Below are 144,179 nucleotides of genomic sequence, written 5' to 3'. Positions count from 1 at the left end.
GTTGGTTGATTTTTTTTAAAAAAAAAACTCCAAATGAATTAAAATGGCACTACTTAAATTCTTTTCATATATTTGTCATTACATTTTTCAAAAAAAAAAAAAACAAACATCTTTAACGTGCACCACTATGTATTAACATCATACTTGCCCCTCCAAAAAAAAAAAAAACAGAGGACTTTTGAGGAAAACAACTCACACATTGATCAGTGTATTTCAGATGTAATGGAAATATTACCAATGCTGCACAAAATTGCATTTAAATCAACTGGAGATGAACAAAAGTGTGAGTATTCTTACAAGCCAAGAGGGACTTCATGTCGATTTTGTACAAGTCTGCTCTGTTTTGCCTCAAGAGATGTGAAAATGAGATAGCTATCTCCTCTGAGGAAGAACCAAACAAATGTCAGTTTGATGACCACATAGAAATAAAACCTTACCTCACTTGGCTTTATATCTTCCAAGGAGTTCCTCCAGAGATTTGTACAAAATTTCTGGGCTTGTTCTAGAGGCAACTGTCTTTTCTTTGCAGACAAGTGCTTAGTCTTTGATATTGACTAGTCTCCCTGAGAGAAGGAGCAGAGGTAAGATAGTTCCAAGGAAGAACACTAGAGTCTCAGGCCAAAGTTCCCCAAATCCTGCATCCCATGTTCAGGTGGGATGGATATCTGGAAGCCCTTCCTGCCTTTGGTCAGTATTCTGTTGTGGTTCCTGGTGGTAATTACAACCTCACTGACCAGGACCACCTTCCTACCAGGCACTGTGCTAAGTGCTTTGCGTGCATCATCCCATTGAATTATTCCAATTTTGTGAGGCAGGTATTATTTATTACTGGGTCCATTGTCAGTCACCATGACTTCAGAGATGTTAATTATATTCTCTAAGACTGGCTAGGATTTATACTTAAGCCCAAACTCTTCTTGTTCTTTGTTGCCGCTAATCTCTCTGCTTTTGTGGTGGGAGTCATGCCTCCTTTCTGAGGAAGTTTGATTGAGATGTTATTGGAGAAAAGTATGTAAAAATCCCTCTTTTTGAATGCTGTTTCTGACAATTCACTACTAAAATTACAATTGGAGTTAATTTATGCAAACGATATACTCTACAAATGACAAGCATTACATACAGACATGTTATTACCCCTTTGCACTTAATACGGCACTTAAAGAAGGGAACTGATTTGCTTAAGGACAAGAATTGAATGTGCGACGGGGAAGAAGAGACCTAATTTCTCTGCCCCTAGCAGAGCACTGTGATTTAGGTTCCTAGAATTATTACATAAATGCTTGCTTCGCTAAACAACTTTTTGCTCTATCATTTCCTGGTTATTTCAGATGTCATGTCATGCTGACACTTTTAAACTTAATAATTAAAGTTTGTTTGTAGTGCCTCAAAATTGCAGATACAGCTGCGAGTCAGAACATTTTATTTAAAATGCCATCAGGAAGACCCATGCTGTTTTAAAATGAGTCCCTTCTGAAACTGGGTTTAGAAGCTTGTTTCTGAAGTTTGTTGATCTTCAATTTTGACATGGAGAAAATAGTACATCCAAAGACCACCTTTCAGAGTGGTTAACTTTAGACGTTACAAGGATTGAGTTGGAGGTTGAAAGCTCTAGGCTTTGTCTGTGACATATCCTCCTTGTCAGAGGGGCAAAGGTTGCCACTATTATGAATAAAGTTTAATATTAATAATGTTAAATTCATACTTACTTTGTTCTTGCTGTGCTTAGTGGTAGAGCAGAATTAAAGTTGGTTTTTGATATTTTAACTTCTCGTCTTTGTAACCTGTCTCAAAATTGGTCAGTTTAAGAAAATAACATGTAGTGTTAAATCTATTCCTCACTGAGGATTTATTCAACTGTGAAATGAGTGGTGAGGGGAGGTTGTGAGATCATCTTCCTGTGAGTGTTTAGAAACACACTGGAGAAATCAAATGGTGTAATATAGGGCAACCCTGCAAAGCTCAGTGGGTGTGTCTCCTGGAAAAGGCCAGAGAGGAGGGCCGATTGGGAAGTGTGAAAAAAAGGCTGGCCTTGTGATTAAGGCCACCATACTAAATGAGCCAGCAGGTCAAGGGGAACACTGAAGTTGATCCTTTCCCTCTGATCTCTGGGGTTCCAGACACCTGCTGATGCCTGCTAAGCTGGACTCCATACTCAACAGGGGTTGCATTTTGCTCTGTCAGACTACAAAGGCCCTTTAGATCAGGATGGGGTCCTACCTTCTTTAGTTCTACAAAGTAGCTATGATTGGACTCAAAAAGACCGCTCGTTTCTGCGATCCATATATTTTTTGGGCTTCATTAGGTGCTGCTCAGGTAGTGCTCTGGGGTCTAGAAAGGGTGGAAAGCCTGGATTGGGGTGAAACCTTTGGACTCGGCAAGGTAAGGGGTATGTTGAAGTAGCTGCTGCAACTCCAATCCAGAGGCCGTAGGTATCTTGGACCCCAGCAACACAAAGTGTAGGCGGGAATGCTGTCACTCCACCCCCACTTCCACCACTAAGCGGTGCTGCACCCGTGGCTCCTCTCTGCCACGCCTCTTCACGCGCTTTGCATTCTGGGGCTCACGAGGTGCTTGAGACGACGTCACTCGGTGAGGAGTCGGTTAGAAGCTGCTCGTCGTTTCCAAACCTTCAACGCTCCCACTGGGCTCGCTGGCCCTCACTGGAGACCACAGGGAGAAGCTTCAAGGCACCCTACACTACTACGGCCACCTCTCCAGCAGTGAAGACTGCAGCAAGCGTGAGTAAAGTCCGTTGGTGGGGGCTGCTCTGACGTAAAATACCTTGAGGTGGCAGAGGGAGCCAGTTCCTTTGTCCCTGTATGGCTGAGGAGTCCAAGCTACTCCATCGGAGATAGTCCCTCCAGGACCCTCGTTTTCCTGATCATCCTTGGCGGGTTGGTTGGGACAGTTGGGATGAGGAGGAGGAGGAGGGGTGGCAGCAGGGAGCTGGGGGTTGTATGACGAAACCCCCCGGCATTCTGAGCCTCCTCCTGCACTGGACGCCATTAATCTTTCTTTCGATGTTTCAAGAAGTTTCTGGAATCTGGATGTCCGGTTAGCCAAAACTTCAGAAGCAGAGTTGGGAAGAAAGGAAAGCTTGGGGTGTCGCAAATAAGCCGACTTGGGCGGGCGGTTCCGGTGAGAATGGCAGGCTCTGTCCGTTAGGGTTGGGCGCGTCCCCATTACCACAGTCGAGGACGGTGTCCTAGAGTGGGTGGGCGTATCGAGAAGTTTGCCTGGCTTTTAGCAGATTGAGCAGTTTGTGCACGTAAAATCTCAGAGTTCAGAATTTTGAGGGCAGCGGTGGCTTTTCAAAGGATCGGCTTGAGGTTTTTGTTGCTGTTTCGGTTTTTTGCTTTTTGCGGTTTCAAATGATGAGGGGTTTATGTCAGGATGTGTAGTTGAGTAGAGAAGTCATGGCTACCTCCCGGAAAATGTATTTTTACACAATGGAGTCACTTCAAAGTGAAAGTGGCAGTAGCCATATGTCTGAAGACCTATAATGCAGGTGAGCTTACTCGCGGTGGCATGCACCTTAGTCTCAGCTACTCGTAAAGCTGAGGCAGGATTCCTTGAACACAGGACTTTGAGACAAGCTTGAGCAGACTTAGCGAGACCTGTTCTCTACAAAAAATAAAATAAATAAGTAAATTAATTAATTAATTTAAAAAATTAGCTGGGTGTGTGGTGCCCCGCTAGTCAGGAAGCTGAGGCAGGAGGTGTCGCTTGAGGTGGGAGGTGTCGCTTGACGCGGGAAGCATCACTTGAGGTGGGAAGTGTCGAAGCTGGAGGTGTCACTTGAGGCGTGAAGTGTCACTTGAGGCCAGAGGTGTCGCTTGAGGCGGAAAGTGTCGCTTGAGGCAGGAAGTGTCGAAGCGGGAGGTGTCACTTGAGGCGGGAAGCGTCACTTGAGGCGGGAGTTATCGCTTGAGCCTGGGAGTTCGAGGTTGCAGTGAGGCATTATTGAGCCTCTGTACCCCAGCCTGAGCAACAGAGCAAGACCCTGTAACAAAAAAAAAAAAAAAAAAAAAAAAAAAGCCAGGTTTGGTGGTGCATGCCTGTAATTTCAGCTACTTGAAAGGGTGAGACAAAGGGTCACAGGAGCTCTGGGTTGTAGTGCTCCATGCCCATCGCTCATCCACGTGTCCACACTAAGTTTGGCTTCACTATGGTCAATATGGTGAACTCCCAGGAGCAGGAGACAACCACGTTGCCTAAGAAGTGGTCAACTGCTTCAGGTCATAAACGGAGCACTTCAAAATTCTCCTTCTGATCAATAGTGGGATAGTACCTAGGAATAGCTTCTGCACTCCAGCCCTGGCGGCATAGCCAGACTCTGACTTTAAATAAAAATAGACTTTAGGACGCTGAGTCGGCAGGTTCGAGTGAGCCCAGGACCTCAAGACCAGCCTGACCAACACAGTGGGAGCCCGTTTCTACAAAATACAAAACAACAAAAAAGATACAGGCACAGTGGCTCACATGCATATTCCCAGCTACTCAGAAGGCTGAGGTGGTGAGCTTGAGAAGTTGAGGCTGCAGTGAGCCATGATTTTGTCACTGCACTTCAGCCTGGCTGACAGAGAGCCTGTCTCAAAAATAAATAAAAAACAGAGCTTAATGTAGGTGACTGAAGCCTATGTGCATATAGACAAACCCTTGTATAAGTATACTGGGCTCCCAAAGTAAATCATTTACAATTCAGCTTGAGAAAAAGCTTTGATGCTTCATAGAACAACATGTGTCATTTTATTAAAAATGGATTTTGAGACCATTCTTCCAGCAACATAGCCAATTTGGGTAAGAGAGGGAAGGACCACATGGAGTTTTAAATTTATTTGTTTGTTTGTTTGTTTTAGAGACAGGGTCTTGCTCTGTCACCCAGGCTAAAGTGCAGGGAGCATATCTCAGCAGCCTCGAGCTCACTGCAGCCTTGAGCTCACTGCAGCCTGAAACTTCTGGTCAAGTGATTCTTCCACCTCAGCTTCCCAAAACATTGAGATTACAGGCATGAGCCACGACACCTGCTCGTTACGGAGTTTCAAAATCTTCTTTTTCTTTTCTTTTCTTTTTTTTTTTTTTGAGACGGAGTTTCGCTCTTGTTACCCAGGCTGGAGTTTAATGGTGTCATCTCGGCTCACCGCAACCTCTGCCTCCTGCGTTCAGGCAATTCTCCTGCCTCAGCCTCCCGAGTAGCTGGGATTACAGGCACGCACCACCATGCCCAGCTAATGTTTTGTAATTTTAGTAGAGACGGGGTTTCACCATGTTGACCAGGATGGTCTCGATCTCTTGACCTCCTGATCCATCCGCCTTGGCCTCCCAAAGTGTTAGGATTACAGGCATGAGCCACCATGCCTGGCCCTCAAAATCTTTTTCTATCAATGTGAGAGGAATGGCATGTTCTGTATCTAGTTGGGGAAGGGAGTGGTGTGCTTTTGGGCTCCTCTATATATTTAAGAAATGGTGTTTTCACTTAGTAATTGGAACAAATAAAGTCTCTGAATAGGTGGAGAAACTTTACCCATGTTCCCTAATTTTACTTTGCTATGGACAAACATGTACTGGCATATTCCGTAAATTCACATTCTGCACATACTTGTAAATGGTGACATAGTTATTAACTCTAAAATTAAAACTACTGTGAAGCTAGTGCCAGGGGTTGAAAATGGAAATATCTGAAAGAAAAAAATAAAGTTGCTGTGAAATGCGATCAGTTCTTACGCATTTTAAAACAGGAATGCCTAGGTGCTATTGTGGTGGAGAGGTTAGTGGCTATCAAACTGGGGAAGTGCCATTCAAGGCTCCAAGTGATTTGAAGATTGTGTAAAAAGTAGGGGAAGCAAGTATTTAAAAAAATCTAGGTGTTTTGCTCCCTGTTCAAAAGTAAAAACCCCAAGTGAACTTGCAAAGCTTTCTCAGGTGGAAGCAAAACCTGAAAGAAAGTGAAATTTAGCTAGGCCAAGAGATAAACAGTCCCCAAGGGCAAGGTCATGTTGAGGCTTCCTATCTTTTTTGGAGGGGCTACTTCAGTAGTGCCTGTTTATCTGACCCAAACATGAGGAAGCAATTGCAGGGATATTTTTCATTATCTAATTAGGGGAAATTTGCATTATTTTTTTTCAACTTACTTTTTTAAAAACAAAATAAAGAGGATTTTTCTATAGTAATTAAGCCCTCAATGAGTTGTATTTTTTACCTTTAAAATTTTCAAATGGCAGGTGAGGAGCTCGATAGTACTAACTGCTGGATGATATTGGGATTGCAGTGTGAACAAGCAGGTCATTTATTCATTCAGGTTTCTGGCTGGGGCATCTGGGGTTATTACATATGTAATTACATTAAAATTAAGATGGCTAGGCCTGGCGCAGTGGCTCAGGCCTGTAATTCCAGCATTTTGGGAGGCCAAGATCATGAGGTCAGGAGTTCCAGGCCAGCCTGATCAACATGGTGAAAACCTGTCTCTACTAAAAATACAAAAATTAGCTTGGCGTGGTGATATGCACCTGTAACCTCAGCTACTCAGGAGGCTGAGGCAGGAGAATCACTTGAACCCGGGAGGTGGAGTTTGCAGTGAGCCAAGATTGCACCATTGCATTCCAGCCTGGGCGACAGAGTGAGACTCCGTCTCAGAAAAGAAAAAAAAAAATTAAGATGGCTTTTGCTTGTGCAGCTGAGTGGCTTAAGATGGGCTTCCTGCAATAAGGGATCTTAAGTGGTGGGCAGGTGGCCAAGGCCAGTTAGGAGGGTACGTCATAACCAAGGAAGGGCAACCTACTTATTCTTGTCTTGGTTGGTTATTTTACTACTATCAAATGATTTTCTTTGGGTCTTTGCCTTGTGAATGTTGATATTTCTATTGTGAAAATATTTTTAAATGGTTCTGAGAAAGGTTTTCATGTATGGTATATCTTCATGGATAAATAACACAGTAATAAATTTAACCTTGTTACTTTTATTTTTCCTTTTGAAACGGGTCTCACTACGTCACCCAGGCTGGAGTGCAATGGCACGATCTTGGCTCACGGCAACTTCCACCTCCGAGGTTCAAGCAATTCTCCTGCCTCAGCCTCCTGAGTAGCTGGGAATACAGGCATGCACCACCACACCAAGCTATTTTTTTTTTTTTTTTTTTTTTTTTTTTGTATTTTAAGTAGAGACGAGTTTCACCATATTGGCCAGGCTGGTCTAGAACTCCTGACCTTGTGATCTACCCGCCTCAGCCTCCCAAAGTGCTGGGATTACAAGTGTGAGCCACCACGCCTGGCCTATCATTGTTACTTTTAATGGAATGGACTCCCACTTTGATACATCTTATGCTTGCTTATTTTGAAGTTAGTTGTTTATCTCTGAATGCCGTGGCAGAGGGAGCTTTCCAGGCTGAAAGTCCATCCAAAAGGTGGTAAGACCTCTTAGCACGGTAAGGAGAAAATGTAACTTCCTAAGTAATTATGAATTCCTCTGTTTTAGAAAATTAAACAATTCCTCAGTCAAATTGGTAGTCAGTTTATGTAAATTATGCTAGAAGGTATTAATAATGTTCACATTCAAAAATAAATACTACCAACTGAAGTGCTAGTTCTAGAAAATAAAATAGCCCAGTTATGTCTGAAGTAGATTTGTTGTGCTTATTTCTCTGCCTGTTCTAGAATGGAGAGTATTGAGGTGTTAAGATGCTCTGGCAGCAAAAGAGAATCCTTTCTACCAAACTTTCTTACATCAGCAAAGAACAGGCCTGAGGGTTGTTCCTCCTTTTTTTCCCCAGCAAGTCAGGAGCCAGTGGGAAGTGGTTTTCCAATGGCTGACACTTATGTGCAGATTTCTTTGCAAAGTAATCACAGGTAACCAGTTTCTTGGGTGATAAGAATTAGACTACAAATCCTCCTACTCTTAATTGAAAGCTTATAGAGTTGACAAGGTAATTAGGATTATGGGGAGATCATTGGGTTGTTGGTAATAAAACAAATATTTATGATAAAAATTTAACTCTCCTGGTTTTAGTCTCAACATTTCATTCAACACATATTTAAAAGTTCTGTTAAAGGCATTTTCTGAGCTAAGATATGGGCAAAGCAACTGAGAATAAAGATGCAAGCTTTTAGGGAGTCCACAGGCTATGGAGCAGAGAAGCGTGCAAACAAATTATTATATTCCATTATTTGCTTTGAGCTTGAATATGTGAATAGGAAACCCAGACACTGGTCTTCAAAGAGAAGGGAGTGACCAATTTACCCTGGGATTAGGGCCTCAGCACATCTTCCCCAAAGAAGAGGATTTAGATTGGATTTTGAATTATGAGTTTAATAACCCTGGAAGGAGAAGGCACACATATTAACAAAATGATGGAGGAGCAAAAGCACCTAGCATTTTCCGAAGCAGGAGGTGACCAGGTGAGGGTGGCTGCCCTTGTGGCCTTTGAAAGAGGAGAGATCAGTTTGGGGAGTTGCCTTTTATTTCTTGGACAGTAGGGAGCCATGGTAGGATTTTAAGAGAGTGATTCTCTATACAGGTTGATATCCTTGGTCCAAAATGCCTGGGACCAAAAGTATATCAGATTTCAGATTTTGGAATACATGTATTTGCATTATACTTACTGAGTGAGCATCTCTAATCTGAAAATCTGAAGTCTAAAAATGTTCCAGTGAGCATTTCCTTTGAGTGCCATATTGACACTTAAAAAGTTTCAGATTTTGGAGCATTTCAGATTTTGGATTTTTGAGTCAGGGATGCTCAACCATACATACCACACCTGATTTAGAGGTAGACTCATCAGGATTTTCTGGACTGGATTGTTTGGAGGCAGAGTGAAGGAGAGGGAGCTGTTAGCAATGACCCTAAAAGTTTTTGTTTTATAAGACTAGTTCCACTCACTGAGATGAGGAAGACCGGGGCCGGGAGCAGTTTGGGCAAGTTTAGTTTTGAACCTGAGCCTAAGGTGCTGGTGAAATATCTAGGAAGCCACTGGATATGCATCTAGAGCCAGAGCTCAAAGGAGTAGTCACAACCGGAAATAAAGATGCAGTGTCATCGAGTTTTCTTTTTGTCAGAGGCTTCTGGGGACTACTAGCACCTCTTTGTGGTGCTAATGTCAGAGAAATGAATCAAAGCCGACCCTGCTCTATCCACAAAAAGCTGCTGTCTCTAGTCATGCTGATGTAACTTAGGCTATTTCTACTGTTGATAGGCAATGGTGTGTGTGACAAAGGCTTCAACTAGATTTTCAAGGAGGTACTGCCTGAAATTCAGTTTCTTAAAAGACAAGATATAAGCAATTGTCTTTTTTTTTTTTTTTTTTTTTTTTTTTTTTTTTTTGAGATGGTGTCTCACTCTGTCATCCAAGCTGTAGTGCAGTGGTATGATCTCAGTTCACTGCAACGTCTGCCTCCCAGGCTCAAGCGATCCACCCACCTCAGCCTCCTTAGCTGGGACCACAGGCATACGCCACTACACCCGGCTAATTTTTGTAGGGTTTTGCTATGTTGTCCAGGCTGGTCTCGAGGTCCTGAGCTCAAGGGATCTGCCCGTGTCGGCCTCCCAAAGTGCTGGGATTACAGTGTGAGCCACCACGCCCAGCCAATTGTCATATTTTTTAATGGAAAATACAAACTACCTTTGACGTCCCAGTTTACACTGAAAAACTTTACATTTTCCCCTTGTCCTTTATCAAAAGCTGAAGATTTCAGCAGGGCTTTCTCCAAACACTATATAAATATTAAATTGACTTACAAATGTTGCTTATGAGAACGAGAATACCATTCTTGTTATTTGATATTTATTTATGGAGTGTGTGTCTTTTGACTTGAGTCTGGCTAATGTCCCAGTAGGGTAGGATGTTTTAGATGTTGATGAGTTTTTCTTCTGATTCTATTTTTTAATAATTAGGCATATTGTTTAAGTAACTGGCTGTTCCTTGATTATAGAGTGTTCATGACCACTAACAAGTGTCCCCCATATTTAAATATACATGTTGTACCTCTGGGATGGCAGGGAGCTAAGGGTCATCAACTCTTTTATATGCTAATACTCGAGATCAAGGCACATAGCTAATATTTAGCTTTGGAAATTAAAGCATAAATTCATGAATTTGAATAGTGTTCTTCTTTCTGCATTGATATTTAACCATAATGTATGTATGTACACAATGTTCCAAGATTTCTTCTTTTTGTTTTTATTTTTTGATGAGGGATGTTTCACTTGTTGCAATATTTGTTGACTTCATGAATACTACTGATTTTTAGGAGAAAGGATCCAAGAAGTGTTGAACTCCTAGTATGTCTTTCTTTAAGCTTGTCTCCTTGTTAAGGTGAACCTTAACATACAAGGTTAAGGTGATCCTTATCATTTGAGATATTCACCAAATACGTGGGTGAGCAATGCACCTTAGACTTCAGTGAACTTCTCCATCCGTGTGGTATCTGATCCTCCTGAGAGTGGCCTTATGCAGTAGGGAGGACAGGGCTATTTTACTGGTACTCAGACAGACTAGGTGACTTTCCCAAGGTTCCACAGCTAGTGCAGAATTGGGACTGGATCCCAAGAATTCTGACCTCAAGGGGGATGTTGATTTCCATTGACTTTGCAATTCCCCCTACTTAAGTCACTGGATTAATAATTTTAAAGTGTGGATAGGACAAGTATATTTTGTTGGCTTACTCTCTAACTTTAGGTCTCCCAGTTGGGAGAATGAACTTACAGGTTAATTGTTTCTTAGTAGAAAGCAATATATATATTCGTTAAATATATTCCTTAGTATAGACAATAAATTATTGCAGTTTCACTCTCTTCCTTGGGCTGTGTCAAGACCACTTTGAAACATTCCTTGGTACTCTTCATACAGGACTTAGGGCTGTTTATTCTTTGCTTTCTCTCATATCAGCCTCCTTTGCTAATCATCTTCAGAAATATAGGTGTGAACCGTACTGTAAGGCATGGACTACACAGCACTTTGAAATGAGAAAGCTTTAAAGTAACAGGCAGGACTTTGAGGGGGAAATTGAAAAGTCTTTCTGCACAAAATGATTGTACTCTAAGTTGAAATTCACAAACAAAGTTAATCAACATGAAGAATCTGGAAACTCTCATTAAGATTTGTTTCGTTTTTCTGTACATTCCACAAGAAACAAGTTGGAGCTTTCGTGTAAAATTCTAACTTTTGATTACAGAAGGCATTTGAAGTATATAGAACAGGGAGTATATTGTAGCTGACAGCCAGGGCATTTGCAGAGCCTCACTTTAATGGGCAAGTGTTTTAACCATCAGCATTGAAAAAAAGAATGGCACAGAAGTGGAGGCTGAGGAGGTGGGGAGAGGGGCTCTGGCATCAGGTAGCCAAGGGTCAGCAACAATTACAGAGATAATTTTAAGTGAGGCGGTTCATAGCATTTCTTTCAGGAAGTGGAAGATTTCCTTGGCCACTTTTTCTAATTTGAGAATAGTGTGGCTCATACATTGTCAACCTTTCACTCAGTGGTATATATTTTTTTGACCTTTAATGTGATATTGGTAATTTCATATATCCGTCTTAAATCAGTTTTGTTGCATATAGATTTGTATGTGTGGACATAGCCCTTAATTTATATATCCATCTTAAATCAATTTTGTTGCATATAGATTTGTATGTGTGGACATAGCCCTTTTAAAAAAATATTCAACAGCTTCTAGGAGACACTTCTCTGCTTTTTGAGATAAGGCAGCCCTGCAGTAGGCAGAACAGTGGAGTAGGATTCAGGACAGCTGGGGAGTTAGGCTGGTCATTACTTTAAGATAAGGGATTTAAAATAAGTTAGGATTCTGTTCCTCTTCTCAAAGTTAAAATAAAATAAAATAAATTAGGATAAACTTAATTAGAAACCTAATTCCTAAAGGGTTTGTTTCCCTGCTCAGACTTGCCCTGATTTATAAACTGTATTTACAGAATGTTCACAGCCATGTAAGATAGACTAGAAAGAAGTGCTGTAATATGGCAATGTTTCCCTCAGAGTGGTAGAATTATGCTTATGTTTTCTCTCCTTTCTATTTTGTAAATTTGGCACTCTTTAAAAAAAAGAAACCTGCTGGGTGCAGTGGCTCATGCCTGTAATCCCAGCACTTTGGGAGGCTGAGGCAGGTGGATCACCTGAGGTCAGGAGTTCAAGACCAACCTGGCTAACACGGTGAAACCCCATGTCTGCTAAAAATACAAAAAAATTAGCTGGGTGTGGTGGCATCCGCCTATATTCCCAGCTACTCGGGAGGCTGAGTCAGGACAGTCGCTTGAACCTGGGAGGCAGAGGTTGCAGTGAGCCAACATCACATCACTGTACTCTAGCCTGGGGACCAGAGTCAGACTCCACCAAAAAAAAAAAAAAAAGAAAAAAAAAAAGAAAAAGAAAAAGAAAAGAAACCTAAAATAAATTTCCTTTAAAAAAATGAAGTTGTAAAAAGAAACAAGAAGCCTGGCTTGTTCCCAGCATTCTAATGGGAAATGATTATAGAGCTCTACAAAACTGGCCAAGGAACTACATAGTGATGAAAGGTTTTTGATCTCTTTGGGAAGTATTGTAGGGAACAGCTTTGCTGGCACTCCCATAGCTTCTTTCCTGTGTGGAGATTGGGCTCTGGGACCTTTGTCTTGAGTAGTAAATGCCCAGCATGCAGCCAGGAGCACTAGCTGTGGTCACTCCCTCATGGAGCACCTTTTGGGTCTGAGACTGATAATTGTCCTGCTTCTTATGTGGTAAGCTGTCAGGACTGTGGGCTGCCAGCTGCCGTAGCTTTACCAAAAGGAGGTGGTTGATTCATTCTTTTACTGCAGATTGTCAGCTGAATAAAGCGGCCCACCACAGCCTTAGGGACAAAAGCTCTCCATTAGGATTACACTGCCAGGCTGGAGAATGGCCCTTTCAATGCTGCACAGCCTCAAGCAGGGTCTGTATTAAGCTGACCACCTTTATGCAAATCTCTCTCCTTTGTCCAAAGACCCCCTCATGACAGAGGCCAGCTAAGCCGTTATGGACAGATAGGCTTTGTGCAAGGCTGGGGGATTACCCAGGTTAGGTGTTTCTAGGAAGAAAAGTGGACTGAGGTGATTTTGTAAATGTCATTGCTAATAAATTAAATATTGGCAAAACTTGCACTTAAGATGTTGCTTGGGAAGAACAGATTATTCTTCAAATGGAAGAAACTGAGGTGCCATAGAGTTCTTGAGTGCTGAAATTGTTGTCCCTTGGCATTATGAAAAATAATATTATGTCTTTATCTGTCTTTTCCAGTTCCTTTCTAGTTTGCTTCCTGCTCCTGAGCTGCTTTGTTTCTGTCCAAAGTGGAGAGGCTGTTCCCATCTGTGCTCATCTACTGCTTTGGCTCTTTTCTCTCTCCTTGCTGCTGTGTATTTCCCCCACTCATCTAATAGAATATTTCCAAGGACCTATCTTCTTTTCCTAAAGTCACTCCCTTGGGGGACTCAAGTGATTAGTCTAATTTCAAATATTCTCTGTGAACACGTCTTGTAGAGTCATGGATTCCCCAAGCTGAAAGAGATTTCCAAGTCTTCCGTCTAACTCCTGTCTATGTGGTCAAATTGACAATTCTTATCAAATAGAGGTTGGAGTTTCTTCCATGTTTAATTGATGCCTAAGCATGCAAGAGAACCTAAATCTGATGACTTATCTCTCAGTACTTTTTCATGATTCAGTTCTTCTTTAGGAAAGAACAGTCTCTTCTTTTGACCTTCAGCTACTTTAGCCTTCACTGCCCCAGGCTCGTAACAGTAGCAACACATCTGATTCTTAATCTTTGTTCCTTCTCATATAAGGCTGCCTCCTTCATAGCATGTCTGGGAGTCATCCTCTCTTGCAACCTTTTCCTCTTCTTTCTGCAACAGCTACATTCTAACCTTGAACCTCTTCTCAGCCTGTCTGCTTGAGCTCCCCTTGCATCACCTCTTTTAAAATCAGTTTGATCTTGTGAGTCAATTCTCAGAAAATCTTAGTAGTGTCCAGCTACCTCACATATTAAATAAAAATATTAACATCTTCAGTTAGAGAATTCAGCCTGACCTCACCACTTTTATTTTTTTATTTGATTTTTCTCAACACCTTTTAACATTCCAGCTGATCAATTTTTAGAGAATTATTTTGACAGTTATATAGCTCTTGTTTGAAATAATAATGTTTTAATTTTTCTTTAGGTCCTTTTGATTTACATAAAATCCCACAACAACAACAATAACAATAGAAATGAAAACACTGGACACAGTGCCTTGGCCATAGTAGAGAACTATTTTGGGGCATGATTGATGAACAAATAAATAAAAGTACTTGAAATCACTGTTGATAACTTGATTTGCCCAGAAGCCAGAAATGTAGAACTCACTGTCCTGGAAACAGGATTCTTTCTTCCTTAGTAAATTCCTACAGAGTCAAATAGAGTGCACTTTAATAAATATGGACTGAAAGTGGCCTAAAATATTCCACTATAATCTGTAATACTTTCAGGTTCTCTACAGTTTAAATTTTTCTGTCTGTTTATATATGTAAATCTTTCTGTTTAAAAAGTCCTTTAATGAAGTGTTCCAGTATCATTTTCTCTAGATTGTTTCACTGATTGGCTCTCAATATTTTAAATTGAAAATGGACTGGAGACAGAGAAAAACTTAGCTATCAAGTTCTTAATTAAATGATTCATGAAGATGTCTTTTAAATGGTTCACCTGAAATATGCCTTTATATGAACAGAAATAACTATCTCCATATTAAGTCATCTGTATTAGTTCGTTCTTACACTGCTATGAAGAAATGGCCTGAGACTGGGTAATTTATAAAGAAAAGAGATTTAATTGACTAACAGTTCTTCATGTTTTATAGAAAGCAAGGTACTGGCTTCTGGATGGAGCTTTTCCTCATGGTGGAAGGTGAAGTGGGAGCTTGCACGTCATGCGGCTAGAGCAAAAGGAGGTGCAGGAGGATGGAGTGGTGATGGGGCAGTGGCAGAAGGGCATACTAGGGGTAGAGGTTGAGGGTAGGGGATGAGGGAGGGTCGGGGCTGAGGGAGGGTTGGGGATGAGGGAGGGTGGGGGAGTGGAGGTTCTGGGGTAGGGGTGGGATTGGGGGAAGGTGCCACATGCTTTTAAATGACCAAATTTCCCCAGAACTCACTCACCATGGCGAAGACAGCACCAAGCCATGAGGGATCCACTCCCATGATCCAGTTACCTCCTATCAGGCCCTACCTCCAACCTCAGGGATTACAATTCAACATGAGATTTGGGCGAGGACAAATATTCAAACTCTATCATCATCTGTTCTACATGTTTTTCTACATTTTTTTAAATATTCTTTTCCCTCTCTCTCTCTCTCTCTCTCTCTCTCTCTCTCTTTTTTTTTTTTTTTCCAAGATGGAGTTTCGCTCTTGCTGCCCAGGCTGGCATGCAACGGCGCAATCTTGGCTCACCACAACCTCCGCCTCCCGGGTTCAAGTGATCTCCTGCCTCAGCCCCCTGAGTAGCTGGTAGCTGGGATTACAGGCACGAGCCAGCACACCCAGCTAATTTTGTATTTTAAGTAGAGAAGGGGTTTCTCTATGTTTGTCAGGCTGGTCTGAAAGTCCCAACCTCAGGTGATCTGCCTACCTTGGCCTCCTAAAGTGATGAGATTACAGGCGTGGGCCACCAGGCTCAGCTTCTACATTGTTTTCTATGTCTTAGGTCATTCATTATCTTTCTGCATCTCATGATCTCTGAAGAAACAAGTTCTTCATTTTTCACAATTTTTAACTAGTGGAATGTTTTTCTTCATAGTTTTACAGGCTATGTTTAGATAGTCTTGTGTTGCTGAGAGAAACTTACCCTGATCAGGGAGAGACTGAAAATACAGGACTTTGAGACAGTACCAAGTAAGGCAGGTGCCATAAGGGCTACAGGCAATGTGCTGTGGAGATGGAGGAGAGAGGATCAGAAAAGGATTCTTGGAGAAGGTGCTTTGGGGGAAGTGCTTTGAAAGATTTGTATTATTTCAATAAGTAAAGATATAGGGAAGGACATTTCGGGCAAGGAGATGATCATGAGTAAAGGCCGGGCAGTAGGAATGAAGAGTGAGTGTCTTGATAATAGTGAGTACTCCTGGAATTCAGGAATGGTGTCATTGGAAAGGTGAGTTGGGTTGTATTATAGAGAGCCCTGGGTGACAGACTGAGACAGTTTTACTGTGGTGATGCTTAAAATCTCCAGACAAGAACACATGTGATTATAATAAGAGAGCACATTCAATAAATACTTGTGGAGAAACCATATATTGAACTTCTCATATTTCCCCTTTACTAACATGTTGTCTGTAATGAAGCAAAGTAGAAATGAGTCTAGTAAACTAAACCAAACTCAAACCTATCTAACTAAGTGGGTTCCAAAGTCCACATGACTAGTCTTGCTTGCTTCACAATGGCTTCAAGTGACAAACCTTGTGAGAGGATCTTCCTTGAGGTCACAATTGTGCCATACAGGTAGTCCCAAGTGTCAGTCACTAGTGAAGTCAGCACTGGGCATAAGTGCCAACTGTGGACACCTAGCAAGGTTTTTATCACATGCTACTTGGCTGATGTGAATGAAAGTCATCTGTTGAGGAGTAGTTTGAGTTCACATCTGCAAATGATTCTCGAGCTTCTGCCTTGTGCTAGGTGCCACAGACAATGAGGAATCAAACCACATTCTGGCTTTGTGCTCATACTCCAGTTGGGGAGACAGACAAGGACTCAAATAGTGATTAAACACCTTAGAAAGTGGCAAGTGTCCTGAGACAGTAGTGGACAATGAATTCTAGAGGGCTCAGGGAGAAGGAAGCTGAGGAAAACATTTGTGAGAGAGCATTCTACCTGAATCTGGAAAAACTTGAAAAAAAAATGATGTACTTTGAGATCCAAGCCCATATACCCAGGTCCCACATACCTTTACACCCAATAGATGCTGTGGGGTATATTTTGCCAAACATCAGAAACAGATTGCTATTTTGGGACTACTCTATTTGGTTTTGCCATTGGTATGCTCCAGAGGGAAAAATGGTGTGTCTCTCAGAAAAGGCAAGAATACTATTTGCCTAAAGTGAAGCAAGTCTATAGCATCTGTTAGAATAAATTTTTAAACATCACACTCACCTTTTATACTTTTACTATTACTTTTTATTTAAAAATAGAGATGAGGTCTCATTATGTTGCCTAGGCTGGTCTTGAACTCCTGGGCTCAAGGAATCCTCCTGTCTTGGGCTTCCCAAAGTGTTGGGATTATAGATGTGAGCCACTTCTCCTAGCCATCACTCACTTTTGTATCTATAAACAAAGTTAAATACTATAAGTAAGATTTTTTGCATTGCAGAAAATGGAGAATTCTTTTAGAGGCAGATCTTAACACCATCTCTAGGGCTTGTATCAAAGACTACTGGACAAAATAGCATCAGAAAACCCAGTCCCTTTGGTCAAGTAGGCCACCACGGTGATTGCAAGGGGCTAGAATTGGGAGGAGACTGAAGACATTTGACTTCATGCAAAAGTTAAAAGCAATTTAAGAACATTTTTTGGGGTGATGAACATCACCAGTTTCTCCAAATGACAGAATTTCTGTGAGAATCATAAAACTATGGAAAAGCCATCTCTACTCTGGAAAGTCTTTGTGGTTGAAAAGTTTCTCTTACCTTATTTTCAATTATGTGATTATTGACTTCCCTGGTGGTGTTAGATGAGCTATTTTTTTTTTTTTAATCCAAAAAAGTCTCTTTTCTAAGATGTTCTGGATAGACTATCCAGTGCCCATACACAACACTCATCAGTTTTTAAATCTCTCATTCTCAGGTAAGAAGATGATTTTTGTCTTTCAGACTTACTTTTGTACTTACTTTTTACATTTTACTCGTAATGGAAGTACTTGTAATGGAAGAAAGATTCCTCTGTATTTTGAAACGGATCATCAAGTTGCAAGAGGGGAAAATCTAAGTAATGAATAATGAGCTGCAATTTTTTTTTTTTTTTTTTTTTTTTTGAGATACAGTCTCTTTCTGTTACCCAGGCTGGAGTGCAGTGGCACAATTATGGCTCACTACAGCCTCGCCATTGTGGGCTTCAAGCAATTATCCCACCTCAGCCTCCTCTGTAGCCAGTGAGTAGCTGGGACTACAGGCATGCAGTACCATGCCCAGCTAATTTTTTTAAAAATTTAATTTTAATTTTAATTTTAATTTTTTTTTTTTTGAGACAGAGTCTCACTCTGTCACCCAGGCTGGAGTGCAGTGGCACAATCTTGGCTCACTGCAACCTCCGCCTCCTGGGTTCAAGTGATTCTCTTACCTCTGCCTCCCAAGTAGCTGGAATTACAGGTGCCTGCCACCATGCCTGGCTATTTTTTGTTTTTTGTATTTTTAGAAGACATGGGGTTTCACCATGTTGGCCAGGCTGATTTTGAACTACTGTCCTCAACTGATCCTCCCACCTCAGCCTCACAAAGTACTAGGATTATAGGCGTGAGCCACTGTGCCCAGTCTTAATTTTAAAATTTTTGTAGAGACGGTGTCTCCCTGTATTGCCCAGGCTGGTCTTGAACTCCTGGGCTCAAGCAATCCTCCTGCCTCAGTCTCCAAAACTGTTGAGATTATAGGCATGAGCCACCAAGCCTAGCGATAAGCTGCATTTTGAAATAATAACACCTTAATTAGTAATTCATACAATACTCAATCAGGCTTAAAGCATAGGTCAAGATGTAACATCATTCAAATAGTCATAATCAACTCTTATCCCATTAAATTAAATACATGTGAAATTGTGTAGCATGAATAATGAAAATAACTATTTATGGATATTCTTGTTTTTTACCAATGACAGCTACAGATTTAAAATGTAAATCATATTTTGTCTTAATCATATTAAATCTACATTTAAAATGTAAATCATACACTTTAAATGTAGCACTCTTCTAATTTCCCTCAGAGAATTATAAAATCAAGTGAAGAAAAGATGCCTTAGTTTTGATAAATTGATGATTATAGATCAATAAGAAGTGTGTGTGTGTGTGTGTGTGTGTGTGTGTGCACCCATGTGTATGTGTACTCCGTTGTAGAACAGTTGCAAACAGAAGTGGACGTGAATGTTAATTTTCATATCTACTGTAATTTTATGTTTATATAGATATTATACGGTTGTAGTCTCAAAACATAGCATGTATTTATTGCCATATGTAATTTGTTTTTTGCATAATTTACCATAAATGTAATTTGATACTTCTGTAATGAAAAAGTAAATAGATATAGAAAATAGATTTATAAATCTTAAGATACAACAATTATAATTCATTCTGACCCAATTCTTTCAAAGAAGGCATTTTTCCAGCTATGCAGCTGGTTAATTCTCTAAATATATTTTTTGAAATTACATGAGACAGCCCAGTGCAGTGGTTGTGCATCTGTAGTCTTAGTTACACAGGAGGCTCAGGTGAGAGGATTGCTTGAACCCAAGGGTTATTAATAGAAGCCAGCCTGGGCAATATAGTGAGACCTCGTTTTGAAAGAGAGAGAGAGAGAGAGAATTTGATTTACATTTCTGTGATGCTAAGTTGCTCATTTAATAAAAGTCTCTTAATAGAAACACAAATTGTCCTTGCACCATTGTTCTTGAAATTCCATTTTGGGACCATTTCCTTAGTAGAGGAATTTTACTGTGGTCGTACACATAGTGAACAGAATTTACCTTGTTCCCATCTTCAAAGTTATTTCAATGGCAGGAATTAATAGTATGTTACTTTATGGTTCATATTGTTTGCCTGAAGGAGACTTATCTTACATAGATAATTCTGACAGAGACATATACTATAATGCACAATCATTGCAATTGTTTTGTAAAAGAAAGGTTAGGTGAGAATCTTTTACTCTTAGAGTTGTTTCTCAGGTATTTGGGCAGGCTATGCTGTGGACCTTTATGGCAGCGCCTTGAACTGCAATCAGTAAACCAGTTAAAAAGGTTCTCTGCTATTACTACATTCATCTTTCCCTGAACCATTCACAAACCTTGGAGGGGATCCTAAGACTAGTATTTTTGTCACAGAGACCATCAAATATTTTTTTAGGCTTTCATCATTTCCATTTTGTCACGCATAAGCCAAAATGCATGCATAGGTGCTTGAGGATGGGAAGTAAAACAAGACAAAGATACACTGATGTCATCTTGGAGATTCTCAGTGCTCCTAGATCTATTAAAAATGCTGAGATGTCTTGTATCAAGAAATCTGCTTCAATATATTTAACAGCATTTTTCAAATGTTCTTGACTAAGGAACACTTAATATCTATTTTTATTTTTGCTTAATCCTATTTACATCTTTTGGCATTTGTGTTCTGCAGGACCAGTGACCATTAGGAAACTTGTTACCAGTATGATACCATTTTATATATGCAATCAATGGTATTTGGCTCAGGCATTTTGAACTCCTCAGGAATAATATTGACCAGCCATTTTTGAGCTAGAAGGCCATCAGCTAATTGCAGTGTCAAACTTCTTATGAAAACCAGTAATGAATGTTTTTGTGCCAAATTCCCTAATTTAGGCTCTGGTAGGTTTGAAGACAGCAAAAACTTCTGAGGTATCTCCAGTAGGTTCAAAAATTGGCCTTGCAGCCTTAGAACTTTCTCTGCTGCAGAGACAACAGAAACAAACCGAACTCCCCAAATCCAGAATGACTCTGTTGACGCAGTCCCGTCTGATCTTAGATGCTGTTGCATGGGGATAACACTTGCCAGAGTTTTCTCTCCTCTCCCTCTCCTCTGATGGCCTTGAGATGATGAGTTTTGATAACTGAGTTCATCTCCTTGAAAGAAAGTGTGGAAACCAGCATCAAAACTGTGGTGAACAAAGAGCTCCTCCCCTTTCAAGGAAGCTGGGAAGGTGTGTTGCTTCATTTAAGAATTAAAGAGTTTTAGAATGTATTGTTTGATTAGCTGGGCATTGTGGCAGGCACCTGTAATCCCAGCTACTAGGGAGACTGAAGCAGGAGAATTGCTTGAACCTGGGCAGCAGCGGTTGTGGTGAGCTGAGATTGCGCCACCGCACTCCAGCCTGGACGACAGAGTGAGACTCCATCTCAAAAAAAAAAAAAAAGAATATATTATTTGATTTATTTTTTTCCTTTTGCAGGATCATCTGTTGGGCATTTAAGTCACAGACCAAATTCTACTTTATGTTTCTGAGAACCCATTGTTTATAATACTGTAGAAAAATGAGTTTGCCTATGGTTTGACAAATTAACTGTTCATTAAGGAAACAGTAAAATGTGATTTTTCTCATGCTGTAAAACTTTGAAATTCTTTTCATCAAATTTCTGTGAGTTTTGTTTTTAGTGAATATGATTGGAATTCTGTTTAATACATAATTTTTAAAAGTCAGCGTCTGTTTATATTGCATATAAGGTAAATCCAGTGTGGACAATGTCATATAAAATGTTAATCTTACAAGACAGTAAGGGCTTCAAGTTGAACTTAAGCCTGTTACTAACTTAGCTGTGGTGTTTTTGGTCACTTTGCAAATTTTAAATAAGGTGAGTACTTAGAATAACCCTACTTTCTATAAATTCTAATAAACTGAAGTGAGAAAAATACATATATAATGAAGTTTTACCTTTAATGAGTAATAATGGAAGTTTTAAAAGTGTTATGCAGATCTGTAGAATCCAGGTCAAAGGATAAGTTGTTATTCAGCTTTTGTAAGGAGCAAAGGAATAACTATAGGAAGCTTAAAAGCTGTAGATATTTCTGGGAAAGCAGCATAGTGAAATGGATGTGAGAGTAATTTACATTACTCTTGACTCAATTTAAACTTTTTAAGTAATCATTTGCAAACTCCAATGCTTTAACTAATATTAAAGCATGATTACTTCATTTATTTATTCAAGAAAAATTATTGAGGGAAAGTGAAGATGGGAGGTGTGGGAAGATGTGCAGGAAAGAAATGGCCTCCATTCTGGGTTTTTGGAGGCTGTCATTTAGTACTTCACATTATTTTTCTTATTAGACAAGATTACACATCTTGGATTGCCTCAGTGGAATAAAATGGAAATTCTATTGAAATATAATGGGTGAAAATAGTTTTTCTTCTATAATGGTTTGCTCTCTTTACCTCAGTAGAAGTGCAGTCTATTTTCTCTGTGAGTCTAAAATGATAGCCTGAGCTTTTTACTAGCCAGGGGACCCTGAGCTTCACTCTAGCAGAGTTCAAGGCATTTAAGAAAAAGTATGATTACTTTAACCCAGATACTGCCCTGCTGTCTATAACACCAGATGCTGACTCTCTGTGCTTCTGTTTCTGTATTCCATCTACGCTCTTCATTTTTATTTCTTCATTTTAGTTTCCAGAACATTTTATGTATAACTAACTTTTTAATGGAATTTATAAATTTTCACCTTGTATTCTAGTTATCTATTTACAAGTCTAATCTCCAAAGAGCAGAACAAATTGACTTCACCTGTTTATTCTCCAGAGTCCACATTTAGAAAATGTCTACAAAATGAATAAATGTTAAATGAATAAGTGAAATTTGATTTACAGAGGACTTTTCTGGAAAGATGTGTTACCTGATGTATGTTATCTTTACTTCCACAAACAAATTACTACTTTTTATATAAGAACTATCTGGTAAAGAGAACCAGGATATTAGAATATAGGATTTTCTCCTGTTGACCTGTTCCTTTGGACACACTCCCTTTGTATCTTTTAGATGAACTATAAACTGATAGATGAACTATCACTTACACGTTTTGAGTTCTTCATTCTTAATTTTTGGTAAATTCTTTGGTTGATTTCTTTTGGAAAGGAACCCATATTGGAACATGGGGACAAAATGATGAAAAAGGAGAGAAGAAAAGAGCAGGATACAGAAATTAAGTGCCCACTGATGAAGGCTGGAAAGAGAGGCTATGAACAGTCACTCTGTTAGCTCAATTTTGCATAGCTCTCAATTCAATAAGTAGCTGAAATAGGACAGAGTAACAACATGTGAAGAGTAGACAGGAAAATTTCTCTAAGAAGTGTTCAGGGACAATATTCTCAATATGTCATTGAATCTTTTCTTTCTTTTTTTCTTTCTTTCTTTTTCTTTTTTTTTTTTTTTTTTTGAGACAGAGTCTCACTCTGTCACCCAGGCTGTAGTGCAGTGAGTGGAACGATTATGGCTCACTGCAGCCTTGACCTCCCAGGCTCAAGTGATCCTCCTGCCTCAGCCTCCTGAGTAGCTGAGACTGCAGGCCTGTACCACTATGCCTGGCCTGTCTTTGGATCTTGAGGGCATATAAGAGTATCAGCCTTGTTTCAGTGTCATGGTCTGCTTGGATAGGACAGCAACAAACACCCGAAGGGGCTTTAGGAGAGCTCTAGTTAGGAAAGAGCGATAGCAGGGGGTCTAGGACTCAGACACTGGAGGGGGAAGGGATGAAGAAGAGACAAAGACGGAATGAACTTCAGGATTCTTACCGCCTCTGAAGCCTACAGTGCTGCATCTCAGTCTTGATGCTGTCTAGAGTTTTGAAGTACACTGGAATGTCACTCTTTGCTATAGACCAGGAATTCTCAAATATTCAAATCCCATGTCTTAGCAATCACTGACAAGGTTCTGAGCTCTCAACATGATGGAAACCAAACTCCCCAATTTCTTTTTTCGACGAACAACACTGATGTGTTTACAGACACTTGTCAGCATATTTATGATTTTTGGTTAGTTTCAAGAGTATGATCAATTGCAGAAAGGTTATGGGACATAAATGTAATTCCTACAGAACATCAAAGTAATTTGTTGATAGGCAGGAGAACGAGAATTGGGAGAAACATGGGATGTTATTTCCATGTTTCTAGGAGAAACATGTTATTCCCATGTTTCTAACATACTTATTCCTAGTGAGCTGAAGGTCACAGATGGAACTTGCGGGGGTGGATGCAAGGAGGGTGGGCAGATGGGCAAGAGTGTTGAAAGAGGGCCAATGCTAAGTAATGAAAAGGCAGTACACTACAGCGACTGAGTGCTCTGGCACTGCCATGGACTCTCAGGATGGCCTTGGGAAAGTTAGCAAAAATATTTGGAAGCCATTTTCCTCATGTGCAAAATGGGGAAGATAATGCCTGGGATGTAATAAGTGTTTAGTAAATATCACCTAATGTTATTACTATTTTTATTTTTTCTAGAATCTTTTTTTTTATTGCATTTTAGGTTTTGGGGTACATGTGATGAACATGCAAGATTGTTGCATAGGTACACACATGGCAGTGTGCTTTGCTGCCTTCCGTCCCCTCACCTGTATCTGTCATTTCTCCCCATGCTATCTCCTCCCACCTCCCCACCCCCCCGACCCTCCCCCATTTCCCCCCAACGGACCCCAGTGTGTAGTGCTCCCCTCCCTGTGTCCATGTGTTCTCATTGTTCAACACCCGCCTATGAGTGAGAATATACTGTGTTTGATTTTCTGCTCTTGTGTCAGTTTGCTGAGAATGATGGTTTTCTAGAATCTTATACTTTTCTACTGCTATAAATCTAAAGTCACTAACTATGGTTGAATATGAGCCACATTCCAAGGGAGGTTTATTGCTTAAATATAAAAGTAACATAAGGAGGATGGTTTTATCTCCAAGGAACTCTTATAACAAGTGACCTGAGGACAGATTCTCTGTCAAGTCCCATCATATTTTTTGTTTTTTGAAATTTCGAAGAGGAATGATAGTAACATACTCTTCATAATTAATTTGAAAAGTTTGCAATATTTTCCAGTTCTACCTGTCTTTTAGATTTCACAGACTGTTTTAATCTTGATGAAATCCTTTCTAATTGTGGAGTTATAATGATTGACTTAAACGACTCTTCTTATTGACTGTGAACTTTGTGAGGACAGAGACTGTGCCATCTTCATCTCTTGATTCTCACATTTGGCATTGCCAAGGCTGGCTCTGAGTAAGCACTTTGTGAATGTATTGGGAATAAATGCAGTACTTCAGCTTTTCGACTTAAGGTGCTTTCATGTGTCCCAGTCCTAGAAGAATTCAGGCTAGTCTAAGGGATGTAAAAAGAAGACCTAAAAGAGATATAAAAATTTACTGATACTTCTGTCAATTCTCAGTTAGATTTTTATAAGATGTCAAATTGGAGAAGAGTATGAATTTAATGGATTAATAGAATATCAAGGTTGGTATATAGTGCAAATTCTTAGTGAGCAGAAGGTTGCAGATGGATGGAAATTGTGACATAGTTAGAAATGGAGGGACCCTTAGCAATAACTTTGGAATTTCCCTCTGAATCCCACAGTAGATCACTCTCATTGGGAAGTGAAGGCTAGACTTTGAAATAAAGATCAAAGGAATCAATCAGGGAAAGACAGCACCAGACAGGCCATCCAGAAGAAAAGCAGAAGCTTTTCTTTTTTCCATATCAGGGGTTTAGTTCTTCCTATACAGATTGATTTATGTGTTTAATATTCAGACATGTTTTCACAATAATGAAAAACATTAAGTTCTACAGGCTGATTGAATTCTACTTAAAATCTTATAATTCGTGTTTGTCACCTGGATATCTATGAGGCTTAATCATTAGGTTTTGTTGTTCAACTACTGCAACTATCAATGATAATGTGTACACTTGAGTAGCAGACTTCAGATTAATTTTCCTTTTTCAAGAAGTAAAGTCTTGCAAGGATGCTTTGTTCTTTTTCTGGAAATCAAAGTGATGGTGCACTTCCCTTTGCCTCTTGCAGGTGAAGGTAGCCCTGGACAGTTATAGATAGTGTGAAACAGCATGTTAACCACTAGATGCAAGAAACTTTGAATCAATTTGTCTTGTAAATGCTTCCACAGGCTGTTATTCATTATCTAACCTTTTGAAATGTCTTTAAACGTGATGGGGTTGGTAAACTTCACACAGAATTCACTCTGGAAATTAAATATGCTCGATTTCTCTGGAATTATTTATCCTGTAAAGTCCTAGGACTACTAGGGACCACATCTCTTTTATTTTGGTATTTTAAATTCTCGTTTTCTCTCTTTTGTCATCTCAGCATATAGGACCGTATTCTGTCACTGCATTTTTGCTAAGAGAAGGGTAAGCTGTTAAGGTAACATAGTTTACACCAAGTTTTCTATATCATCTTTTATACTTATATGCATTTAATTTGATTGAAAAAAATATCCAGTGCTTTGTGTATATGGTGTACAGTTCTAGATCTTTTAAGATATAGAAAGCTGAATAAGCCTTCCCTGTCCTGAGGAAGCTTACATTCCAGTGGAAGAATAAGTAAAATGCACATAAAGGGTAAGGTTTGGAAAAGAGGTCTTCAAAGAAAAAACTTAGGGGTAATCCAGGAAGACTTCTTGGAAACAGTGGCATAGGTAAATGAGGAAATCTAGAGTACTTTTCAACCCTTATACCAAACTCTCTGGATTTAAATTTTTGATCTGCTACTTACTAGCTGGTTGATCTGGGCTACCATTTTGTGACTCAGATTTTCATCTATAAAGTGAAGGTAACGTCAGATCATACCTCACAGAGATGTGAGAATCAAATAAATTACTTGCTGCAGAGGGCTTCAAGCAGGGCCTTTCCAATAATTTGGGATAATGGGGAACCCAGGGAAGGGCTTTAAGTTGAAGGACAGAATAAGTCAGTGTATTAGATCATATTGGCCACTGGATGAGGATGGACTAGAGGGCACAAGAATGGAGATCATGAAGGAAGAGATGGTTGCAGGAATTGAGGTGAAAGGGCCTGAGCTTGAGGCCTGGCATTGAGGATTGGTAGGAGCTGGCAAGTGTGAGCGATAGTACAAAGATGGGATCCAAGGATAGGGTATGGATGCTGGTCAGATGGGCCCAAACCAGGGCGAGAAGGAAGAGATGTTTTGAAAATTGACTTGGCAACTATCATTTGCAGGAATAGACTGATGATATTCATGCTTGAGGATTTTGTCATATAACTGAGATTATCTCTGCTAATATCCTGGTGCATATGAATGAATACCCAAATTTCTACTCCTTTCAGAGGATTGTTATACAATAGCTGCAGAAATTTAATTCTACAGAATTTCTGTTGTTTCAATTGAGGAAAGGGAATATTGCGTTCTGTTGGTAGAAAGGGAAGGGAAAGTAACAAACATTTAATCACCTTCCTGATGCTTATCAGCAGAATTCTTACATGGCCTAGGTATTCTGGAGTAAAGGGCTGTGGGAAGGGCACTCAGTGTGACCATGGAAGAGGAAGCAGATTGCTTTAGAGCTTCATGTACAACCCAGGATAATGCTGGGGGACAGGATGTAGGAGACTGCATATGAGAAGGTAGGTAGAAAGCTTTCCTGACCTAGAGTGAATGTGAAGGCTGTTACAAAAGCTTAGGTGGTGTTGTCCAGAGAATGTGGTGGTTATAAACTGAATTCAGAAGTTTCCCATTTATTCATATACTGACTTCCACATCAACTGGGCCTCCAAAATAGTTTAGAGAGCTTTTAGAGTAATCACTTCAGAGTTTAATAACAGAGAAAGAAAGTGGATAGTGTAGCAAGGTAGGGAAAGATCATTTTCTTTGAGAGTTGAAAAGCACTACAGAGGAGATGACAAAGCAAATGTTTACAGACTGATTTTCCAGTGCTGTCAAGTTCTAGCTATGTAACTTCACACAAGCTCCTTAAACTCTGAGTCTCAGTACCCTCATGTGGGAAATGGGAGTAATAGCACCTATTGAACAGAACTGTTGTGAGAATTAAATGGTGACTTGTGAAAAACACAGGACCTAATATCTATATAGTAATCTCAGTAAATGTTGATTATTATGGCTTTACCTCTGCTGCCACTGCCCTGCTTCAAGGCTTAAAATTCTCTCAGCTGAACTCCTTCTAACTCAAGTGCTTCTCCAAGGTTAGTGTGCATAGCATGGCCTAGAGAACTTGATGCCATGATGATTCTGATTCTATGTGTCTTGGGCAGCCCTAGAATTTGCCCTATTCTGTGAAGCTTCTAGTTCAGTATTGATTACTCCCTTGCCCCTTGCCCTGAATGAGTGGATTTATATAGGTGCTAGTCTTTCCCACAAGCCTGTGTGCAGCCAGAGTGTGGTGGGGACAGGGGTTTAATTGCTGAGATTTCAAAACTTGCAGGAACACAGAGAGTTCTATGGACTTAAGTGGAATAAGGCTAGGACTAATCATTTAATGGATTGCTGGTCTGTTTTAGAGACTGCAGAAATTTTTGCTGGACCATCTAGAAACTTGAAGTATTCTGCCAGAATGTTCAGGGATGTAAGAGATCTGTTGTTTCTTTAGTATTCCTTATTGTCTTAGGCTAAGAAAACATGCCATACAAATTCCCCAAAGAGGGAAATCAGTAAGAAATACATTTTAAAATCGGACTTTGTTTCTTTACAGATCTGGGTTTGCTTCTGGTTTTTTTTGTTTTTTTTTTTTTTGTTTGTTTGTTTGTTTGTTTGTTTGTTTTTTCCTGTATCTATCTTTTAGTAACAGATTAGCTGGGTGAGAGGAGGTATTCAGTAAACTTTGGCTGACCATTTGCATTTTTCCAGATAGAACTCAGTGTTCCCTCATTCATTTATTCATCCACCAAACATTTATTCAACATAGGTTTTCTGCCAGGCACACTTTAAGGTGCTGGGAAATACAGTAAGTGACAAAACTGCCCTGACTCTGTTCTCAGAAGGGGCCACAGAACATGCAACTGTGCTCAGAATGCACCTCAGCTTTGGTCTAGGAAAGAGTGGACATTTTACCTATGCAGGTGTGTGTTTGTGTGTGTGTGTGTGTGTGTGTGTGTGTGTGTGCGCACGTGTGTGTGCGTGCGCTTCTGTGGAAATGAACTCATTTTCTTCGTAGCTTGGATTCCCTTACAACCTTGTCCAGGCCAGGATTTATGCTTGTGCAGTGAGAGCTTACTGAAAGAACTAAGGTTAGAGAAAAGCACGGTCAATCAGTAGGGATACCTCAAAAAAACCAGGATGCCTGACTCTGTTTCTGGATCTCTTTTGGAGCATGATTTTGCCACTTGCTTTTTTTTGGCATATTCAGTGTGGTGTATGGCATGCATATTACATAATCCAGTGTGGATTAATTTGCATTCTTGATTTTATCCATTGGAAAGCTATGTTCCCTTAAGACAGATGAATAACTGATAAAGTATTGTCTTATGAGTTGTAATTTTTGAAGGAAGTTTTGATTGAAAATAAATTGGAAATTTCTACTGACTTGGTTGATGTATTTATGTCATACACATTTAACATCATTACTATCTCCTTGAGAATTATAAATATTTCATTCTTTCTCACTGATTAAATGCCTTTAATAAGCCTTATATGAGAAGAGAAGATGACTTCACTCAAGTTAATGAAATATGTCATAAAGCATTTTCCCCTATAAACTTAAATTCCTGGAACCATATTGAGATTTGAAAGACCATTTTTCTTTGCTTGAGCAATTGTGTATAAAGAATGTGTATATGTCTCTCCCTCTATAAAGACAGAATTGATCCCTGATAATGCACAGCAATTTTTATAACCACAAATATATGATGTGATTATCTTCCACAATGGCATTTTAAATAGTTTGAGGTTTTTACTTTAAAATAAACAAATATTGTAACCAGAGTAATATCCAAAGATGTATTAGTCTCTGCATTCTGCTTTTCTTCTGACCTTCTCTGGTTTTCTTTAAAATTCCTTGTAAACACTTTAAATAATGTTTACATGAGCCAAACACTTCCTAGCCATTACTGCACTGTGAGGCCACAGAGTTTTCCTTCTCTCTGTCAGTCTGGCTAAGCTGACTGACAGACTGGGTGGGAGAGGACAGACTGATCTGCAGAGCACATTTCTGGGTACTGCTTAAATAAGAACATTCTGACAAATTGCTGATTAGGCCTGCCAGGAACTGCCTGGGATTTAGGCAACTCCACAGAGAGGGCAGTTTTTCCTGGGTTCTAGAGCACTTACTAGTTAACTTCAACCTCTTCAGATGTGGAAGAGCGAGGATATCTTCTCTCTTGGTTTTTCTTTATGAAAGATAGAATATTGTTCATGATTGTACTTGGCATCATTAGAAATTAGTGCTGGCATTTTTAACTTAATTCTGCTCAGTTAGGCCTAGAAACTTCAATCCTTGCATTGCTCTTTCTCTGGGACTTTTAGTACCCCTGCCCTTTGCCTGCTTAAGATTCATTCCAGCCCCTTGACTTCCGTATTTTTTCTCAGGGAGTTTTCCCCCATCCCTGCCCCCAACTTCTTGACTTAGTCAATCTTTACCTCACAGTTCTATACTTCAGGTACTGTGGCTAATTCTTAGTGTCTCTTGTCCTCTTTGATGCTCAGAAACACTTGGAGTAAGGACTAATCTGAGCATCCCCCCCGCCCCATTCCTGTATGTGGGCTGTTACATGCTGTTGGGGACAATGTCACTTCTGTGCAGATTAGTACCACTACAGGGTTATTTTCTTCTGCCACATGTTGCACATTACAAAAACATACATTAAGTGCCATAATACCCTGACTCTACGCTCAGACCTGGGACAGCACTTATTTATGACATGTTAGACTTACCTGGCAGGCCCACTGCATGGAGATTGGTTTCCACACAGTTCTCTCATTATTGCCTGAACAGGTGATGTGAAGAAACCTCTCTGCATTGCCATATTTTTGCCATTGCCACCCCCTCTGAGAAGACTGCATTCTTCTCATAGTCTTTTAGATTTATACTGCTATTAACAATCTCTAATTAAAGCCATAATTTATTGGGTGGCCTCCATGAGTCAGTCATAATGCTAGCCACTTTATATACATTAACTTAATTCTCCTAAAAACCTTGACACATAGGTATTATAACTCTCATTTTAAAGTTGAGATAATTGAGACTGCACCCAGCCAGGACAAGCTTCACTTTGATTCTAATAATTCAGGATTACAACCTTAGTGTCATTTAGTCTTGAAATCTTTGTTCCAGGAGATAGATCACATGAAATGTATGCCAGATAGAACCCCTGCAACATGTTTCAGAAACATTTTAGCAAAAGGAGCCCAGATTTTGATTAGCAAGTGGCTTGTCTCTAGAAAAGGTTGGTATTGATGTGGAGCTTGAGCTGAAAGTCTGAAATTTGGGTCCTGGAAGTTTTGAGACTGAGAGAGATAGACAGAGGATTCTTTTGACTGGACCTTATCCCAGTTAGACATTGATAAACCTGTTATCATAGGAGTTACACTGGAAAGTGTGTATCTAAGTGATTCACAACTACAGAAAACCAATGATGAATTAAATCCATCTATTCAGTGTGTTTTCTTGTAAACTAAAATAAATATCTATAATAGATGTACACACACATCTATCATGCATTTTTCCAGAAAATTAAAAATGGGTAAGAACAACACCCTTCCCTCCACCTCTCAGAAGAAATGTTTGCAAGTGTGACCCTCTTGACCTTTATAGTATACTTCAGTAATAAAATTAGATGGGATTTTAGATTATTTGCCACTGATTTTGCAAAAACATGCTTATGCAAACTGCTATTTCCAACCAATTAATTATTATTTTGCGTAGGAGGGCTGACTATTCTTGGCCTGAGAGATTTTAATTAGCCTTACTCTTTTTCAGTCTTTCCATGTTCTTTCACTGACATAAGTTTCTGAATCTGTTGTTTTAGAATGAATTACTGAGTGGAAAAAGGGCAAAGTTCATTAGCAGTTAGGTGTTTCAGCTGACCTTGTCCAGTAGGTAAGGAAAGTGGTCAGGTATTCATCTGTGTGTTTTGAGTGTCTGCTCTGTGTGAGGCTGAGTGTTGTTGGAGGTATCAAAGATATGCAAAGCATGGCTCCTGTCTTTACAGAACTGTAAACAAATTTTGTTGCCCCAAAACACAGAAAGGGCTATATTAAACACACACATAGACACTCTCTCTCTCTCTCTCTCTCTCTCTCTCTCTCCATTTTCTATCTCTCCATGGTAAAACTTCAAAATTTTAATGCCTCTTTTATTATAAATCAAATTTCAGTTCATGCATGGATCTTCTGTACTATATGTACGTGTTTCACCATTATTCATTAGCCTAAATACTGTAGCTTTGTAGCAAGCTTTAATGTCTAGTAGGCACACCCTTTATATTGCTGTTGTTCTTCAAAGTTATTGTAGCTATTTTGGTCCTTTACTTTCCACAGAAATTTTGTAATTAACTTGTGAAGTTACACAGAAAAACAAAGCAAAACAAAACAAAAAACTTACTGGTTAGATCTGAATTATGTAAATTCGTAGATTAGCTGGGAAGATCTGATAAATTGATGATATTGAGCCATCTTTTTCACAGACTTGGCATTGTCACTACATTTATTTAGGTCTTCTTTTATGTGATACAATAAAGCCTTATTCTTTCTAGTGTAGTATTTCTGGGCATTTTTGTTAAATCAGCCACTAAGCACTGTATAGTTTCCTTCCTATATGAAGAAAACTATAAATGTTATCTAAGAACATGAAAGACAGGTTTGAATAATTGTAGAGTGAGAGAACTTTTCTTGATGGAAATATATACCATAATGATTATAATATAATTTTAATAAATTATAATTAGATTATTGAAGTTTTTGGAATTAAAAATTAATTTTTATAGTAAATCATTTTGAAATATTCTCTAATTTTATTTGGGGTTTCTTCTTTGATCCATAAATTATTTAGAAGTATGGCATTTAATTCCCAAATATTTGAGGGGTTTCCAGATATTTGTTTGTTTATTATTGATTACTAATTTAATCCTGTTGTGGTCAGAGAACAAAATCTATGTGATTTTAATGCTTTAAATTTATTGAAACTGGTTTATGGTCCAGTAGATGTTGAATCTCATTGGCTGTTTCATATACAGTGGCAGATAATGTACATTCCACAGTTGCCTGGATGTGGTGTTCCGTAAACATAAATGGGACCAGGTTTGCTGGCAATGTTAAGTCTTCGATATCCTTACTTATTTTATCTTTACTTATTCTATTGATTATTAAGGTGAGTGTTTTAATTATCAACTCTTAATTACATATTTATTTATTTCTTCTTTCATTTCTGTCTGTTTTTAGTTCACTTTAGCTTTGTGATTAGATTTAAAGTTATTTAGCATTGTTAGGTTTTCTTGATTGACTTCCTTTACCATTTTGAGATGTCCCTCCTTTTCCCTAGTGCTATTCCTTATCCTAGTGTCTACTTTGTGTAATATTAATATAGTCACCCAAATCTTTTATCATTATGTCTTTGTGATATATATATTTGTATCCCTCTTTTAACCTGTGTCCTTATAATTTAATTGAGTTTCTTATGGACAAATATAGTTTAGTCTTGCTTTTTAAAAATGTAATCAACATTCCTAAACCATTTGTGTGTTTAGTTCATTGATAATTTATGATTATGAATATGTTTTGATTTAAGTCTGCCATCTTATTATATGTTTTCTGTTTGTCCTGTTTGATTGCTGTTTCCATTGTTTTCTTTTTTCTGCTTTATTTTGGATTAAATGAATTTTTAATTAGTATTTTATTTTATATCTTTTTTGATTTATAATCTATATCTGTGCCTTTTATTTGTTGCTCTAGGGAGTTTGTCATATAAATCTTCAATTTATTACAGTCTGCCATGAATTAATATTGTGCCTCTTCATGTATAATGTAAGAAGCTTATAACAGTATATTTCTATTTTCCACCCTCTTGTCCTTTGTGTTATTATTGTCACAAGTTTTACTTCAGCATATATTATAAACTCTAGAGTATTTTGCTTTTACATCAATTATATTTTAAATAAATTAAAGAAGGGAAACATTATTTTATATTTATGAACATAATATATTCTTGCCAGTGCTTTTCATTCCTTTGTGTAGATCTGAGATTCCACCTGGCATCATTTTCCTTCAACCTGAAGTACTTCCTTTAACATTTGTTAAGGCTGATATGCTTGCAGTGACTTCTTTCAGATTTTGTTCACCTGAAAATATCTTTATCTTTAGTTTTCTGAAAGGGTGTATTGTTGCTGGATGTAGAATTCTAGGTTGATTTTCCAACCCCACTTTAAGCACTTTAAAGATGTTCTATTGTTCTTTGGTTTGAGTTGTTCTGATGGGAAGCCAGACAGAAAACATGATTTTCCCCCCTGTATTAAATGCATCTTTTATTTCTGTATGCTTTTAAGATTTCTCTTTAAAATTGGTTTTTGGCAATTTGTTTTAGTTTTTCTTTGTGTTTATTTCATTGAGTTCACCAATATTCTTGAATATGTGAGTTTATATTTTTCATTCAGTAAGGTAAAAATATTAGTAATTTTTTTTCCAAAAATTTTTTTTTGCCTCGCTCTTCTGGGAATCTAGTTACTTATATTTTAGATTGCCCGATACCATCCCACACTGAGAGAGACTCTGCTTATTTTCCTCTACTCTGGCTGGATAGCACTCAAATGTCTTTCACCTGTACATGAGCTGTGGTTGTTATTTAGTTCTGTATTCATAGCATTTATTCTCTCCCTGATAGTTGATCTTTGACTGGTCTTGTAGAATGTCACTTTGCATAGGCACAGCTTAGCAATCAGGTAAGGATTCAAGATGACATGTATGCAGATTTTTGAAACTCTTTTTCCCTCAGAACTCCCTTCTTTTTGGTACTCTGCTCCACAACTTGTAACCATCTTGGCCTTCTGAACTCTTATGTCTGTCTCCTAAAACTTAATGAGACCACGATATTCTGCTTGAGCTCTTTCTCCCTAAGTCATGGTCTGGAAGTGTCCTCAGGTAGAAAACTGTGATTATTGCAGGGCTTTTCTCATTTTTGCTCTTATCTCAAAGATCACGGGCATGCTTTTCCTCCTTCCAGTGTCTTAGAACAGGCATTTCCTATAATTTATCCAGTTTCCTAGTTGTTCATGACACTATTCAAAGTACGGGGATTACAGGCGTGAACCACCACACCCGGTCAATTTACTAATTTTCTTTACTAATTTGTTTACTAATTTTTGTTTATTTTTATTCCTAATAGGTATTTAAGACTAAATGCTTTGGTACTGCTTTAGCTGCATTTTACTTTAATATGTTTTTAATATGTAGTATACTTGCAATAGTTTAGCTCTGAATATTTTCTACTTTTCAGAGGTATTTAGGAAGTTTTGTTATTTTGAATGTTCAAATCAGTGAGGGTTTGTATTGTCTTTTTATTCTTGATTTCTAATTTAATTGCATTTGGACCAGAAAATACGACCTATATGATAGTATCCTTTGTTGTTTCTTGATCTTTTTTTATGGCTTAGAATGGCTTAGCTGTTTTTTGTGCTCTTAAATTTCACTATGATGTTTCTAGGTATGGTTTTATTTTAATTTATCTATATTGAGTCACATTTTCCATTCTGGAAAATTTAAAATGATCTCCTTACTGCCCATCTCCCCTTGCCATTATGTCCATCTGGAACCCCTCTTAGATGTATATCGTACCTTCCCATATAGTCCTTCATGTCTCATAACCTCTTGTTTCATATTTTCCATCCTATTTTCTCTTAGAGTATGGTAAGTTTCCTCATAGCTCTATCTCATTTACTAATTTCCTCATCTGGTGTTTCTAATACATTGTTCAACCCATCCTTTAAAAATTAATTTCATTGGATATATCTATTTATATAATTTCAGATTCATCTTTTTCCACATTTATTTGAAGTTCCTGGGGGTTTCATACTGCTGGGGTATGATGGATTTTTGGGGGACTGATAGATTATTTCCTTATATATTTTCTGAATTTGAATGGGGGGCTCATCTTCAACAGTGCCTTATCTGTAGAAAATCTGTGGAATCTGTCTTTATAGAGTATCTCTCCAGAAAGGGTTTATCTTTGCTTTTTCTGGAAGCCCAAGGTTGATTCACTATGGTGGTATCTTTTCTCCTTCACCTAGAGAACATGCTGAGACAGGCAAGCTTACTGTTTTCTTTTTTTGTTGGTGGGAGGATTTTTTTTTTTTTTTCAATGTAATGTTAGCCTTTGAGGGTCCTGGCTACATGTAGGGAGACGTTGTGAGTTTTAGTTCCACTTCCCTGTTTGGGTTATTTTTTATTCAGTATATTGTTTTTCAGTGTAATGTTAGCCTCTGGAAGTTCTGGCTGTACATAGGGAGAGGTGGTGACTTTTAGTTTCACTTCCCTGTTCGGGTTGTTTTTTTATCTAAGAGAGCATTAATGCCAAGCACAGTTTCATGTTTTGTGCTCAGTACCTTTCCAGTGTTTGACTCCCTGAGCTTTCCCTTACTTAGAGAACATTTAAAGGATGTTTACTATATTTTATATCACTTTTTTGTGACACATATGTATTGTGATGCCATTGACATCTACCTTGAGGCTTTGGCCTTGAGGTGATGTATGAGTCTAATTGTACAACTCAAAGCAGAGGACTTTGGTGATTTCAGAGCCATTGTTTTATATGCCAAGGATTTCCATGAACATCAACAATAATGCAGATTTTCCCTTTTGTGGCATGGGCATGAAGCTTTCAAACTGCATCTGTCTTCATTTCCTTAAATTTTCTCAAAGTTAGTGAAAGTTAAATAAATTTAAAGGTATACAATTAAACCTACAAATAATTGTTTCTTCGGATGAAGTGGTGTAACCACAGAATGTTTTTGTAACTTTTACAAATATATTCTTCATTTATAATGTTATTGTCAAAAATATTCATTGGTGATTACACAACAAAGCAAGTCTTCAACATCTACATAACATACAAAAGTGTTATTGATGCTTAATGAAATTCTGTCTTTAAAAGAAGTACGCATTCCTTGAGGGAAAAGTGTTAGGCAATTGAGAATTTTGATTAGTCTTATTGCTTTACCGTGATTCACCATAGATTGATTTCTTAGTAACATGTTGCTTCACTTTGATTTCAGGAGTCTTCCTTATACCACTGAGTAATGAATAAAGATGAGCGAGAAAAAGAGAAGAGGTATGCATTCATAACTGACTGACATTTCTCTCAAAGCCCTCTCCCTTGTCCTCTATTCCCATTTCACGTCTAGCAAAATCCTACTTCCTCAGGGAAGCATAACTCACTCAGAGAAATATGAACAGACACTTTTCAAAAGAAGACATTTATGAGGCCAACAAACATATGAAAAAATGCTCATCATCACTGGCCGTTAAAGAAATGCAAATCAAAACCACATTGAGATATCATCTCATGCCAGTTAGGATGGCGATCATTAAAAAATCAGGAGACAAACACTGCATGTTCTCACTCATAGGTGGGTGTTGAACAATGAGAACATGTGGACACAGGGAGGGGAGCATCACACACTGGGGTCTGTGGTGGGGAACTAGGGGAGAGACAGTGGGGGCTGGGGAGTTGGGGAGGGATAACATGGGGATAAATGTCAGATATAGGTGAGGGGAGGAAGGCAGCAAACCACATTGCCATGTATGTGCCTATGCAACAATTTTGCATGCTCTTCACATGTACCCCAAAACCTAAATGCAATAAAATATATTTTTAAAAAAATCAGGAGACAAACAGATGCTGGAGAGAATGTGGAGAAATAGGAACACTTTTATACTGTTGCTGGGAGTGTAAATTATTTCAACCATTGTGGAAGACAGTGTGGCAATTCTTCAAGGACCTAGAAATAGGAATTCCATTTGACCCAGCAATCCCATTACTGGGTATATACCAAAAGGATTATAAATCATTCTATTACAAAGACACATGCACACATATGTCCATTGTGGCACTGTTTACAATAGCAAAGAGCTGAGACAAACCCAAATGCCCATCAATGATAGACTGGATGAAGAAATGTATCTGTGGCAGATATACTCCATGGAATACTATGCAGCCATAAAAAAGGATGAATTCATGTCCTTTGTAGGGACATGGATGAATCTGGAAATCATCATTCTTAGCAAACTGATACAAGAACAGAAAATCAAACACCACATGTTCTTACTCATAGGCGAGTGTTGAACAATAAGAACACATGGACACAGAGAGAGGAGCATCACATACTGGGGTCTGTTGTGGGGGTAGGGGAGGGACAGCATGGGTGGGGAGGTTGGGGAGGGATAACATGGGGAGAAATGCCAGATATAGGTGACGGGGGAATGGAGGCAGCAAACCACATTGCCATGTATGTACCTATGCAACAATCCTGCATGATCTGCATATGTACCCCAGAACCTAAAGTACAAAAGGAAATGTGGTTTCTCCAGTGGTTTTCTTCATAACCCTCAGCCCAACTCTATAATACTTAGCACATTACCTATTTACCTAACAGCCCTCTTCCTCAAACTATGTCCTCCATGCCTTGCCCAGTGGCTACCTAGAGTTTACTCTAAATAAAAGGTTATCAAATAACTGACAAGTATGCAATCCCTGATATGTTTTGAGCCTTGGCTTGCTTACAGCTTAAATTCATTTATGCTTGAGAAGATAAATTAACTTATTTTTTCATACCGAGCTTCTAAAATAAATTTAAGTACACTGATCAGAAGGCTTTTGTCAAAAGTTTTCAGTATGATCTGTGGTTTTTAAAAGTTAAAAAAAAAAAACTCAATTAGCATTTTACGGTTCAGTCTTCTGAAAAGCAGCATTGGCTTTTACGAGCCTTTTGAGTAATTATAGATCACTTAGAAAGAATTTTATTGTATCAGAAGCACTCTTGTTAAAACAGGTAATAATATGTGGTAGAACAAAGACCCAGCATTAAATTCAAATTAATTTGGACTTACTTTATGTAACTCTTAGGCCACTGTGTCAGTTACTGTGCTGGGTTTTGTTCTGGAAGAGATGAAGAGACAGATATGGTCCCTACCCTCAAGGACACCACAGCAAAGGGAGACGAAGTTGGCTTTCATTTCCTTATTTTCATAATGATTGTTGTTGCTGCTCTATGGGTAATCAAGGGACTGGATTTTTGCTCAAATATTGACACTAACTTCTCCCTTTCTCTCTTCTCACCTTCTATTGTTCCATCATCTGAATTCCCTGCCTGACCCTTGCAATTAGTAAGCCTGACGGGTTTTCTTTTTCCCAATTAGGGATAAAACTGATGAATCCCAAAAGTCAAAGAAGTTCCAATTGGATGCTGTCTTGACAAGACTGCGCACAATGCTGCAAACTCATGGCTATCCTGTAAAAGGAGGCAAATACAAAACATCACAGGGCACTACTACCCTTTTACAGAAGGAAAAAGGTTTGATTTGTTCAGCCTGTGCCATCCTTATAGATTTTCAATTAGCCACACTGAAAATTAGCTGTGAGTGGGACAATTTGGTCTCTCACTTTACTTCAGTCATTTTCTGGGAGGAATTAATGATTAGAGGAACTCTTGAAGTATCTTCTAATACACAGATAGTTTGTTTCTTTCCATTCACAAGTTTGTATATGGTTGAGACTTAAAATGTGATTGAGATTTATGCAAAAGTGGACTAAGGAAATGAAAATTAATAGAAGTATATGTGGGAAATATCGCAAATTTCTGTATCTTAAGCACTTAAAGGCATGTGGTAAATGTTGCTGAGGGAAACATGGCCCCGAGGTTGTAAAATATTACCTGTGATATTTTAAGGTTTAACTTAGAAGGTTTAACTCAACACATCTGAGTGGGTCATGCCCATAAATATGTAAATATGCTGTAATAATCTCTTACCTTAAATTTTTTGACCCCATGATACCTCAGGGTATTACCCTATTTCTGTGCCCTCCTTCACAGAAAAACATACTGAAATGATTTTATAGGCCCTGTCTCCACTGGCTCACATCCCATTCTTTCTTCAACCCACTTCACTGAGGCTTTAGCTCCTACCATTCTAATACAACTACTTTTGTCAGGAATACCAGTAATCTTCACATTGCTGAATTATTTTGTCCTTTAACTGTACTCATCTTTCTTTTTCTTTATTTACCCCTTCATTTTAATCAAGTGATTAGAAAATACATGAACAAGTAATACGTGGGGCAGCTAAGTGTGGTGAAAAGAGAGTTGGTTTGGATGAGAGTTGAGAATTCTGGCCTCATTTTGAGTGAATTGGGTAATTTTCCACACTCCTAGACTTTTCAAAAACATTGGACATGTGACCACTCCCTCCTTTTTGAAACACTTTTCTCTCAGCTTCCGGGACAGCACAATCACCAGGTTTCTTCTCTGGTTCGCTGGAGTATTGGTACACTTTCATGCTGTTGATAAAGACATACCCGAGCCTGGGCAATTTACAAAAAAAAAAAAAGGTTTAATTGAACTTACAGTTCCACATGGCTGGGGAAGCCTCACAATCATGATGGAAAGTGAGAGACACGTCTTACATCACAACAGGCAAAAGAGAGAATGAGAGCCAAGTGAAATGGGTTTCCCCTTATCAAACAATCAACTCTCATGAGATTTTTTACTACCATGATAACAGTATGGGAGAAACTGCCCCCATGACTCAATTATCTCTTACCAGGCCCTTCCCTCAAACATGTGAGAATTATGGGAATACAATTTAAGATGAGATTTGGATGGGGACACAGAGCCAAACCATATGAATTGGCCACTCCTTCTCTGTGTATTTTTACTTCTTCCTCTCCTTTCAACTTCTAAACATGGGTGTTCCCATAGCTCAGTCCTTGGACTTTTTCCTCTTTTATATTTACACACTACTCATTTTCCACGTTATCTCATCTATTCCCTTGATTTGAAGTGTTATGTAGATGTCAGTGACCTCCACTTTTAAAATCTATCTCCAGCCCTGAACTCCTACTTGAGCTCCATACCTGAGAATCACACTTATTATAAAATCATCAAAAGAGTTTTCTACATGATGTCTTCACTTGGATATTAAACAGAAAGGTTAACATGGCCATATGGGAACTCTTGATTCTCCTTCACTGGATTGCCTCTCTCGTCCCCACTTCTGGTTCTCTTCATATCAATAACTGGCAACCACCAGTCATGCTGCCAGCTTCACAAGCACAAAGTCTAGAAATCATTCTTGTTTCCTTTACTTCATTTACCATTTTATCCAATTCCTCTGAATGTTTTTTAGCTTCTACCTCCGCAATATGTTTCATATCTACACATTTCTCACCATTTGTGTAGCCTTGATGTACCACCCAAATCCAGGCCACCATCATCTCTTTTTTTTTTCTTTTTCTTTTTTAAATTGACCAATAAAAATTGTGTGGATTTATGGCATAGAACATGATGTTTTGATATATGTATACATTGTAGAATGGCTAAATCAGCTAATTGACATATGTATTATCTCACATACTTAACTTTTTCTGATGAGGTCACATAAAATCTACTCTCTTAGCAATTCTCAAGTGTACAATATTTACTATAGTAACCATGACGTGGAATAGAGATCTTGAACTTATTCTAACTGAAATTTTGTATTCTTTGTCCAGCATCTCCCCATTCCTTCATCTCTTATTTTTGATGAAGGTTCATAGCTAAATTCTGCTTCTGCCTTTGCTCCCCACTTTATTCTGTTTGCAACAAATAGTCGTAGGGATCTTGTAAAAACCTACCATGCCACTCTCCTGCTTAAAAGCACTTCATGGGCTGGGCTCAGTGGCTCACACCTGTAATCCCAGAACTTTGGGAGGACAAGGTGGGTGGATCACCTGAGGCTGGGGGTTCAAGACCAGCCTGGCTAACATGGTGAAACCCCATCTCTACTAAAAATGCTAAAGATCAGCTGGGTGTGGTGGCAGGCACCTATAGTCCCAGCTACTTGGGAGGCTGAGGCAGGAGAATGGCTTGAACCCAGGAGCCAGAGTTTGCAGTGAGCTGAGGTTGCGCCACTGCACTCCAGCCTGGGAGACACAGCCAGACTGTGTCTCAAAATAATAATAATTGAAAGCACTTCATGTTTCACTCAGAATAAAATATCAATTTCTTACCATATACCCTACATGATCTGGCCCTTCTTATCTCTCAGGCTTCATTTCCTACTACTTTATCCCCTGGTCATCCCACTGCAGCCACTCTGGGATCCTTTCTTTTCTTTAAATGGGGAAAATTATTTCCTGCTTCATGTTGCACTTACTGCTTCATCTCCCTGAGACGGTTTGGTCCCATGTCTTCACATGGTTGCTTTCTTGTCAATCAAATCTGACAAGTTTGACAAATCTGACAAACAGCTCAGATGTTACCTTCCTAGTAAGGCTTTTCTTGCTTACTCATTCTTACCAATTATTATACATGCAGATACCTGAAACTTCTGTTCTGTTGTCTATGTGTTGATTATCTGTTCACACTGCTCCATCAGTCTGTAAGATACGAAAAAACAATCACCTTGTTTTTCTTGTTTATACTGTATCCTGAACCTCTAAAGCAGAATATGACTCACAGTAGGAGCTCTGTAAACATTTGTTAAATAAATGAATAAAAGAGGCTCAGTTTAACAACAAGTGCCAAATCCCTGCTATGAATTAAGTACTATGTCAGACATTGGGGATATGATGAAGAATTTGTATGATACACACTGTAGAGGGTAAACAAAAACAAGTTCACGGTTAATAGTAAAGTAGAAAAGTCCTTTGTGGTTTATTTGTAAAATACACTGGGTATCCTTTCTTTCTTTTTTTTTTTTTTGCATTTTAGATTTTGGGGTACATGTGAAGAATATGCAAGATTGTTGCATAGGTACACACATGGCAGTGTGGTTTTCTGCCTTCCGTCCCTCGCCTGTATCTGTCCTTTCTCATGCTATCTCTTCCCACCTCCCCACCCCCCATCCCTCCCCCATTTCCCCCCAACGGACCCCAGTGTGTAGTGCTCCCCTCCCTGTGTCCATGTGTTCTCATTGTTCAACACCCGCTTATGAGTGAGAACATTCGGTGTTTGATTTTCTGCTCTTGTGTCAGTTTGCTGAGAATGATGGTTTCCAGGTCCATCCATGTCCCTACAAAGGACATGAACTCATCATTTTTGATGGCTGCATAATATTCCATGGTGTATATGTAGCACATTTTCTCTATCCAGTCTATCATCGTTGGACATTTGAGTTGGTTCCAGGTCTTTGCTATCGTGAACAGTGCTGCAATGAACATTCGTGTGCATGTGTCCTTATAGTAGAATGATTTATAATCCTTTGGACATATACCCAGTAATAGGATTGCTGGGTCAAATGGGATTTCTATTTTTAGATCATTGAGGAATCGCCACACTGTATCCTTTCTTGACAATATATGGACTCCCCTATTGTTTTGTTTCTTTGAATGAAGTATAGGAGATGAAAGTTATTAAATGGAACTGGAAGGCAATGGATAAATTTCTTTAGAAATTGACTATGGAAGAGTGTCATGGGTTGTTTCCTGAATTTGAAGACCTGTGCCTAGAATTTAGTCTCCAAACTGGGACAGTGGTCAGGATCACTGATCTTGAATCATTTATGCAGTTGGCATCATTTACTTTTCATGTTACTACTATTTCACACCCAGTTACACACCCTATTTTTAAAATTGTACTTTAAGGTATGGGATACATGTGCAGAACTTGCAGGATTGTTGCATAGATACACACATGCCATGGTGGTTTGCTGCTTCCATCCCCCCGTCACCTACATCAGGCATTTCTCCCAGTGTTATCCCTCCCCAACCTCCCCACTCCCAGCTATTCCTCCCCTATCCCTCCACATCCCAACACACTCAATTGTGTGATGTTACCCTCCCTGTGTCCATGTGTTCTCATTGTTCAACACCCACCTATGAGTGAGAACGTGCAGTTCCACACCCTATTTTTATTCCCTCATCAGTGAGGGCTCTAAAGCTCTCCTTATGCATGGCCTCCCTCTTACCCAACTCTATTGCTAGAAAAGGGTCAAAGACACATGCCTGTCAAGAAAGCAATAGCCACTGTCAAAATTATCCTTGTCATAGGATTTTACACTTTTAATGGAGATCAAAGTTGTATGTGATGGGTCTCATTTTTCTGTAAGGAGAAGGAACCAATGTTTATTGATATGAATCATTAAAATAACTTGAGATTGGAGGGCTGTGTTAGTGAAATCCCTTTGCTAGTGAAGTTAGTGGAGTAGGTAGAGTTGAGGAGGTAGAGAGTGGCACATGTTGACAGCAAAGTCTAAGCACAGCAGCAGAAACACATCCCATTGGGGAAACCAGAAAACCTTGAAGAATGTGATAGGACAGATGGCGGAGAGGTCAGTACCAGTAGCTTTGAAAAGATAAAAGATAAGGCTTGAAGATATTCTATTTTTTTTTTTTTTTTTTTTTTTTTTTTTGAGATGGAGTTTTGCTCTTGTTACCCAGGCTGGAGTGCAATGGCACGATCTCGGCTCACCGCAACCTCTGCCTCCTGGGTTCAGACAATTCTCCTGCCTCAGCCTCCTGAGTAGCTGGGATTACAGGCACGTGCCACCATGCCCAGCTAATTTTTTGTATTTTTAGTAGAGACGGGGTTTCACCATGTTGACCAGTATGGTCTCTATCTCTTGACCTCATGATCCACCCGTCTGGGCCTCCCAAAGTGCTGGGATTACAGGCGTGAGCCACCACGCCCGACGAAGATATTCTATTTAAGGGCCTTGCTTAAAGCTTAAATACATTAAAGTAAACAGTGAAGTTCCATAATTTAGTCAGGACTAGGGGAGGGCTTTAGGGGTCTAGATCTGCTTAGAGCCCTTGAATTACCTGGCAGATTATGGATACTGGGCTTTGGTAGAACTTGAGAGAACAAAAAAAGAACTAGAAGTTGAAAAATCATAAAATCTTTGGACAGGTCATAATGTGTGTGGCAGAAATTGAATTGGAGGATCTTCAAAGTCTTTTTCAATTCCAAACACTTCTGTTTTTATGATCATTTATATACAATTTGTTAGTTGACATCAGATCCTTCATTAGCACTTAGCATTTTCTCATGAGTCTTTTCTATAAATTAAGTATAACTTTGAAAAATCTAATACCCATAGCTAAATATTTTGATGTGACACTGTTCTGTCCTTTCTTCTATTTTTTCTAAAAAGATAAAGTCAATCCAGAAAGCTCTCAAAAGAAATTAAGCCGAATGCCATCACTTCGTACCTATGATGACTTCAACCAAATGGCGCTTCAGGTAAGAGGGCTTTTATTCTTTGATTACTACATATTTGAATACATATAATAGACGACAAAGAATAGTGTTTGTCAAAGTGTGATTAGGAGATCATATGCATCAGAATCACCCAGGGAGCTTGATAAAAATACAGATTTCTGGACCCTAACTTAAATAATCTGAATCAGAATCTCAAACCTGTGAGGGCCAGGAGTTTGTATTTCTCTCAGGCTCCCCAGATGCTGTTTATGCCAACTGAGTTTTGAGAACCACTGATTTTGAGTTACAACAAACACAAATAAGTCTCTGCATAGGTTAGTGGCAAGATAAGTGGTTATCTGGTAGACTCATTCAACATAAATTGCTATACTCTAATGAGTTAGCCTTCAGGTAGTTTTCTCCCCCTCAAGAAGGTAAGGTGTTTATAGTTTCTATCTCCAAGAGAACCAGTTAGTTTCAAAAGCCACAAGCACCCTGAAGGACCACAGTCCTTCGAGGCGGACAGATAAGGATACAGATTTTGCCTTTATTACTTACTTGCTGTGTGTCTTGACTGAGTTACCATCTCTAAGCCTTGATTTCTTTCTCTTTAAAGGGGGTAAAAAATATCTTTATCTCGCTGAGATGATGTGAGAATAAAATAAACATGTATGAAAATTTATAGTACAGTGTTTGGCACACATTAGATGCCCGGAAATTATGAGTCTAGTCCCTTTTCCCCTTCGGTACTGGCTGACCACCTAGCACTATGACCATTAGTGGTCATAATGGGGTCTGAAAAAGGCATTGTGTGAGTGAATCTTTTCAAACTTATCCCAATGTTAGAGGCAAAATTCTACTAACTGTGAATGAGTGGAGCCATATTTTAATACTCTACTTCATCTTTCTTCCTTTCAAGCAACAGACTCTCACTTTTTTTTTTTTTTTTTTTTTTGAGACAGTGTCTCACTCTGTCATCCAGATTGGAGTGCAGTTATATGATCATGGCTCACTGCAGCCTCAACCTCCTGGCCCCAAGCAATCCTCCCACCTCAGCCCCCAAAGTAGCTGGGACCAGAGGTGCACATTACCATGTTCAGCTAATTATTTTTTATTATTATTTATAGAGACAAGACTTCACTATGTCACCCAGGCTGGTTTCCTGAGCTCCTGGGCTCAAGCAATCCACCTTGGCCTCCTAAAATACTGGGATTACAGGCGTGAGCCACTGTACCTGGCCCTCTCTCAATTTTATTAGAAGTTTTGTTTTAGGGATCTTATACACAAATATTTGCTAAATAGAGGACTTAAAATATATTATGTGAAATCCTGTTACTAATTTTATGAAACCAGGTGCTTATTTGAAATATTTTGGGAGCTAGACAAAGTGTAACTATACCATACAGGGATAGTTATGTTCACAACTATGGAATATACGACATTCAACTGGAAGGATCAGAATATCTTGGGTAATTCCCTCCTTTTCACTTTTTTCCCCTCCATTTGGCTTTACTAATTTCCCTGGAAAAGTCTGTTCCTTATTCATGAAGTTTTTTCATGCAGTAAACAAGCTATCTCAGTCTGGCTAATCAGAGCTGACTTTAACCAGAGACATGAAAACATCAGGGAATCTGAGAAGAGAGACAATAGAGGCTCTTTGTCTTTACTTTCCGGTTTCATTACAGCTTTGGCCATTCTTTTGAAGCATGAAAGAAAGTAGAGTTTGGAAAGCAAGAGAGTGAGGTGGCTTTCTTCCTTATGGCTTGTAGTTTAGAGCAATGACTTAGCTTTGGATGTTTCCTTCCTGTTTGCCATACTGTTAGTCAAACGTAAAAGCCTCTTGACATCTGCGTAACAACCTACACAGTGCTCTCATATAGAGTAGCTAATTTCATCCTCACAAGAAGCTTATGATTAACTTAATAATGATGTCAATCCCTCTTACTGTAGGAAAGAGGAGACCAAAGCTGGGAGAATTTGTGCCTTTCCCAAATCCAAGACTGTTGAGTAGCACAGCTGAGTAGTACACCATGTTTTCTCACCCACACACCAGTCCATAGGGGTCCAGACTAACACAGAGCAAACCATCTCGGTAGAGAATATGGTAATCAAAATGCCAAAAGCAAGTAGATATACAAAAAATGAGTAGAGGAGCAAAGTGCTTTACCAGATCTGCCTAGACTCTTTTCTGAACCTATGTGTTTGGAAGTTAACTTCAGGCGTGTGGTAGTTTTGGATGTCATCTTTTGATGTCTAATAGGAAATAGCAAACACCCAATTTTAAAAGCTTTTACTTAACATTGTATCTTACAAAAATGTATACAATATATATGATCAGTTAAAAAAAAACTACAGGTAACACTGAGCTTAAGAAATAGAGCATTATCGGATCCTTTCAAATTCCTTTTGCCATAATCTTCTTTTTCTTCCTTTTTATTTTTTAATTGCATTTTAGGTTTTGGGGTACATGTGAAGAACATGCAAGATTGTTGCATAGGTACACACATGGCAGTGTGCTTTGCTGCCTTCCGTCCCCTCACCTGTATCTGTCATTTCTCCCCATGCTATCTCTTCCCACCTCCCCACCCCCCCGGCCCCTCCCCCATTTCCCCCCAACGGACCCCAGTGTGTAGTGCTCCCCTCCCTGTGTCCATGTGTTCTCATTGTTCAACACCCGCCTATGAGTGAGAATATACGGTGTTTGATTTTCTGCTCTTGTGTCAGTTTGCTGAGAATGATGGTTTCCATGTTCATCCATGTCCCTACAAAGGACATGAACTCATCGTTTTTGATGGCTGCGTAATATTCCATGGTGTATATGTACCACATTTTCCCTATCCAGTCTATCATCATTGGGCATTTGGGTTGGTTCCAGGTCTTTGCTATTGTAAACAGTGCTGCAATGAACATTCGTGTGCACGTGTCCTTATAGTAGAATGATTTATAATCCTTTGGATATATACCCAGTAATGGGATTGCTGGGTCAAGTGGGATTTCTATTTTTAGGTCCTTGAGGAATCGCCACACTGTCTTCCACAATGGTTGAATCAATTTACATTCCCACCAACAGTGTAAAAATGTTCCTATTTCTCCACATCCTCTCCAGCATCTGTTGTTTCCTGATTTTTTAATGATCACCATTCTAACTGATGTGAGATGGTATCTCAATGTGGTTTTGATTTGCATTTCTCTAATGACCAATGATGATGAGCATTTTTTCATATGTTTGTTGGCCTCCTGTATGTCTTCTTTTGTAAAGTATCTGTTCATATCCTTCGCCCATTTTTGAATGGGCTTGTTTGTTTTTTTCTTGTAGATCTGTTTTAGTTCTTTGTAAATTCTGGATATCAGCCCCTTGTCAGATGGGTAGACTGCAAAAATTTTTTCCCATTCTGTTGGTTGCCGATTCACTCTACTGACTGTTTCTTTTGCCGTGCAGAAGCTGTGGAGTTTGGTTAGGTCCCATTTGTCTAGCCATAATCTTCTTTTTCTACACCACTTCTTTCCTACCATTTCCTGAGTTCTGTGTCGATCTTCCTTTGCTTTGCTTTGTATTTTTAGGACATGTGTATGCATCTCTAAGTGATATGTTGTTTTCTTTTGCATTATATTCACCTGTATATAAATGGAATTATATTGTATGTATTCTTCTCTGACTTGATATTTTTGCTCAACCTTTCTTTTTCAATTCATCCACGATAGTGCATGTAAATCTAGTGCATTCATTTTTACTTCTGTATTCTTGTTAGAACATACTACACAATTACTTACCCATTCTACTGTTGATAGGCTCCTGAAATCTGTTTTATCTCATGCTCCTTAGGAAGTAGAGGATGAAGCAAAACTGATATGCTAAGGTTTTAGTGGGATATGCAATCTCAGGATAGTGAGGGTGAGGGGAAAAGTAAGGCAAAGAAGAAGGGAATTGAAATATAGGGTGGTTTATTATCAAGCTGGATACAGCTTCACAGGAACACACAGTGGGTTGTTCAGTCACTCTTAAACTATATGAAAGGCACCACACCTTGGAATAGTCTGTACAGGGAAAGAAGGGAAGAAGGGAAAATATTGTGTCTATCACTTCCTTTCTATCTCCTGTCATTAGTCAAAAGTCACATGGATGTTTACATGGATGTTTACATTCTGTCCTTTGGGTTTCCTGGCTTTTCTGGAAACCCACTGTGGAACCCAGATCCCATGCCCTGAGGTGGATGAAGTTTACAGCTTTCATGAATCCAGTCACTTTGGATGGATACTGAAGCCCCTCCTGCTAGTGGAGTTAGGAGACTAGACGGGGACTGCAAAAGCAGAGCTAATATCCCTGGCTTGATTGAAGGTGGGATGGGGTATGAATCTTGAAGAGGCGCATAAACTGGGTTTGGTATAGCTGTAGGTTTTTGTTATTGTGAGCAGTTCTGGTTTGAACATTTTTGTTCATATATCCTCTTCCATATAAGCAAGAGTGTTTCTAGGTGTATATCTAAGAGTGAGATTGCTGGAGGGTAGGGTGGAGTGATAGGGTGGCTTCCCTCTACATGAAAGTGACAAATTGCTTTTCAAGTGGCTGTGTTTCACTGTGTATTTTACTGTTCATTTATATTCCCAGTAGTATGGATGAAAGTGCTTATTAGTCCACATCATTGCTAATAATTTATTGTCTGATTTTCAAATTTTTGTCAATTAGGTGGGAATGGAATGGTGCCTTGTTTCATTACAAATGACAATGAGCATCTTTTCACAAATTTTGAGGCCATTTGTGTTTCTTCTTCTATAAGATGCTTATTTCTAGCCTTTGCTCAGTTTCTTATAGTATTGTTCTTTCTAGCTATTTATATGTTGGAGATTTTTAAAATAGATTTTGGAAACGAATCACTTGCTAGTTATGTGTTGCAAATTTCTTGTGCTAGTTTGTAGCTTACTTTTTCACCATTTAAAATGACTTGACAAACAGAAATTATTAAATCTAATGTAATCAAATTTACCAGTCAAAGGGTGTTTATTTTCTTGTTCAAGAAATCCTTACCTACCACAAGGTAATAAATATATTTTCTTATATTTTATTTTAAAAGCTTTAACATTTTATCTATTATATTTAATGTGTTTATACTTTTTGAGTTCATTTTTGTGTATGTTATGAAGGAGGAACATTACAAAGATAAGAGAATATTTTAAACTAATGATTCTGTTTCTTAATGGTGATGTGATTGGTCATGTTTTCTACTTCATTCCAAGTCACTTTTTGTAATTTATGTTTTTCTAAGAAGTGCTTTCAAATTTATTGGCATAAAGTTGTTCATAATTTTCTCTTGTTACCTTCATGTCTGAAGGTTCTGTAATGATATCCACTTTTCACTACTAATGATTCATATTACCAGAGGTTTGTCAATTTTAATGTTCTTTTCAAAGAATTGACTTTTAACTTCCTTGATTCTCTCCATTGTGTCTTTATTTTTTTATTTTATTAATTTCTGTTTTTAGTTTTATTATTTACTTATTCTACTTTTTTGGGTTCATATTTTGTTCTCTAACAATTTTAGGTTATTTAATTCATTGATTTGTCACCAGTTTTATTTTCTAATATGTACATTTAAGCAAAGATTTCCAAGTGCTGTTTTAGCTGCATTTCACAGTTCTTGATAAGTAGTGTTTAAAAACTATTGTATTATAAATACTTTCTAATCTCCATAATAACTTATTATTTGTCCTCTTATTTATTGTGGTAAAATTTATATAACATGAATTTATCATTTTAATCACTTTTAAATATGGAATTCAATGGCATTAAGTACATTCACATTTTGTGCAACTATCACCACCATCCATTTCCAGCTTTTAAAGCTTGCATAACTGAAACTCTGTACTCAAACAGTGACTCCCCATTCTCATTTTCTCCATGTTCTTGGTAGCCACCATTCTACTTCCTGCATCTATCAATCAATTTGGCTATCCTGGGAACTTAATATAAATGGAATCATATAGTAGTGTACTTTGGTGACGTGTTTCACTTAGCATAATATCTTCATGTTTCAACCATGTCATAGTTTGTGGCAAAATTCTCTTTCCTTTTAAGACTGAATAATATTTCATTGTTTATTACATATTTTGGCTATCCATTCATCTGTTGGACATTTAGATTGTTTACACCTTTTGGCCATTATGAATAATGATTCTGTGAGCATAGGTGTACACATACCTGTTTGAGTCCCTGCTTTCAGGATTTTTTTGGTATACACCCAAAAGTGGAAATGCTGACTCACATGATAATCCTATGTTTAGTTATTTGAGAGACTGCCATAGAGTTTTCTATAGCAGCTTTGCCATTTTACACTACAATCAACAGTGCATAAGGGTTTCAATTTCTTCATATCCTGTCCTATAACTTTCTGTTTTGTTTTAATCATAGCCCATCCTAATGGGTTTGAGGATTTTGTGACTTTATCGTAGAATCCTGCTTGCAATTATTTGGGCTTCCTGAATATTAAGATTGGTGTATTTTATTACTTCTGGATAATTTTCAACCTATATCTCATTGAATATATCCTCTTCTCTGTTATATTACTTCCTTCTGGAACGCTGATCAGACATATGTTGGACTTTCTCATTCTCTTCTCGGTGAAATTAAATTATCTTATTTTCCATTTGTATGTCTTCTAGTGTTACATTCTGAGCCATTTCTTCAGCTCTTCCCAGTTCAAAAATTTTATTTCTGGCTGTGTTCTAACATACTATTTAACCTATACATTAAGTATCTAATTTTGATGGTAATATCATTTATAGACATTTTGTTTGATTATGTTTTATATCGCATTAGTCAGTTTTGAGTCTCTTGTTTCTTCATATTTGTAGTGTCCTTTCTTATTTATTTAAGCCTATTAAGCATACTTATTTTGTATTCTGTATCTGATAATTCCAATATTTGTTATTTTTAAAATATGAGTCTGCATTTTATTATGTCTATTGCCTCTTGTTTGTAATGTTTCATCTCTTCCTGTGTTTTATTTTTTACTATAAGCTCATATTATTTGTAACTTTATCTGCTGGAATTATTTGAACACTCATTTAAAGATAATTCTCTAGATGTGATTTTGATTTCCTTTTGTTAGACATATGGGGTCAGTACCACAGTAAACTAAATATTAGACTTTGATTGTTGAGGTCCACACAGATAGTGTATGAATTCTACCTCCAAGTTTGTGTGAGGGTGGGCTTCTGTTTAGCACCTCTTAAAGTTGGCTATTTTCTCTTTTCCTACTCTTCCCAGGACTGAAGCTGAGGCAGGTATGCACATTCTCTGTCTCCTTTCATTGGATAAGATTTTTCTGTTTCACCTGTTGAAGGTGTCACCGTTTTGGAGACTTGGCCTTATGTTGTAATCTTTGATTTCACCTCCTACCTTGTACAGGCCTCGGCTTTGCTTTTGTCCCCTAAACTTTAGGCCATCAGTGTTGGGAAGATAGTCTCAAGGAAAATACAGGGTCTGATATTCTCTGATGTCATAATTCTCCAAATGTAGTCATTTTTGACACCAGATTATTTCCCTTACTTTACCAATAGCTTGGTTCCGTTTTGAAAAATAAGTTTTATTCATCATTTTAGATATTCTCTACCAGGAGACATTTGTCTGGCTATTGAATCCATTATATAGCAGGGAAGTGATGGGCATATCCATATTTATAAGGAGATGACTAACCTAACCACAAAGGAAAGTGCCCTTAAAATATTTTTAACATTTTTGAAATTAGGTGTTCTAAAAGTGAAACAACCTACACACAGAAATGAATCTTCTTGGCTTGTGTTAGAGAACTTCATGTTAATTGGGTGTATACTGAAATTTGTTTGTTTAAATGACACATCATTTGATAAACATTTCATGCTTAAGGTTAAGTAGATTCTGTGTAGGAGGCAGAATAATGGAATTTTAATTAAGTCTGTGCCTACTTTATTGACATTTAAGGACTGCAATACATTTTCAGTGTGCTATTATAATTATCTATGCATTTAGAAATGAAGCTATCATTTTATTATTGTTCCATTATTTAATTACATTATTATTCTCCTGTCATTAGTCATTAGATGGCTTTATGATTGCACTAAGCACAGATGGAGTGATCATTTATGTGGATGAAAACATCTCTTCTCTTCTTGGACATGTATCAGTAAGTTCTTCCTACTTTTGGGAAAATGGATCATTCTGGTTTGTTGTTTAGGAGTTTATTATTTATTTTCAGGAGCATAAAACTCATCACAGAAGATGTTTTCAATGTTGTCAAAGCGTGACCCCTGTTTTATTGTCATTTCCATTGGTTTGAGAATACTATAGATTGTCTTTGTAAACAACACAAATTTATATTTTACAGTTTCAGAATCTGAAAAGTCCAAGATCAAGGTGTCAACAGATTTGGTGTCTAGTGAAGGCCCACTCTCTGGTTCAGAGACATCTCTATTCTTACTATAACCTTACATGGTAGAAGAAGCAAGGGAGCTCTTTGGGGTTTATTTATTTATTTATTTATTTATTTATTTATTTATTTATTGAGACGAAGTCTCACTCTGTCACCCAGGCTGGAGTGCAGTGGTGTGATCTTGGCTCACTGCAACCTCCACCTCCCAGGTTCAAGTGATTCTCCTGCCTCAGCCTCCCGAGTAGCTAGGATTACAGGCACGCACCACCACATCTGGCTAATTTTTATGTTTTTAGTAGAGACGAAGTTTCACCATGTTGATCAGGCTGGTCTCAAACTCCTGACCTCAAGTGATCTGCCCATCTTGGCCTTCCAAAGTGCTAGGATTACAGCTGTGAGCTACCATGCCCAGCCTAGAGGTCTCTTTTATAAGGACACTAATCCCATTAATCGTCTCCAAAGCTCCACCTCTTAATATAATACCATCACATTGAAAGTTAGATTATTTCAATATATAAAGTTTTGGTGGACATAAACATTCAGTCTGTAGCAAGGCCTTCATATTCCACTTATATATGTGTTTGAGCAGGGGTTACCCATAATACATTTACCAACAACAGTCCTCGCAAACAAACTGTCTGCCATTGGCATGGTTGTGTTAACAAAAGGTTTTGGGAGAGGATATGAAGAAATTGAAATCCTATGCACTATTGGTGGTAGTGTAAAACAATCACATCTCTGTTGTTGTTTTACATATTCCTCATTCCACAGAGTTGTCTCAAGAACTTGACAAACCCTGATCCAGAGGTCTATAGTACTCAAGTTTGGAATGTGGAAATTAATAGAAGTTAGGTTAGATTACCCTGTAGTTAGGTTGGAAGTGGATTAAAAACATTTCACTAGTTTAGCCAGATTAGTTGGTATGTTCTGTGACCTTCTTGGGAACTCACAGTATTTATACTCTTTAAAAAAAAAAAAAAAGAAACTTACAGATGCTAGAATCAATCTCTTTTATTTCTAATTCTCTTTCATTCTTTAATAAAACAGTCTACATTTCCAAATTCAGTTTATATTTGTAGGATATGAAAACACATCAATAAAGTGCAAATAGTAGAGATATTTATTGGATTTCACTTTAGTATATTTAAATCATAGAAGGGCAATAATCTTTTAAAATCTATATTAAAAGAAGGAATGTATGATTATGATCCATTACAGCTTAAATTTTATTATAATGAAGACCAGAAAACTACCCAAATTCTTGTGGCATCAGATATTGCATAAACCAAATTGGTCATTGACTGAGACTGGTGACTTTTTCTTATTATGCAAGGATTTTTTTATAGTGATGATGTTAGTTGAATGAATAAAATGGTGCCTGTTATCATCATCATCATGGTATTAAACTTTTATCCATCATCAAACTTTTATCCATGCCATCATATTTTCCCAATCGTTGATTGCATTGAGTTTTTTTTTTTCCCCTTTGGAAAAACTCAGTCATTTGTAGTAGTAAGTTCTAATCACTGCCCCCTGTTCTTAGTAGCCTGCCCTCCTACTCACCCTACTCCATCATTCCCCCCAAAAATAAAATCGAATCTGGGGGTTTACATATATTTATTCTATTTTGCAGTTACTCACTGTACTAATATTTGTGTGACAATTAATAGGTATTTGCAAACTTTGCTTTTGAAAAACCACCTTAATTTTTTGTTTGTATTTATCCTTGCTTCATTAGGCTCTAAGTACCTTGATCTTTCTACCTTGTATAATAAGAAAAGCAAATGCTAAAAACTTACAAAAGTAACATAAGGTTGATTGTGCTTTCAGGTCTTTGCCCTTTTTCTAAGTAAGGAACAGAGTCACTGGAACAGGTCCACTGTTTCAATAGGTGGTTAATTGTAAGGCTTATTGTCATTGTTCCTATCCCTAGACAACTAATAAGAAACTCATTACCACTAGTCGCATCCAAGAGAATGTGGACCATCAAAAGATAGCTCACTTTGAACTCTTTTAAGGGACAATCCTATCTTCATTTTAAAACTAATGAAAGAACTTATGAGACATAGCACTTTGTATCTTGTTATGGTATGGCTTTATATTTTACTTCATAATTGATTGTGCATATTTAATCTGCCCAACTAGACTATGTGCTCATTGGAATTTGTTGTCAGGTTCATCTTATGTAACCCTTATAAGAACTAAGTATAAAACCTTATTCAATGAATAATTTCATGTAGAATGTCCAAAATGTAGGAACTGGTCTAGTAGCAAATTTTCTGTGCCTGATGCAAACTGGACTTGTGGCAGCTATGGTGTAGTGGAAAGGACCTAGGCATGGAATTGGATGGAACTTCCATGTGAATTTCATTTCTGCATGTCTGAACTCTCAACAATTGGACAAGCCTTAATTTCCTGATAAATAAAACAAATGGTAGTTCTTCCTCTTCCAGGGGATTAAGTGAGCTTGTTTATGTGAACATACCTAGAACAGTGACTGGCATGGAGCAATATTTTGTCATGTGTTAGATGAGTGAATGAGTGAGTGGTCTCCACAGGGATAACCTAGTTTGGCATCTAAAGTCTATTTTATAACTAAACCAATGAAAGCATTTTTATTGAGAAAGTTAAATTTAGTTTAAAAAATCTACGTTTATTTTGGGAAGTCAGCATTTTACTGTGTAACTTTCACTGTCAACATATATTGCCTGTTAATTTCATAATGTTTTGTTTGCCAGATTAAGGTAACATATCCATCCTTAATCAAGCCAAGCTTGATTGAGACAGCATCCATCTGCTAATTTGAGCACTGAACAGTTCATAGGCTGGCCTCTACAAATAGGCCATGAAGATATATTTCAAAATACTCAAAATATGAATACTAATCAGTTAAAAAATCATTGCAATTTGTGGTTCATCACACAAAGCCATTATTCAGCTACAAAGAATACTTTATTGCTTTGTTCCTATCACATTAAAAGCTCATTACTTCTGTATCTGATAGTCAATTTATCCACATCTCACCATATTTCAACTACGTGATACAGTATTATTCACGCATTCAACCAATATTTACTGAGTGCTTACTAGTGCCAAGCTCTGTTCTAGGTGTTGAAGATGTAGCAGTGAGAAAGACAGACAAGGTCTCTGTTATAATTTAATTGACATTTTAATGGGGAAGACAGATGGTAAACAGATAACAAAAAAAGGCAATAAGAGAATGTCAAGGAATTGGTGCTATTTAAAATACTTTGGAGTAAAGACCTGCAGTAAGTGAGGGAAAAAGCCATTGCAAATATTTGGGAACGAGTGCTTCACGTTGAAGGGGGAGTTAGTTTAAGGGCTATGAGATGAGTATTTACTCTCGTGTTTGTATGTGAATGAGGAGTTAGGTGTACCTGGAGTGCAGTGAGCAGCAGGGAGAGAGAATGAGAGCAGATAAGGTCAATAGCAGTAAGAAACCAGAACATAGAATGGTGAAAACCCTTATAAAGACTTTGGCTTTTATTCAGAATGACTTGGATAACCAGTGGAAAATTTTGAGTGAGCAGAGGAATAGCATAATGTGACTTATATTTTGAAAGGATCACACTGGGTGTTCTATAGAGAATGGGGTGGTGGCAGGGGCATGACAAGAATAGATGCAGGGAGAGCAGTTACAACTACTGCAGTAATCCAAACTGGAAACGTGACTTAGGCCAGGTAGTGAAAAGTGGACTGAGTCTGTATGTGTTTTGAAAAGTGATCCATTAGAGATTGCTGATGGACTGCATGTTGAATTTGAGAGATAAAAGGCAAGTCAAGGACAAGTAAATGGGTAAATGGTGGTTGCCATTACTGAAAACTGAGAGAGGAACATATTTTATCAAAGAAAAGCTCAGGAGTTATTTTGGATATCTTAAAATTGAAATCCTATTAGACATCCAAGTTGAGATATCATGTGGGCAAGAGACGAGTATCTGCAAATCACTAACAGATAGGTGGTATTTAATGAGACGGAACTGGAAGAGACCATATAGGGAAACAGGCCTAATGACTAAGCCCTGGCACTCTGATGCCTAGTATTCAGGAAGCAAGAGTAAGGTCTAGCAAACTGTGAAGGAGTAGCCTTTGAGGTGGAAGCATATCCTTATGTGTGTGGTGTCCTGGAAGTCAAGTAAATGCTTCAAGAGAAGAGAAAGGATCAACTGCCACAAATGCTGACATGCTTGGTAAGATGAAGGCTGAACAGTGATTATTTGATTTGGCAATATGGAGGTCATTAGTGACCTTGGCAAAAGCAGTTTCAGTGGAGTGGTTAGATATAAACTTCATTAGTGTGGTTTCAAGAAAGAGTGAGAAGTGAAGAAATGGGAGGGGACAAGTTCAGTTTGTTTCAGGAAATTTTGTTTCAAAGTGGACCGGATAAGTAGAGTTATAATTGAAGGGAGAGGTAGTAATGTAAAGGAAGGTTATGCGTTTTTAGAATTTTGTGTTGTTGGTTTTGTTTTCCTGATTATTTAAAAAATTTCTCGTTGATACATAATATTTGTACATATTTATGGCATGCATGTGATACTTTGATACTTGCAAAGGATGTGTAATGACCAGATAGATAGAAGACAGATATTACAGCAACGATAATACAGCATTTTGTATGCTTAAGGGAATACCCAGTAGAGAGGTAAAGAAAACTTGATGTGTGGAGTAGGGTGAGAATTTCTAGAACAATGTCTTTGGATAGCCTACAGAAAATGGGATGCAGTGCATAGGTGAAGGACTTAAATTTAGTTAGGAGCTTATTCATTGGAAAAGGAGGGAAAGCATATCTGTAGGCACAAGAACAAATAGGTTGGTAGATTTCGTGTCAGATGTTGACATTGCCCCCCCCCCCTTTTTTTTACTGAAATAAGAAATGAGGTCAGCTGAAAATGAAGGAAGGCTAGGGATTTGAGGTTTGAAAGAGGAAAAAGAGTAGGGGAGCAAATTGTCTAAATACATGATTTTGGGACAGAGTTGAAAATGTATTTCGAATAATATACTGCTTGGTTGTGGGTTTTTCTTCATCTAGCATGCAATTGCTTGGGTAAAGGTGTAGGGTAAATGAAAGGTTGGAAGGAACCAGAGTCAACATTTTCCCAGGCAAATATAATAGAGGGAAAGAACACATAGGAATGATTACAATGACCATGGAATCTGAGCTTGATAGGGAAAGATGTCACGATTTGATGAAGATTATGCACAGTGAAAATGTGATAGGAATGGACTAGAGGTCTCAGTGGATGGAATAATTACTGGAGAGGTGTTCTTGTATGAGCGCACTGAAAAGGTAGGAGGTGGTGTCATAAAGTAGGATAATGTGAATTGTATTTTTAAGAGGTACAACAGATATAACTGTAGATGGCTGAGGTAGGGCAGAGCATAAGCTTACTGGAGGTAAGGAGATAGAGGAACTGAACAGCATTAACACAGATAAAAAACTTTACTCTCTCATTTTCCCCCTCCTTTTCCCCTTCACCTCCTCCTCTTCTCTCCCTCCAGGCCAGGATTGTGGACAGAAAATTATTAAGCTTTCTGCCTGATGAAGAGAAAAATGAAGTCTCACAAAAGATTATTCTCAAATATCCTTTGTTAAACCCAGGTATGTATATTTTCAAAAGTAATAAATTCTTAGGTTTTAAGGGACAAGTAACAATCAATGGGTTAATTTTTAAAAAGTTATTAGATCATATCTAATATATTAATTTACTTTTATATAATATTACAATCTATATTTCTAGTGTTAAAAAAATCTCTCCTCCAATAAATCTCATTCTTCACCATGGACTCTGATTATTATAGCATTTGTACAATTGCATTAGTGCTATGTCAAGAATGGACCATTGTGTATAGTGTTTTGGCTAGTGCCCTACTCTACTGATACAACATAGGTAGCTATGTAAGTGCTAATGTTTGTGGAAAGAAAATAATATTTTTGTAAAATCTAGTCTAAGTAAGACATTGGTCATATGAAATAATCCAGTAGAATATGTTAAAGTACAAATGTAGACTTGTTTTGTATTTGTTCTCTTTTTAATAGAAACACATATTGAATTTTGCTGTCATTTAAAAAGAGGAAATGTTGAACATGGTGATGGTCCTGCTTATGAATATGTGAAATTCATTTTGAATGTAAAAGATGCTTTTGATGGTAAGCAATTCTGTTTATATTATCTATATGACATTGATGAGTTATGTAGCCCCTCATTACTAACATAAATGCTCTTCTGCTTGGCAGTTGCAAACTGTCTGATATCCCTATGACCACAGTATCTGACTACTCACATTAATTATACTTTAAAAAAATTAACAGTGAAATGTACAAGGTGGGGATCGTACCAAATCATGATACACTGAGTTAAGGATGGCTCTTTCTTTTTATAAAACAAAGAAATGATTGCAAAAATATAACAAAAGACATTTAAGGCATATCCAAGCTGAAAATAAAGGGGACTCTATGTGTACCAGAAATCAAAGTTTAAAGCAATATGAAAATGGTAAGAAGCAGCTTATTTTTGGTGGCCTCAGTGGATTTTAAGTCATGCATAGGCTCCATTGGCTGGGGTCTGGAATTCTAACACCCAGTCAAGCACCAGTATATAAAACCTAGAGATCAATAAAGTGATCAATAAAGTTCTGGCCATTGGCCTAGAGGAATAATGAGTAGGTTTATCATCTCTCTGGGAATTTGAATGGACAAAAGTGTGCCATTTACAGGAAATAAAAACCCCAATTTTTGTTGTGTGTAGATATAGGGTCCATTTTATAAATTTTGAGGTTTCAGAAACTGCAAGCTGAGAAATTAACATAAATTAGGTAACATTAACTCGTTTGGAGCCATTAAAACATCTGGGACTTGAATCAGAGGTAAATAACCCAAATAGCTAACAAATATATGAAAAGATACTCAAACTCACTAATAAGCAAATAATGAACAATTTAAAAACCAGTGACATTAGCACTCTATACCTATCAGAATGGGAAAATTAGGAGTGTGAATAATACCAAATATTGGTGAAGATGTGAAAAATGAATAAATAAATTAAGTCATGCAAAAGCTGGCTGATATATTTGTCACGATTCTTGGAAATTAATGGTCACACCTTTTGAAAAAATCTTACCTGACTATGTATGCAAGATTACACACACTCTCTCTCTTTCTTTCTCTCTTTTTCTACCCATGTGATCTATATAAAAGAGAGGAGCCACATTTCTTTTGGAGACTAAAATGTCCATTCACAGGGTAATAACAAAAGACTGAAAACTAACCTTAAGTCTCAACATTTGATTTTCAGTAATGACTTCTTTATGTTTTGGTGGGGAGGATGGCTGAAAAGGAAAGAAGACAGGAAAAATCCCATGGCTCAGAATTCTGAAAATAGTCAATGGGTTAGCAAACAGTACATGGATGTGGCAGGTGTTTGTCTTCTTGTTTAACTGACCCACCTTTCTGTTGTCACATGTGTGTCTATCTTCCTTAGAGTCTACTGTGTTCTTTAGTAGTTTCTGTTCCAGCCGCCGCTATGCTGACTTGTCTGCTTCAGATATTTCTTGGGAGGATCAGTTTTATCTTATGGGAACTGTTTGTATTCACAGGACTCAGCTCCTGCAGGTGAGTACACTGTGTTTGTGCTTCCCCCATTGTGGCGATGGGGGCTTTCTTTGAAGGGTTATTTCTCTTTTCATCTCTCAGCAACTGGACATTGCTAAATTACTCAGTGTGTGCAGAGGGTTGTGCTAGGATATGTTAATAAGGAAAATCAGCGCCTATGTTTCAGAAGGTGAACATCTCAGTGAAAATTTAGACACAGTTGAACGAGATACACAATCATTTACAAGGATTCTTGATATAATATAAAATATTATAAAATATAGATGCTGGGGACTGGAACACATTAAGAGAAATGAGCATTTTGGCAGGTGGATAAAAGAAGGCTTCTGATACCAGGTGAGTTTTGAGGCAGCTCCACCACAGCCCCATTGGATAGCTGATTGTATAGGCTTTTGCTCACTTTGTGTTCTGTAATATGGCATTCACAAATTCTAGCTCTAAAAAGGATTCACTGAAATTCATCTGATAGATTCAGCTTCTATTAATTTATCCATTCAGTAACATATTTAGTAAGCACCTACTCTGTTCCAGGTACTGTGCAAGGTGCCGGAGAGATATTAGGGGAGATAGGCAATAGCTAAGTAATATTGAAAGTGCCATGGAGGATGACAGAATAGTGTGCTAATGACTGGTAGGGGTAGGGAGTTCAGAGAGAGCGGTCAGGGAAGGTCTTTTTTGAGTAATTTGTCTTTTGAGTGGAGACCCCTAGGAATGCTAAGAAAGGAGGTAACACAGGTAGAGGGTTCAACATCTGTAAAAGACTAGCTTAGAGAGTTCCAAGGAACAAAGTAAGTTATGTGAGCAGAATAAGGTGAAAGAGGGAAGGATAAGCAGAAAATAGGCTCCAAGAGGTAGACAGGGGACATATTATGTAGAACTTTGAGATTCATGATAATCAGTTTGGGTTTTACTCCAAGTGCGTTGGAAAGCAGGAAGGTGACATGATCTGATTTTCTTTTCTTATTTTTCTTTTGAGATGGAGTCTTGCTCTGTTGCCCAGACTAGAGTGCAGTGGTATGATCTTGGCTTACTGCAACCTCTGCCTCCTGGGTTAAAGTGATTCTTCTGCCTCAGCCTCCTAAGTAGCTAGGATTATAGGCACCCACTACCACATGTGGCTCATTTTTGTATTTTTAGTAGAGATGAGATTTCACCATATTGGCCAGGCTGGTCTTGAACTCCTGACCTCATGATCCACCCACCTCAGCTTCCCAAAGTGGATTACAGGGGTGAGCTACCATACCCAGCCCTGATTTTCTTTTTTAAAAGTTAGGCTGAATACTTGGTGGGAAATGGAGTATAGAGGATCAAGAATGGTGGAAGGAAGAGGACCTAAGTGAAAGATGATAGGGGCTTGGACTATGATTGTAGTAATGTAGGTAAAAGTATACTGATTTGGGGTATATTTTGGAGACAGAGCCCTTGCTGATGAGTTAGAAGTGTCTGGTAGAAGGGAGAGAAACATCTCATGGAGGACTCTTAGCTTTTTGGCTTGTGGAACTCAGCAAATGGAGGTGGCATTAACAGATTTGAACAAGATTGGGACAATGTGGATCAGGCAGTGTGGGAGGCTAAAATCAAGAGCACTGTTTGGGCCATGTTGTGTTGACATTACAACATAAAACCTTGGCCAAGTCACATCCTTTAGCCTCAGTTTCTTTTTCTATAAATGGCACTCATAGTACCTCCTATTAGGGCTGTGAGGAATAAATAAGACAACTTCTCATATATGGTAAGCACGCAGTAAATGTGAGCTATTACAGTTGTCATGATCATCGTTATTACTATCATTATTACTGCCAGTTATCCAGAGAGGGCAACCTACTTGCTTTACTTTTCATCTCTGGTTTAAAATGTGGGGTCTCCAGACCACATTTTAGAAACTATGGAGGGCGCATTTACATTCAATTTTAGAGCAAGTCATATCATTTCTTCAAATTTAAGATGGTAAGAAAAGCAGTGTAGAAGAAATACAGTTGAGAGAAGTTGCTTAATTCAATTGCCCCATTCATTTTTCCTTCTTTGTAGCCCTCTGTCATGTCTGCCGTGAGAATACAGACATCCCATTTTGGAAGTCAACCCCAATACCTACTTTCTTGTCTGAGAAAGATAAAATATCTGATTTGGTCCAATACCCTGGTTACCCTTACAGCACAAGGAACTCTATTTGTGATCTCGTCCAGTTTCTCTCTAGGTTTATAGGATGTTTGTTGCATATTACTGGACACTTTGGAGAAAAAATCTTGTGTGAACAGAGGACTTTTGGAGGAAGATTTTTTTCACATTATGACTGTGTAGTACAGTAGAACAGTGATAAACTCACAGTTCAAACTTTGAAATTCTACTCCTGGATCTACTAGCTGTATTTCTTGGGTCAATTTTTATATCTCTATAATTCTCAGTTTTCAAATCTGTAAAACTCCAGTGCATTTTTCACATTGACATGCAGATTATTTGTAACATTGGACATGAGCATGCCTCCAAAATTAATATACGCTATGCATTTTTACTAATATATATATATATATATATATTAAGTATCTAAATATTTGAATTTTTCTGCAGAGACTTTACACTCCAAGGGAAGTCAGTGACAAATCTGTACTTATACAAGATTCAGATAAGGCACCTTTTGTGGGAGATCTCAGGTGAGCAGTAGTGTTGATACAGGTAACGAAGATCTAGAATACAATTTTACTAAACAAAACTAAAACAAGAGAAATGGTACCTACAGATACTTTCCCCCATAAAGATGAAAATAAAAGGAAAAAAGAAACAAATGGGTCAGGGATGGTGGCTCATGCCTGTAGTCCCAGAACTTTGGGAGACTGAGGCAAGAGGAACCCTTGAGCCCAGGAGTTGGAGACCAGCTTGAGCAATATAGTGAGACCTGTTTCTACCAAAAAAAAAAAAAAAAAAAAAAAAAAGATAGCCAAGCATGGTGGCATGTGCCTGTAGTCCTAGCTACTTGGGAGACTGATGTGGGAGGATCACTTGAGCCCGGGAAATCAAGTCTACAATGAGCAATGATCATGCCACTGCACTCCAGCCTGGGCAACAGTGAGACCCTGTCTCTTAATAAATATATAAATAAGTGAAACCAGAATAGCAGTCTACTAGTCTGAACTTCCTTTCTCAGCTAGTGTAATTCACATGTTTTTCCAACAGAATATAGATACAGATGATTGGCTTTTTATTTTTTTTAAAGCATTAAAGCAACAAATAGAGAAAACTTATCTGACTCAGACATGTAATGACTTTCAAATTAAGGTAATGCATCTTAATATACTAGTTTATTACTTATTTTTTCTTGAAAATAAAGGTCATGTTTAGACACTTTTAAATGGTAGAACAGCAAGTATGCATTGTGGTAACTGCTAATTATATAGGCATCCCTCTTTTGTGAATCTAATATGTTCTGTAAAAGTTGTTTGCTAACACATTTTCAGAGAATAGAAGCCAATATTCCACTATTTTATGTGAGAAAAGTAAAAATATATTCTTAACTACCAGGAAAATGCTGATTAATTTGCCAAATACCACTAAAATCCCTTTATAAACTTATTTAACAGCCCACAAAGGATTTATGTAAAATGTAAATTATTTATAATAATATATAGTTATGAACCATCTGATAAACTCATTGGTAGGTATGTTTGTATGCAGTAAGCCACAATACCATACACTATTCAGTGTCTGGTGTTAAATATATTAAAGGTATGCACTGTATGTCAGTGATACTTAGTAAAATAAGAAAACAAGGGAACTTTGCGAGAGGTTTCTTGGGATCAAAGGCACGCTTGTATGAGTTCTGGTGGTGAGAAGAGTGAGCTGGAAGCTGAGGTCACTGTTATTATTTGGGGGCAGGAGGAGGTAAGGAAGCCAGGGTTGGTGAAGGAATGAGTTAAGTGGGAAACATCTGAGGCTCATCCAGATTTAGGAGAAGGCAGGGAAAATCTTCCCTTCCCATAAGAAGAGTACAGAGGCGATTGGCTGTCAACCATTGATGCCACACACAGAACAATGGGATGAGAAATAGAACTCATGGTGGCTAGCCATTTGCATCCCCTTTGCATGGTTAAAAACTCTTGCTAACCATAAAGCTGCATTCGTGTTAATAATTGTGTGTTCAATGTGACAACGTGACATGTCTGCTCATGCCATACTCACAGTTATTTGTATCAGCATGCTTCTTTTGTGGAATCTAATTTTTAAATGAATCTTCAGTATTTTATTTTTGGTTTCTAGGAGTGGGGAGCACATGCATGACCAAGCTTAAGACTTCTAGCCAGTCAACTCTCTGAATGTGCTTTATCGCTTCCAGCTTTTCTTGTAGTACATGGACTTCAATAGGTCTGTTAGTCTTGCCCATTTCCTTCATTAGTTTCTCTACTTTCTTAGAAGAAATTTGGAGAATAAGATAGCTACAAGACAACATGTTTAAACAACATGAACTCGAGACACTATGCCATAAGGAGAATGACTGAGACACAGTAACAGTACACTGGCATGCTCTTGTCTAGGCGTGCATGACTTAAACATATTCCTGCATGTGCCCTAAAACAGAATTATTTAGCAGGTTTGGGTAATGAATTTTGTTTGAAAATTAGCATATCAGCATAGCAAACAGAAAAGTGTTTTCTGAAGGCTTAAAATTATGTCTTTTCTAATATTCTAAGAAATTAAGACTCAAATGTGGGTGAATGCACACTCTTTCCCCTAAAGTTCAAAAGTAGACAATGGATTTTTTATCATGTAGGAAGTAAGATAGAAGAGTGACACTTAAGGACAAAAATGGATGCATTTAATGAAGAAAAGTCTGATTAATTCCAGATTGATTGTACCTCTCATAACCCTCCCTCCTCCAACTCCATGGCCACTACTCTGGCCCCAGTCTCTTCAGCTCTCATGTGATGGATTGTTGGTGGACCTGGCTGACCCACCAACCTGAGCTCTGTAAGGCAGGCCCTGTCACTCTCATCCCTGTCCAGTACAGAGCCTGATAATAAGTAGAAAGAAGTGACATCTGCTTATTAACTGATTGATTAATTGATCTTATCAAAATAGTAATACATTCCAGGCCATGAGATTTCTCAAACTTGATGCAGTATTGTTAGAAAGCAGTGCAAACCAGTACCCTATTGTTTGTTTTTTTTTCATACATTTGTCCCTTGTCGCCACGATATTTTAAATTAAAAAGAAGAGATCGCATCATATCAGGGTTGTAATTTTTAGTTATTAGTAGTCTGGCTCCCATTTTACCCCCTGGGAGATGGTTAGAAAACCAATCATTCACAAAGGTCATAGAGACCTACAGCTACAAAATGTTTTCCTTATCTTGGTAATTCCATTATTTTAAGATTAAGAAGCATCCTGCTAAGAGGCTTGAAAGTTTTGTCTATGCTTATGAAGGAAACACAAAGATGGGAATTGGAAGTGTTTAAAATAAAGGGTGTGTTTCCAGATAGAATGTCCTGTTTGTGCATGTTTAAGATTTGAGGCTTAAAAATATTTCATTCCAGGAGAGGGACTGAATAGCAGGGGTATTTTTTTACTGAGGCTACAGTGTACTGGAGTGGAAACTCTTGCTTTCCTGGACCATTGAAGGTAGAAAGAAGTAAGGGATTTATGAGTTAATGAGGGGCAAGCAAAGAAGTGAATATTGAGTAGCCCTCTGCTGTCTTGCTACTGCTAGAGTCAGAAGTAAGCAACTAAATTACTCTTTGGATTTTCCCAGTTGTATGTAGTGGTAAGTCCCAAATTCCTATCATAGCATCATCTTTTAACACAGTGCATTTTGTACTTTATACTTTATGATGTTATTTTATGTTTATTAATTCAGTTATTTTCTACATATCTATGAGGTGGATTTTAGACTCATTGTACAGGTGACAAAGTACACTCACAGAGGATGTATAATTTGCCCAAACTCACACAGCTGGTTAGGCAGTAGAGCTGTATTTGGGACCTAAATTACCCGGGGCTCCATTCTGTAAGGACACTAGTTTCAGGAGCTGTGGCCAGTACATGATTCGAGGGAGAAAACTCAAGGAGTCTTTGGGAAGTACATGACCAGGGATGTTACTAAGAGAAAACATGTTCTTTTTAATTTCACCTTAAACTTAGAGGGAGGAGACTATACCAATTAGTTAGCCCTAATACTTTTTACAGAGATGGCACTTTTTCACCCAAGCGTAAAGTAGAGAACACTGAAAAATCAAATGGCAAGTATTTCCCAGGTTCCAGTAGCTCTTACCTGTGCTTGCCAAGTCCTTAGAAACTCTGCTACAGGACTGGAATTGGTCTCTGAGGAGATTCCATCTGTCACCAACTCCACCAAAAAGAATATTCCTGCCTAATTCCTCTTTCAGTGAAGACACACCTTGTACAAAGGTGTGGGGAAAATTTTGCAAAGATGTACAATGGTCCTAATTAGTGAGTTTTTGTTGTACTGGGTCTTTATACTGTACCATGTATTACACTATACTATATATTATACTATACTATACTATACTATACTATACTATACTATACTATACTATACTATACACTATATTATACTGTATTGACTCTATTCCTTATGTCTTCCCCATCGTGAGCAGGGGAAGAACCTTGCACATAATTGTAGATGTTGCTAGCATACCTAGTCTTACCATTTTAGTCCCAGTGAAATTTATTTGTTCATACAGAAAATATTTAACATCTACTATGTGGAAATTTCTGTTCCAAGATTTAAGGATATAGCAGTGAGCAAAAATCCTTATCTACATAGTGATTACATTCTTACGGAGGAGAAAGATAATAAATAAGTCAATAGACTATAGAGTAGGTGAGATGATGAGGGCCAAGGAATAAAAAATTGAGCTGTGAAAGGGGAATAGGGAATGTTATTGGGGGAAGGTTAAATATTACTAGATTTTGAAATGGCATTTTTACAGGTTAAAAAATAGAGTAATATTGGCAATTCCCTGTGGTTTCCTTGTGGCCAGAAAGGGCCTCAACAAGAAGGTGACTTGAGTTAACATCTGAAAGGAGTGGAGGAGCAAGCCTCATGGATTTTGGAGGAGATATTCCAGACAGAAGGAAGAGCAGATGCCCGGTCCTTGAGGCAGAAGCACATGGCAGAAGCATATGTTTGAGAAAAAGTAAAGGAGCCAGTGTAGGTGAAACAATCACCAGAGAGGAACATTCAGAACATACAGGGCCTGTGATCAACTGTGAAGGAAGGACCAGGATCATGTCAGCTTAACCCTGCCTTGTGGAATAGTTCCTTTTAGTCATTCACCATTATTTCTCTTGTTAGTCAATGTCGTGTGGAGACCTAGTCAACACTACTTGCTCTCCCTTTGCAAGTTTCTTTACTATTTCTACTAATTCTGCTCCACTAATTCTACCTGTCACCTTTGGCAAATACTTTGAGGGTCTTCTGGTATAGTTTTAAAACAACATAAAATTAAGATTTTTAAAAGCTAGAATCTCAAGTTTTGTGTCTTAGCTTTGCCATTTACAAGTTGTGTGATCTTGGAAAAGCCTGTTAAGTCTCATGTTCTTTATCTATAAATGATGAGGATAGTTACTGCAGAAAGGGTGTGAGGCTCAAATAAGAGAAAGAAATAAGATTTACATGATTTGTAAAATACTATGCAAAGTCAAATTATTATGGATTATAAAGTAGTTCATTATTTTTTGTATATGGATGTCCAGTTGTTCCAGTATCATTTGTTGAAATCTGATCATGTCCCTGTCTTGCTCAAAAACTTTCATTGCTTTCCCTATTGCACTTAGAATAAAATCGAAACTCCCTTTATATGGTTTGTAAAGCATGCTGCTCTGATGCCTGCTTATTTCTGAAACCTCATTTTGTATTATACTCCCTTTTGTCTGTCAGAGTTCAGCCTCCCTGGCTTCTCCTTTCTGTGAATTCTCAACACTGTTTTCCAACACAGAGCCTTTGCCCATGTTTGTGTGCTCAACCTGAAATACTTTTCCATTATGTTGTTCAATAGTTGGCTTATACTGGTTCCCCTAAGTCCACTTTTTATTATCTTCGCTGGCGTTCTGCCTCTTTCCTTCATCATACTTATAAAATTTTTAACTTTATAGTTATCTCTAAACTAAACATTGACTGTCTGGATTTCTCATGAAACTATAAGATTCATGAGGGTGCATTCACAGTGCCCGGTACTGTGCCTATCATCATAACACTCGCTGCCTAGTGCTGAGATGGACAATAAACAAGAAGCTATAATAAATACACCATTCTGCATAAAGGCCATTTAAATTCTTTCACTATATCTACATGGACTAAAACATTTTCCCCTCTATATTTTGTATACTTTAATCCTCCTTACCTGTCAAGAAAAAGTTCTATCTTCCCTCTCTGAGAAGTTCCTCCTGCTGCCCAGTTCAGAAGAGCTCTTCCCTCCCTGCTTTCCACTCTCCTACTGACACTCTTCGCTTTGCCTTGAGATCACAGAGACTGATTTAGCTCTTCTCCTAGAAAATCAAAAGCTTCATGAGAGTGGGATCCAAATTGCTTTCAGCTTGTGTCTCCCTCAGTACACAGACTACGGATTTTATTCAATTAACTCATTTTCGGATTTCTAGAATACAGTCATGTGTTTAGCCATGTCTCCCTCTTGCCATTGGAAACTAACAGAGCTGATTTTCAGAACAAAAAAGAGAAAACAAGGCCAAACTTCAAATTATATCTCATATTTACACACCTAACACATTGGTCCTCAGTGTTTTAATAAGCAGCAAAGACATAAAACGTTTTCTTTTAACATATACTGGGACTTGACTGGTCTCTCTTGCTTTTTTTTTCACTAACAGGCTAAATAATAGTCCTATAAATGTAACAGAAAAACCATACAACATGTTATCTTAGAGAGATGACTGAGTGAGTTATAAAAATAGGAAGACTCAGATGCCAAATCAAACATGGGTTATTTGGCAAAACCTTACCATGAACGTATGTACATAGTCCAGATCCTCTGAGGTTACTGGCTGTATTAAAAAGAAGTTGGTCCTGGTCTGTTTTATGATGTAAAAATGTTTGTGTGTTTTTCTGTGTCTTGTTTCATTGAAGTGAAAGCAAATCATTTTGACTGAATAGTGGCAAACATTAATTCATAGGATAGTTTTTAGACTGGAAAAATATTTGGTAATAGAAATATTTAATGAACATGAAATTAATGAAATATTGAAGTCAATGTGGTACCTTATGAACTGTAGAAATTTTATCTGAGCTGTCAGTTCTAGTCCTTCAAAAACCCTGTCCTCTTTGAGTGAGATATGCATCCCTATAGAACACCCTGTCCTCAGCTGGAAGGCTTGGCCTTAAGGGCTTATTAGTGGGAACAGAGCAAACTTTCTTTATATCTTACCACACAGTGCTGGTCTTAGTATAGTCTTGTGTCTGATTTATGAATTTCTCCTGGAATGAATTTTCCACAAATATATGATGGGGAACTGTGTAGCCTTGACATTCATTCTACCTATGAATGTCTTTAGTGTTAGCAGCTGGCATTCAAGCATGTTCCAGTGACTCACCAACCAAAGCTATATGTTGCCTTCTCTACATTTAAAAAGGGGCAGGGGGCGGATCACAGAACACTGATCAGATTCTAAAATTGCCTTCGTGTTTGCTTAGTATTTCTACACTGCTCAGAGGCAGCCAATATCAATAATATTGTTTTTTGAGATGACAAAACCTTGAAACTTTTTTGTTATTTTTATAGCAATAGAGTATCTGTTGACTTAGTGCTAATTTTTCTGTTTTCTCTTTATTCTTTGACATTAGGGCAACTCTTACCATAGATTATTTGCTCTTCAAGGTACATCAGACTAAGGTTTCTACCATGTTGATGATTTGTATTTACTTTTTAAGTGTAATGAGTATTGTGCATTACTTTTGTTTGCTTGTTTGTTTGTTTTTAATTCTGGTGAGGAAATATCACCAAGTGCTGTTCGGTATTTTTTGTCTTTTGATTGTTTGTGGAAAACTGGTGTAACCAAAGAAGCACATTAGAGGAGTTCAAAATGGCCCTTTAGAGAGTGATGCTTTCTATGAAATGGGTAGAGAATGATTTTAGTGGAAATTTTCCCATTTTGACTTCATCCTTTGTAAAACACCTAAATATATGAGAGTCAGAGCATTTAAGTTTGGTTTCTTTTTAGTTGTACATTAGTAGTAATTTGAAACAGGTCTTCACCATACAGCTAAAAGAAAAGTCGAATTTTCTTAGCTGTTATAAAAGTAATTACCTGCCAGATAAAAGGGATCTTATATTCTAAATAGTTAAAACTCCACATTTTGTTTTAAATCTTCATTTTCTAATATGAAAAATCATCTGAGCTAATCTGTATGGTGTAGGTTCAGTTATGTATCAGCTTCAGATATATATATCCACACAAAGAATATGATTTTGAAAGTCTCAAGAATCCATATCTGTGTCTTGTACAGGAAGACAGACCAAAATGGAAGGATGCTTATAAACTCTAACTTATTGTCTCATAGATGTCAGTCCTCTTTATATTGTGGCTAGGGAGCAGTAAGGGGTGTGATGCTCAGGATAGAAAATTAGAGAGGAGAAAGGGGCATTATTTCCTGAGTCATTTTGTTTCACATTCTGCCTATCTCTCAATCCCAACACACGCCATAGGCGTGTGCCTTTGCTTGTGCACGCACGCATGCGCACATGTATACCAGACATTTTCCTTCCCTATCCTTTTAGGCCCTGGAGTAATACATTACTCTGCTATAGAGGACTGGTAAATTCAAATAGCACACTCCTTCCATTCAGAATATCTGAATAAAATATCATACTTTACCCCTCTCATCAAAAAAAAAAAAAAAAAAAAAAAGACAGAACATTTTCTGACTAAAAGTTAATTTCTTAAGCCAAAAGAAAATTTCTGGAAGCAGTCACTCAGGAAGAGTTTCCAAAAACATTGATATGCTAAGATGGTAAAACATCGGATTTGTTGTCCCCTTGTTAGCAGGAAACCATGATCTTGAGCAGCTTCAGATCCATCAAGATCTGTCCTAAGTGAGAATGCAATGGGTTCCTCTGGCTGTAAGTGGTCCATTGCCTCTGTTGTCATTGGAGAGAAAAAGACCATTCACCTGCTTGTGTTTTTTCAAATTTCAAAATCCAATCTTACGTTGTAAAACAAACAAACAAACAAAATATTGCTGATTTTGGATCACAGGCCATAGTTTGGACCCTTTATCTATTCAGTATACTAAGTATCTGTTCATATCAATATATTATTCTTGATTATATGCAGTGACTACATTCTTGATTATGGTCAATAGATATATTATTATTTTTAACACTTTAAGGAATATTCAATTTGTAAAAAGTTAAAAGTCACAGAATGGTTTATCATTCTTTTGAATAAAAACAGAATTTTAGGATTTCATATGAATATTTTTAGCTTATGCTAATTTAATGTTTCATTTTTAAACAATTCATTTTCTAATTACTCAATGATTTAGCATGTTTTCAGATTTTATCACCAATATCATCAAATGACTCATTTGCCAAATTTGCCATTTTTTCTCCAAACTTGTATCTTTGAACTCTGATAAAGCTTAATGACTTACAGTAGATTGAAATATTTTAACAGCTCTTGAAGATACTTAGGATATATTGTGCTTGATCAATTTTTCTATTAACATTTTAAGGAAGATTCCCTTTGTCTGTACCCCAGATCCCCTACTGCTGCAGCTGAATTGAGCAGGGGACAAGAGAGGGGAACTTATGATGGGGAATAGAAACAAAGGAGAGCCAGCGTCCAGCACAGCTTGGGCTACTAACCCCTGAAGTTGGGTTGGGAGGAAATTGCAGTCCATGAGAGAAGGAGATGAAGAGCTAAGCAGGTGTCTGAAGGCCTCAGAACTCTGAAATCCTTTGTTCCTACAATAGTCTTAAACTCTGCTAACTCAGCATGCTGCAAATTTTATGACTAGCTTAAAGAAACAGGTTTTTAGTAAATCAGTATATTTGGATAATTTGACAAATTGATGTTTTGATTCATGTTCAGTCCATTTGTCTCCTGGCAAGTTGGTTTTTGGAAAATTTCATATTAGTAGATTGACTTGGGAAGTTAGTATGCTTTCTTACTGAAAAGCAATGGCTTTCCAAAAGCAAAACTAAGATGGAGCCAGGAGTGAGTCAATATTGCATTCTTTCTGGAAACAATAGTGTGCACAAACTACCTGGCAAAGTTAGTAATAGCTTGTAGCTATCTGAAGTTCATTCTGTGGAGGATGTTAGTGGGTTAACTTACGCTATGAATATAAAGTAATGGAACTGATCTTAACATATGATATGTCTATCAATTTCAAAGACATACAGATTTTGGTAATGGAGACAAATGAGGGCATCACATGCCTGTATCAAAACATTTCATGTACCTCATAAATATATACACCTACTATGTACACACAAAAATCAAAATAAAAAATAAAAGTAAAAATAAACAAATTAGGGCATATTGGACATGAGGCCATGATAAAATTAAGAGATTTCTGGCTGGGGTTGAACAAAACTAGAGATTATTTTACTACTTCCTAATGTTGACACAACTATTGATTTACTGGTATAAGGAGTTAGCAGACTGAGTTCATATTCTGGCTTTATCATGTACTGATTATTAACTTATATGTTATTCATGTTTTAAAGCTTTATTTTCCTCATCTATGAAGTGGAGATGACAACAGAACATATGTCATTGAGTTATTGTAGGACTCAGAAAGATAATATGTGTAAGATACTGATCCCATGGTAGAAACTGGGTAAACGATCGTGTTTCTTCTATCAGCCAGAGATGAGATTGGTTGTGGGCAAGGAGTATGGTTAGTTAGCAATTACCTCAAGATTGAGGGCGATGATGAAGCATTCACTTCAAGTTACTGATATTCTGAACTGATCAAAATTACATCCATTGACTGTGTGCCTTTAGGTAAGATTCCTAAAATGAACTAAATTCATCTTCAAGTAATGTAAATTATTAAGATGAGCCTGGGCGTGGTGGCTCATGCCTATAATCCCAGCACTCTGAGAGGCTGAGGCGGGTGGATCACGAGGTCAAGAGGTCGAGACCATCCTGGTCAACATGGTGAAACCCCGTCTCTACTAAAAATACAAAAATTAGCAGGGCATGGTGGTTCATGCCTGCAGTGCCAGCTACTTGGGAGGCTGAGGTGGGAGAATTGCTTGAACCCAGGAGGCAGAGGTTGCAGTGAGCTGAGATCGTGCTGTTGCACTCCAGCCTGGGTAACCAGAGTGAAACTCCATCTCAAAATATATATATATATATATATATATATATATAATTAAGATGACTATCTCCAATTATTTATTTAGTAAAAGAGGCTATATTGACAGAGAAGGACCTATCAAATATTTAGAAGGCAGAGTAGTTATTTTGTATTAGGAAGGATTAGGATTTGTACATTGATTCAGAGGGTATTTACAAGTGTACATTGTATGCAGAGCCTTGTAGCCACAGAACGTGCTTCTCTTCTCCCCCTCAAACGAGGGTTTTGGTCTAGGTGATCTATAGCAATAGCAACATTCCCAACTCTCTCAGTGCAATTTCAGGTCACAAAACCCAGGCTCTTGATCCCTAGTCTGATCATCTTAACACTGGAGCATTTGCTTCTTGGTTCCAAAGGAACAGAGAAATGATAGCGAATGCAGAACTCATTTTGGAGGAACATGTTTTCTAGGAGAGAGAATTAAAATTATAAAAGAACAATTGTAAAGCAAATTGCAGTATGATACCTCTCAAATCATATAGTTAAGTGGAATAGAAACTTAGAGGCAGGCATACGGTGGTCAATGAAAGATGGCTAATGAGGGCATTTGAGCTGACCAAACTTATGGGGACTTTACAGATTACAATGTACTTTTTCTTTTTTTTTAATTTTTCAGAAATTTATTTTCACTTTTTGCATGTGGAATTGAGAAAAATATTTTTTTCCAGCTTTATTTAGGTATATTGACCAGTATTTCGGATGTGTAACTCCAGCTTCTTTTCACCTTCCATGGTACTCCTAGAATACTGAATAAAATAGTTGGGGGCTGAGGCAAAGAGGGTCTGTTTCAGGCTTGATTCCTAGGGAGCCACTTAACAGGAATCCTCTTATAAAAACATAATGACTCTTGAGGAAAGTAGGCTTTGGAGCTGCTAGTATCTATCAAGTTATCAAGAATGGCTGAGATGCAGTTGGATTTGAAGGAAAAAACGATGCCTGATCCTCGAATCAAGATTTTACATTTTAGACAGGGCATGTTGGTGGGCTTCCTCTGCAAGCCTGTAGACTAGCTTTGGTTAGAGTAACCTTAAAAATTAGCTCCTTAAACTTTGTTCACAACCTGCCACCAAGAACAGAAATCTGGTTTTCTTTCCTTCCATAACTTCAGATTATATCATCTCAGCTGTAAATTAAACAGGGAGAGACATTTAGGATTATGTTTTTACTGTCATCAGTTTCCTGACTCTGCCACAACTGTTCAAAACACACCTTAGTTTGTACTCCATTGATGTATGAAAGGACAGTATTCATTTGACATCTTTTTCATATTTACAGTTTTGTTTATACAGCAAGTAGAAGTAGATGATATTTTGAGCCAAGAACAACCTTATATTAAAGTAATTCAGCAATGTTGAGTACTTTACCAATGAATATCAAACTTCAGTAAAATATTTTAAATGAAGACAGAGAAGAAACATGAAGGGCTCAATTTAAGAGTAACGTTTTAAGATGTTACATAATGAGACAGAGGTATTTTTCTTTGTAGAATTAGGTGTTCTTTTCTTGCAACTACAACTGGCAAATATTCTTTGATCGTCCTCCTTCTTTTTGAAAACTAAGTGATACAATTTGGAAAAAGAAAGTTGTGCTTGTATCTGTTCCTAACCAAAGGCCAGCAGTGGATATGGCTGCAAACCCTCTGCTGCATATCCTGAGCCTAAATTCATTATTTACATGAACAAATTAGTTAGATATGAAATATTCCCTAATGGGTTTTTAAATTGTGAGGGTTTTGTTTGTTTGTTTGTTTGTTTGTTTAGACAAGTCTTGCTCTGTTGTCTAGGCTGGAGTGCATTGGCATGATGGCATGATCACAGCTCACTGCAGCCTTGACCTCCCTGGCTTAAGCAACCCTCCCACTTCACTTCAGCCTTCTGAATAGCTGCGACCATTGGCATGCACGAACACACCTGGCTCATTTTTTATTTTTTGTAGAGATGGGATCTCACTGTGTTGTCCCAGCTGGTCTCAAACTCCTGGGCTCAGTGATCCTGTGATCCTCCCAACATGGCCTCCCATAGTGCCTGTGACTTTTATATTCTACCTCAATTATTTGCCATTTATATTGACTTATGGAGAGGCATGAAATGTAAATTCACTGAAGAATTTGGAACATACCTTTATTTATATTATTGATATTTAAGTCAGTGGACTTAAAGAAAACATACTTGCTTCAAAATATATTGTTATCAAAGTCAGGGTTTTGTCCAGTAAAACTTACTGCATCTTGTAATACAGCACTGTCCAGTAGAACTTTCTGTGATGATTGCTGTGGTCTACAATCTGCTTCATCCAACACAGTAGCCACTAGCTACAGAGCACTCGAAATGTGTTCACTGTGACTGAAAAACTATATTTTAAATTGCGTTTAATTTAAATTAACTTAAATTTTAATTTAGCAACATGTGGCTGGTGACTGCCATATTGGACAATGCAGCAAGCAATACATTCACATGTTGTTTATCTCAGATATAAAGTTACTCACTATTTAGAAGCCAATATAGAGGTATTAGATTGCTTTTACGAAACAGATAGAAGTCCCAACTTGTCCATTAAAATAATTCTGTCAATCCAAGCAGACTTGGGATGAAAGATATGAAAACATTTTGATTGAATTGACTGCTAAGTTTTATTTGCTCTTTATTTTATTTAGAAAATATCTATTAAGCACATAGTAATTGCTCTGCATTGTGTGAAGTGCCTGGGATACAAGAAGTTTAAAGGATGTTCATTACCTTGAAGAAATTCACTAGGTAGACAAGGTGGACAGAAAGTAGTAAGAAACATTCGTATAAGGAAAAGAGAGTTGAGAAAGAGGAAAGAGTCTAGGATGACTTGCAAATTTCAGTCTTGAGTGACTGGGTGGAGGGTGGCACTATTCACCAGGTAGGAGAGACTGGAGGGGGAACAGGAGTCTACACCATGTTGAATTGAGGTTAGAGATCCACATGCATGTGCTGAAGGCAGTTGGATATGTGGGTCTACAGCTTGGGAAGAGGTCTTGAGGTAGAGCTGTGGGAGTCACCCATAGTTGAAGCCAAGGGATATGATATGGTCTGCAAGGCAGATAATATAAAGAAATAACAGAACTCCAAGAACAGCCCTGAAGAGGTACCAGCATTTATGATGAGAGAAAACATTCTCTTAGACTAAATTGGCTTATAAATTTAGTCAGAGATTGAAAAATTATTTTTAAAATATATAATAATATATGAATTTTGTTTTAAAATAATATGTGGGCAAATTTGCAAGTGACTCCACTTATGTTTGTTTCATGACGCTGAAAATCAAATTAGTTAGAAACATTTTATATATTTATATTTAATTTTTAATTAAATTATTCATTGATAGTAACAATATAAAATATTTAATTAAATATTTAATGTATATTTAATTTTTATATTTTTAAACATTCCATATTTAATATTTTAGAGTCCAATTATACACACAAATGACTGAGTTAACTCATTAACTAGTTGTTTTATGTTGTGTAAATCAATACTTCCTAAATATTACACATTTTGCATATCCAACATGAATTTTTTCAAGCTCTTAATATTTTACTGTTAGATATAAATTATGTAAATAAATTGATTTTGTCCGGGTCCTGTGAAATATAGAATGAAAAAATTTCTCTCCATTGGATCAGAATTCACTTTTGGAAACCATGTGGAATAACCCTGTTTTTCTCTTAATTATGTGTCTTCTGAATATGCTTGGAAAGTTTTATAGATATCATTTTGCCACTGTCTTGCTGCCCTGAGGTCTTGTGCATTTTTATAATATTTATTATCAGACTTTAATTTCTCATTTTGTGGAGTAATAGGGGTTTTTCAAAAGAAAAACTTGTGAAAAAAACACATCAATAACAGAATCTCAGCTATGAAATTTTTAAGGCTTGAAACACTATTGTCAATATTAAAAATAAGATTCTCATTCATTCATATTTTCTCCCCCATACTTAATTGATGAAAAGTAAGCTAGTATTTAGACTCTAGTGTGCCATGAAGCTGCATCTCACCTTGGGCATCGAAATTCTAATTTTGATAGAAATGAATTGTTAATGAACTCCGAGAATGAAGAGTTTCTGTAATTACAGGAAACAAAATTAAATTGGACCTAAAGGCATTTTTTGGTAATTGTATTTGGTTTAAAAATTGAGAAAGAATATTCACTCACACACCTTGGCTTTTAAAAGTATCTTGCTTTACTCCCCACTTTTAAAAAGAGGCACTGTAGGGGGGAAATAGGGGAGGGACAGTGGGCAGTGGGGAGTTGGGGAGAGATAGCATGGGAGAAATGCCAGATATAGGTGATGGGGAGGAAGGCAGCACATCACACTGCCATGTGTGTACCTATGCAACAATCTTGCCTGTTCTTCACATGTACCCCAAAACCTAAAATGCAAAAAAAAAAAAAAGGAGGCATTGAGACCTGCAGCAAACTTCATTCTAGTGAAGGTCCAGATGATGGTTTTTTTTTTTTTTTTTTTTTTTTTTTTTTTTTTTTTTTTTTTTTTGTAGATGTGAATAACAACTTTGTGGGAAAAAATGATACCTCAACGATTGATAATGTTCTGTATTAGGGAAAATAAAGCAATTTTTTTATTTGAATCTTTTTATTGTATGATAGAAAATTTTGATTTAAATGGCAAGTGAGATATGCTTACCATCTCTCTTTTTACCTATTTATAGTAGATTTCAAGGTCAAAGAGGACATACTAGCATGGAAGTTGTTTGTGCTGAACCTGCTGCTGCTGCTGCTGTTACCTTAGACGTATGTACATTGAGGGCCGTAGACTACAATCTTGGCCCTTTATCCATGTGATGTTGATTATTTAGATAATGTGTGTTGCCAAGAAGTATGTCATAAGGATGTGACACATGAGCAGTGTTTCACAGTTGCCATCTTGCAGACATTTCTTGTTAGGAGCCAGTAACTTCTACATATGGAATGGTCTCTGTAGTAGCTTGAAAAAGAATTAAGCTAAGCTCCATCTCAGATGTTGTTCAGGGTCTTTTTGTCTTGTGAGTACATTTTATAATGAAAGTTTACTGATCTGCCTGGTGTAGAAGGGTATGTGAGTAGACCCACCAGACTATATCATACCATCAAGGGGAGAACCCAGTGCCTAATTAGCCTAGGTTGTCCCCATCTGTTCTCTAAGACAAACAATGTATCATCCATTTTTTCATTAATCAGATATTACTAGAAAGAACCCTTAGAGTATATACATTAATAGAAATCTAAAACCTGGGTCTATCCTCAGTGATCTGATGAAACTCTAGTCTGGAAAATAAAATCAAACTACAAGAAGAGACGTACAGAATAACAGAAGAGATATCTCAGAAGGCATTTCCCAGGTTAAAAAGTGACAGGGTGGTTCTTCACCTTACCTGCCACTCCATGGGTGCATGTACTACAGCTGGTAGGCTGGATCACCACAGTGGTAACAGTGCTACAGAGAGAAAACATGGTTGAGACATGAAAAGATAAGGATTCGATTCCTGATTCTGCCACTTACCAGTTACATGGCCTGGATAGTTATTTTAATCTCTGACAGCCTCAGTTTCCTCATCTGTAAAATGGAAGTTGTAATAATAATCTCTGCCAGACTACATCAGAGGGATATAATAATGCTCAAAGGAATCTTAGGGTATTTTTTGTACTCCTGTAATAGAATGAAACCTCTGTGAGAGGAGAGACCATTGGTTGTCTTGTTGGTCAGAATATCCCCAGTATTTTGAACAAGGCTTATTACACATACTAGGAACTCATAAATATTAGATGCACAAATGAGCACTCTATGTTAAAGCACTCTGTTATTTTTATATAACTCTTCAAATGTTTGGTAAAGGGATTTCAAGAGCAGTACAGACAGGCTGCATGCATAGACTCTAACTTTGGTTTTCAGACCTCCATGGGTTTCATCTGAACGAATTTGTGCTGGGATCAGTGCAGACAACAGGTCTTTTCAGTATTTAAGTTCTCCTGTAACATGGAGATGTCGTGAGCACATATTTTAAATATGAAGTGCTGATTTTATATTGAATTTTCCAAGTATTGCTCATTTAACAAAGTATATCTATGTAAATAAAACTTTCTCCATTCTGAAAAAGTATCTCTGCTTAACCTGATACTCTGTTCAAAGAAGTATGAAACAAAGAGAAAAGTAGGTATAAGAAGGCTAATTTAGACAGAGCAATGTTCTGTTTACACACAAACTAATTACAGGTATTAGTTTGTGTGTAACAGCCGGTCAGTAAGTAAATATTTACCCAGGGTTTATACTATACAGTGTGTGAAGAATCCAGAGTCCTTAAACTTAGTATGTGTGGAAGAAAGCTGGATTAAAATATTCTCATTTTACAAAACATATAATGCCTAAGTAATTATTTAAAGAAAAGTGTTTTTAAAAAAAAAGAAAGAAAAGAAAAGAAACATGTAATGCCACTGCAGTAGCACAGCTGCTATTTCATTTTGCTTATTCCCATTCAGTCTTAGTCCACCAATGTATATATTTCTCATGTAAAATATAGCTTACATGCTACTGCATACTCTTGGCTTCCACTTATCACTAAGTTCCATTTTTTTCTACATTCACATTGATCATTTTTATTTTATTTTATTTATTCTTTTTTTTTTTTTTTTTTGAGACGGAGTTTCGCTCTTGTTACCCAGGCTGGAGTGCAATGGCGCGATCTCGGCTCACCGCAACCTCCGCCTCCTAGGTTCAGGCAATTCTCCTGCCTCAGCCTCCTGAGTAGCTGGGATTACAGGCACATGCCACCATGCCCAGCTGATTTTTTGTATTTTTAGTAGAGACGGGGTTTCACCATGTCGACCAGGATGGTCTCGAACTCTCGACCTCGTGATCCACCCGCCTCGGCCTCCCAAAGTGCTGGGATTACAGGCTTGAGCCACCGCGCCCGGCACATTGATCATTTTTGAATCTGTGTAATATTCCATGAAATTGGGAGATGTCTGCTTCCAGCCAAGATAGAGTTAGGCGGCCAGGTTAACTTGTCTACCTGAAATGGGCAAAAATAAAACAGACAAAATATATGACATAACAGTTTTCATGATAATGGACATCATGCATCAAAAGCCACGGACTCTTGAGCAATTGAAAATCAATGAGGGGAGCTCCACAGTTACCTCAGCTTACTACATAGCAAGTTTCTAGGCCACATTGCAGAGAAAGAGAACACACATGGAGCCCAATGGACTGCCTGAGTTGAGATTCAGGTGAGAGTATAGGGAGACTGCTAGCAGAGTCCCAGAGAAGAGAGAGCTGCATGGAGAAAGAATGCAGAGATCTGTGAGGGACCCCTTCTAGTATTCAGCAGCATACTGATTGGTATACTCACTTGCGGAAGCTGCTTGAAGTGGGGCTAGGGGAAGAACCATTCCAGAGGATTACAGAGAATAATGCTAGTACTCAAAAAGGATTGATAAGAGTTCTTGTTCCTACCAGTCATACTGGAAATCCTTATAAAACACAAGGCATTAAGTGAGAGTACATAGAAATGTCTTGACTCAAGTGTGGAGAATAATTAACCCTAGTGATATGGTTTGGATCTGTATCCCCACCCAAATCTCATGTTGAATTGTAATCCCTAGTGTTGGAGGTAGGATCTGGTGGGAGGTGATTGGATCATGGAGGTGGAGTTCTTTTTTTTTTTTTTTTTTTGAGACAGGGTCTTGCTCTGTTGCCCAGGCTAGAGTGCAGCAGCATAATCTCGGCTTCCTGCAACCTCTGCCTTCCTGGTCCAGGTGATTCTCATGCCTCAGCCTCCCAAGTAGCTGGGACTACAGGCTTGTCACTGATTTTGTATTTTTAGTAGAGACAGGGTTTCACCATGTTGGCCAGGCTGGTCTTGAACTCCTGACTTTGGCCTCCCAAAGTATTGGAATCACAGGCTTGAGCCACCGCACCTAGCCAAGGGGGTGGAGTTATCATGAATGATTTGACGTCATCCCCCCTTGGTACTGTATAGTGAGTTTTCATGAAATCTGGTTGTTTAAAAGTATGTAGCACCTCCCCTACTGTCTTCTTCCTGCTGCGGTCGTGTAAGAAGCCTGCTCCCGCCGGGTGCGGTGGCTCAAGCCTGTAATCCCAGCACTTTAGGAGGCCGAGGCGGGTGGATCACGAGGTCAAGAGATCGAGACCATCCTGGTCAACATGGTGAAACCCCGTCTCTACTAAAAATACAAAAAATTGGCTGGGCATGGTGGTGCGTGCCTGTAATCCCAGCTACTCAGGAGGCTGAGACAGGAGAATTGCCTGAGCCCAGGAGGCGGAGGTTGCGGTGAGCCGAGATCGCGCAGCCTGGGTAACAAGAGCGAAACTCCGTCTCAAAAAAAAAAAAAAAAAAAAAAAAAAAAAGCCTGCTCCCACTTTGCCTTCCCACATGAGTAAAAGGTCCCTGAGGCTTCTCCAGAAGGAGATGCTGCCATGTTTCCTGTAGAGACTGTGGAAGTGTGAGCCAATTAAGCCTCTTTTCCTTATAAATTACCCAGTCTCAGGTATTTCTTTATAACAGTATAAGAACAGACTAATACACTTAGGCTAAATGTTGCTCTGGTGCCCACTAACAAATCAAAAAGGAAAGACTAAAAAGGATCAAACTATTTCCAAATATCTTAGTGCATTTTGTGCTGTTATAACAAAGTATCTGCGACTGGGTAATTTATAATGAACAGATACTTATTTCTTACCATCCTAGAGCCTGGGAGTCTAAGGTCAAGGGACCTGCATCTTGTGAGGGCCTTCTTGCTGCATCATCCCTTGGTGGAAGTTGGAAGGGCAAGAGCACAAGCGTGAGAGAGGGGAAAGGAGGCAAACTTATCCTTTTACCAGAAAGGGATTCCCATGATAATGGCATTCATTGATATATGGCAGCAGAGCCCTCATCACATAATCACCTCTTAAAGATCCCACATCTCAATACTGTTGCACTAGAGGCTAAATTTCCAAAACATGAACTTTGGGGGACACATTTAAACCATACAATTCTGTCCCTGGTTTCCAAAATTTATGTCTTTTCTCACATGCAAAATGCATTGATTACATCCCAATAGCCCCCAAAGTCTCAACTCATTCCAACATGAACTTAAAAGTCCAAAGTCGCCGGGCACAGTGGCTCATGCCTGTAATCCCAGCACTTTGGGAGGCTGAGGCGGGTGGATCACGAGGTCAAGAGATCAAGACCATTCTGACCAATATGGTGAAACCCCGTCTTTACTATTAGCTGGGCACAGTGGCTTGCACCTGTAGTCCCAGCTACTCGGGAGGCTGAGGCAGGAGAATTGCTTGAACTCAGGAGGTGGAGACTGCAGTGAGCCAAGATTGCGCCACTGCACTCCAGTCTGGCACCTGGCAACAGAGTGAGACTCTGTCTCAAAAAAAAAAAAAAGTCCAAAGTCTCATCTAAATCAGATATGGGTGAGACTTAAGACATGATTTATCATGAAGTAAGTTCCTCTTGTGGACAGCCTGTGAAATTAACATATCTGCTTCCCAAATACAATAGTGGGATGGGCAGAGATAGACATTCCCATTCCAAAATGAAGAAATAGGCAAGAATGAAGGAGTAACTGGTGCAAAGTGAGTCCAAAACTCTATAGGGAAAAAGTATTTTGTAATTGAAAAATAATAACTCTATGTATTCATGAAGTACATAATAATGTTTTGACATATATAATATATAGTGATCAGATCAGGGTAACTAGCATATTCATCACCTCTGATGTTCATCATTACAACACTAAGTCTTAAGGCTGGAGAATAGGCTAGGCACAGTGGCTCACGCCCGTAATCCCAGCACTTTGGTAGACCAAGGCAGACGGATCACAAGGTCAGGAGCAAGGTTGGTCTCCAGCCTGGCCAACATGGTGAAACCTCGTCTCTACTAAAAATAGAAAAATTAGCTGAGAGTGGTGGTAGGCACCTATAATTCCAGCTACTCAGGAGGCCGAGGCAGGAGAATTGCTTGAACCCAGGAGGTGGAGGTTGCAGTGAGCTGAGATCATGCCACTGCGCTACAACCTGGGCAACAGAGTGAGACTCTGTCTCAAAAAAAAAAAAAGCTAGAGAATAATCTTCCTTGACTCCATGTCGCAGGTGGTGGTTGGGTCCCTAAGGCCTTGGGCAGCCTCGCTCAGCCCCTTCCCTATGGCTTCGCCAGCCTTGTCCACCCAGAAGCTCTTACAGGTTGGAGTCTCAGTTGTAGTCTTCTGCCAGCATGCTGGTGACTCCACAGTATTGAGATCTTAGAGGTAGCCCCATTCCCATGACTCCATTAGACATTGCCCTAGTCAGGGCTCTCTGTGGTGGCTTCACCCCTGCAACAAGTCTGCCTGGACCCCCAAGCTATCTACGATATCCTTTGAAATCTAGGTGGAAGTTGTCACGGCCCTATAGCTCTTGCACGCCACCCTCTGCGGAATCAGTACCATGTGGATGCTGCCAAGGCTCACTATTTGCATGTTTCAGATTGGCAGGTAGAGCTGCACTTGAGACACAGCTGGGCAGCAGCCACAGTTGGAGAGCAGTGTCCTGAGTCTGCACAAGACTTTGTAAAAACCTTGCCTTCAAGGTCCTCGCTTGCCTCAAAGATCTCTGAGATGCGTTTGGGGTCATTCTTCCATTTTCTTGATGAATAGTACCTGGCTTCCTTTTTCTGAAAAGATCTCTTTAGCGAACACTAATGTCTTTAAAACAAAGAAACAAAACCCTTAGTTTGCCCTCCTAAACAAGCCTTTTCACCTATATGACCAGGCTGTGAATTTTCCAACTTTTTCCATTCTACTTTTCTGTTAATTATGAATTCTGTCTTTAAATATATTATCTCTGCTCCCACTTTACTACATGGAGATAAAAGTAACCATGCAGCTCCTTCAGTATTTTGTTTAGAAATTTCTTCCGGCAGAGATTCCAGTTCATAGCTCTTAAATTCCACCTGAAAGAGAAGAGCTTTTGGACATGGATGCAATTCATCCAAGTTTATAACAAGGATGCCTTTACTCCCATTTCCAAAACCTTGTTTCTCAGTTCCATCTGAGAATGGCCTTTACTGCCCATGTTTCTACTAACATCCTGATCATGACCACTTAAGCAATTTCTGAGAAGTTCCAGACTTTCCCTACATTTCTTTTCTTCTGCTTATCCCTCGCCAGAATCTCCCTTAATGTTATGTTTACAGAAATCTAGGCTTTTTCTAGCCTAATCCTCTAAATTCTTCCAGTCTCTACTTATTACACAGTTCCAAAGCTGCTTCCATGTTTTCAGGTATTTGTTATAGCAGCAGCCCCACTCCGAGTACCAATTTTTTGTCTTAATTTATTTTGTGCTGATGTAACAATACCAGAGACTGAGTAATTTATAAAAAACAACAGCAAAACAAAACAAAACAAAACAAAACAAAACAAAACAAAACAGATTTTTTAAACACTCTGTAGGTTGGGAAGTCTAAGGTCAAAGCGCCCACATCTGGTGGGAATATTCTTTCTCTGTCATCCCAAGGTGGAAGAAGGGCAACCACACTAGTAAAAGAAAGAGGGAAGGGGCTGAACTTATATTTTTATTGGTAGCTCACTCTTATGATAACGAATCTACTCCTGAGAGAACAGCATTAATTTATTTATGAGAGAAGAGCCCTCATGACCTAAACACCTCTTAAAATTCTAACTTCTCAGTATTGTTTCGTTGGGGATTAAGTTTCCAACAAATCAACTTTGGGGCACATATTCAAACTATAGCACTAAGTATAAATCTATGTTTCAGAACAAAGATAAATAATATAGGGATACAAAATATTCATTGCACTACAAGGTAAAATTAACAACAATGTGGCATTTGGTCAAAGATTACTAGGCTCACAAAAAAGCAATAACATAGGAACTTTATTGAAGGGAAAAATTAATCAATAGAAACCCATCTGGAACAAACCCAGAATTAAAACTCATGGACAAAGATATTAGCACAATTATAACTGTATTGTATATGTTCGCAATTTTAAGTAGAGATGTGGAAGATAGGGGAAACATCTCCAAGTAAAAGTTTAGTTAGATCTCTGATGGGTGAGATTAGTTGCAGATTGGATGTTGTAGATTTAGTAGATCAGTGGATTTAAAGACAAAGCTTTGGAAACTCTCCAAAAATGAAATACGTGGAGAAAAAAAAAAGAAAGAAAAGAACTTCAGCTTACTGTTGGAAACCTCAAACACCCAAAGACATATGTAAATGGAGTCTCAAAAGGGTAGGAGGGTGGTAGAGAGAGAAAACTTTTGAAGTAATTATGACCAGAAGTTTTTAGCATTTGATGAAAGCTATAAACCTGAAGATTTCAGGATCTCAACTAAATCCAAGCAGAATAAACTTGAAGAAAAACACACCAAGGCACTCAAGCCCCCTGTCAGGAAACATCATAGTCTGGTCCATCAGCCGTTGCTCTAGACAACCCTGTATTCAAAGAAGCATGTTCTATTGATAACGGATGTTAGTTGACAAGGTATTTAAAACATTGAAAATGGATGTTAGTTGACAAGGTATTTAAAACAAGGTATTTGTATTGGATATAAAGTTCCTTTCACAAAACTACCACCTCACCATTTGGACAGCAATGGCTAATGTAAAAACACTGATGCCCATCCAAAGGAAATCTTTTTTAATTGACTGTGACCCAAATACTTCTCTTAATGATGAGTGTAGGGAACTTATGTTACTAGCCACTCACATTCTGCCATCCATCCCTAGAGATAGGTTGCTCCTTAGCCATGTTATGCTAAACAGGCATGTTTGTCAGAATTAGAGCTTGTGCATTGTCAGATTGCTTTTGCACCCAAATCCATTGTGCCAGGAGGTGGCAGGTGGGGTGGGATCTTCAGAAGCAGCTGTCTTTGAGTATGAACGAAGGGCTGAGTGGGATAGAGTAGACATAGTACATATCAGACACAGAAGCAGTCTGCTAGAGCTGATTATGTGCAAACAAGAGGCCAGGACAAACCTGTTTTAGGGAATAATCGTGAAAGCATCTTGCACTGATTTTATACCTACTATGGTAGGCACTTAATCATTTACTCATTCAACAGATACTTATTTAAATGTCTAAAAAGTGGTCAAAGAAGGTAAGCCCTGAAGAATAATGATACTGAAAACTAAAATGTATTGAGAACTTCCTATTTGTGCATTTGGCTGGGTGCTTAACTCCCACAGCACACCTATGAAGCATTATCATTCCAGTTTTACAGATGGTAAATCTTGGAGCCTTGCTATTGAGTAAGTTTCCCAAAGTCACACAGTAAGTGTTAGAGCCAGGATTCAAACCCAGACCTGTCTGATCTCAATATCTATGTCTCTTACTACACAATGAGGCATCTACTTTTAAAACTATTTTGCCATATGGTCCTATTTGTTGAATGGTTTCCCTTTTGTTCTTATATCTTCATTTACTGATTTATTGAACAAGATTTATTGAACACCTACCAGATACCAAACACTGTTATAAGTTGGAGTTTGGATTCACCAGTTAACAAAACAGTGAAAAATTGTTGCTCTAGAGAAGCTTACATTCGAACAGTGAGAAACAGACAATAACAAGATGAAAATATTAAATCAAGAAATCATTGATTAGAAAGTGACAAGACATTGAAAAAATAGAGCAAGGTGAGGAGGATTGGGAATGCAAGAGGTGTGGGAGTACGATATTACATATAAGCAAAGACTTGAAGAAAGTGAGAAAGCTAGCCATGAAGACATCTATGATCGGGGGAGACTATTTCAAGAAGAGGAAAAACTACTGCAGGGTTTTGAGGTGGATACATGCTTGGTGTTTAGAGGAATAACAAGAAGGTCAGATCAGCTGGAGCAGAGTGAGCAAAGCTGACAGTAGGTATTGATGAAGCCATAGATGTAATGGAGATTAGGTTAAGTAGGGCTTTGGAAGCCATTGTGTAGATTTTGGCTTTAATGCTGAATGCAATGAGGGAACGATTAGAGTTTTGAGCAGAAAAATGGCAGGAGTTGACTTGTTCATTAAAAGAGTGACAGTGTTGAGAATAGACTGTGGGAGGAAGGGCAGGGATGGAAGCTAAGGAGTCCAGTTAGGAGGCTATCAGCAGTCCAAATGAGAGATGATAATGGCTTGGAGCAGGGCAGTAACCATAGAAGTTGTGAGACCTGATTAGATTCTGAATTATTATTATTTTGAAACAGAGTCTCGCTCTTGTCATCTGGGTCTGGAGTGCAGTTGCGCGAACTTGGCTCACTGCAACCCCTGCTTCCCGGGTTTAAGCGATTCTCCTGCCTCAGCCTCCCAAGTAGCTGGGATTGCAGGTGCATGCCACCATGCCTGGTTAATTTTTGTAATATTAATAGAGACAGTTTCACCATGTTAACCAGGCTTGTCTGCAACTCTTGACCTCGTGATCCATCCACTTTGGCCTCCCAAAGTGCTCGGATTCTAGGTGTGAGCCACCATGCCCCGCCCTCTGAAAATATTTTGAAGGAAGAGCCCTTGCATTTGTTAGTATTTGATGAGGGGTGTGAGAAAAAGAGAGGAGTTAGGGATGATTTTAAGGGACTTGACATGAGCTACTGGTAGGATAATGTTGCAGTAACTAAGATGAAAAAAAATAAAAAATACAGAAAGAATTCACAAGCTTAGGGGTGTTTCTTTCTTTCTTTCTTTCTTTCTTTCTTTCTTTCTTTCTTTTTTTTTTTTTTTTTTTTTGAGAAAGGATCTCTCACTCTCTTGCCCATACTGGAGTGCAATGGCATGGTGGGCTCACTGCAACTTCTGCTTCCCAGGCTCAAAATGATCCTCCCACTTCAGCCTCCCAAGTAACTTGGACTACAGGCACACACTGCCACACTCAGCTAATTTTAATTTTTTTTTTTTTTTTTTTTTTTTTTTTTTGTAGAGATGGAGTCTCGCTATATTGCCCAGGCTGGTCTCAAACTCGTGGGCTCAAGCAGTCCTCCCACCTCAGCTTCTCAAAGTGTTGGTATTATAGGCATGAGCCACTGTGCCTAGCCACTGGTGTTTTCTTTTGGGGGAGGAGTAATATTAGAGACTTAGTTTTGAAAATATTTATTAAAAGATAATAATCTTTTAATCTTTTAATAATCATTTTAATGAGATGCCCATTAAACATCCAATTGGAGACATAATCCTGGACTGGAAATTTGAATTTGGGAATCATCAGCATGGATGGTTTTAAAGCTGTAAGCCTGGAGGATGGTCACTAAGGTAGATAGTAACAAGAACCAAGGACTGAGCCTTGAAGTACACTCAAAGGAAAGAGATTAGTGAAAAAAAGGAGGAATTAGCAAAAGAGACTAAGTGACTAGTGAGGTAGGAAGTAAACAAAGTGAAGAAAGTATTTCCAGGAAGAAGGAATGATGAACAATGTCAAATACCACTGATAGATTAGGTAGATTGACAATTGAGAAATGACCATTAGAGTTAGGACCTGTAGGTCATTGCTAAACTTGACAAATGTTTTGGTGGAGTATGGTGGGGTTCAAGGAGATAATGTCTGACGAGAGTAGGTTTACAAGAGGATGGTGGAATTGGAGGCATTGTGTATAAAAAACTCTTTTGAGAGATTTTTCGGTAAAGGGAATCACATAAATGTAGTGGCAGGTAGAAAAAATAAGGTCCGGAGACAATTTCTAAACTGAGCGTATTTTTAAAAAATTCTACTCTATTTTATCTAGCGTTTTACCCATGTCTGACTGGTCTGCTGTCTTGATTGGAATCCCTATGGCCATTCCCCCACCACCCCCAAAAAAGTAAAATGCAAGGATATCCTAAAAATTAGCCAGAGCACTTTTAACATTAAGCCACCACAGGGAAAATGCAAAGATCTGGGGACAAACTTCTTGAATGCCCTTGTCCCCTCTCCCTTTACATACTTGTAGTTTACCTAACCATCAGATATTGGAGTTTGCATTTGAAGCCTACTCTATGTCCAACCTCAAAACCCATGTCTCTCTCTTCATATCCTTCAGGACACTATTCATGGAGACAATTATGGAATAAAGGTGAATCTAAAATTTCACTCAAAACTGTACAAGCATGTTGATTAATTATCTTCCTTTCCCCATGTATGCATTTTCACCTTACTCCTAATTGGATTTTAAATTGGTATCTTTTTGCTTCCAAAGTAGTTTACTGGCTTTGTTTATTTCCAGGCCAATTACCATTACTGCATGTGATGCTGTCATTTAAGTTAATTTAAGCTCACTGCATTTATATTGATAAGCTAAAACATATGAGTACCCAAAAGTGGACATCTTAATTAACATTTGAGAATATAAATTTCTATTGAAGATAATCCAGGAAGCAAAGAAGTAGTGATTAAATCGATAGATGACTATGAAGAAGAACCAAAGGAAGAGGACAGAGGCAGGTTATATCTCCTCTTAATGAATACCAATTCACCATAGTATCATAAATAATGAAAAGATTGTCACATCTCCAACAACATATAATTTATTTTAAGAAGTATAAAACATAATCACTTGAACAGTGAGGTTTCACAATTTTCTGAAGTTAAAATGCTGGGATGTGATCCAACAAAGAGATTCCTTGTAGAAAAATTACCATGGGTCTGTGTCTTAAGCCAATCCAAAACAAAAGCAAACACAATATTTTGTAAGGGATGTAAAAGATTTAACTGCCAAACCAGGTACTTAAATTTCATATGGACAGTGATCCACAGACTATTAAAAAAAGATCCAGTTGTTAAGGAACTATCACTCAATAGAAATATGTACACAGTTTAAGGCAACAAATGGCTCAAAGGTAGCCAGGCTTAGGAAAAAAAGCATTGAGTTTGGAGCCAATAGATTCTGTCTTTCACTCTGCTTCTGCCTGTCTATATGGCCTTACCCTCGTTGACACTATCAAATGAGAACATTGCACTAGAAGCTCTTAGAGGCCTTTTTACCTGTCTGCTAAAAGTACTTTTGCCAATAATACTTACAACTTTAATCTGCCAAAAGATATGGAATGGTTGTTAAATAGCCCCCAGTTAGCCTTTTCTTGCTCTAAGCCTAGGATGCATGTGCAGGAACTCTGGGAAAATAGCCTTATCAGCGAGGGTGCAGTTCTCCCACTGCTGTCCCATTTCTCTGTGAACCAGTGTGTTTGGGTCTAATAATGAGGAATGGGAGATCAGATGACTACTATCCTTGGCTACTATCATGACAGCATCCTACTGACACCACTGAAATGCATAATTGTTTTTGCCATGCCTTTTGATCTATAAACATTTTTGATGCCTTTGTTTTTAGTGTTATGTATACTGTGTTTCTCTTATTGGGTTTGTCAGTGTATACCTGTGGCATCTATAATCTCTGCTTGTTATCTTCCAGCAATATTTTTAAGTAGGTATTTGATGATGATTTTGTGTTAGGTTTCAGTTTATTGCAGCAGTGTTAGAAATTGTGATGTTAAATGCATCAGTTTGTATTCTGCCTGTGTTTCCTATTCTAACTCCAAAATGCAATGTCTGATCTTTCTTTTTTGGAAATTTATAGGACCAAATTGAGGTTACACAGGTTAAGCAGCATGGACCACAAGACGTTTGTGTAACTGCTGTAGATTCTGATTCAACTTATTGCTCCAGCACAGTTTCCCTGGATAATATTCCTGAATCTCCAGGTAGGTACATTTATGCTTGTCAGAAGAAAAATAGTCACTTACAGGGTAGTTACAGTTTTTCAGATTAATATAATGCTGTATTTATAATAGTGTGAAATCACAGAGTGAAGTCCAACTTTCTTCTTATTCTGTAAATATTTGAGATGATGATTTGAGAATAATAAAAATAAGTATTTCATCACAGGTTCAAGTGCTTGGGAATGGTCTTCTCTCCCATTTAATTTTAATCTTCTAAATATTGATGCTGGATCTCAGTCCTTGAAGGAATAGCATTTTATCTTTTTATATTCATGTTGTCTATTCTGCTATGACACAGTATTTGGATTCCATAGAAATCTCTTTTCATTGAGTTTTTATTGCAATAAAGGGGGAAAGCGAGTCTCTAAAAAACAGTGATATTTATTTCATGAATTTCAATATGAAAGACATTTCATAACCATAATTGTATAAAATGTACAAAACTTAAGGAAATGGTGGATGCATAATGCAGATCATATCTCCTAATTAATCCTGTCATAAATAATCAGTATGTGGAATCTTCATATATAGAAATAATAAGCTTTGCTTTAATTTTTATTTCACTTTTTTCAGCTTTTAAATCCTATTTTAATATCTTCACTTTTACAACTCTTAGTTAACAACTTTTCTATTGTTGCTATCAATCTCAAAGCCACGTTTTAAAGAATTCTTCAAAAACAATTGATTTTTGGCAGGTGAGGTCAAACTCCGTGAACTCATAATTTTGATTTCTAAAATTTATAAGAGCAATGATTACTTTAAACCTATTTATCTGGACTTACCATTGTAACTTTGCTATAGATAATTATTTGTATTTATTACTGTTAAGCCAATGGTCGAGAAATCCTTATAACCTTCCTCATATTATTATTCCAACAAAATGAGCATACTGAGATGGCTAGCAGTTATGGAAAGATGTCTATTCATACTAACCCGTGCAAGCATATACACCCATGTGTATTTATTTCAGCATGTAACAAACAAAAACAACAACAACAGGAGTTCATTGATATCTCCTACTCCAGTCCATTACCATAGGGTTCATTCTACCCTTTTCTGTGTGTTTATTTGTAATTTGTATCTCAGACAGTGATAAATCTGGCTCTTATTATCTATCATATATTTATTGATTTTTTTCAATGCATAAATATTCATAAAAAGTAGTTTCACAATTGCTAACCTGTATCCCTTAAGAAACAAATTTACCATTTGGAATAAGTTTGAGAATTAGTTTGAGTGTGCAGGTTGTTGTTGTTGTTGTTGTTGTTGTTGTTGTTGTCTTTAACCTTGCAGCATCTAGGCAAACCTCTGTTTTCCAAAGTTCCTATGTTAGCTTCTTTATTTTTCACCCCTGTCACTGTGGATATGTCATTTATTTGTAATAGAAGTAGATTCATTTATTACAGCCTGCATTTTCACCTGGGTTTTCCCACCTCCTGAGCAATTCATTTTCAAATTTATGTACAACAAAATTCACCGTTTGTGATATATAGTTCTATGGATTTTGACAAATGTTAAGAGTCATGTATGCATCACCACAGTACCAAACAGAATAGTTCCATCACCCCCAACATTACTTTGTGCTCCTTCATTGTACTCAACCTTGGTTTCCCATCCCCTGACAATCATTAAGGTATTTCACTTCTGCAGGTTTCCCTTTTCCAGAATGTCATGTAAGATGAATCATATGATATCTATCCTTGTAGGTCTAGCTCCTTTCACTTAGCAAAATGCATTTAGGATTCATCCATGGTTCCATAGATCAATGATTCATTCCCTTTTATTGCTGAGTAGTACGACATCTTATGAATATACCAGGTTTTAAAACTTCATCCACCAGTGAAAGAACATCTGGCGTGTTTCCAAGTGTTTTATGATCATGAATAAGCTACTTTAAACATTTGCATAGAAGTTTTTGTGTTGTGTGCATATGTGTTTTCAACTTCTGGGTGTAGGACTGCTGGGTCATTTGGGAAGTATGTGTTTAACTTTATTAGAAACTGATAAAATGTTTTCCAAAATGACTGTACCATTTTGCATTATTGAAATAATGTTCTCCACTGTGCTTTTCAGGGCTCCTGAAACCAAGTCATGTCATAACACCTCCCAGAGCACTTTGAGCATTCCTGAGGTCCCACATTCTGGGTAACCCAATGGTTCAGAAGTCATTTATGACTAGATTAATTTGGTTTTATCAGTTGGATGATACAAAATCTCCAGAAGCAGAGCCAAAATAATTTTATAATGAATGAAATGACACTGACAACTGCAGTGGGTTTAAGCACTAGCTCAAGGTAGAGAATAGGCAGTGGTAACTTCAAACACTCTCTCCCTTTTCTTCATTTTCAAATATGAATAGATTTTAAAAATAATATTCTGAATGATTCTTGGCACCTGGCACATCTCATCCTTAACATGGAGTAAAATGACTGTCTTATCCAGTCTTTTTGATAACATTAATACTTTTGCTTTTAAGTCATGAACTCACCTGTGCTTTCTTCCCCAACCTTATTATCCTTGCAAGGTTTTCAATTTGAGCTTGAAGTGAATCCATTGTACAAGGCAGAACCAGTGGACCTGGAGTTCTCGGTGGACGAGGAGGACTCAGTGGACCAGGAGGGCCCAAAGGGCCAGCAGGACCCAGAGAACATAGTGAATCTGTCGGACCAGACAGGCCCGATGGATTCCGTGGACACAGAAGACTCAGTGGACCTGGAGACTGCTGGCACCCGTGCTCAGGTACCTCTGAAAGTCTCACTTCACTTGATTCACATGTTTGTCTAAACAGCTAACCTTGCAAAGCCCAAATTTTCACTCTTGTGATCAGTTTCACTTTGTAGAAAGTATGTTTATTACTTTTTCAAAACTATACCACTATTTCCACTATTTCTATTGTATTGGATTTTCAAACGCAGCTGATAACTCAATGGACCTTCACAAACAGGGAGGTGGGAGGTTCTCTAAGTACCAAATCCCTGTCTTCTTCTTAATATGAAATCCCAAGGACACTGTACTTGATGGAAAGCTTGAACCAAATAGGAAGCTTAGCTACTAAGAAAAGGCGGTATTTTTAAGAGCTCTGCTCTTAACCACCTGTGAGAGCAGGCTAACCATCTAGAGGGAAGACAACCTTCTGGCCTACTCATACCAACCCTCTGCCTGCACTACAAGCTAGGTTTTCCCAGTGGAATTTTTATTAGGTTAGAACATGCATTTCAGAGTCTTAGATATACCCAACCTTGAAACATTAGTACCAATGTACAGTGCAAAGGCAAATAAAAATGGTTGGATTAACTTCTGTGTAGCTCCTCTACCCAAAAACTTGTGTACACAACTACAGATTTGTACAATCATCTTTTGTATTAGACAGAATTATTAAAATCAGGATTAGAACCCAAGCTAATGAGTTTATGGTCAGTTAATGTGGAATTGCATGTGTTCGTCACTAAGCCTAAGATTAGTCACTCAATTTCTAATGTCAAAGGGATACTCATCTAATGAAAATAATTAAGGGCTAGAACACAATTGAGTTTGGCCTCAACAGTGTGGCCTTGGAAAATTCCTGAGCCTCAGTTTCTCCATGTTGAAATGGTCTTGGCTTGCAGGGATTTGCCCACTGCTGTGAAAAATCTTGGAGATATTTAAAAGGAAATTTCTGTGAAAATCCATTTTGTCCTGATTTATGTCCTTATTATGACAAAATTTGTGATCCCCCTTTCACTGTTGACAGGTTTATCTTCTCATTTGAATTAACTTGTAAGTAAATTTTTGAGTATAACTTTTTTGAAAAAATCACCCAAATAACCAGCAATGTAAGTGTGCCATCTGGCTCTGTGTGTGCTAGTGCATTAGGCTTATTTCTGGATGCCATGTATCAACAACCTGGAGTGTATCCAGAAGATGGAGACCAGGATGAGGAAGGGGTTGGAAAACATCTTAATCAGTTGCTCAAGACACTAGGGAAGGGAATAATGGTGAGGGACAGGACAGTTTTATACAAATAGTTAAAGGGTCATAAGGTGGAAGATGTGGTTCCAGAGGATCAAGGAAGCAGTCCGGCACTATTAGCCCTTCTCAGACAGATTAGATCACCTCTCAAAATAGCAAGTCCCCTGTCATTCAGTGGAAAGGTTAGAGCCAATTTTTGGCAGCTCATTTTCCAGGAACAGCAAAGAGAAAATTCCTGCTTGGAGAGGGTGAGAGGATGTGATAACGTGTAAAGTTTGTTTCTTCCAGTCCTAAGTTTAGAGGGGTGTGTGTGTGTGTGTGTGTGTGTACACATATGCACGCATGTGTGTGTGTATGTATTGGGTGTTTTTTTGGTCTAGTGAATGTCTGCTTTCTTATAGGAAGAGACATATAATACATAGAGAAAGAAGGACAATTTGAACAATTTTCAATGGACTAAAAATACATATATAATTTTTATTCCAAATGATGAGAAAACAACTTGCAGGGTATTCTCTCTCTTTCTCTCAACTCATTTATGTACTTATGCTACTCGTAAAGGTGATTGATGGACCACAGTATAAGTCTATTTTTAGTTTCTAGAAGTTGCAAGTGTGTGGACCTTTTTCTTATTATTAATATTGTAAATTCTTTATGGATCAGGACTGTGTCTCTCTAACCTTGTTTATGGGCATGGTATACAGCACAGTTCAGGGCAAATAGCAATTGTTCCCAGGCCCTACTGCCAGCCTTGAAAGAGAGTTCCTTTCCAAGAATCTCATCTCTTTTCTGTCCCTCTCAGCCAATCAGTTGAGAAGTCCTATCCACCTTTTTTGTGTTTGTTTTTCAAGAGACAGGGTTCTTGTTTTGTTGTCCAGGCTGGTTTCATGCCTCAAGCAGTTCTCCCACATCAGCCTCCTGAGTAGCTGGGATTACAGGTGCAAGCCACCACACCCAGCTCAGTTATTTTTTATTATTGATTTTCAAACTTCATTTTACTTTAAGATATTGTGGATGGTAATCTTTTTCTTGGAATTTTATTTGTTTGTTTTTGATATATTATAGTTGTACATGGTTTTGGAGGTAATGTGATATTTGAATACATGTATACAATGCTTAATGATCAAATCAGGGTAATCAGGGTAATACCCATCACCTCAAACATTTGTTTTTTCTTTGTATTGGGAGCATTACAATTCTTTTAGCTATTGTAAAATATACAATAAATTATTATAGTTCAGTTTTCCTACTGTAGTATTGAGTACTAGAGCTTGTTGCTAATGTTTCCCTGTATTTTTGTACCCAGTAATCAACTTCTCTTCATCGACCTCTTCCACCTTCCCTTCCTAGTCTCAGGTAACCACCATTCTACTCTCCACCTCCATGAGATCTACATTTTTAACTTTCACATATGAATGAGAACATATTATATTTGTCTTTCTGTACCTAGCTTATTTCACTTAACTTAATAACCTCCAGTTCCATTCATATTGTGGCAGATGACATGATTTCATTCTTTTCATGGCTGAATAATATTCCATTGTGTGTATATAATACATTTTCTTTAGCCATTTGTCTGTTGGCCTTATTTCAAATTTTGGCTATTGTGAATAGTACTGCATGAACATGGGGGTGCAGGTATCTTTTTGGTCAGTAGATTTCCTTTCTTTTGGTGTATACCCAGCAATGGGATTTGCTGCATCATATGGTAGCTGTATTTTTAGTTACATGAGGAACCACCATACTGTTTTCCATAGTGTTTATACAAATATATTCCTACCAACAGTATATGAGTATTCTCCTTTCTCCGCATCCTCACCAGCATTTGCTGTTTTCTTAATTTCTCTCAAATGGTGTCCTTTCCTTTTGATATCATCTACTTCTAGTTTGTTCCATGCCCCTGTTATCTCTACCTTGAATTACTCCTACAGCCTTCCAATTGACTTGTCCCAAACTCCAAGCTTCCTTTCTCCCACCACTTCATCTTCTGCACAGGTACCAGAAGGCATGTTTTACAACTGAGATCTGAGTATGTTACATCCCTGATAAGAACACACCTTCTAGCAGCAGTGCCACGTGGCTGATGAATAAAATCTGAGTTCCTCGGCTACCTGAACCTGTACAAAACTCTGGCTTCTCCTCTATATGTGACCTGCCTTACTCCTTCTGTTCCAGTCAATATGGCGCCTCATTTGCCCTGTAACACACTCTCTACTTTTATAAACCTGTATGTTTTCTTCTTTCTAGATGTGAGTCTGTTATCCAAGTTAAAATTAGATTTCCAGGACCTACAGAAGAGTCCACCTAAGTACTGTAATTGTTCATGAGAACAATGACAATATCTACTTTTCAGGGCTCTTGGAAGATCAGACCTGTGAGTTTTCATACAGTGCTTAGAAGAGTGCCTGGAACAGAGGAAGTGCCAATTGATGATTTTCATTATTGCATTGCTAACAGGGACTCTATTGTCATTTGTGATTTGACCTAGGGGTAGAATATTTTGGCACTGGCCTGTGACTCTTTTACTAAGGACTTTAGGCAGGTCGATTCGTGTCTCTGAGCCAATTCTACATCTTTCTTTTTAGGAAAAGAATCAGGTTAAATGATCTCCATGGTCCATTTCTTATCTAGAAGTCCCAAATTATCTAACCATGTTTTCAAACTTTCTAGTAATGAATGAAATCAAGATTTGAGTGCTACCATTTGCATTCTCAGTCTTTCAGAAATTTTGAAGTGAAACAATATGGTAAGACTTGGAGAAACCAGTGTCCCTGTACATGAACCATAAGTAATTCCTCCCCACAGTCATCACAGCCATTATCACCAGTTGTATACAGCATCATTAGCCAGGAACTGGACCTGATAAAGAAGTTGAAGGAACAACTTGAAAAGAGGACTCAGGTGCTGCATGATGTCATCCAAAACCAGCAGGATGCACTGGAAGTGATGATGGATCAGCTTCAGACAAGTCAGGCTGCTAGGTTTCAGGTCAGAGACTGGTCTATATACGTGGCAGATGGAAGAGGAGAGAGGGACCTTGGGAGGCCTTAAGGAGTTAGTCAATAGGGCCTGCAGGTAGTGACAGCTGCTGCCCACAGGGTGACATGGGATATCTAAAGTGATCTCCAGGGGGGACTTAGAGTTTTGCCCTTTTGCTCTTGACTACAAGAGCTGAGATTGGCCCAGCCAGGTCTTGGCAATGGTAGGTGTGACTTCCATATAACCAAGGCTTCCTGTAGGCTTGCCTATGGGTAATCCTGCTCCATGCCCAGCTTGTCTTGTGAGCTAAGGAAAGTGTAGACTGTGAATAAGACTTTTGTGATACTGTGTCCTTACAGAAGCAGCCAAAGACATCACACCACATTGTCCGTCCTTATCACCAACCTTTGGAGGCAGTGCCCGTGGAACAGCAGAAACAACACACTGGGCAAGTGAAGCGGTCTCTCCCATATCCCAAGGAGATCAAGCGAGTCTGTGATTTATCTTTATACAACTCTCTCAAAAACACTAGGAATCTTCAGGAACCTTGTGCTGCCTTCACCCAGGTATGGAAATGCTGTTTTAACTGTGTATCTGAAAGGGGATTTTGTTTTCTTGAGGACTTTGACTCACCTGTTTCTCCTTAAGGGGTAGTGGCTATCCAGTTGGCTACAATTTATTTGCCCAAGATAGTAAAAAATCCTGGGCTACCTAGACCTGAATGCACATGCAAGACCACGTATACATACATGTACATATGGGCTGGATTAGCAGACTCTCGCTGCCATGTGTTTGGCTGCAACTAGTATCCAGTCTAACAAGTAGACAGTCGCACTATGTGCAGAGAGGCTCAACTGTTGTTGCCTTTTGCTTTGTGAAAGTTGAATAGGAGTGTTAAATAAATTTCTGGTAGGCTCTTGCAGACACCAGGGTCCTTTTATCTCTTGCCTTTTAATATAGCAGCAACTGGCACAGCAAGAACAACGTCTGAAGGAGCAGCAGCAGCAGCTGCGAAAGCGGCTGCAGCATCTGAGGGAGCAAAGGAAAGTACATGAGCAAAAGAAGATACAGGAGAAGAAGCTACAGGAGCATAAGATGCAGGAGAAGAAGAAGCTGCAGGAGCAGAGGCAGCAGAGAAAGAATACGCTGCAGGAGCGGAAGAAGTGGCAGATGCTGCAGAAAGGGACAAAGAAGGGGCAGCAGAAGCAGCAGCTGCAAGAGCAGCCACTGAAGCGTAATGTCATCGTGGGGAGTCATATGCTAAAGATACGCCTGCAAAACCCAAGCAGCGTAACTGAGCCCCTCTGCAATAACCCTGTTAGATTTTTGCAGACCCAACCCATTGTTGTTCCTATCCAGATAGTAGCTGAACAACAGCTCTCTGGCTATCAAGATGGAAACTCTGGGCAACAAGAAGATGAGAATCAAAGGTAAGACATGCATGGAATGGTGATAGGTGCTGTGATCATTGCTTTTCCCTCATGGCTAGATCCCATGCCTGAAACCACAGACAGACGACCTGTCCATGTGACACCAGCAGCCTTCTCATCAACAGCAACTTGCTCTCAACTTATCTTCTCTGTGGCTACTGCCATCATGCCTCTGCATGTGTAGCACATGGCTAAGCAACCATTGATGGAACGAAGGGGTACCCATGAAGAAAGGACAAGATAAGGAAGCCTCAATGCTAGGGAATTAGCCCACAAACCTTGAAATCACTTGGTTGGATTCCCCAAGCCTGGTCTGTTGCACAGGGCATCTATGGACAAGTATTTTGTGTCCAAAGCTGAATAACTTCTGGGCTTCCAGTTTCATTCTCTAACTTTCCTGGAATCTGGTGATTCCAGTAGACCAGTGCAGGTATCTCCATAGCATTTATGAAAAGTAGGAAGGAAGTGAGAGTGAAACAATTGCTAAATTGCTGAGATCAGCCAAGCACACATGAAGGTTGAGTCCTGAGTGGCAGTATAAGGACACAAACACATTTCTGCTCAATAATAAGGTCTTTGGCTTCAAGTGCTAGAAAGAGAAGGTTCTGCTCAGCAATGAAAGTATTGCTTAGCACATAGCTGGGGCCCACTAAATGATTTTGAATGAATACTGGGTTTCTGAGATGGGACTCCCAAAGCTCTCCAGACTTCCTTCTGGGCTTTCATTTAGAATCAGTGACTTTGACATGTAGACTGCTTTAGGGCCATATTGCCCACCTGACCTGATCATCAGAATCCACCCGAGGAGGGTGCGGAAAGTATAGATTCAGAGCCTGGATGGGGCTCAAAAATCTATATTGATCACAAGACTTCCAGGCTTAGGGTTGTCTAGAGAGTACTGGATTTGGAGTTTTGAAATCTGCCTTACAGTCTCTGCTCAGCCACTAGCTTCCTATTCATTCAAGGTAGATGAAGTGACTTGCCCAAGGCCACAGAGAGCATAGTTGTGGCAGGACCAAGACTGTTGCAGTGACATGTTATTTATTCAAATTATTTATGCCTGCAAAACCCAAATTATTTAAGTAATTTAAATAAAACCAGTTGAGACAAGGGATTGTAATTTCTTTCAGTGTCTACATTCACTTTCCTTTGACAAGTTGAGTCTTAGTCAGGCCAAAGTGAGAATACAAAAAAGTAAATCCTGTGGTGTGGCTACAAACAAAATGTGCCTGAAGCACCTACTGATGACCACATGGGTGTCTCATCGGTTATCATGTCCAGATCCATGTCACTACAACAGATTATTTCTCTTACAGTTTTCTTCCTGAGGAGTATCAGGAGCCCACCATGAGCCAGCTGCCATTGGTAGATACCCCAAACTCTGAGGCAATTTCTTCTTCCAGCACTACTCCCATAAGTTCAGACTCAACCATAAGCACCCTGGAGATCCCACAGGATTGCATCCCTGTTTGGGAACAGCCGTCTGATCCATGCGATCAAGTTGTTTTCCAACTGAATACTCGGACTTCTGATAAGCAGGGCACCATGCCCAGCCAACCAATCCACCGTCAGGTATGCTACAGCCTTCTCCTTTTCCCTCCAGCACAGGTCAAGAGGGATTCTGGGCCCTTTCCTCATAACACACACCCCAAGAGCATGCTGTGTGTGAGAGCCAGACTTCAAAGCTGAATACACTTGAGGGCAGTTACTCACATGATGGTAGCACTCATTGCTGAGTAAAAGTATTCTCTGCAGGGTTCCTCAAAAAAGTGAGCTGGCCTAATGGATCTTAGATGCAATCTGACTGAAACTTCTCTCAAAAATATGTTACATGGGCAAAGTGAGCCATACCATTTTTTGAATCTGAGCTCATTGTCTGATCCCAAGTCTCTTGCCAGACTTACAGATCTTTAGTTCTGCTACAAAATCTAGAACCTAGTGTCAGTATGTTTCCTTGCACTAAAAATAAACCTAGGGCCCCTCTGTTGAATGTGCTTGGTATCCGTCTATGGGTACCCTGTATTCGGAAGGGCAGGCCTACCTTAGGACCATCTGCAGTGGCCATGTTTCCAGGATAGAAGCTGGTCCAGATGGCAGTTATGTAGCAGGTTTTGCTCCCCGCAGACCATGTGGGGACTCCCCACACACAATTTCACTAATGAACTGAACTTACAAAAGGTGTTTTCACTCTAGCTTTAAAAATCTTCCTATAGCCTAACCTTTTTTTTCTTCAAACAAAAAACTAAACCAAAACAACCACAAGAAATAATAAGCTAAGGCAAAAAGGAGTTTAAATATTTTAAGCAAGCAAAGCCATGATTATTTTCACATATACACCTTGATTATCTGTGCTACCACTACTGCTAGAAACTTGGTCACTTAGAGGGACTGCTCACATGGAGAGATCAGAGGGGGCAATAGGTCCTGTGGTTCCGTTACCAAGCCAGACTTTGTTGAGAAATTTTTATGCCTTTATGCCTATTTTTGAGGCACTTTCCCTCCTAGAGGGGATCCTGAGAGGCCAAACCAGCACAAGGCTGAGCACGTAGCCCAGGGAAGTGGGGAAGGTCAGATTCTGCAAAGTTGCTCAGCTGGGAGAAAGCAGCGGAACAGCCAAGGGCAGGACAATGTCAGAGCTTCCCTTGCCACAAATCCTCAAGGGCTCACTCCTATCCTCAGAATGAAGCCTGAGCTCCTCCTCTTAGCGTCCCAGCCCTCACTATTGCCTTCTGGGACCTTTCCACCTACAAGTCTCCAGACACCTCCAGCTGTCTGCCCAGAGCCCAGCCATGCTCCTTGTGCTCCCTGTGTCTTCTCCACTCCCTTGAGCCCCACTCACTGAAATCTTGCATCACCTTGCAGCATAACCCAAGGCATCCCTCCTCCCTAACCAGAAAAGACCTCCACAGCCCACACTTTGTAACAACATCTTTGTATCCATTTTTCCTCACTCTTCCACACTCCAGTGTGGATTGGTACCTCTCCTGCCATTTTATTAAAGTGGGCCAATTAGCTGCAAATCAGAGTCAGCATGGAAATCACTGAGTCCAAGGCCCAAGACTAGTAGCCATGGCTGGCAGAGAAGCTCAAAAGGGAAGGTCAGGCACAGACCCAGGAGCTTTAAGGCAACTTTGAGAAAGTCCGGGTCTGCTTCTGCTGCTCTTTAAGCCAAGATGCTGTTGGGAGAGAGAGGAGCAGATGAACCTCATCTTCTCCAGCTCCCCCGCCTACCATCACCTTGAAGGCTCATGTTCCGAAGAGGTATTTCTCAGCAGCTTGCCTATTTGAACTAAAGGGATCCTCCCACCACAAAAAAATGGGCCCACGAACTATAGCAAAACATTCCACCTTATTTCACTTTTTCCTGGCAGGTGCAAGTTTCTGACATAGGAGCCAAGGGACCTCTTGGTCAACAGGCTTTCCAAGGCCCTGCTGCACACCAGCCAGACCAGATGAGATACTTGACACCTGAGGAGCAGCGTGACTCAAATAAGCAGCGCTAGCAGTACTTTCATGACCAACAATGAGGGGAAATGGGGGGTGGGGCCAAGCCAATGAGGTCTGCATGACCAGGGGACCTTCAAGATACATAAAATCCCTTGGAGTAGAGGTTGGGGTTAGAGAAATAACTGTTTCCTGATAGATTTTGTTTGTAACTGTTTATTAAGCACAGCCTGTTTCTTGGAAGTTATGCTGCAGAGGCGGCCTGTGATCCATAGTATGCTAGGGTGTGCCAGCAGGCAGCCACAGCTGGCTGTGGTGTCCCATCCGCCTGTGTCCTGCTTTGTATGTCCACGTTCCACCACAGGAAGGTGGTCCGCTGAGAGTTTGCTCAAATTTTTCAACACAAAGAAAAAAAAAAACAAAAAAGCCAGAGTCCTGGCATTTTTTCTAGATCTAGTAAATCTAGAGGCTGTTTTGTTTTAGCCACAAGAATTCTGAAGCCTTGACCCTGAGGATCAAGCCATGCCTCCCCTCCATATTCTTGCTGGAGAAGCCCAGACAGAATGGGACTCCAACTAAGGGAACCTGAAATCAGCTCAATGGAGGCACTTAAGAGCTTAAATAATTATGGCTTCCTTGCTTAATAAACGTTTACATTCACTGGAGCTTTGTGAGTTGATGAGTGATGTTTGGAACCTGACTGTGCCAAAGTCCCTGGTGAAGGGCTCATTTCCTACAGTTAGGCCCTTTTGCGGATCCTACTCCCCTGTCTCTTGTTCACACCTCGGCTCCATGCCGCATTTGCAGAGGCCAGCAACTGCTGCCTTCACATATGGCCATGTGCTCAGGCCTGCTGTGTAGCCTTTCTTTGTGTAGCTCAGGCATGCTGACTCCTTCATTGACACCAAGGGCAGCCACAAGCCCACTGAGCTTTGAAACAGTTGGCCTAGGGGCTACCTTCTCAGGGTAGATGGTGTTTGTGCCTCACATATTACCTCGGAAGTAAGCCTTAACACTAAAGGGCAGTGTACCCATTCTTTTTACATGTGGGTTCTTTCTCTCCCATCAGTAGACTTTTTAATGGATAGGGGTACCCCTTAGAGGGAAAATGATTTTTCTTACTAGTCAGGCACCAAGAAGGACATCTTCGCAGTTGTCTGCATGGTGTAGAGAGAGGCTTGGATAGCCAAACCAAAGGTCATTGTGTGCCTTTCTTAAGGTAATGAACCATTGCTGGGAAAAAGCAAGGGAAACCCCAGTCTCTAGTGGCAAATTAAAATAAAGGAGGCACATTAGGCCTCACACCACAGGAGGAGCCTGTGATTCCTTAGGAAGTATGATCTCTACCATGGTTTTATGGACTGAATGTTTGTGCCCCACCCCAGATTCATATATTGAAACTGTAACCACCCAGTGTCAGGGTGTTTGTTTGAAGATAGCACCTTTGATGGGGGTGATTAAGGGTAGATGAGGTCACTAGGGTGGGACTATCATGATGGGATAGGAACTAGGAACCTTTTTGTGTCCCCCAGGCCCTCGCACATGCACGTGGGCGCATGCATGCACACATGTACGCACACGCACGCAAGAGGTCATGTGAGGACACAGCGAGATGGTGGCTGCATGCAAGCTAAGGAAAGAGGCTCCAGGACAAAGCCTACCTTGCCAAAGCCTTGATCTTGGACTTCAAAGCCTTTAAAATTGAGAAATGCATGCTGTTGCTGAAGCTACCCGGTAAATGGTATGTTGCTATGGTAGCCTAAGCTGATGAAGACACACAGGCTGTTCTCAGGTGTGTCCCATTGCAGCCACTGGGAAAGGATAGCTGATGGCTCAATTGGTTGTCAGAGTCACCCACTGACCCATAGAGGTAAACCTCCCCTCACAATCATCAGATGCAGAACATTGCTAAGAGCCAGTTAGCTGTGGCACCAGTGGAGACAGAAGTAGAGTTTAGAGACATTCTTTATACCCTCTGTGACATGGGACAGGAAGAGTTGGAAGTCTCTGGCATTCTCAGCTGTTGGCAAGAAGTCTCTTGACAGGCCAAATGCAGCTAAGAGGCAGAAGCAGCCACTTCTGCTGCCACCTCCCCTCCTGAATGTGCAGGACTGTACAATTGGAAAACCAAGCAACATCTGTTAGAGGAGTGAGGAAGGTGCGCAAGGGAGTGCAAGGGCACTGCTTGCTGGCATGCACAGTGGAGGCCTACAACTGGAGCAGGGGAAGGGATGGTGGTAGTGATATGTGAACCCCTTCCAGCTACTCAGCCAACCTGGTAGAATTATGGTCACGCGGGAGGCTTAGGGGTTTACTGGGCAGCATCAGTAGCTCCCAATTAGAGGCTGTTTTACCTCAGGTGCATCACTTAAGTTCTCTGGGCCTCACTTTCTCTATCTGAATAAAAGGGAGTTTGGAGGAGATAATGTCTTTCCCATCTAGCTCTTAGAGCAGATGAGGACACATGAATGGAATGGTAGAGCTAAAACAGCCTTAGGGAGAGGCATTGTGAAAGTCTTCGAGGCTGGAGACATTAAGCTGGGGTTGTTGTGTGAATTCAGTGTTTAGAGTGTGCCTGAGCTAGGGTTTATCTGAACTGGGAGAGTCTGTAGTCACCCACTAGTCAACTGCTTAGCTCATAGCTCAGCCCTGGAGCCAGGCAACCAGAGGGATTGGTGGCTGACTTGGTATGCTTTTACCTAGAATTCCTCTCAGGAGTGGCTCCAAGGACAATCCATCTTAGGATTGAGGGTAAGAAGGGGTTACAGGGGCCAAAAGCCCAGAACCAGTGCTCCTGTGCCGGACCGTCCAGTTTTGTGAATTACTAAAGTCAAACTCTGATGAGTGAACGCTCTGTGACCGCTTTTGCAGTTCTAGGGTTGAACCCCTGTTTTAAGGCATTCGTGGTGCCACTGACAGGCCTGTTCCGGCTTGCTCCTGGCCTAGATAGCTTACCTCTGACTGTCTTGGCAGATCAGTAGCTCTGCCTGGAGTCAGTTGGTGCTTCTCTTTTTGCTCATTGTCCCAGGCATGAGCTGTAATTCCCCCAGCTCCAGAGCACCAGGGAGAACAGTCTAGGGTTTACGGAGAGACAGACAAGGTACAAGGATGGCAGTGTGAAAACTAAGCAACGGGGCTTGTACCAGCCTTGTCCAGGGTAGGAGAGAAGTCTGGGCACAGCTTGGGTCAAGAAGACCTGTCATAGACCAAGCTTTCAGAGTCACAGCTCACACTAGAAGGTAATATGGCTGTCCCTATGGTCTGCGCTAGGCTGCTCCATGAGGCTCTGGGGGACTCTGCCGTTCATACTACAAAGTTTCACCAGGTAAATCTTCAAATGATTGCTTCATCTGGAACTACTCTGGACAAACATTTTCTGTCCCTGGCCTCCCTTCTATCCTCACATACTGCATGCACACAATGCACCCCTTCTTTACCATCAGGCTCTTCTTGGGGGTGAGGGAGAGAACAGTGGGTGACGAGCTATCTCACCAGCAGCCCAAGGCCAGGCTGACCCCAGTTAAGATGTTGGGAGGGCAAATCTGAAGGTGTAGCAGTCCTTTAGTGCAAGACCCCACTCCCAGCACCTCTAGCCTTGGCTGATGGGTGTCCGCCTCCTTTCTGGGTGTCCCCAGAGTTCCAGCAGCATTCTGTCTCATGCTCTGAGCACAGTGGCTCACACACTACTAGATGGTTGAGTACCTGGCTTTGGCCAAAAGGGGTGCCTGTTCCCAGAGGTTCCTGGCTTCTGCTGGGATGTGGCCTCCTGCCTTGCTCCAGCTGCCCAGCCCACACAAGCTTCCCTTTTGATAGGGTAGAGGCCCAGAGGGGCCAAAGCACTGCAACTTTGTTGGCACAGGGATCCTGCAGCAGGAACCCATCCCTTCTTTCCCCTCCCTTTCCTTCCAGAAGAACTGCCGTTAGCACCTCCAGATCCAATGCCATGCCAGAAAAGGAGGCCCAGGCCCAGGCCTTCCTCCATCTGTCAACATAGCCACTAGCAGCCCCAAGATTGAAAGCAGGCAGTACTGGTCCCCTTCATTCCCCCACAAGTTGATGATAGTTCAGTTTGCATTTCTTTACTTCCCCAGCATGAAGCCAAATTGGCTTTATCAGTCTGGAAAAGTACAAGAGTTGCACTTGCATGTGGGCTGGTAGGGTAGGAGAAATCAGAAGACCATGACAGAGGTGGGCCAGCCACCACACACGGCAGAGCTTCCAGAAACAACCACTGCAACCTCCACATCAGTTCATCACCAGGTGGGCAGAACAGCACTCCTCACTGAGCAGTGCTCAGTCTGTACATAATAGAACATTGCATGCACAGACTTAAAGCTGAATATTCACGTTTTCTAAACACATCAAACATTCATAAATATTCTGATTCCCAAGAGCATTTTCTAATAGAAGGAAGAGTGTTATTAAAACTACCAGCCCCAGTTCATGTTTGTAGCACACAGCACAGCATGGGCTGATGCCCACTGTGGTGTCTTCACTGTGTTTTGAAGTATATTTTGAAGACAATGAAAAGGAAGGTAGCTATAGAATGTTCTTGGATATGAGTTTTGTTCATCTCTGCCAAAATCACTGGGAAGGGAAGGTTGGGGAAGAAAGACTGGAGTCATGGGAAGGGGTTCGGGCAGCCATGGGAACTGGGAACTGCTGCTTTAAGCCAAACTACCTATGAGGGGAAAGGAGGGAGCTGGTCTTTAGCCTCAACGAAGACTACAGCCTACTCCACCCCCGTCTCTTAAAATGGGCTACATCAACCTTAATAAAGACTCTCCAGTTTGCAGCTAGGAACAAATTAAATATTCCCTAGGGGATATTAAATAATTAGGATTTTTATTTGGTTTGTTTTAATGGGCAGGGAAGACAGGATTGAGTGGTTCTCCATTGCCTATCAAATAGAATCCAGGTTCTCCATCTGACCTGGCCTTGCCCTTCCTCTGCAGCTGCATTTCTTTTCTCCAGTCATGCACTTTGCCCCCAGTCCCCTGAGCCCTTGGGTTTCATAGAATCCTTGGGCCTTTCTGCCCTCGTACATTTGTCACTATTCTGTATGCTTGAATGCCCTTGCCTCTGAGCTCTACATTTTCAACCCTTGCCCACCACCATGCAGATCCTGGCTGGGAAGGAGCCCTGCTCCATGTGCCCCCACTCCCTCCTGTGCCTTATTTTGAGCACACATGCCATTGCCCTTCTACACTGAGCTACAGTGGACAGAGATTGGGACAGATCTTGGATGCCCCCATAACATAGCACCTTGCAGGTAAGCCTTCCCGCTATGAATGTTCACAGCTCTCAGGCCCCAGGAAAGCCTTCCTCCTCTGCTCATTTTCTATTTAGGTAGAGCTGTTCTTAATCTTCTGAACATTAACCAGAAACTTTGCAGCCCTTCCTCAGGCTTCTTCCTCAGGGCTGAACTCGTCAATGAGGGACCATCAGACCTGCTGGCATGCCCTGCAGTGGGGGTGCAGTTCTGGCCCTGGGACTACAATGTTCCTATGGGGCTGGGGACACAAGGGAACTTGGTAGATGAGACAGCAGGGTGTAAGTTATGAAGTGTAAAGCACTGCATACAAGTTGGTGAGCATCCCTGGTGGCGACTACGATTAGCCTCTGCAAATCCCTTTGTGGCACATGGAAGTCAGGACCACTGCAGGGAGATGGTGGGGAGTGTGGGGAAGTATAGGGGGAATTGACTGTGACAAATGCCAAGAGGCCCAAAACTCCTGGAGCCATGGATATTTCCTGTCCAGATGGAGGCCATGACCCCAAAGGTCAAAGGGTAATTAACCACCTAGTCACCTTGTTGATGAAACAAAACCCACAATCCTGCAGAATCAAAACATGTCAAATACAGAGAGGCAAAGGTCGGCTGACAGGACAGACAAATTGCGGTATTTAGAATAGTGCAGTCAAGTGTTTGTGTAGTCTATTTCCAGTTCTAGCCTGTGGGGAAGGTAGGTGCAAGAGGGGCTGGAAATTTGGCTTACCAGGAGTGGGGCAGACTTCAGCAGAGAAAGAGGCTCAGGGCTGTAGGTAAGAGCCATGCTCTTGAGGCCATTTACATTCCAACCTTTGAATGTGTGGTCTGCCAGGAAAGGCAACCTGGGACTGCCCACAAAAGGGGTAATGGGACAGTGGAAGACTGAAGACAGGAGAGTGGGTCCACTCACTAAGTTCAGTGCTGCACTTTTATTTTTCCCCTCACTTGTCAGTAGGCAGTGCCCACCAGTTTCCATGTAGGATGTGGTGCCAACGGAGACAAGATAGTGAATGTTTAGGCTTCTATCTGCTACCCCTCTACTGTTAAACCCTGGGCAAATCACTTTACTGCTCCCTGGCTCTTCTGATTCACTGGAATATAACGACAAAGATAAGACGCTTGATTAAGAGTTAGACTAGAATCCAGAGGCTCTCCCGAATCAAGGAACTAATGAATGACTGAGAGAACAAATGTCAGTCTGTCTCCCTGCCATTCTTAATCTTGTGTCCTCCTTCTCATCTCTGATGAAGACACAATGTGGGTTCCTGGTCCCTGGGAGGATGACCATACCACAGAGTTCACCGCCCTTGTTGCATTTACCTCCCCTTCTCTCCTCTCGGGCCAATTGGGTCTTCTCATCTGGTCTTTATTAGCACACTGTTCCCTTCCTTTAACTCCTGCACTGCCCCCTCTCTTGGACAGGCACCTCCATCCTCTGAGCCACCCAAGCTAACATGCAGACTCTGCCTGAATCCTCTTTTTCTTCCATCTATCACCTTAGACATAATTGTCTGTTTCTTCCACTGACACAGGGAAGGGAGCGTGAAAGTGTGAATGAATGAGGGAGTAAATAAATGAACAGATGCATGTCCAGTTCCATTCTCTTTTGTTCCCAGGCGCAGCATGGGCTGGGCTTACAGGAGGCATCAGCGGCAATTTGGTGGTCAATCGGATCTCTTCACCAGAGCCTTCCCATTTCCCTCCTTAGGCATAGACACCTTTTCCAGTCTCAAGGCCCTTAACTCCAGGAGCACTCTAGGTTATGGCCAGTCCCTAAGACTATAGGAAAGATGTTCCATGGTTCTTCAGGGCCAGCAAATAGATTGGGATTCCTGATACCATATTTCAGGGTGCCCCCATAACACTCAGAGTCAGCTTCCTGGGGTTGCTCAGGGCTGGGGCATTGCCCAGTACCCAGACATGGACAATAGCACAGGATGTGTGCAAATTGAGGTTCCTTTATCTGTGTCTTAGACTCATGGTTTCTTCTGCCCTTGCCCCACACATCCCACCACCACCAATTTAGTGGTATCTACGGTGGGCTCCAGCTTATGTAAGTAGCATCATGCGCCTCAACGCCCTAGGGAAGCTCAGAGCAAGCAGGTAGGCCAGTGAGGCTCAGGACACACAGCCCCCAAGCCCTAGGGTGGGTGTGGTCAAACTCATTTCTTGTCATCTCTTGCCCCCTGGTGTGTGATCACAGTATTGCTGCTTTCCAGGGTCCTCCCTTGGGACCAATTTAGTTAACATTTCCTGACTACCTACTCCAGGTCAGACCCTAAACTGACAGAATTCTATTCTCAAGGTTTCAGTTCAAACCTTGGTCAACTTTCTGATGACTCTTCCTTCTCTGTTCTCCTCAAGTAGCTCAGAGCCACGATCCATCATAAAAGCATTTTCTTTCCTTTTTTCTTTTTTTTTTTTTGCCTCTGTCACAATTGACTAATAAATTCCCAGCCTTGGATGAACTCAACTATGCCCTCTGTGTGTCTGCACTTATGCATCTCTGTGCTTTTAGAGGGAATCACACACATCGGCAGATTGTGTACCACTATAGGCTCATGATCTTCAGCCTTACCAAAGCATATCTCACTGCTCAGGAATTCTGTGTTTGGTGTCTTTCCAGTCCATTTATCAGAATGCTGATTTGCCCTTTCCTCAAACTCCCCATGTCTTCTCATTTCCCTCCTGCTTGCTTTGTCAATACTCATTTTAGATATTAGAAGATATGGAATAGAAATTCCCTCATCCTCTCATCACAAACCCCTCCTGTGCTATCCTCTGATTGAACTCAGCTTTCCTCAAGCTGAAATGATGGAAGTATTCCTTCTCCTTTCTAAGACTGATGTCTTCATTTGCATTCTGGATCCCATCCCATACTACTTGCCCCTCCCTCTAACATCAGTAAATCCCCCCTTTCTACTTGACCAGTCCCATCACCATGGAAACTTGCAATATTTTCTGTCTTTACAAAAAATCAATCCTTGACTCCCACATCCCTCTCCAGTAAGTGCCACATTTCTCTGCCCGTGTTCAAAGCACTTGTCTGCATGTACTGTCTCCTCATCCTCTGTCTTCCCAGTATACCCATCAATTTCAGATTGTGTCCTTTTAGGAAGACTCTCTCTCTCTCTCTCTCTCTCTCTCTCTCTCTCTCTCTCTCTCTCTCTCTCTCCTCTCTCTCTCTCTCTCCACACAGGCACAGAGGAAAGGCCATATGAGGACACAGCAAGAAGGCAGCCATCTGCAAGCCAGGAAAAGAGCCCTCACCAAGAACCACATTTGCAGACACCTTCACCATAGACTTTTAGCCACCAGAATCAGGGGGAAATTAGATTCCAGTTGTTTATATCACCTAGTCTGTGGTACCTGGTTGTGGCAGCTTAAGCTGACTAATGCAGCCACCTAGTCTGTGGTACTTTCTTAGGTGGCCCTAACAAACTAATGCAACTGGGATCATCCTTAACTACATCCCTTCTCCTCGACTCCAAAATTCCAATTAATGTTCACATTTTGTTGTCTGTGCCTCAAAAATCCATCTGGAATTCCTCTATTGCTCCCATCCCCAAAGCTCTCATGATTGTCTGTCACATGTATTGCTGGTAAAACTCTTAGCTGGTCTCCTTATTTCCATTCTTGCTCCTTATAGTGCATTCCCCACACAATATCACAGTGATCTTTACAAAATATAAAACTGATCATGTCATGCTCTTGCTTAAAACTCTCCAGTACATTACATTATTATCAGAAAGAGGATCAGCCCCTCGAAAAGTCCTCTAGGGCCCCTCTCCAAACCATCTCCTCCTACTGCCCCCACCCTTGCTCACCATGCCCCAGCCACAGTGGCATCCTTTCTGCCCAGTGGACATCGAGCCCCAAACTCACATCTCATAACTGACTCTCTCTCTTTAGATCTCAGCTTAATTGTCACTTCTCAAAACAGGAAGTTGCAGTTGTGAGATCTGAAAATGGATTTTTTCCCATCTTATTTCCTGACAGGTTGTTGTTGATTTGTAAGAAAGGTACTGAGTTTTGTAAAATTGGCTTGATTCCATCTGCCTTGATAAACACAGTTCTGAGTAAATAATCTTTAGCTTTCTAAGCAGCTAATCATATAATTTGTAAGTAATACACATTTTTGTAGTGGGGCATTTCCAATAGGTTTGCCTCTTGTTTCTTGATGAAATCTTACGACATTACTTTAAGTAAGATTCCCTTCCTTGTCATAACTGCTCCTAACAACACAGCACATCTCAATCTGTACTTATCTGTTGTTGTGTTTAATAGATAAGTGAATACATGCACTTAAACAGACTGAATGAGTAACAGTGTGGCTTCTGCCCTCCCCTCTGAACTGCAAGTACCGTAAAGTGGGGATAGTGATTGGGTCCAGGCAATAAGGTGGACAGTCATTAGAAGTCTATTTGAAAAAAAAAATAAGGAAGTAAATGAAGATGCTCTAATGGAAACATGTAGTGGCTTGTTGAGTGAAGGGAAAAACTGACAACATGACCATTTCTAGATGAAAGGGGAGTGTCAGCAGAAGTTTCTACCAGATCTCAACTCCAAATGGATGTTTCCAGGTAGAGAAGGGTGGTGTACATCACAGGGAGAGGAAGCAGCCATGGCAAAGGCCAAGGAGCTATGGAAGCCTTAGAAACCCCACCTCACTAGATGGGCTGCCACACCTGTGGGCCTCTGGATTTCCTGTTTCCTCCAACTCTAAAACCACAAGAAAACTAAGAAAAAAATGTGTGAATTATAAATATCTATATATACACACACACATACATACATATATATATGTATACATATATGTAACAACTGTGTATGAAATGTTTTAAAATGTGCAGGATCTAATCTATAAAAGGAATACTGGAAAACTTACCTAGGAATATTAAAGAATATATAGGAAAATATTAAGAACACCTAGAGCTTGATTGAAAAGATTTATATTGTAAAGATACCAGCTTTTCCCAATTTTAATCCAAAAATTTAATACCATTACAACCAAGATAGCAATGGTATTTTTTGTTTTGTAATTTTATGAAACTATTCTAGAGGCTAGATAACAGAATAAACAAGCCATAATGAACAAGAAAATTGGAGGGAAAGAAGTAGAAATGATTAGGGACAAAAGGAGAGAAGGTAATTGATCCACTAGATAATAAAAGTTGTGTTAAAGCTACATTGGGATAGGAAAAGATGGGCTATAGAAATGGACTGTACCAGAAACAAAACGAATAACATACAGAAAAGAAATATCTGGTAAAACTAGTGCTTCCATCAGTGTGGAAGAATTGTGGCTCCAAAATATTTTTTTCTTTTTTCTTTTTTTTTTTTTTTTTTTTTTTTTTTTTTTTTTTTTTTTTTTTGAGACAGAGTTTCGCTCTTGTTACCCAGGCTGGAGTGCAATGGCGCGATCTTGGCTCACCGCAACCTCCGCCTCCTGGGTTCAGGCAATTCTCCTGCCTCAGCCTCCTGAGTAGCTGGGATTACAGGCACGCGCCACCATGCCCAGCTAATTTTTTGTATTTTTAGTAGAGACGGGGTTTCACCATGTTGACCAGGATGGTCTCAATCTCTTGACCTCGTGATCCACCCACCTCAGCCTCCCAAAGTGCTGGGATTACAGGCTTGAGCCACCGCGCCCGGCTACTCCAAAATATTTTTAAACACAGATCTGAATGATGGCTCTCTGGTCAATAGGGAGAGGAGAAGATTCTTAAAGACTGAGGAAATACTAATTGCCCATATCAAAGAAACACTGAGAGTGGTTAATGGATATTAAGTCTCCTAATCTACCCCTTCTCTCCAACAGTGGTGGAGAAATGACAGTTCTCAAACAGAATAAACACTTAGAAAAATACAGTTAATCCCTAACTTAAATATTAAGCCAAATTCAATTTCACAAAGGTATTGAAAATTTCCATGTTATTTAATGAAAACAAAAATGTATGTGAAAATAACAAATATTTTAAATGTTGGAAGTGGAGAAAACCAAAGCATTAAAGCAAAGGGAGAAAATGGTCAAATGTACAAGCAGGGCCATGACAGCATTGTCTACAATGGTAAACAAACAAACAAACAAGCAACAACAAAAAAAGTAAATAGGTAAAGAAGTACTGCCTTGACAAAGAGAGATGACCATGAGATCGCAAGATACTGTTAAGGGGAAAAAAGCAGTTTATAATTCCTTTGTGTGTGTGTGTGTGTGCGAAAAAAATGTATGTAAAAGAAAACATACAGAAGGACAGACAGGAAAGTGCTAAAGTGATTCTCAACCAATCAGGGGCTTATGGGTGAATTTTAACTTTCTATTTCATATATTTATGCTTTGCCTGAATATTTTACAATGTATACTTTATGAATTTTATAATTAGGTAAAAAACAAAGGAAATTTAAAAACTTTTTATAGTGTATGAACTAAATGATGTAAAATTGAATTTGTAGAATGAAAAATAAGGCAATCTGTAAACATTTTAATAATGGCTTTCTCTTGCTGGTGTAATTGTGAGTGGTCATTCCCAAAATTGCCACCGCGAGAGCACATTAATTTTAGAATCAGAACAAACATATACATATGTAATTCCTATGCTACATGGTGTGCAATCATGTAAGAAAAGCAGGAGGGAGGTGAGGCTACAGTAACGTACAAGACATAAATGTTTCTGTCCTCGTGGAATTAATAATCTGGTGGGGAAGACAGACCGATCACAAGGAAATATGAGTGAAAATAGGAAATATGAGAAAGCTGTCAGCGTGGCAAATGCTCTGGAGGCATCGAAACAGGAGCTCTAAGGGGATGAGCTATTTTGCAGAGTATCTCCAGGAAGGCTTCTTTGAAGATGTGACATTAGAACAAAGAGCTAAAGGACAAGCAGGAGCCAGCTATGGAAAATTTAAGGGAGAATCGTCTAGCTAATCTCTACCACTCTTCCATGGTGATGTAGACACATTGAGCTTCTGTCAGATTCCTGTGTGCCTAGTTCCACAGGACAGTGCCTAATCAAAGATCAGATTACTGGCAACACAAGGGGGTGGCTGTTCTGTTACTGAGGAACCAATACCATACTAGAAACTATACCCTAAGGCAGGAAGGAAGTGTCTTAGTCCAGTTGGGCTGCTATAACAAGACACCTTAGATTGGGTAACTTATAAACAGCACAAATTTATTGCTCACAGTTCTAGGGGTTAGAAAATCCAATATTAAGGCACCAGAGTGTCTAGTGAGGGCTGTCTTCAGATGGCTCTGTTTTCATGACCTGTTCACCCCTTAAAGTCACAGCTCTTAGAATTATCACATTGCTAATCAGACTTCAATATATGAATTTTGTGAGAGACATAAATACTCAGATCAAAGCAGGGGGCTAGGTGGAAAGTCCCATCCCTCACTAGAACCAGGGAAGTGGGTGAGAAATTGCTTCATGGCAGCCTTGCATAATAGAAAGGAGCGTTGAAAAGGGTTTTGTGGCAGCTCATTACAAGACTTCCCATCTTCTAACATTCCTGGGAGGATCATCAGGCACTTTGCCAAGACTGGACTCAGACTGTGGTTGAGCCTTGCTTCTGTGGCCTGTGTGAAGTCTTTCCCTTGTGCTCCCTGTGCCTCATACATGTCAACCACACTTCTGTCCCAGGGTGTTTGCACTTGCCATTTCCTTTTACAAGAATACTCTTCTCCTGGCTGTCTGCATAGCTATCATCCTTATTCCTTTAAATGCTGTTCAAATGTTCCTTCTTAGTGAGTCCTCCCCTGACCAGCTGGGTTAAAACTGCAATCCAGAAGCAGAGCAAGACAATGAAATAGAAAACTCCACTGATCATCCTCACAGCAGGAACACTGAATTGAACAACTATCCACACAGAAAAAGCACCTTTATAATAACTGAAAATCAGGTGACCAATCACAGTTCCTGGTTTGATAAGAACCAAAAATTAGGTGAGCAATTACGCTCCTAGTTTTAACTTGGTATCACTGAAAGAGGCATTTAAGAGGGTAGGAATGACAGTCTTGAGTCACGAATACCACTTCTCCCCCATCCCCTGGCAGAGACCAGTAGTCTGACACAGAGAAAGAATCTCCAAACCTGGTGGAGGGAGAGTGCAGTGATTGTGAGATTTTACACTGGAACTCAGTGCTGCCTTGTCAAGTAGAAAGCAACACCAGGCACAGCTCAGCTGGTACCTATGTAAGGAACATTTAGAGCAGCCCCAGCCAGAGGGGAATCACTCATCCCAACAGTCAGAACCTGAGTTCTGGCAAGCCCCATGACTCTGGGCTAACATGCTCTGGGGTTCTAAATAAACTTTGAAGTCAGTCTAAGCTATAAGGACTGCAATTCCTGGGCAAGGCGTGGTGCTGAACTGGGCCCAGAACTGGTGGACTTGGAATGCACGTGACCTAGTGACACGCCAGCTGACATGGCCAAAAGAGTGCTTATGTTACCTCTCCCCTAACCCCAGGCAGCTCCAGGAGGAGAGGGAAGAGTAAAATGGGTTATACTATAGTATTTACGAGCCTCATGGTAACCTCAAATCAAAGAAATATACAACAGATACACAAAAAATAAAAATAAAAAACTAAGAAATTAAAACATACCACAAGAGAAACTCAGCTTCACTAAAAGAAAGACAGAAAGGAAAAAAAAAAAAAAGAAGGAAGACAAGACCACAAAACAACCAAAACACAAATAACAAAGTGGCAGGAATAAGTCCTTACTTATCAATAGTAACATAGAATGCAAACGGACTGAATTGTCCAATCAATAAAAAGATAAAAAGTTAATTATTTAAAGAGAAGCTGCTTCTGCAACACTCCTGATGTCACAGAGGGTGATACATGTAGCAAGATAGGGACACCCACAAGCCTAGGTCAAGAAATGATTCCAATGAATTGGACTCTGAATGCAAGCAGGTTTACTTTAACCAATTTATTTTGCTTCTATTTTCTTTTTTATGTAAGCACTGGTGAAATCTATGATAAAAATCAATGTCTGATTAAGTGTAAAAGAACTCTTTCAACAGGCATATCATAACAAAAAAATTATATGTGCTATAAAAGCATTTTATCATGGCTTAATTGGAAACCTAACTTAATCGGCAGATCATGTAATTGATTCTTAAATTGGATGAAATCTGATCTATATTGTGCTGATTTACTAATGTAACTGTCTGTCTTCCCTTGCTGTAACATCCATGAAGACAAAATCTTTAGTCTGCTTGGTTCATTGATAGACTCTTAGCATCTAGAACATACCTGTGCATAGTGGGTGTTCAATAAATGTTTGTTACACATCTTGAAGAAAGAGAATTCCAGGCAAAGGGAACAGCAAGTGTAAGCATCCTGAGGTGGGAACATGCTCATGGTGTTTCTGGAGTGTCATGGTGATTTGAGCAGGGTGATAAAACAAGGTTGTCATTTGACCTCTCAGGGTTTTCTTTGGCAACTTCTCCTCTACAGTGTCCATTCCCAATGACCAGAGGCTAGTGGTTGGTGTTAACTACGATGCTTGGTGAATATTCAAGGAAAGAGAGTGGCTCCAGAAACTCAACCCCTTCTGGAAATCAGCATGATTCCCATCCCTTAACTCCAATAATAAGATTCAGGGGTGAGGAATGCATCTGGACTTGAGTTTACAGCAGTTGTCCCCAAACTTTTTACACAGGGGGCCAGTTCACTGTCCCTCAGACCGTTGGAGGGGCACCACATACTGTGCTCCTCTCACTGACCACCAATGAAAGAGGTGCCCCTTCCTTAAGTGCGGCGGGGGGCGGGATAAATGGCCTCAGGGGGCCACATGCGGCCCGCAGGCCGTAGTTTGGGGATGCCTGGTTTAGAGCCCTCAAGTGTGGTTGATGACAGTGGTGTGGTAATGACATCCTGAGAGGTCTGGCCTAGGAAAGGAACATGCTCTCAGGGGTGGAGGTGGTAGCTACAGTGCCTACAGTGTCCAGGATGTGGCAGTAGGGAAAATGAGATGCACTGGGGTTGACAGCCATGGGAACTTGTCTACCTAAGAATTCTTTTTACTGGTTTAGGGCGTATGTATAGGTTGGGGCCCAGGGTGTGTGTGGGTGGGAGGATGGCAAAGTTACTGGTAATTTCAATATTTACATAGATCATCCTACTCCTTGATCTCTTACTCCCTTGACCTACTCTCTACCAGTGCTCCTGCCCTGTTCTGTAACTCAGCCATTTCCTCTACAGTCATACCTAGTTGACATCTATAATCATCCTCTGTCCAGAACCTCCATTTCATGCATCCAGCTCTCCAACCACCAGCTCACTCCTTTTAGTATTACGACAGTCCTTTGACCTCTACGGCGACCCTCAAACCAAAGATTCTACTGTTTATTTCACTCTCCTTCACCAAACCCTGATTATGCCATTACCTCCCTCCTTACCCAGCCTAAAATCCATGATCAATGATTACCATTTCTCCCTTGAATCCACACAAAACTACTCTGTCTCTCTGTTATATCCTTATACTCATCTGGCAAAACCCCAACCCTGATGAAATCCAACTTTACCTTCTCTAAATCTCCACAATTGAATATGGTTGGAGAGAGCCACACACATATGCTGAGTAGTTTAATTTTAAAGTATTTGGCCATCAACCCTCAAGACGGCCCTCCATGCAGCCCAGAGGGTTCTTTTCCAAGCTCTGTCATTGCTTCTCCCACCTACCTCCATCTATGTCTCTCCCTTCTGCATCACCATTTTTTCCCTCTTTACTGGCTTATTAGCATACAAATATGTTACTGCACTGGAATTTATCTCATATTTTAAAAATACTTTTATCTTGTCCCCTTATGTCCCTACCACTCCCAACCCCAGTTTCCCTGTTCTCCTTTACAGCAAAACTCCTTACAAGACTTGTCAATCATTGGGTACTCACTGTTTTCAGTTCCTTTTCAACTCTTGTCCCTCCACATTTTCCTGGAAATGGCCCCTGTAAAGACATTCATGACCTCCACATTGACAGAAATGATACTCAATTCTTTGTTGTCTTCTTACTTGTCCAGTCCATAGAATTGGAATAGCCACTCACTGCCTCTTTGCCGATGTAGTTTCTGCCGTTGCCTCCATGTCTTGCTGTGCCCCTCCTGCCTCACCCATCAGTCCTTTCTGACTCACTTGCTGCCTTTACCTCATCTAAATGTAGGACTGCCTGGGGCTTCATTCCAGGGCTGCTTTGCTTTCTCTGCAATCACTATCTTGTGGATCCAATCCAGCCTTATGACTTGCAACATGAATGAAATTTTATTTACTCTCTCATTATATCTCCAGCCTTGATATTGCCCCTGAACTTCAGACTCATCTAGATAACCTATTCCATGACTGTTTTTTCTTATCTCACTTAAATCACCTCCATCCTTCCTGTTCCCCAGACTGAGAACCTTACTGCCGTAATTGATTTCTGTTTCTGTCCTAGCCCAACTCCAAACTGGCATCAAACCCTAATGAGTCTTCCATAAAAATCTATATAGAATATGCCTGCATCTTATGACTTCCATTGCATTGCCTGATGTAAAATAGAAATCAGATCATGGTAGTAAAATAGAAATCAGATCGTAGTTACCCTTCCCTCAGAATCCTCACTGTCTCTCCACATGACTCTGACTAGTAGCCAAAGTCCTGACAGTGGTCTACAGTGTCCCTTATGATCTCTCACTATCCCTGTCTTATATTGACCTAATCGCCTACCACCCTCTTCTCTGACTTGCTTCACTTCAGCACATCAGCTTCTTAGAACATGCTAAGTCTCTGCTCCCAGGGCTCTTGCACATGTGAATTTCCTGACCTGGAATAAGATGGCCCCTCACCTCTTTCAAATCTTGGTTCAAATGCCATCTTCTCAGTGGGGCATTCCCTGACTACTTTATTTGAAATTGCTGCTTCACTTCTCTCCATGGCACCAATCATCATCCTGCATCCTGTATCTTCGACTTTTTTGTCTAATATCCATGAAGATAGGAGTTTTTATTTACTTTGTTGGCTTCTGTAATCCCAGGTCCTAGAACAGTGCATAGTGCATAATATCACTACATAAATACTTCATGTGGGAGTTGGCTCAGTCTGTCTTAACAAAGTAAGTACTGTGGACTGGGTGGCTTGAGGAACAGAAATGTATTGTCTTCCAGTTCTGGAGGCTGGAAGTCTGGGATCAAGGTGTGGGTAGGATCGGTTTCTCCTAAGCCTCTCTTGCTAGTTTGTGGATGGCCACAGCACACTCTCCCTGTGTGTCCCATAGTCATCCCTCTGTACATGCCTGTGTTCCAATTTCCTCTTCTTATAAGGACTCTAGTCACACTGGATTAAGGTTCAGCCTAATGACCCTATTTTACTTTAATAACCTCTTTAAAGGCTCTCTTTCCAAGTATGATCACATTATGGAGCACTGGAGATTAGGATTTCAATGTGAATTTGGAGAGGGACAGTATTCAATCCATAACATCTGATTAACTTGTTGATTGGGTTGCAGAGATGGAATGAGTCTTTTACAGGATAAGGATTAATGTTTAGGCTCAGTCAGGACATAAAAGGATGGGGGCAGCGGAGCTCAGATAAAGAATTCTGGAATGGATGTGGAGAAATAGGAACACTTTTACACTGTTGGTGGGAGTGTAAATTAGTTCAACCATTGTGGAAGACAGTGTGGCGATTCCTCAAGGATCTAGAGCTAGAAATTCCATTTGACCCAGCAATCCCATTGCTGGGTATATACCCAAAGGATTATAAATCGTTCTATTATAAAGACACATGCACACATATGTTCACTGTGGCACTGTTTACAAGAGCAAAGACCTGGAACCAACCCAAATGCCCATCGATGATAGACTTGACAAAGAAAATGTGGCACATATACACCATGGAATACTATGCAGCCATAAAAAGGACTAGTTCATGTCCTTTGTAGGGACGTGGATGAATCTGGAAACCATCATTCTCAGCAAACTGACACAAGAACAGAAAACCAAACACCGCATGCTCTCACTCATAAGCAGATGTTGAACAATGAGAACACATGGGCACAGGGAGGGGAACATCACACACTGGGGTCTGTTGGGGGGTGGTGGTCTAGGTGAGGGACAGCAGGGGATGGGTAGGTTTGGGAGGCATAACACTGGAAGAAATGCCTGATGTAGGTGATGGGGGATGGAGACAGCAAACCACCATGGCATGTGTGTACCTATGCAACAATCCTGCAAGATCTGCACGTGTACCCCAGAACCTAAAGTACAATTAAAAAAAAAAAAGAAAAAGAATTCTGGAATGAATGAGTGGTACAGAAAGAGTGAAGCTCTGGGAGTAAATGAGGTTGGCAGAGAGCTCTCCTCTCAGCCAAAGGGTGAGGGATACAGATGGGGCTGGGAAGGGACAACATGGAGGAAGGTAATGGAATTGGTGGTGTTGAGACATGACGAAAGAGGCCAAGGTTTGCAGAGGGGAGAAGGTGAGGAGTCAGACAAGTTGTGGGTGATTGAGAATTCTGTTCCCTGGGATAGGAATGGGGATATTGAAAATGCCACCCATAGGCACAATCACTTACATACGTTGTGGGATACAGTGAAAGTAAAAATGAAGGCCTCTTGATCAGAAAGCATTAGGATTTCAAGATAGTAATAGGACAGCCTTGAGTCAAGTGTCCAGAGCCCTCTTAAGCACAGGGCCCTGTCTGATTCCATGGGTCATACATCCACAACTCCAGCTCTGCCAAATGGGATTTGGAACAGAAATGGGAACAGGTAAGAAGGTGGGTCAAGTCTGGGATGTAGGAACTGTCCTCTCACATTGTGTGGGGAATTTTTACAGAATTATGATCTGTCTTTTCCCACTTCTTGGAGCTGTGCCCTCCACGATCCTTAATGCAGTGCCTTACACATGATAGGCATTCAGAAAACTGCTCAGCAATGCAGAAGGAAGAGGAGGGTGAATGTTGAATGTGATGGAGGCTGGGAGAGTGAAGTGAAGGTTCATTTAGATAGTGAGGGTCAGAGCTATGCCAGTAGCCTAGGGGAGGCTAACATCATTGCAATTTGAGTAGAAAAGGAAAGCCACTTGAGGTAATCTAAGTGTCTGGTGCCTGGCCAGGTGGTGCAGCCAGTGGACAAGCCTTCAACATACTGGTGCAGGGGGTGCCATTGAGACCACAATCTAAAATCATGTGAAATCATCACAATCTAAAATCATCAGTTCTCAGCAGTGTGTGGAGCCATCCTGAGGATAGTTAGAAAGCCTTCTCACTGAGGAAACCGAAGAGTATGGACAAAGCTGATACCCCATGACTCAGGCTTCCCACAGGGAGGAAGCAGCAGTCAGAGCTGCCTTTGGTGTCCACTGGGAAAATAGAAGCCCTCATGGTGCTAACTTGAAGGCTGACCCTCATGCCAACTCCTCATTTCAGCCCCAGCCCCTCCAGCCTCAGCTTTACAAGGCTCTAGAGGGCACAAGCTGTGGATGAGGCTCTGTGCAAGATGCTAGGGACACAGGAAGAGACAAGGTCCCTGGCCCCAAGAGAGAGGAGGCAAGTGTGCACATAAGTGAGCTATCAAATGAACAAAATGTAGGGGGATGCAAGCCACAGCTGATATGCATTAAGCTCACACTGAGGCGCCAGGAACACTCTATGTGATTAGCTCCATTACCTGCTTAGCAACACTTTGAGGCAGGCACTGTTAGCATCATTCCCATCTGAAAGGTAAGGAAACCGAGATGCAGAGAGGTCAATTCACTTGCTGGAGATAATAGAGCCTGTCATGTAGTACCGCCAAGAATTGCAGCAGGCAGTAGGAGGCACTGCTCTTCCTCCTCCCCACACTTGTGATCCACAGAAGCCCCATGTTCATAGTCTGTAGATAGGAGTGAGAGTGGAATGGTCAACTGGGGTGGGAGGAGGATCCTGCAAGACCTCACAGTATAGCTGTCATGTTCACTGTGTGGGAAGAATGAATGCAAGTGCACCAGGTCCACAGTGGGAGGAAGGGCATTCAGGGCAGAGGGAAGTAGAAGTAGCCTCCTGTTGCTGGAGGCAGAAGCTCAACTGGGAGTGCCAGGAGGAGAGACGAAGCCATAGACCCTTGAGCACATACTGGAAGAGCTCCCTTTTCAACAGTCGGGTGTACGTGGTCTATGCAGTGTTACGATTAGGATGGGAACATGCTGTTGGGCTAGGAAACTCAGGAGATTAGTTCCAGAAGAGCCTGCGGAACTCTGCCCCACAGGCTCCGGGGGCTTGGGGGGAGGTCAATAGAAGATCTGCATGGACAAGGAAGATTCCTGCAGCCATGGAATAGCAAACAAGCCAGGGGTGAAGAAATGGAGGGAAAAGCACCATGCTGGGAGAGAAGCGTAGGGGTGGGCGTCCAGGGAGCTAGGGAGCTGGGCCCTGGGGATTAGAGGGGAGGCCGGTGGCTATGAAGGCATTCTCCCACCTCTCTTCTGCCACCTGGCAGGGCAGGTTGCTATTACCCACCTGGGATAGGGGTGCGAGTGATTCTGGAAACACCTTCTGAGACTCTTCCCATCAAAGGCATCACTTGGGGTGGAGGGAGGATTCGGATGCCAACCCCAGTGCCTAGCCGTGTTCTAGAGGTGCAAAGAACAGAAAGGAACCCTGAAAACTCAGCAGGGGCACCTGGCCCCTCTTCGGAGGGAGGCTTTCCTAGACCCAGAACCTCAGCCCACTCTGATCCCTCTTGCCCATCTCTTAGCAGTCGACTTGTCATGTGGTTCCTCTCGCCCAGTCTCATCTCTGCTCTGCGTCTTGTCCTGCCATGCTAAATCTCTCACAATGCGGCCTCCAAAGAAGCCCTCATTTAGTGCTCCTTGAATGCCAGAAGATTTCTTCTTCTGAGACTTTTCCAAACCCATTTCCTCCCTCAATGCTCTGCAGCCTCACGAGGGAGGCAGAATTCTACCCATTTCTCGGACTTTGCAGGAGAGAAGCCTGTCTTCCCGGGTCAGGGTGGGGGTAGGTAAGTGAAGAAGCCAAGGTCACCCAGTCATTGGCAGAACGCGGCCTCGACCCGGCCCTTCTTCTGCGGGCACTGTGGAACCCTGGCAAGGCAGGCCTTGGCTGCAGGCTAGCGCCCCGCTCTTTTCGGCGGCCCCAGGAGCCGGGCGGGCCTGAATGGCAGGTGAGCTGGGTTGAGGACAGGACGGGGGTTGGGCTGCTCAGGGAAGCCTGGCGCGCGGGCCTTGGGCGCGGCCGCCCGAGCTCGCTACTGCGCCCTATCTTCCGAGGGCCCACTCCTTGGGTCATGACTGGACCAGGGCTTTGGTCAAGGGTACTCTGTGTGCCCTAGGCCCGCCGGTCAGGCCCCGCCCCCCGGCGGCACGGGCGGGGGCAGGGGCGGCGCCGGCGGAGTGGGGCGCGGGCGCGCAGTGCTTAGTGCGCGCCGCCGCCCCTCCGGCCCAGCTTACCCCGCCGCTCTCCCAACCCCCTCGGCCCACTCTGTCGCCCCCACCCCTCCTTCCTCCCCTCTGCCAGGCGGCCCGGCGATCCGGTGCGCTGGGCAGCGCAACGATCGCGGCCTGGCGATCTGGGCACTGCGGTCTTGGCGGGCGAGACGCGGGGCGCGAGGCCAGACCTGGCGCGGCGGGGTGTGGGGGGCGGGCAGCTGCGGATCCCCTAGAGAAGACCAGGGGCAGGCAGGGGGGTGCCGAGGTAATGGATAGGGCCTGGGCGCCCGGTTGCAAGGGGCGGGGGTTCCAGGAGCACTTTGGCCCTGGCAGGGCGGGCGACAGGGTGTCCAAGGCGGTGGGAGGGCAGCGGGGAGGAGAGGGAGGGAGGGAGGAGACAACTGGGCTGGGCCGGGGGGCTTGGCCGATGGGGATCAGGTGGGCGGGGACAGGGGCCCTGCTGGAAGAGGCGAAGCAGCGAGGTGGCGGGCTGCGTGCGCAAACAGGGCGGCCGCCTCCTGGGCCCGGAGAACGGTGAGGCCATTTGGGTTGGGTGTCCCAGTCCCGAGGGCACGGTTCCGTGTCCAGGGCCAACGAGCTGGGCGTGAGGCATTGTTGGGGAGGGAAAATCTAGAGGCCCGGCGGGGCCAAGGTGATGCGGGGAGAGAAGCCCCGGGAGAAGAGTGTTGCTGGGTCAGGACGCTGGTGTCCAGCGAAGGTGAGTGAGGACAGGCACTTTCAGGGCTGGCCTGAGTGGAAGGGGACAAGGGGCCCCCAGAGTTTGAGTTTGAGCATAATTTGGGAGTTGCCGTGTCACTGGGTGGGTTGATGAGTCATGCGATTTGGAGATCACGGAACCCTTTTCCTGGCGATCAGTTCTCAGGGATGGAAATAAAGTCTAGGGTTTGGAGAAGTGCTTTGGAGGCCATGTCTTGGGACACCAGGTGCTCTGTTGGTCACCAGGCTTCATGTGAGGGACTTTGGGAGTTGTGTCCCAAACTGCTGAGATTCAGAAGCTTCAGTCTAGGGTAAAGTTAAGCAAGGTCTTTGTGGTGACCAGTTCTCTGCCTTCCTTCCTTTCCAGGCTGTCAGGATTCAGCTGGGTTCCTGCGGGGAGTGGGTTAAAAATTCCTTCTGCCTACTGTCAGCTTTACAGTATCCACCAGGGGCAGGAGGGACATATACATGTGTGGCTGCAGCATCATTCTCTGTCTTGGAACCCTCATGCTTGCTTCCTCATTGTTGCCATAGTAACTGTCTATTGATGGTGTATTTATAGGGGAAGAAGCAGGCGCTACATTTTGGGGAGGGAGGAGGAAGAGGCCTTATGGCAGGCAGCAGCAGCAGCAGTGACGGTGGCTACAGAATTGCTAATTGCTGTTTTGTGGGGGTTCCTGGCTTGATTGAAGCTTAAAAATGAACTGATGACTGTAGCAGGTGTGTCAGGATAACATGTACTCAGGTCTATGATAGGTGTGACATATAGTCACCTTTGACCAAAGCTAGCTGTGTGGGGGACAAAAGGTGGACATATGTAATAAATTATGTAATTTTTCCACATTTGTTTTAAAAAAAAAAAAACACTGTCGTTTCCTTTGATAAGCAGTGCAACATATTTTTCTGTTTCCTTATTAGTTAAGACCGTATGCATTCTTTTGAAACCTAGATACAACAGTGCCATTTTTCTTCAATCAAAAAAAAATCCTTGCTGTGAGGCATACTACATCCACACCCTCACAACAGAAATCTCAGCCATCCATAATGCAAGCAGAATTTTGAGATCATATTCCATCTTGGTTCTGACAAACACTGAAGGCCAACTGTCTCACAAGGCAGGCCCATCTGTTGACAAATTCACATGTTGATAGCTTTGAGTGGGATTGTTGCAGGGCTCAAAACAGAAAGCCCTTGACGTGGCGTTTCCACAAATGGATGTCAGATTTGCTATTTTCCCCTTAATTTTCTTTTTCTTTTCTTTTCTTTCTTTCCTTTTCTCTTCTTTTCTTTTTCTTTCTTTTCTTTCTTTGTTTATTTTTCCTTTTTTTTTTTTTTTTTTGATGCAGTCTGGCTCTGTAGCCCAGGCTGGAGTGCAGTTGTGCAATCTCTGCTTACTGTAATCTCCTCCTCCCTGGTTCAAACGATTCTCCTATTTCAGCTTCCCAAGTAGATGGGACTACAGGCGTGAACCACCGTGCCCAGCTAATTTTTGTATTTTTAGTAGAGATGGGGTTTCACTAGGCTGATCACCTGAGGTCAGGATTTTCACTGATCACCTGAGGTCAGGAGTTTGGCTAGGCTGGTCTCAAACTCCTGACCTCAAGTGATCGGCCCAACTCAGCCTCCCAAAGTGCTGGGATTACAGGCACCAGCCACCACGTCCAGCCTAAATTTTTTATTATATACTGTTTCCCAAAAGGATTAGGAAACATGTTATAAATGCACAATAAGACACTGAAAACATAAATAGAAAGCTGTATACCATATCACAGGACAGAAGCATATTTGCTTAACAGCCGGGCTTCCAGGGTGCCTGTGCTTGACTGGCAATAGTGACACTGAACTTCCTGGCAGTCTAGGCAGAAAGGAGGGCTCAATGGGTTCTGCAGTTCATGTGTCTTGCATTCAGTTAGTCATAAAACCAGAGCTTCTGCTTGAGGAGGGAAGCAGTGGGGTGATTGCTCCCAGATATGAACAGTTCAGCGAGGGCTCCAGAATGTGTGTGTGAGTGGGTGTGTGTGTTGTGGGGAGAAACAGAGGAAGCAGTGTGCTGTGAGCATGGTTTAGGTAGTGACTGGAGAGCTCCTTAGCAGGAGAAAGGCTTTTGGACAATAGGTCACACTAGGGGCAACTCTTAGTTAGCGTCTTAGTGTTGGTCATCTAAATTCACATCTTGGTACTCCATGCTGTGAGCATTAATACAAAGAGGGAAGAGAGGCCTGGTTCCAGAAGATTCCAGGTATCTTACTTCCTTGTCCGGTGAAGATGAACACAGTGAGTCACCTGGGTTTGGGCCTTCTAGATATGCCTGGGAATATGAAGAATGCAGCATCGCTGTGCATGGAGCATGTGACCCTGTAGGACATGTGTCCACCAAAGGTTACCATGGGTTAGTCCCAGCAGGGCAGTTACTTTTGAGATGGTTGATGCCGTGTTAAGCTTTGTTTTCAGGGAACATGCTTGTCATTGTAGGTATCTGTGACTCACCATTGTGATCAAAATTAGTTGTAAATTCTGATCCTGCCACTGTCACTGTTGATTTGCTTAACCTTGCCTGAGTCTAGTCTCTCTGGGCTTTATTTCCTCATCTGTCTCTGACATCCTTTCCAATTGGAATTTGTAAAGATTCATTGAAGTGAGCAAGGAAGGAGGAGCCTCAGCCTGTAGGAGCTTTTCTTTTTTAAAGAAAAAAGTCAACCCTTAGGTTTTATAGATGCTCAGAATATGTTCCTGGGGGAAAACGCTGAAAGGTTTGCTCTGGACCCTCCTGGGCCTGGAGAGGTCTCTGGAGAAAAGCTTGAGGCAGAATGAGAAGCAGCAGAAGCTATGGATGGCAACACGGAGGACAATGCACCCCACAGGGTACTGCTTCAACCTTTTGACCAGGCCAGTGGGAGGGAGGCACATCCCAGAGCCAAGAGGGTGCCCTGTAAATTTCTAGATGTGGTTTCACTGCAGCTTTGCTTTTTTTTCTTACTCCAGAGAATTGAGACCCTGGAGCTGAGGGAGCATCATGGCAGGTGAGTTTTTCCAGGTCCAGGCATGTGGAGAGCAGTGGAGGGCCATGCCTAGGGGCTCATGAGTCAGGTTTCAAACCCTTCCCAGCTTCCCTGCCCCCTCTCCAACCAGGTGGCCTGCCCTGGAGCCATGTTCCAAGGGGCTGGCTGAGTAGCAATTTTGCCCTCTCAACTCCTTGGCTCCCTTCTGAAACATATGTCACTTGTAGATATGTACCTACCCCGGCTTTCCTGAGTGACACTAATGTGACAGGCCATAGGGTCTGGGGAAGGGTACCTGCCTGCTGGCAAAGACATACCAGAATGGGCATCCAGGGGGAGTTGCTTCACATGGGAACCAGGAAGTCCCACTTCTAGTTGAACACCAGGAGCAAACATCAACTCTTCTTTCATCCTTTACAGTCTCAGGTCAGGTTTATGTGGGTGCAGAGCTCAAGCTATTCTGGTCAGCCAGGTTGTAGCTGGGTCTCTCTTTCTCTGGAATAAGTAGATATGCCCACCACGCAAAGAGAGTATTTGAGGGCGAGTCTGTGCCCCAGCTGTAAAGGCTTACACTCTGCATTTGAACCTTTCTACTTCCCATCCCCAGAGGTGCTCTTAGGCCCATGTATGCCAACTTGCCTGATCTAGCCAAGGCTGGCTTTGCATTACATTTTCTTGAGCAAGACTATTGATTCTGGATGATGTGGTGGCACAGATAGACATTCAGGTGGAGGAACGCCACCCTGGTGGAGTCTTCTAGGATTATCCGGTATTATTAGTTCCACCAGTATCGGCCTTATAGAAGAACACCTTCTCATGGCAATTGCTCCAACTTTCATTTTTCAAGGTGATGCAGAAGATAACTGGAGATTTAGACACTGAAGATTATCTCCTCACAATCCTTATTCTTTCTTGTTCCTGTGCAACATGCACATTCCTGGCAGTTGGCTCCCACTTTCTTCCATGTAGCCAGGGGCCTGAGCCTTGTTGGGACCATGATATTCTAGACAGGTGTATCATGGCACAAAAGAATGTCAGTCCTTCCATCCCTTGTACAAAGGGCTGGTCATGTCCTTGTTCAGAAGCCTGATGTCTTGCCTGCTCACTCAGCCTTGTTTCCCTGCATAATTATGCTTCAGTTGCTGGGCTGGGCCTGGTTTGAAGGAGCCCTTGGGCATCTCCCCATTCCAGGCCTTAGTAGAGCTCTCTCTTCAGTGTTTCTGGAGGCCAAGGATGCCCATTCGGTCCTGAAACGATTCCCTCGTGCCAATGAGTTCCTGGAGGAGCTGCGCCAGGGCACCATCGAGCGAGAGTGCATGGAGGAGATCTGCAGCTACGAGGAGGTCAAAGAAGTGTTTGAGAACAAAGAGAAAACGGCATGTACCACCCTGGGGCTGGTTCTGGGAGTAGAAGTTGCCTCAGGAATAGCAAGAACAAGTCCTGGTAATGCAGACGAATCGGAAGCAAGGAAAACCACCCAGTCTAAGGCATAGCCACTAGGACCATCAGGGAACAGATATAGTCTATACAGTCCCATTGCCTGACTCTTTTGGGGTCCTCCTCAGTTGAGAGCATTGTCATTTGCCCTTAGTACATTCTGGTAACTCTCTGAGACCAGTCAGATGGGGAAAGGTAAGAAGCACTAGACTTACTGAAGGACTCTGAGCCCACCTGGAACTTGAGCTTCTCATAAGTATCCTGTTTTGTTTTGCAGATGGAGTTCTGGAAGGGGTACCCAAATGCAGTCTACTCAGTCCGAGACCCCTCACAGAGCTCAGATGCCATGTACGTGGTGGTACCTCTTCTGGGGGTGGCATTGCTGATTGTTATCGCCTTGTTCATCATCTGGAGGTGCCAGCTGCAGAAAGCGACCCGTCACCACCCCTCCTATGCTCAGAACCGGTACCTAGCCAGTCGTGCTGGGCACAGCCTCCCCAGGGTCATGGTGTACCGGGGTACTGTACACAGCCAAGGGGAGCCTTCTGGGCACCGAGAGGCAGGGAGCAGCCCCCAGGTGGTGCTGGGGCCCAGTCGGGGGGGCAGGACCACAGTCCGGCTTGAGAGCACCCTCTACCTACCTGAGCTCTCTCTCTCCAGACTGTCCAGCGCCACCCCTCCCCCCTCCTATGAGGAGGTAACTGCACCCCAAGACAGCAGCAGTGAGGAGGCCAGCGTGTCTTACAGCGACCCACCCCCTAAGTACGAGGAGATAGTCGCCACCAACCCTGGCACTGACAAATAGTGGGACGTTTGTGCCCTGTCCTGGATGAATGCCTGTTTCTGAGGTCTCCTATTTTCTTTTTAACTTTTTAAAGACTGTGCCACCACAAAACAGCCTTAGCCTCCTTGTTGCCAAATAATTCCCTAATCGCGAAGTTTAGGAAGTCAGTTGTCAGAGACAGGTGGGGAGGGGGAGTAGGAACCATGCATGAGTCAAAGTCCCCAGGAAGAGCCAAAGGCCAAAGTGCCCAACTCTTTGGGATGCCCCCCAAGCCTCCATCATCCTGTCTTCCCATCAGGAACTGGCTTCTCTTATGCCAAAGGAATCACCTCATTGAGTTGATTGTGGCCAGAATGTTCACAGGCCCAGCCTGGGGGCTGTGGGGCTGGCTGGAAGCCTGTCTATGTCTGGAGCTCTGGGTCACAGATGTAAGGGAGGGAAGCCAGCCTTTCAGCACCCCTTTCCCTCCACAGTTCTGTATTTTCTGTCCTTGCTTACATTTAGAGGACAGGGACAAGGACTGAGTGAAAACAAAATGAAAAAAATTATGACAAATAAATAAGGAATGCAATAGAACAAAGCTCTAGCACCTGGGCCATTCATAGGAGGCCAAGGGAAATTCATTCATCACATGAATCTGTGATATCCCCCTCCCCCACACTACTGGAAGGAGGACAGGGTGTGTGAAGGATGAGGGCCAGAGGGCTGGGTGGCAGAGTCTCCTCTTCCACATTGACCAAGGGGCCCACGTGGACTCTGCCATCCAGTTTCTAGTGTGCTTGGCTATCCAGACATGTGGACCAGCTGTGCTCAAACCACTACCCACTGGCATGAGCCTACTTTTTGTGAATGGTGCATTGAAACTGAACTTCAGATTAAGAATTTCTCCTTAATGATGGTGCCCACCTGGGGAGAAGGTCCTAAGGTGTCCCTTTTAAAACACTTATTTGTGGAAAAGCCCATGGCTTGGGGTTGAAGGCCTATCTGCGGTTTGCTCAGCTGTTGTCAGAAGCCAGTCTGTTTTCAGTGATGCTTTGGACAGCAGGGGGGCAGAAGACACCTGCTCTTTAACTGTCAGTGACCTTGCAAGACACTGTTGATACCACTTCCCCCTACTTCTGTCTCTAACCTCCTGACCTCAGCACCAAACCGTTTTTCCTCTGTGGTGCTTTAAAAAATGTAGCAAATTTTTGTGTGGCGCAAGAATGCATAGCCTGGGTTTATTGGCAACCACAGCAGTTTAAAACCCACTGAATTGACAAGCTTCTTTCTGTTGAAACATCTCTGTAAGGCAGACATTGGGACTCATTCCTTGAATGCGGCCCCGCTTTCAGGCCACAGAGGACTTCTGGAGGCTGCTCGAGTCCTGGCCCTGGGATGTGTTTCAAGTCAGAAGGCTTGTGTTCCTACCCCGGTGAGGCCACCAGCTTGGACCACTCACCCCTGTGGCTGGGGTTTTCCATCCTTCCCCCTGCTTCACAGGCTCATTGGAAGTTGACGGAGCAAATACCTGTGAAGTGCTTGAAGTGCCAGGGAGCCAGGGAGGTTTCCCTTAGGAAGAGTGTTCTAGAAAGATGCAGGTTATAAGGGAGCAGTCTCAGCTGAGGCCCTCATATGCCTCTGATGTTGAATTTCCACTGAGGGAGTCAATCTCCTGTCAGTTGGCCCTTTCCATTCCCTCATCCTCCCTTCCCAGAGCTCCCTGGCCAGAGATGCTGAGCAGGTGGCATTCTACCTTTCGTTTCTTTGTCTTTTCCTCCCCTGGACCTTTAGCATTGCAGTCCTGCCCTTCGTCACAAAGGGGTTTTTGGCTTAGAAGGCCCCTGCTTTTTCCATGTTGGGGGACCTGAGGAAGCCTAAAGCTCAGGGCTAGCCCTGGCTTTCCCAATATTTCTTCAAGTAGGTACCCAAGTGTGACCTGGGAGCAGGTGAGGAAAATCGTATCCCAATATGTCGCCTCCTTAGCACAAAGCCAGACATGAGCTCCACTGATCAGAGCCAAAGGGTGTTTGCGAAGAAATACCTGCTGCCTTTGGCATCATGTTGAGGATGGGCAGTACTGGGAGAAAGCAGGAAGAAGCCCAAGGTCAGGGGCTGAGAACAGGCCGTGGGAAGAGCCACAGTGCTTTAATACAGCCTGTGGTGTTCGGTTCAGACTCTTCATAGTGTTCCGCCAGGTGAGGTTGCACCACAGTCTCTGGGATGGTTTTTGTAGCACACTGTAGACAAAAGACTGTACAGCACACAGCGAGCATCACCCCTTGTGGTGCACGTTTGGCTTTTACGAATGCCCTGTGCATATCTTTTCAAACTTTGTCTTTGTATGGAGGTGGATTTGATACAATACTAACTCCTTTGTGGCTACATTTTTGTTTTTGGACTTCTAGGGGTGTGTGTGTGTGTGTGTGTGTGTGTGTGTGTATCTATGTGTGCATGTTGCCTTTTCTCATTGCTTATCTGAAACAATAGCCGGTGTGCGGCTATATTTGTACCAGGAGGGATCCGGTCTGCAGAGAGAAATGTCACCTCCCCTCCCAGGGCTGGGTAGCCTGATGACAGGGCCCTGAGCAAGGAAAAGTGACATTAACTATTGGACGCCCAACCCGCAAAGTTGTCACCATTTGCCTCATGGTAAAAGGCTTTGGAAGAAGACAAAGCAGCTCCATTCTGCAGGCCCCCGCCCTGTGCAACTCTCACTCACACCACGCCCTTTTGGCATAGTGCCCCTGGCCTGGGCTCCTGTTCTGTGGGTGTCAGCAGCTGAAAGAAATCTGAACACTCCTGGGCATGCTTTTTTTTTTTTTTCTTTTTGTGGAAAGATGTGTGACTATTGACTTCGGGTACGGGGGGACTAGTTATGTAGATGTTATCATTTTTCAAAACGAAAAGGCTTTAACAATTTTTTGAAATGTGACTGTCACTTGTTTTCAACCAAAAACTTTTTAAGATTTTTTAAAAGAAAAATTGAAATCCTTCCCTCCCTTGCTCCCCATTGCCTCTGGTTTTCAAAATGAAAGCACAAGAGCAGGAGTGGGGTGCACAGGTGGCTGGCATGTGCACACCACCCACACAGCTGCATCCAGCCCTGGCTGACGGAGACGTAGTGCTGAGCACTTGGCCCTGGGGGACCTCTCTTTCAACTTCCAATCCCACTGCCATGAGTGTGAATTCCTTCAGGTGCTTCTAAAAACAGGAGTCTGCCTGATCTGTTGGACATTGCCTGTTTGGTAGCCCGAATATGAAGAATTCAGGACAGGAAGGTGTCTCTTTGTCAAGTAGTCAGAGCTGGATGCTTCCTTTTTCCCACTGGGTGGAGCCTCGCAACCCCCAGCCAGAGTTGATCTTTTGACAACCAAATAACATCCCATGAGAAGAAGAAAAACAAAATGCAACACTGCCTCTAGATTGTTCTTTTGTCTGAGAGAGGGATCATGGAGAGAGTCTGTCTCATTCACAGAGGCTCTGTCTTTCTAGGAGGGTGCATGTGCACTGTCTCATGTGTGGACACTCACAGTTGAGGGTGAGATGGATATCTTGGCAGCAGAGCTGCTGGTCTAGATGGCTTTTCAGCTTGACAAGTAATGAAGCTCCATTTCAGGACTTCACCAATTCAGAAACAAGCACAGCCCCTGCCCCCGCCCCCCACCCCCACCACTGAACTCTACTAGTAGTAATCACTATAATTAGCTAATTAAAAGTACTGTAATCAGACTGCTTGCAACTACAGTGAAAGCTCATTAATTTGAAGCCCACTGCTTCAGAACTTTGAGAAAATCACAACTTAAGACAATTCACAGTAGCTGTGATTCTGGCTACATAAAAATATTTGAAATACTCCTCCCTTTAGTCAATGTTCAGGGTCTTTTGTGTAAGAGGAATCCAGTTTAAAATGAGTACCCTTTTCAAAGAAAAGGCTCAAGATATTAAGGATCCCTTCACTGTGCCTTCAGCTTTGGGGTTCAGCACTTCTTGTATGTACAGGGTGATTTCTTGTTCTGTCTCCATCGCAGGGATGTTGGATATTGCAGCCTTTCACTCTACTCCTTTATTTATCCTGTGAATAACATAGTTTGTGAACTAGACTGCAATTTAAAGTAATAAATGTGATGTATCTTTCTAAATATTCTGTAAAGCAGATGCTTCGCTGTCAGACTGGCCGCTCCATCATTCGCCCCCAAATATTCAAATGTGGGAGCTTTTCCTTCCAGACTGTGGGCAGCGAGTCTCTCTCTAACAAGAATTTCTCTGACAAAGATATCCAAATAGCACACCCTCTCAAGCTCAATGCCTCAACAGTTGTTTCACTGTACTAACATCTGACTGCTGAACAGTGCCTGCCCTGCGCTCACCCCCAGCCCCAGCATTAACACAAATCTTCAGGATTGGGACAAATCCCCAGCTGCTTTTGCTTCTCAATCCGTCTCCCCTCACAGATGCCACTTTCCCAGGCGTGAACACGTCTACTATTTCACTCTGTCATTGTGAATTTGTGACAGTGGAAACCCTGATATGTGCAACCAAGCTTATATAAATGATTACTGTGAAATGGATTAATTTTGGTACCACTTTAAACTGTGTTCATGTTCATGCGTTGACCCTTGTCAGCTGGGAAATCTGTACATTCAATATGTCAGCCTTTCACTGGAGCCTGGTGGCAACAGGCAAACTTGCTTCTGATTTCTCTCTCTCTCTTTCTTTTTATAATTGTTAAGTTTAGCTGTTACATTTTGCCTCCTTCTGTACAAGAAAACAATAATAATAAAGAGCAAACAGCATCCACTTGAATCCTGTCCTGATCTGTCTTGGATCCCTGCTGATTCTCAAACTTCCAAGGGGTATGGGTGGTTTTGGATCAGGCTTTAGATAAGGAAGTAGACCAAACCAGTCCAGGAGCAGGAAGCATATATGTCCTGGGTCCTAAAGTTTGTCCTCAGTGTGTAAGATGATCTCCTGACCCATCCTTCTAGGATGAGGTTAGTAAGATCTGTCACAAATCACAGCTATCAACTTCCTTGTCACATGATTCCTGCTTACTAACAGAGGTGTGCCTTTCTGGAAGGATGCCTGCTTGCTTTCAGAGCTGGGAGAGGAGGAGTGGGAGGGGTACAATATTCAGGCTTTGCCCTGGTTGTGCTTCCTAAGTTCTAAGGAAGGGTCAGGGACTGTTCAGAGGGCAATGATGCCCAGCCTTGGCACAGAGGAGACATGGTCTTAGCTCCCAGAGATTCTCAGCTGTGGGTATGCAGAGAGATAGCCATGAGAAGTCACAACTGCTAGTTGTGACAACCCCCAGTAATGAAAGTAATCCATCCTTTAATCAGGAAGGCCCTGGTGGTGATGCGACAACCAATGACAATGAAATTTGGAACCTCCTTAGAGGATTGAATATGGAGCCCAAATGCCAGGAATGGCAGCCAGAGGCCTTGGAGAGCTGGGGCTTAAGTGATGCTAACCTTCTAGGGATGTTGGAAAGTCAAAGGAAGGTCCTTCCGGCACATAGATGGGGTCATATTCTGAATATGAGTTTTGAACTTTAGGCTGTTTTGCCAGACACAAATGTTCTGGGCAGTGACTTAGGGTCTCAGGCTAGCTCATGCAAGGAAGCTGGTACATGAGGGATGCCCTGAGCTTTCAAAGTCCCCCTTATCCACCATCCAATGGACTGGGCCTCCCTTGCTAATTTACTATAAGGCCACAGGTTCTGGGGCCAAGGCACTTGAATTGCTTGTAGACAATGAAGGCAAGTCAGGGGGAGGGACTTAATGGGGTGATGGTAGAGAGAGATGGTTCTACCCCCAGAGACAGGGGATCAGGTGAAAGGCGGAGCCTATGGTTCAAGGGTGTAGCTTGGGAAGGTGGAGTCCCTCTACTTGTCCTCTCCCAAGCATCCCATCCTACACTACTGCCACTCCCACATAGCAGCTGGCTTGAGACTACAAGGAGTGACAGGATGGAAGGGCAGTGGGGAAGATCTCTGAGTTTTGATTGTAAATGATCATAGCCAGCATTTATTGAGCACTTAGTGTATGCTAGGCCTTGTATATGCATTGACTGACAGAATCCTTTTGCAAAACTTGTGATATGGACTTTATAACTAACTCTAGTTTATAGCAGAGGGAAGCAAAGCCAGCAAAGGCACGTCATTTGACCTAGAGCTCATGGAGAGGAAGTCTTGGCTCCGTCATATGAATGCAGGTCTGTACTGATGGCCCCAGCCCAGGCCATGCACCTAGCACTGCTGGTCCCTTTTGGGGAAGGGTGACTTTGCATTGGTTTTGTGTTGACTATAGATCCCTCCAGAATGCCGCCTTCCTCTCCCTGCCCTATACGTAACCGTATACAGGCAGGGACCATGTATAATCTTTCTCGCCACTTCTGCCTTAGAACACAGTACAATGCCCGGATCACAGTAAGTGTTCAATTTTTAAAAATGTGTTGATTGACTGTTTTCTACAGTTAGAGGTCAAGCTCCATGCAAGTTTGCTTGGGCTGCCAAAACAAAATACTAAAGGCTGGGGGGTTTAAACCGCAGAAGCTTTCTCATGGTTCTAGAGGCTGGAAGTCTGAGATCAAGGTGCTGACAGAGTTTATTTCTTTTGAGGCTTGTCTCCTTCGCTTGCAGATGGCCATCTTCTTTCTGTGGCTTCACTGTATCTTCCCTCTGTTCTTTTCGGTGCTCCTAATCTCCTCTTCCTATAACGACAACAGTCAGATCGGATTAAGACCTACCCCACTGACTTCATTTCCACTTAATTACTCTTTAATTACTCATACAGTCACATGTTGACATCCTGAGGGTTTAAAACTTCAATATAATAATTTTAGGGGGATAAACTTTGGCTCATAATGCTCCACTCAAGGCAGGGGGACTCTTTGTTGCTCCTTCCTCCAACCTAAGCACATCATGCACAGTCTGGAAAAGCTTGAAGAGTCAAATCGTAGCTTCTTTGAGATGACGGCAAAGATGGGCAGGGCTTCTTGTTAGTCTCCAACTAGACCTCAAACAATTTCTTCCCTGCAATGCTGGACAGACTTGGGGTACTTGCCAAAAGTCTCCTCAAGACAGGTGAGTTGGAAGAGGAGAAGTGGGCTTCAGAATGCTTCTTCCAGGGTTCCTCTGTGGAAAGTGATGTGAGAACCCAAAGCCTGAAGAATAGACACAACATTTGGGTCCCAAAAGTTGTTTTTATAAACAAAATATCTAGTTTTGGGGAATCACAAGACCGGCAGCTCCAATGACATTGACTTTCAACATTTTCTCTGAAGAGCTCAAACCACGTGATGGGTTCAATTTCACTAGGATTTCTGAGCTATAAAAATAGAGACTGGGTAACATTTCATATCAGACTGGTTGCATGGAATCACAGGAGCCCAATGGTTGGGCCAATTGGTGGTGGCACCTTGGGCTGACAGGACATACAGGTGTGGGTGGTGGTAGAGTGTGGTTCTCCACAAGCTGGGGCATGCAGGTCCTGACTGCCTGGAGCTCTGGGCGTAGCTGGGTGGGGGAAACATCAGAACAGCTGCAGCAATGGTGTAAAATGAACTTTATGCTAGTGGAAGTCTCGGGGGCTAGGGCTGCGAGCTTCCAGAGAAAGTCTTCCTGAGGAAGCCATGGCCAAACAAAGTGAAGGATGGGTGGGAATCAGCCAAGCAAAGGCCATGGAAGACAATTCTGCAAGACAGAGGGGCAGTATGTGAAGAGGCCTGGAGTTCAGCAAGTCCATCTTGGTTTTAAGGAAACAGAAGACAGGGTGGCATGAGGGGAAAGAGCTGTGCAAGACGAGATTTGCAAGACACATAGAGGTCAGCCCATGTGACGTCCTTTAGGCAGTGTTGAGAACGGTAGTGTTTTCCCTAGTGATAAGGGAGGCCACCAAGTGGTGCCTTAAGGAGCAAGAGGGCATGGGCAGGAATGCTCTGCTGGCCATGTGGAAAATAGGCTGCAGAAGCTGAAGAATAAGAGAAGTCAGGGAGGTCAGGATACTGCTATCTCTGAGGCAAGAGATGGTGATGGAATAGATGAGGCTGATGACAGAAGATATAAAGAAAAATAGACTGTTGAGAAGGATTTTGCTCAAACTTTGATAGGCACAGGATCATCTGATTGTTTAGAATGCAGATCTCCAGACTCCACCCTCAGAGTCTGATACCTTGAGTCCACGGTTAGGCCAGGAATCTGCATTGTGGCCAAATCATTCAATTGATCTGCAAGGGATCTTTGCATTACATTGGAAAAAACACTCAATTCTCTATTCAGGAGGTAGAACCATGTATGGTATGGTAACTGATTGCATTGGGAAGGGGTAGTGAGTAATCTCAGATGACTGTCAGGTTTAGGGGCTCAGACAGGAGAGTAGATGGTAGGGCTATTCCCTGAGGAGGGTCACAGTCTAGGAGGAGCAGGTTTAGGGGAGCAAAAGACCACAGGTTTGACTTGACATGTTGCACGTGTGGTGTACAGTGCATTTGAGTGTAGTTGAGGAGGGAGGCCCAGGCTGCAGCAGGAGAGATAAGAATTGCTTGAGGCCCCAGAAAAACAATGAGAGTCTTGAGTGTGGACCCCAATGGCCCAGGAGGGAGGCCAGACAAGTGGGAGGAAAAGTGCTGGAGTATGGAGCCCTGAAAACCAAAGGACTAGAGTATTTCTAGAAGGAGATGGTGGACAATGATGTGAAGTGCTTTCAAGATGCCAAGGAAGGTGGCAGCCAAAGTGATTTCATTGGCTGGAGCCATCAGGGGGTCATTGGTGACCTTGGCAAAGGATGGTTTCATTTCCAAGGTGACTGAAGAAGCCAGACTAGAATGAGCAGTGGGATGCCTGGGAGGCAACAAATGGAGACAGTGCATATGATGGAGGCAACACTTTCCAGGAGGAGAGAAAGTTTAGCGCCATGAGACAAGATGATAAAGGGGGATTTTTTTTTTTTTTTTTAACATTCAGATCATTCCAATCCAACCACTATTTAGTCATCTTCTAATATGCCAGGCAGCTCGCTAAGTGCTGAGGGGCCAGGAAACAAAGCAGACAAGGTCTCTGTTGGTCTCTGTCTTCTAAGAGCAAAGGGCAGGTCAGAGTAGAATAGGGGCTGGAGGACGTTTTCTGAAATTCTCTGGAGCCACCTCCTCCTTAGGACCTCCTCTTGGTCTAACGAGGACCCTGGAGTGTTAATGTGATGATCTTGGTTTGTCACTGAATCAGTGAACTGGGTCATATCTCAGCTCTCTCTGCCCACCCTTGTCCAGGTTTTCCATCTGCGAAGTGGGGGAGTACTGGGAAGAGTATCCACTTCATACATGGGAACACCTGTTATTAGCTTACTGTCTGAAAATAAAACAAACAAAAAATTCAGAAAAACCCCACAGAAACCCATGCAACTTCTCAGGGCTGTGCTTCCTACCTTGGGCCCTCTTTCCTCCTCTCGAACATCTTTCTCCAGCTTAGAGGGGCAGCTGCTTGTGTTTTGAGCAGTTCAGTGTCTGAGCCTTTGTACATTTTCTACCTTTTCCTTTGGCCTCGGATTCTCCGGATTTTTACATACACATCACAATTCAGTCATTGGGCATGGAAACAATTAAAGCATATGCATTTTGATCTGAGGAATCTCATAGCCGAGACTGAGAATTTTGCTGGGTCACCTTGTCCAATACCCCTTCCTGGGGATGAGGAAAGAGGCTCTTCCCTACCAGCTCCAAGTGTTCTCTGGACACAAGACCAAAGTGTCCTGGCCTCTCAGCTGGGGGACAGGGTGAAACCCTCTGGGTCTCTGAACCTGCTGCCAGCTTTTGGGGGAAGGATTTCTTGGGCCAGGGAAGACAAAAGGAGAAGGCCAAAGAAGGAGCAGGCTGTGACAGCAGCTAGCTTCACTAGGAGGTGAGCTTCCCCTGTTTCTGGGTGCTGCTCTTTGTCACATGCAGGGTGGTTCTGAGTTGTCCCTAGGGCAGTCAACCAACAACAATTACCCTGAGCTCTTTGCAGCTCCACCTGAGCTGCTGAGGGAGCCTTTCTTTCCCAGGGGAAACCTTGATGTGCTGTTCTGAAGGGACCCAGAGGCACAGCAGTATGGCCTCTGGACCCCTAAGCCTGGAGGACTGGGTCCCCTCCGTCTTAGGTTTGCCAAGCTCTAGTGAGCACTCACCACACTCCCAGTCAGGCAGAATGTAGCAGGGTTAAGGGCATAGCCACCACACAAACAACTTCCTGCTACTGTCCCTACAGACAGATGGACTTCCTTCCTGTCCATTTGATTCTCTCTGCTCACTAGAGCATGAACTTGGTGAGGACAGAGACCTCATCTCCATCTCCGGTATCCAGCACACAGTCAATCTTGATTCAAGACAGAAAGCTGGAAATTGAGATGGCCCTATCCCCATGGGGCGTGGGTCCTAAAGGCTGCCCCAGGAGGCCCTGCTACTTTTTATTTCCCTCTCTCTGCTCACAGGGTGGCCTTCCTTCCATGGGCCAGCTATAGTCCCTGCAGTTTAATCCTGTGTCTTTCTGTCTGTCCTTCCTGCCTCTTTAAGGAGAGGAGGGAGAGATGCAAGATTCTGCTAGTCCCCTTTCCCCTTCCTCTCTGGCTAGGGAGAGCTTTGGGGCTCCAGGGATGATCTCAGTACCAGCTGCTTCCAGGAGCAGGAAGCAGAATTGTTTACAGGTCCATAAGGCTCATTAACAAGCCAAGAGGAAGTTCTCAGTTTCCTGGAAGATCCGGGTGCACCCATTTGCTTGGGTTTGTGCTGTAGCTGCCTGAGACTGAGCTCTGAGAAGGGCTGGGAGATAAGAAGTCATTGCATACAATGGCTTTTTTACTTTCCTTCAAGACATTTGGCTTGAATGACCTCTTACAAAAAGCCCCAGTATAAGAAAGTTGTAAGAGTAGAACTGCTCTGGATGAATAAAAGCTAGAGTCTGCCTTGAAGCCCAGGTAGTGCCCAACGCATCTCCCTGAAACTGTTTTATAGCTCAATCTTCCATGTGATGATGTGAAACTGAGGGTCCAAGCAGGTGAAGTAACTTGCCTAAGATGCCCCAGTGGCAAGACTATGAGTCACTCACAGATGTACTGGCTTTAGGCTGGGTTCCTGCCATCTCCTGCTGCTGCTTGAAAGGGAGGCCGGAGTGGGGAGCAGACAGAGCTGTGATCCTGAGCCGCTGTGAATTGGAGCAGAGTGCTCAGCTGACTGAACAGCTGGAAGAAGCTACTGTTTGGAGGGCACTGGTGGAGGCAGGTGATCAGTCTGGCTGGGGGCAGGCAGGGAAGACAGATAGACATAAGGGTAGGTGGGAAGGTAGACAGAGAGCAGCCTGCGTTGGACACCTGCTCCATGGGTGGCTGGATGCCCTGTAGGTTTCAGCAAAAGCGTGCTTGTAATTAACTGGATTTGTTTGGTATCCCGTGGAGGCTCTGTGCTCACAATCACCTTTAGAGAAAAAAGATGATATGTTTCCTTTGGAGATCCTTAGCTTGAAAGGAGAGAGAGCTTTTGTCTTATTCTTTTCTGGTAATAACATAGCTCTTATTTTAATAAAGATCCAAGCCCTCCAGCAGACAGTTCACAGGAAAGAAATATAAAAGATCAATAAACATATGAAAAATTGCCAGGATTATTCATAATTAAAGCAATATGAATTAAAGCAACAATGAGATAGACACAATTTTTCACCCATTATGCCTTTTAAATAGTTGCATAATATTTCCGTTGATCAGGCTGGGAAGAAACATGCACTTTCTTCTAGCTGAGACCTCACTTTGTGCAGCCTCTTCGGGGTGTCCTTTGACAATATTGGTCCATATAAGTCAAAATCATCAGCACACATATTCCCTAGAACCCCACAATTTCACTTCTAGGCACCTGCTGTGCAAACACATTTACATATGTGTGCAGAGAGATATGTTCAGGAATGCTCAGTGCTACATGGTTTATAAAAGTAAAAAAGCTCTAGACACCCAAAATATCCACAAGCAAGTCAATACAGGAGCAAGGGAGGCAGCTGTGTAGGGAAATGCTTTGCTGGATTGAGAAGAAATGAGGTAGATTTGTTCTGACACAGAGAGATTCCAAGGCACATGGTTCACTTGAAAAAATAAGTTGCAGAATGGCACACACCTCAGACGTTAGATTTCATTGGTGTAAAACACTGCACACTGCAAACATATAGACACACATACAAGCCAGATTTGTTCTGGACCCTTCCTTCCCCTATAAAGAAGCATCTGTCGAATCTCTGAGTGAGCAGAGCCTTCCGCTGGAGTGTTAGGGTTCTGCAGCCTGTCATGTGCACTTGGCCATGTGCCATCTTCCTGGACCCAGGCACCGTGTAAAATCTGAGCTCTAGTCCTGTGGGGCCCTGAGGTTAGCACCCAGACTGTGGGGTGGGGTACTTTTCAGAATGGTTGGAGTGCAAATTTAGGGCCATTTCGAAAGGAGATTACCATGTATATTATAATTATGAAATTATAATTAGCTAACATGCTAAGAGACAAGGTCAAAGGCACACAGCAAACTCTCTCTCACCTCCAAGTTATCCTTGGCACTCAATCCAAGAAAAGCAGGCATCTTAAGGTGGTGAGGTGTTGGGGTTTCTGAGTGGCATTGGAGGTTCGGGGATTGGGAAGGAAGTCTCCCATCCTTTTTGCTTGGCTTTAGGTGGTGGATTCCTATGCCACCAGGGGGCAGTGCCTCCACATGAGCCTGTGCCC

General features: G+C 40.9%; 2 protein-coding genes across 5 annotated transcripts; both read left to right on the top strand.

Annotated features, from left to right (window-relative positions):
• Positions 1-27,208: 27,208 nt before the first annotated feature.
• PASD1 (PAS domain containing repressor 1) lies at positions 27,209-103,920 on the top strand. The gene is made up of 17 exons (XM_003943426.2): positions 27,209-27,274; positions 36,916-36,937; positions 44,956-45,044; positions 53,069-53,158; positions 58,925-59,024; positions 59,463-59,573; positions 60,904-61,034; positions 63,600-63,682; positions 79,062-79,131; positions 79,354-79,371; positions 91,919-92,042; positions 94,570-94,799; positions 98,814-98,965; positions 99,340-99,553; positions 99,948-100,417; positions 101,734-101,989; positions 103,789-103,920. Exons 1-17 carry the CDS (start codon positions 27,209-27,211, stop codon positions 103,918-103,920), a joined length of 2,358 nt encoding a protein of 785 aa, XP_003943475.2.
• A 21,582-nt stretch (positions 103,921-125,502) lies between these two features.
• On the top strand, positions 125,503-134,563 carry PRRG3 (proline rich and Gla domain 3). Of its 4 annotated transcripts, XM_074391428.1 has the most exons (5): positions 125,940-126,259; positions 126,626-129,120; positions 129,241-129,278; positions 130,473-130,633; positions 130,972-134,563. In XM_074391428.1, the coding sequence occupies exons 3-5, from the start codon at positions 129,272-129,274 to the stop codon at positions 131,497-131,499; spliced, it is 696 nt and encodes a 231-aa protein (XP_074247529.1). In that variant the 5' UTR covers positions 125,940-126,259; positions 126,626-129,120; positions 129,241-129,271; the 3' UTR covers positions 131,500-134,563. The 4 variants fall into 4 exon arrangements, with proteins under 4 accessions (XP_010329574.2, XP_074247529.1, XP_010329573.2 ...); XM_010331272.3 differs by lacking the exons at positions 125,940-126,259; positions 126,626-129,120 and adding an exon at positions 125,503-125,806; XM_010331271.3 differs by lacking the exon at positions 126,626-129,120 and having other exon boundaries at positions 125,940-126,075.
• Positions 134,564-144,179: the final 9,616 nt, after the last annotated feature.

The sequence above is a fragment of the Saimiri boliviensis genome, chromosome X (genome assembly GCF_048565385.1).
Source record: "Saimiri boliviensis isolate mSaiBol1 chromosome X, mSaiBol1.pri, whole genome shotgun sequence".
Taxonomy (NCBI): Eukaryota; Metazoa; Chordata; class Mammalia; order Primates; family Cebidae; genus Saimiri; species Saimiri boliviensis.
The sequence above is the reverse complement of the archived record's forward strand: the minus strand, read 5'-3'. Positions and strand labels throughout refer to the sequence as shown.

What these genes read in the sequence shown, in the direction of transcription:
- PASD1 (XM_003943426.2), top strand. Translation starts at nt 27,209, where the DNA reads ATGGAAGAGGAAGCAGATTGCTTTAGAGCTTCATGTACAACCCAGGAT. An exon ending in CTCTTCTTGGACATGTATCA is followed by an intron (nt 53,159 to 58,924) that starts GTAAGTTCTTCC and finishes CTCTCCCTCCAG; the next exon opens with GCCAGGATTGTGGACAGAAA. An exon ending in CTTGTGCTGCCTTCACCCAG is followed by an intron (nt 99,554 to 99,947) that starts GTATGGAAATGC and finishes CTTTTAATATAG; the next exon opens with CAGCAACTGGCACAGCAAGA.
- PRRG3 (XM_010331272.3), top strand. An exon ending in TTGAGAACAAAGAGAAAACG is followed by an intron (nt 130,634 to 130,971) that starts GCATGTACCACC and finishes TTTGTTTTGCAG; the next exon opens with ATGGAGTTCTGGAAGGGGTA.